Source organism: Tenrec ecaudatus, chromosome 4 (assembly GCF_050624435.1).
Source record: "Tenrec ecaudatus isolate mTenEca1 chromosome 4, mTenEca1.hap1, whole genome shotgun sequence".
NCBI lineage: Eukaryota > Metazoa > Chordata > Mammalia > Afrosoricida > Tenrecidae > Tenrec > Tenrec ecaudatus.
In genome coordinates this window covers 80,112,048-80,256,226 of record NC_134533.1, presented here as the reverse complement: position 1 = coordinate 80,256,226, position 144,179 = coordinate 80,112,048, and the positions used below count along the sequence as shown (strand labels likewise).

Here is a 144,179-nt window from a genome sequence, read left to right as displayed (position 1 = left end):
GATTTCTTTTAGGGTAAAAAAAACCCACTCCTAGCAATCCCATGAATTGAACAGGACACATAGAAGGACCAGAAATGGCAGAACTGACACTTTGAGCATGAGCTCTTCGCCGGTCTTAGGTTATGAGGCAAACCACAACGATGACCTAACAAATCTAAACCGTTGGCGACAACGAAAACCTGAAACCACTGAGCACTTGATGACTAACTAAAAAGTTCGCAGTTCTCACTCACCATGAAAGTCAAGTCTGCTGTGGAGAGCAACTGTTTTGAGAATGATGAGGGCAATGAATGTACAAATGTGCTTTACACAATTGATGTATGTATGGATTGTGATAAGAGTTGTATGAGCCCCTCATAAAATGATTTAAAAAGAAAGAAAGTCAAGCCTGCTGATGTGCCTCTGAAAAGTCACATGGAGTTCAGGTGTGAGAAGCAACTCGGCAGCTACTCACAACAGCATCATAACGAGGCGTAGAAGCTTCGCTATGTATTTGTCCCCGAGAGAAGATCATTTCTTACAACTTCATTTTCTCTTCATTTTTAAAATTCTGTTTTATAATGGAGACCTATACTAATACAGTAGAGTGCATGTCTACTTTATAAAGTAATATACATGATCTGGGGGTGCATGCTCCGAGTAGATGCATTTAAGATTACTGATTTAAAGAGCCCTGCTGGTGGAGTGGGTTATGTGTTGGGCTGCTCTCCATAAGGTCAGCAGTTCAACTCCTCTAGCATGCTCCTCAGAAGAAAAATTATACTTCCCCCTACATTCCTGTGTGTCAGAAACCCACAGAGTCAGTTCCACTCTGTCCAATGGGGTCACTGTGAGTTGGAATTGACTCAATGGTAGTGAGTGTATTTTTGCATTGGACTGCGAACTTTAAGATCAGCAGTTCGAATCTACCAGTCACCGCATGGGAGGAAGATAAGGCTCTCTCTGGGTTCCCTTTAAGACTTCCGGCTTTGGAAACCCTATGTGGAGTTGCAGTGAGCTGGAATTGGCTGGATGGCCATGGGTATGACTTTGTTCTATAAGAACACGGATTTGGCCAAAGCCTTCCTAACTGTCTCCCGTTAGTTTCTGGTCTCTTCTCACAGCAATGATTAGTTCCAAAAGCTCATGCTGTGACAGTTAGCGCCCGTTATTTTTAGATTGGGTTCCCAAAGTCCAAGCAAGCATAAATGATTCAGATACAGACAGAAATATCATTTATATATAAAACCTCTTACCATTTTACCTCAAGTAAAGAACTTAACCTGGTCTCCCTGGAGACGGTTTATTTGAGACAATAAAACTGACCACAACTGGAACACGAGGTCTGAAATACATCCACTCCCATTGACTTGAAAAACCCCAGAAAGGCCCCCTCTAACAGCTCTATTGTAGAGTGACAGCAAGCCCAGAAATGCTTCTCTCTCGATCCCTTTGCCAGGCAAAGTCCCTTGCCTCATTTCTTCCCTCATCCCACCATCAGCAAAATGACCTTCATGTTTCACTGCTCTGCACTTCCAGGCACCTGGTACAAACTCTGGTTGCAACACTTTGAATTTCACTTCTTGTTTCTGTGGCTGCTTGCCTTCTGAACATGGTCTAGGGGACAAAGGCTATCTTATTCACACGCTTTGGAATCAGACAGAGCTGACTGTTATCTTCAGCATATACCTGAACTTCTCTCAGCCTGGCATCTCACCTGTAGCGTGAGAGAATATTCCTGGGGTTGCTGTGAGCATGAAATAAGAAAGTGTATTCTTTAAGATACTTGGCTTAGGTGAGGTGCTTACTGAACGTTGTTGTTTTTCTTCGATCCTCTCACCCAGCACAACAATAAGTGTCTTTTGAATGTCTCTTAAGTGAAAGAATGATGAGTATATTCATATCTTTGCCCATTGGTCTAAGCCCTGAGATGCTCTTAGAAAAAATGACTTTTCATTAAATAAAACCGCCTAACATCTCAAGAGTGTTCACTGTTCTTCAAGGACGGCGGTGTATGTTTTGTACGCGTTGTAGCTCAGTCTGTACCACAACCATACACAGTTGCCGTCCTCAAGCTGATGCTGATGCTCGGTGACCTCAGATGAGGCAGAGAATGAATTTGTACTTTCTAGGGTTTTCAATGACTGATGTCGAGGAAGTAGACTGCCAGGCCTTTCTTCCAAAGTATCGCTGGGTGAATGAATTCTCAACACCAGCATTTAAATCAGCAGCCGAGTTTGGTAGTTGTTTACATTACGCAGCGGCCAGGACTATAACCACAGGCAATACGATAGCACTCCTTTTGCAGGTCTTGCTTACAGTTGAGAGCTGAAGCCAAGATTGGAATCCAGGTTTGTCTATTACTATAATCTATGTTCTTAGCCACTCCGTTTTATTGCAGACTACTTAAGATATAAGCACCCAATTTACAGCCTGCATCAGGGCTGGCCCTGTGGTTTTTATTGCCAAACCCATAAAAAGCTCTCTGTATATTTAGATGGAAAGCAAACATTGCCTAGGCCCTTTGCAAACACTTCATGAAGACCATCCTGTTCCTGCCCCCGTGGGCTGCACCTGTAACAAAGAAACGTGCCCAGCAGTGCCAGGAATCAGAGCCTTTGAAGTCCATAGCCCATGAAATTAACCTGCCCAGACCTTGGCCCATCTGCCAACTCTGAGTCAGCCAGCAGGCAAAGAGCCAGAGGCTGGGATGCCATCAGTTCCTGAACAGGCCCAACCACGCCACCTCCACCTTCCTCAGCCTCTCTGCCCTGCCAACCTGATTTCACCACTAGAAACCTGTTTGTGTGGGAAGGCATCATCTGTCTGAGAAATGGCCCATCTATTCCCCACTGATGCACGCCCCCTCCCCCACGCCACCCTCACCCCCTCAAGCCATACCTACTTCATAAGTGCCAGTAATGGTTAGTGATAAGCCCAGAAGCTTGGGTAGTGTACTGAAATGGAGCATAGATTTTGGAGACATCCAAGCTGTGTTTTCTAGTACTAAGTTTGCAAAATTGTTGGGAAAATTGGCTAATCTCTTGTTGGGAAAATTGTCTAAAATTAATTTTCTTTTAAAAATTTATATTACACAGTTTTATTGGCACATAATTCACATATCATACAATTCAATAGTTCAATCATATCAAGAAGAATTAGACACTCTTGCCAGAATTAATTTTAAGACATTTTCTTTTTTCTTGTATTCACTGTAATTAGCACCCCATCCCGCCCATAACCTCCACGGCCGTGTACCCCAGAGAAACCATTCATCTAGTTACTGTCTCTGTACATTCACCGATCATGGATTTCATATACCAAATCAGAAAACCAAGAAGGAAAAGATGAACAATAAAAAAATAGAGGAAAAACTTCAAAAAAAAGAAAGCAGAAAATATTAAAAACCAGAACAACTTTAAAATGGGTCAAAAGGGAAATCAAATGATAAGGTGTTAAATTTTAGCCTAAATACATCTGCTATATTCCACTTTCTGATGCACTCTGCATGCTAACAAGGCTAGTCACCTGCTAAAATTAATTGTCTTGTTAAATTAGGGGCGCCAGTAGAAATAGAATTTTACAGAGTTGTTACAATGCTGGCATGATAATGCAAATGAAGGACAAATAGTGAACTTTGAACAATGTCTTTGTTTACAATAAGCATTCAAATACCAGTCATAACTATGTCGTCTGGAGTAAGTGAGCAAAATCATTCTGATTTAGAAAGTTTATGTGAGAACCAAAAAGCTCTTGGCACTTAATAAGTGTTCAAAATCTGAATCTATTTGATCAACACACTCCCTGTATTTTTCATACTTTAAAATAATAATAATAAACAACTTAAGGTTCTAACAAGTCTTGGTGTTTAGGTATAACAGGGAAAGCACTATGAGTCAGCATCCAAGCATCTTCTCTGATTAGAGGGCACTCAGCACCAAAGATTCCATAGCGGATAGCTAAACCCCTCAGGCCCACAATGAGAGTCCAGACACCAGGAGGATTAGAGGAGGGTGGGGGGAGGGGGGGAATGGATCACAAGGATAACCTCCCTGGGGGACAAATAATGGCAAAGTGGGGGAGGGGCAACGGATGACAATGTAAGATATGGAAATAAAAATCTATAACTTATCAAAGGTTTGGGAGGGAGGGCGGGTGGAGGGAAGGAGGGAGGGGGACGAAATGGGGAGCTGATATCAGGGGCTCAAGTGGGAAGAGAATGCTTTGAAAATGATGATGGTGGCATATGTGCAAATGTGCTTGACACACAGGATGAATGTATGGATTGTGATAAGAGATGTAAGAGCCTCGATAGAAGTATTTAAACAAACAAGCACAACGATTGCATAGCAATGAAGGGATCTCACGGGCGTTTAGAGAACAGTATCATTTACAAGGTACCTTGCTTTCCTTCCACTAATTTGACCTTCGCAACTTTACAGGGTAGTTCTCATGCCATATTTGGAATTATTTACATTCTTTTTTTTTCTTCTTAATATGGATCGCTTCACGAATCTGCGTGCCATCCTTGCGCAGGGGCCATGCTGATCTTCACTGTATCGTTCCAATTTTAGTCTATGTGCTGCTGAAGCGAGCACACATTATTTCTTTTAAGTGTCCTTCATAGCTTTAATTTTTCTTCATCTTTCTATACCCAGATAAAACTTCCCAGCCGACACTGGCTTTAACAGAAATGTTAGTGGCTTTCTGAATTCTGAGCAGTATCACTCCCTCTTGAAAGTCAGAGCTTTGCCAATGACCCACTTGATAAACTCAAGACAGATTTAAAAGTCTTCCTTCCGACTTCAAAACTCTCAAACCAAAGGGTGGTCTCATGGCAAAGGAGGCAATTAGCCACACGTTTCATTTCCTCTTTTTGTACCTGACATTCCTACTTCCTCTGTACAACAAGTGTAGTACCTTGGGTGGTCATCTGCAAGCTTTTAAGACCCAGGCACGACAGAAATAAACTAGGAGGTAGTCTAAAAGCACTAGATAAATTAGTAGGCCAACTAATGAGACTGTCCCATTAAACCATGATCTTCAACCTCCAAATCAAGAAATCAAATGCAATGAGGTATTTTGTTACATAAACAACTTCAGCAGCTAAACTCTGTCGTTGTTGGGGCAAATATATCTATCATACAACTTTTTCCAATAGCACCACTCCGTACAACAGAACAAAACACTGTGCAGTCCTGCCCCATCCTCACAATTGTTCTTTGGTCCAACTTTGAAATGCATAGGAGGCAATTGAAAATACTATGGCTTGGGTCAGTGCACCTTAGGCCTCAAAGTAACATCCTTGCTCTTTAACACTTTAAGAGGCCTTGCGTGGCATATCTACCCAATGCAATGTGTCCTTTGACCTCATGACCACTGCTTCTATGAGCATTGATTGCAGTCCAAGAAAGATAAAATCCTAGATGCCATCAAGCTTTTCTTTCTTTATCAGGATGTTGTCTGTTGGTCCTGTAGAGAGGGCTTTGGCTTTCTTTACACTGAGTTGTGAAGGCGGCAGTGAACACTCAGCAGTAAATACTGCAAGAAGTCTTCCCCCCTTCCAGCCAGCAAGGTTATGTCATCTGTCTAGCTCAGGTTAATAAGCTTTCCCTGATTCTGTGTCAAGTTTTTCTTCACATAGACCAAAATCTAAGATGATTGGTCAGCACACAAATCAAAGAAGCATAGTAAAAGGATACGACCTGGACACACACTTTCCCTGCTAGTCAACCATGGAGTTTCCCCTTGTTTTGCTTGACTGACTGCCTCTTGGTCTGCGTACAGGTTCTTCCGGAGCACAATGAAATGCTCTGGAATTCCAATTCTTCTCAATATTATCCAGAAGCTCACCGGCCCCTCTGTGGGTTTCCAAGATTGTACCTGTTTACGGGAGTAGAAAGCCCAGTCTTTCTCCCAAGGAGCTGCTGGGGGGTTCGAACTGTGGACCACGGTTTGTCAATTTATTTATTTTTTCTTAGGGGAGAGCGCGAACACAGTCTTCCACTGCCACAAATTATGCAGTTGAGTGTCCTGCATTTGGGGAAATCACAGGAGTCAGCACATCCGGAGTGCAATGGGTGAGCCTCGCCCTGGGAAAACCTGATTATGGTGTGTCCCCTGCCAGGTAAGTATGGTTTGTAAACTTCTTAACCTAGGACATATGATTACTTGTTCATTGTTGATTCTTCTGGTGATTTCTTTTTATGTGCATAAGTGTTTAATGTTAGGAAGTCCCACTCATCTAGTTGGTCTTAACAGTTCATTTTTATTCATTGTGTTTGATAGTGTGTTTTTGCCAGGGACCTGAGAACCTTCTTGCAGGCTGGTAATCATCTCAGATCATGCTTCCCAGCGAATTCAAACTACAACATCTTTCCTGCAAGAAAATGGAAGTTTTTCTTTTGGAGAATCTGGCCGGCAAAAGAAAAAAACATTATTATAACTCCAAAAAAATTAACTCACCACCATCAAGTCAATTCTGTCTCATAGCAACCTACAGGGCAGAGAGGATGGTTACTGTGAAGGACTCCCCGTGGAAGCTGTTCAGCCAGATTTCTCTATAGGGCAGCTTTTCGTGTACACAGAGCCTAGGACTTGTTGTTTATTTTCCAATCATCACCAACACCCTGAAGAAAAATTCAAAACCGAATGACAAGGTCAGCGTGAACAGAAATTTAGGGACTTACTAAGAAACAGAAACTAAGCTGGGAGATAAACCCAGAAATGAAGTCACTTAAGGTTTCTAGATCAATCGAAGAAGGACTGCATTCACAGAACAAAAATAAAAGTTTATTAACAGTAAAAAAGGAACATTCAGAAAACATAACATTTGGAAATTTCAGAATGTGCTTACAGAAATGAAAAGTTAATAGAAAGGTGAGAACAGGCCTGCATTCAGACACACGAGGGCCCTGAACCTTCTTCACCTCTGGGGTCCTCCATGCGTGTAAATGGAATGTGGATGCTATGTGTAGGTATAAATACATACATATACATATATATATATCCTTTTTGTGTATGCATGGTATAATTTTAATATGACTATGATCTTAATGGTACCCCTTGTCTGTCTGTCTGTACTGTGGTGGCGTGTGTGTTGCTATGAGACTGGCAGCTATGTCCCTGGTGTTTCAAATGCCAGCAGAGTCACCCAGACTAAACAGGTTTCAGCGGAGCTTCCGGACTAGGAACAGACTATGAGGAAGGAATCTGCTGCCTGCTTCAGAGCAAGTCACTGCTGGCCACCTTATGCATATCTTCACAACACTGTCCAGATACTGAATGCCTTAATGAATGGGAGTCAGAAGGCATTTGAAATGTGACTGAGGACGAGCTGCTTTCTCAAAGTGGAGTTGACCATGGTGACATAAATGGAGTCGTCTGTGGGAGGGGAGTCTTTGGGATATTCATTTGCTGATAGGGCACAATTCAAGATAAGAAGGCCTTGGCATAGTCATTAGGGATGTCAGATGAATCTTTGCTGAAAACAGGAAATACCAAAAAGGCGTACATTTGCGTTTTCTTGACTATGCCAAGGCCTTCGACTGTGTCGATCACAATGCCAGAACACTTCATTGTGCTCCTAAGGAACCTGTACATGGATCAAGAGGCAGTTGAGTGAACAGAATATGATCTAACATCAGGAAAGGGGTGCAGCTTTTGGCTAGGTCCGGGAAAAAAAATCAGGAAAGGGGTTCATTGGGGTTGTATCCTCTCACCATACTTGTTCAGCCTATACATGGAGAAAATCATCAGGGAGGCGGATTATATGAAGAAGAACTGGACATCAGGATTGGAGGAAGGTTTCTTAACAACCTTCGCCATGCAGATGACACAACCTTGCTTAACGAAAGTGAGGAGGACTTGAAGTACATGAAGTACTTGCTGATGAAGATCAAGGATTGCAGCCCCTGGAAAGGAAAACAACCCAATGTAAAGAAAGCAAAAGTCCTCACAACTAGGCCAATAAATAATATCATGATAAATGCAGAAAAGATGGAGGTTGCCAAGGATTTCTTCTTGCTGGGATCCGCAACCAGTGCTCCTGGAAGCAGCCGTCATGAGGTCAATGGACACATTGCACTGGGTAAATCTGCTACACAAGGCCCCCTTAAAGTGCTGAAAAGTAAGGCTGTTACTCTAAGGACTAGCGTGCGCCTGCCCCATCCATGGCATTTTCAGTCACCTCATATGCATGTGAAAGCTGAACACTGACTAAGGAAGGCTGACAAAGAATCGGTGTGTTTGAGTAGTGGTGTGGGCAAAGCATATTGAAAGTACCATGGACTGTTACTAGGGCAAACCGATCTGTCTAGGAAGAAGTACAGCCAGAGTTCTCCTCTTTAGAGGCAAGGATGGAGAGACTCCATCTTACATATGTTGGACATGTTGTAAGCAGAGACCCGTCCATGGAGAAGGGAATCATGCTTGGAATGCCCTCAGGGAGCTGAATTGACACAGCAGCTGCAGCAATGGGCTGAAGCACTGGAACCATTGCGAGGATGACACAGTGCTTCATTCTGTGGTGCAGAGGGTCGCTCTGGGTCGGAGTGGACTCAGTGGCACACTACACGACACATGCCTTTCAGAGGAACTATAAACTAAAATTAGTTAGAGATTTTTCTTCAGAATGGGTCCATCGTTTTTATAACATTCTTACATGTTCATGTCCCCAAAACATTGAGAACCACCACTCCAGGACATGAGGGAAAAAAATCCCTATTTACTTAACACACAGCCAGTAAAACCTTCCTATGTAGAACCGTTAAACGCGTGTCTTTGTCATGGTGGCGAATGACACATAAAACATGTATTGTAATTCTAGTGCTATTTGGCGCAAAGTAACTTTTCCTGTGTTTTGTTTTCAAGATAAGCAGACTTCCACTGTGACCTACCTCAATAACTCAAAAGGAGGCCATATATGAACTTCCTAGCACAAAGAAGACACTCAAATGTTACTTCTTTTCCTTTCACTTATCAATTTCAGGCCATTTATACTTCCTCTTCCTTTCTCCGAGGAATGCTAGCGGCACTCTATGGAGAAAGGTATGTGAGGCAGCTTCTGCTCCAACGAGGATTTGCAGTATTGGAACCCCTATGAGTTGCTCTGAGTCAAAATAAGGAAGCCTTGGTGGCATAGGATTTCTGTGTTGGGCCTTTAACTGCAAGGTCAGCAGTACGAACTCAACAAGCTGCTCGGAGAAAGATGAGACTGTCTGCTCCGATAAAGATTGACAGCCCTGGAAAGACAAAGAGAGTTCCATTCTGTCCTAAAGGGTCACCATGAGTTAGAATCAACTCTATGGCAGTAGATGTGTTTCATTTTTTTATTAGTTAGAATCAATTCCATGGCCATGGGTTGGGCGTAAGGTGCTCTGATCGTAAGGCTAGGGCTCATCACTAGCCATGCTGTAGGGGAGCAATGAGCATGTTCCTGTAGGGGATGAACTTGGTGGCGGTGCATTTATGTGCGATGCCTTTCTCCAAGGCACCGCTATCCCCCTGCACCCTCATCTCCTGTTTGCATAGTTTTCTCGTTGTAGGAGCCCTGGTGTTACTGTGGGTCAAGCACAGGGCTACTAGCCATAAGATCTGCAGTTAAAACCCCTTAGGAGCTCGGGGGGTGGGTGGGAGGGGGAATGAAACTACCTGTTTCCACACAGATTTACAGTCCTGGAGACCCCATCGGGTCTCTGAGTTGGAGTTGACTTGACATTTGGTTTGGTTTGGGGTTCTTTTTATTATTGAGGACATACACAGCAAAATACATTCAAGTCAACAACTTCCACATGTAGAATTTAGAGGCACGGATCACCTTCTTCGCTCTCCCTTTGTGAGTTGTTCCTCCCTATCTCCTTAAGATTCTTACCTAATCTTTCAAGTTGCTGTTGTAAATTTAATCCCACACCTCACACCCTTGAATCAACTTGGATTCACAGAGACCCAGTAGGACAGGAGTTTCTGAGACTGTAAATCTTTAGGAGAATAGAAAGCCTCATCTTTCCTCGGAGTGGCTGATGGTTTTGAACTGCTGGTTTGGGGGTTAGCAGTCCAATGTATAAACCACTATTCTACCAGGGCTCCTTTTTGATCCCACATAGTTCTTAAAAGAACATGATGCTATAGGTAGATCTTTTCTAGTTAAGCTACATTATGATACTAAATGTTAAGACTTCAGAGGATATTTTTTGGCTTAAAGATTAAAGATATTTTGAGGTTAAAAGATTATCTCAGGGGACTAGTTTTAGGACAGAAAACTGGCATGTGGACAGCATCTTAACTGCTCTAGTTTCACAAAAAGGAAGGAGACTCAAGATCAACAGCCCAAGTCTGATTTCTGAGATGTGGGTCAGATATGCCTCCTCTCTCTGACCAATGCTGACATCAACTGTCCCTCTCACAGTACTCTTTATCTGTCTTCTAGATCTGGTCATTGGTTTCGATGGCCACACCGAACTCACAAACCATGCTTATGATTATGGGGTTCATTAGGAAGTAAAGGCTTACAAATTCATCATAAGAAATGATGCAGGACGCATTTCTCCCGTCAGGACAGCTTCTCAGACATGCCTCTCTCTGGCCCTCAGTCCTACATGTTTATTTTGTCTTTTGTTGTTTGTTATTGAACTAGCTAATCCTTTGTTGAAAGTGAGGCCACCAGCATTGTCCATTCTTTTTCTTTTAGACACATTATGACCTTAGTTTGCACATCTAAGTCCTCGGTTCAGTTTTAGTTTGTTTTTGTGTGTGGTGTTGGGCATGGATCCTGTTCCATTTTTCTACATGTAGAAATCCAATTTTCCCAGTCTCTTGATACTTAAACATTCATTAAAACCAGATCTGATTGTAAAGCTTTCTGTGGAATTATGGTGCACAGGCTGGGGGTAGGAGGCATGGTGTGATCTTCGTGAAGAGGATAGCAGAACTGTAAAAGTCCTTAGATACAGACCAAATCAACCAACTGCCATCAAGTTGAGTCCACCATGTAGCCACCCTGTAAGACAGAGTAGAACTGCTCTGTAGCATTTCCGAGACGGCAAAATTTTAATTATTATTTTCCTGTCTTATACCGTCTGCTGTCTCCCCTCATCCACATTTCTGTTGTTCATCACTCTGGGACAGGTATACATCAATCGGTCTGATCACTTCCCCCATTCTCCCCTCACCTTCCCCCCTACCCTGCTGGTATCACTACTCCCATTATTGTTCCTAAGGGGTTTATCTGTCCTGTAGTCCATGCTTCAAGAGCTCTTATCTGTATCAGTGTACATGCGTGGTCTAGCTGGGTTTGTAAGATAGAACCAGGATCATGATATAGTGGGGGGTTGGGGAGACTTTAAAGAGCAAGAGGAATGTTGGTGCTAAATTTTTACAACAGTGTACAATGTCACCTTTCTCCTGTGGAGCTGCTGATGAGTTTGTGCTGTCAGTGTTGTGGTCAGCAGCCCAACGCTTAATCCATTGAATCAACAGGGCTCTGTAGCTCAAATACTCTATTTAAAAAATTGTTTCCAATTTTATTTTCATTGATTTATTTTTCAAATATTCTATTAAAAAAATAACAGGAACAACCCAAAAAACCCAATCTGGAAATTCAACATTGGTTCTTTTTTTTATTATTCAGATGAGATTAGGTTCAAGTCTTGCTCTCTTCCACTTACTATGGACCTCAGGCAAAATATACAACTTCCCTAAATCTTATTTTCACATCTTTTAAGGAGAATCATTCTCTACTTTGAACAGTTTATGTGAAGAATGATGATAATGAAAATGAAAGTTTCTAGCATATAAAAGGTATTGATTGAATGAATTAGTGGAGCCTAAAAATAACAAAATCAAATCAAAAGGGCAACAGCTGAAGACCCAGAGGAACTCGAGTCTCTAGGAATACTCTAGGTGAGGTTTGTAGGCTGTAAGAATTACAAGCAACCTAAGAGTACATGCAATTATTCTACAAAGGGCTGAGGATGGAAGAGTCATATTCCAGTGCAGAATAGCCTTATCTGTGCTCTGCTTCTTCTGACATCAAATACGTGAGATTCTGAGAGATTAGCACACTTGCTAAAATTTGGATATTTTTATCTACATCTATAAAGGGAGGGGAGAGGTTTGCCTCTTAGTGGAAGAATACTGAAGCTGGATACTCCATTCCTGGGAGTGACCCTATAGGTCAAAGTAGAACTGCTCCATTGGGCTTCTAAGACTGCAATCTTTACCCAAACTGACAACATCATTTTTCTCCCACAGCAGCTGGTGGGTTTGAACTGACAACCTTACGGTTAGAAGCCCAACACTTATCCACTGTGCCACTTAGGTTAACCTCATTATTTGGAAGATTATCTTATTGAGACCCAGTAAGGGAAGTGAGTTTTCCAAAATAAGTTACTGGCAGAATCAAATTAAAATCTCGGTCTGTCATTCTAAATAAAGATAGAGCAATCTCATACAGATGTACTTGACACATTGATGTATGTATGGATTGTGATGCATTGTATGAACCCCTAATAAAATGATTTAAAAAAAAGATAGAGTTCAGACATTTGGTGTATGTGCTTGGCTGAGGAGCCAATGGGGCGAAGCTACCATCTGTGGGATTATGACTGAACGCCTCTAAGTCAGAATCCCAGGAGGAACGATACGGCAGCGCCGCGGAGCCTCGGTTGGCCTCGGATAGCCGGCGCCCTGCCGTCCCCGCCGGCCGGCGGGCCGCGCGCGTGCCCCCGCCGTGCGTCGGGACCGGGGTCCGGTGCGGAGTGCCCCTCGTCCCGGGAAACGGGGCGCGGCCGGAAAGGCGGCCGCCCCCTCGCCCGTCACGCACCGCACGTTCGTGGGGAGCCTGGTGCTAAACCATTCGTAGACGACCTGCTTCTGGGTCGGGGTTTCGTACGTAGCAGAGCAGCTCCCTTGCTGCGATCTATTGAAAGTCAGCCCTCGACACAAGGGTTTGTAAGAGAAAACAAGAATTTAAAAAAAGAGAAATAAAATGAAATGAAAGGTAAAAGTAAAGTAGAAAAAAATAAAAAGAAGAAAAAGAAAAAAATGAAAAAAAAAAAAAGATAGAGCAATCTTTACACAAAGACCTCCTCTCTTTAGGACTCTCCCCCTACCCCACACCCTCCTTTTTGATACCTCTACCACAAGTGGTTCTTATAATATTCAGAGCACCCCACAGAGAAGAAGCACACAGCCTAAGCGAATACAAGGTGTTGAATGGACCAGGTAGCAGACACCAAGGAACAAAAATCATCATTGTGTGATCACCTTCCTCACACAAACGCTGAAGATGAATGTGTACATAAGCAAGTGTGGTGAAGAAGGCTGATGGTGCCCGGCTATTAAGAGATACAGCATCCGGGGACTTAAAGGCTTGAAAGTAAACAAGCGACCATCTAGCCCAGAAACAACAAAGCCCACACGGAAGTAGCACACCAACATGTGTGATCGTGAAGGGCAGAGGGGACCAGGGCTCAAACAACAAAGGCGGGGTGGTGGGGGGAAATCACGTCACCGTGAATGAGGGGGAGTGCGTGATGGGGACCCAATGGACGTCCCTTGCAGAGGGGTAGTGGGGAGAAGATGAGTCACTCAGGGATCAGTGTAACAACAATGAAACTCAAAACCTGCCTCTAGTTCTTGAACGCTTCCTCCACTCCCAATTATCATGATCCCAATTCTACCTTGCAGACCTGGTTAGACCAAAGGATTCACAGCAGTGCAGTAGGGATCTGGAAACACAGTGAATCTAGGACAGACGAACCCCTCAGGACTAGCGGTGGGAGTGGCGACACCGGGAGGGAAGTGGGTGGAGAAAGGGAAAACCAATCTTGGGGATCTATGTGTAACCTCCTCTCTGAGAGATGGGCAATGGGACCGTGGGTAAGGGGAGACGCCAGGCAGTGTAAGATAAGATAAAATAATTATTTATAAACTATTAATGGACCAGGGGGAAGGGGGGAGCGGGGAGGAAGAGGGAGGGGAAAAAAGGAAAATGAGCTGATTCCAGGAACCCAAGTGAAGGTGAATTTTGAGAATGACGAGGGCAACAAATATATAAGGGTGCTTTACTTAACTGATGTATGTATGGATTGTGATAAGAGCTGTATGAGCCCCAATAAAAAGATTTATTAAATTAAAAAAAATATTCAGATCACCTACCCATATATATATTCACGTTGCTTATTATCAGAACCTAATCTCGCTCCTCCCCTTTCTTTTGCCGCCACCTCTCCTCCTTCTTTTTGTTTTCACCTTTAAGGAAAACCCTGGAAATACCGTACATTTCCATGGCCGCAACACTATAGAACATCTTAGTCTTTTGGGAGTCCTGGGTGGAGAAACTGGGTGGCAGGAGGTGTGGGCTTCTCTCCCCCTTCCTTGCTTCCCTGGTGGCGACATGGTGACACGGGTGGCAGAGGTCAAAAAGGTGGGGCTGCCCCATCTTCTGTCTAAATCAACACCTGCACTAAATGCATTACACACCTATTCTTCCTAAGATTCCTTTGACACACTCTCTGAACTACAAACTGAGAAGCTGGTGACTAATAAGGGTGTAATGATTTAGCTGCTCCTTGGGTGTGTACAAGGAGGTCAGGTGTCACGTAGGCTGCCAACTATGAGTCAGAGTGCATAGCAGTGGGCTCTCTGTTTTAACAGAACTTTATTAGACAAGGCAGTGTCTTAACCCAAAGAGATGCTTTTTTTGAGTAAGGAATAATTATACATTAAACATCCAAACATTACCCTTTGGGAAAATAAAATGATCACTTTAGCCGCAAACAAAATGATCGAAGCGGCAGTCGAAAGAAATGCTGGAGATGATGAACACCAGTCCAAATTTGTTAAAGGGGAAAGTGGTAGCAATCGCATAGTCCATTGGTGTCCTTCAGTTTTCCTGCCCAGAGGCAAACTTAATCCTGAGCCTTAACAGAGTGGCATTCTAATGGTGACACTCGAGTCATGGAAGCAAGCTAATGGAGAAGACAGTTTGGGAAATGACGTGTTTAGTGCCCTTCCTCCAGGAATTCTAGTCTATTTGAGGTTTAAGCTTGACATTGGTTGGAGTGAGTGAAAAATAGAGAATATTAGGCATGAAGGCTAGGGAAGATCAGTAAAAATTAAGACTGACATTAAAACGCCAGCATAGCAGTGGAGCTACTCCTGCCACCTGCCCTCACCCCTACCCCCCAACACAAACCCACTGCCCACAAGTTGATTCTGGCTCAAAGCAACCCTTTCTGTCAGGGTGGAGCTGCGTCCTAAGGATCTCTGAGGCTGTGCGTTTTTAGCGAAGTAGATTTCCTCCTCTTCCCCCTACATAGCCAGTCGTGGGTTGGAACCACTGATCTTTTGGTTGACAGCTCAACATTGAAAGAAACCCACCACCAGGGGTCCATATTAGTGGAGCTAGAGGTATAGAAATTAAACTGCATAAAGATAAGATGATTAGTTTGGAGGCTTACAGGTTTAACCTCAGAGCTGAGATGAAAAGCATCCTCCGTTTCAGAAACAAGGATTTGCCTTTCCTACTTATATTACTGGCATGTTTTAATCAATTTCTATGTAGTTCAAACTCAATGGTTTCTCAGTTATATGTCGTTTATGCTCATAAACATTTAACCCATTTAACTGAGATGGAATGAATACAAAATATAAAATTGTCCTGGCCCTTGATGGTTATTACAATATTTATCATATTAACCTGGTGTTTTTGACCTATAGAGCTCCCTTCCTGCCTTGCTTCCATAAGACTCAGACTCCCATTAACATGTCTGATTATTTATCTCGCTCTCACCAGAATCTACCTAGTATATTATCTGACACCTAGTGGACACTCAATAAATATTTGCTGAAGAAACACAAGCTTTGTTTTAGGCACAAAAATAAACATGAAAATCCCATATAGTATTGCTTCTGATTCCAAAGGAACTTAACTTTGTGGTCATGTACTTTCAATGTAGTTAGCACACAAACTTAAAGGGGCCTTGGTGGAGCCTTGGTGGAGACTTTGGCTGTGGGCTGATGGATGGCAAATGTGGCAATCGGCTTTTGTCAAGAGTTATATTCATGGAAACCCCATAGTGTTGTTCTACAGTGTCCTATAAGGTCATTGTGAATCAGAATAGACTCTATGCTAATGAGTTACACAAATTTAATAGGTAAATGAAAGCGGAAAAGGCTGAGTATGGGTTAAGTATGGAGGCTAACTATGTGTTTATTATGAATATTAATGTTATAATGTTACAGTGTGTATTAACAGGATATAAGAGGGGATCCTTTTATATCTTTTCATACAGGTATGACTGATAGGAATTTTTTTTAAGTATCAGTAGGTAATCAGAAAATAGACCAGGAGGGACATAGTCTATCTTAAAAAATCTTGTACTTTAAAAGTAGTTTTGGTTTCTTCTACAGAAATTTCCTCTCCCTTTGACAAATTCTCTCTTCTTGGAATCCTTTATCTTAAAGACTTAAGTCCCAAAGCTCAGCTCTCATGGCTCCCTCTGCTTGTCCCTCTACCAGATTAGCCTGGCCAGTGTGTTCTGCTGCAATAGGAAGGCAGTTCACTCTGTCTGGACCTGGTAGGATTTCATGACGAAATACTCAATTACTTTATTTATTTTTTTTGTTTTTAACGTTTTATTAGGGGTTCATAGAACTCTTATCACAATCCATACATATATATACATCAATTGTATAAAGCACATCTGTATATTCTTTGCCCTAATCATTTTCTTTTCTTTTTTTACATTTTATTAGGGACTCATACAACTCTTATCACAATCCATACATATACATACATCAATCTATTACTTTATTAAAAATAGTTCATCTACCCAATACAAAACCTATCACAGAAAGCTCGAGTAATAAGGAGTAATGCAATTATTACTTCAATTAATAAGCAATCCTTCCAAATTTGATATTTGGCAACTTGATATCCATTAAATAACTATTTCAGGCAGAGGAAATAGTAAGTCAAATGGGGTACTACTTGCTGGTAAGGATATCTGGCTACCAAAGGCAGCTCACTGGGTTATGAGCTAGAGATTTTGCAACACTGTGCAAAAGGAGAGTTAAAGGAGGTAGAATGAAGGTGTTTTCTAGACATTGGAATCTATCTGGGGGAGCATCATGCATGTTAAAGGTTGTTTTCCAACTCTCTGAGGGCCTACAATTACTCACTGGCTGAACCTTTTTCAAGGTCAAGTGATAAATGTTGGTGAGTTTATTCATGAAAAGAACTTAATAGTTTCAAAATCCATTACAAAGGTAATGTAGGTCTGCAAGATAAAAAAAGAACTGGAATTATCTGTAAAGTCTGGGATATATGGTCACTGTGTTTATGTTTCTAATCACCAAATCACCCAGAAGACTGTTCTGAAAAGGAAATAATTACATGTATCTTTAGGACTAAATGTGATTTTTTTTTTAAGTCTAGAATGGCAATAAGGGCCATAGTATTCATTATTAGGTAATATGTCCAGCAGAGGCTGGGGCAGCACACTACGATCAAACAATATTTCTGCAGTGAAATGAGCAAGTAGGAGAAGCAAAGCCTGAAAATGGCTCATATCAGCACAGGTCAGGCCGAGTTAGCCTGCCCCTGTAGCCAGCTTTCTCATCGTCAAATGTTCTATTTGACTTAATGCTCCTGATTTTATGTGTGTGTGAGCTAAAGGGTTTTATTTTGGGAATGGACTTGTGTGTGATCTACAGGCTGTTTTTTTGTGTTCTTCCCCACCTCCTCCGCATCCACCCTAAACCATTTTATTAGAGCTAAGCCAGACATCATAGCATTCCACAGTTCCATCTTACCAGTGTTGCACAATCGCTACCACAGTCAGTTTCAAACATTTTCTTCCTTCTTGAACTCCTTCATATCAGCTCCCCCTTACCCTCCTCCACCACCACTTCCCCTGCCATACTCCCCAGGACCCCTTATTTGAGTTATTGGTCTCTATAGATTCACATATCCTGGGTTTCATATACAGAAAAACACATAACAGAGAGTCAAAACAAAACACAACAGAGATAAACCCCAATATAGAAAAATGAAATACTAAAATCTAGATCAAGCACAAAAGGGAGATTAAATGACAAAGTTTTAACTATTCGAGTCAGATATATTATTTTAATCTACTATGGTCGTCACTCTATGAGTTGAGCTGCTAACACAAGGTCAGCAGTTCAAAACCATCAACTGCTCCTTGGGAGAAAGACTAGGCTCTCTACTGTAAAGAGTTAGTCTCCAAAAAAAAAAAAAAGTGTCAGAAACTCACAGGAAAAGTTCTTCCCTGTCCCATCGGGTCGGTAGGCGTCTGCAGCTACTCAATGGCAGTGAGGTTTGTTTGGTTGGTCTCTCTTGGCCTTGGATCTTCTTTACCACGGGCTAGCTGATACTTCCCGGAGGAAGAGTGTCAAAACCCATACAGAAGGTTGGATGGGGTAGATTTTACAGCAAATTCAGACTAATTCCCCTACTTGCTTTCTTTGAAACAAGGACTTCATTTAAATTTACTACGGTTGTGGGCATATTCTGAGGCCTTGGGTGGTACAACATATCCTATGGTAGTGCAGTAGGTTAAGCATTGGGGTGCAGATCAAACTGACCAGTTGCTCTTTCAGAACAAGATGAGGTAGTCTGCTCTCATAATGATTAGTCTCAAAAATCCTATTGAGCAGTTTTCTACCCTGTCCTATAGGGTCACCATAGTTAGAAGAGACATGATGACAGTGATTTTTAGGGGTGCAAATGTTTAACATGCTCAACTGTTAACCCAGAGGTGGAGGTTAGAGCTTGCCAGAGTGCCTCTACTAAAGCAGTGGTTCTCCACCTTCCTCAGGCCGCGACCCTTTCATACAGTTCCTCATGTTGGGGTGACCCTCAACTATAAAATTATTTTCGATGCTACTTCATAACTATAATTTTGCTACTTATGATTCGGGCGACCCCAATGAAAGGGTCATTCAACTCCCAAGGGGTCACCACCCACAGGTTGAGAACCGCTGCTCTAAAGAAAGACCTGCAACTCTCAAAAAAAGAAAGAAAACACCCCAAACTCACAGCCATCAAGTCAATTCTGACTTCATAGTAACTGGATAGGGCAGGGGAGAACTGCCCTTGAGTTTAAGAGACTATAACCCTTTATGGGAGCAGAAAGCCTCATCTTCCTGCTACAGGGCAGCTGGTGTTTTTGACCTGCTGCCCTGGTAGCAGCCCATTGAATAACCACCAAAATCAGGCATTGAAAACCCTATGGAACACACACAGTTCTGACACATATGGAGGTCACCATGAGTTGGAATTGATTTGATGGCAACTTTTTTCTTGAAGTGTGGGTTGGTAGCAACTCGATATTCAGTTGAAAGGAATTGTATGAAAATAGTATTTTATTATTGCAAAAAGCAGAGGTAAATATATGTTAAAAGTACCATATGTACGTGTGTATGTTCAGTTTTTCAGCCCATTTTTATGCAGTTTTTGTGGTAAAATTAGATGCCTTGGCTGATATTCAGATCAGCTTATACTCAAGTATATACAGTAAGTAAAAAAATAGTAAATGTGCAATTTATGATTTTTTTTCAAGTATTTAGACTGTACCAAAGCAGGAAGGAAATAATATTCCCATTGATTTGGGAATGTCAGCCTTTTTAAAAAAAATACTTTTTATCATCTGACTCCGTAAGTTTCCCAATGGAATGACCACATTCTATTCCTTCGTCGTCGTTAAAGATGTGATAGGAGTAAAAATAAGGGCACCACGGCTCAGAAGTACAGTTTACTATGGGATGGGTGATTTCTTTTTTCTGCTAAGGTCCATTCAGATATTTATAAGATCATTCGTAGGGCATACAAAATTGTTATCTTAAAATTTGACTTGTTACATTTGGTCCATCAATTAACATATACCTAATGTGATGGCTGAAACGGCTTCTCATGGGTGAAGCATGTGGTGTTAGCTGATAGTGATGATTTTTCAAATGGCTTTATGGGCCAATAGGCTAGACATTCCCCACCTATGACTTAAAATATATTTGTTCCAGGCAATCGGTCATAATAGAATTTGGGTCTATGAGTCTAAAGACCTTGTTTAGAAACTGATTGTTAACTACATATCCGTGAAATTCTAGATTGCTTCTCTAATTGATACCTCATCTATAAAATGGGGCTTCTCAATGTTCCACCATTTTCTTGTCAGTTTGTCCTACTGTGGTGGCTTGTGTGTTGCTGAGATGCAAGAAGCTGTGCACTGGTATTTGAAATACCAGAAGGGTCACCCAAAATAAACAGGTTTCAGCAGAGCTTCCAGACTAAGAACAGATAATGAAGACGGAATTGACCGGTCTCTTTATAGTAAGTAGACACTGAAAACTTCATGCATATATTTTAAACATTATCAGACACTGAAGGCCTAATGCATGGAATCAGAACGTCATTGGAGATAGTGCCAGAGGATGGGCCCCTCAAGTCTGAGGGTACTAGAATTGTGACTGAGGCGGAGCGACCTCTTCTCAGTGGAGTGACCATGGTGATGTGAATGTAGGCAAGCCTGTGGGAGTAGAGTCTTTGGGGTCATCATTTGCTCATGGGACACAACTCAAGAAGAAACAGCTGCAAAAATCTGTTAATGATTTGAACTTGGAATGTATGTGGTATGAATCTAAGAAAATTGGAAATTGTGGGGCAGTTCTACTCTGCCTATAGGTTTGCTATGAGTCAGAATCTACTTGATGGCAGTAGATTTGGTGTGGTTTTGATTGCAATATAAGTCTTTGGGCTATTTTAGTCAAGAATTGATAATGTATATGTTAACCAATTTTATAAACATGAATTCTCTTTGTAAAATATGTAGAAAATGGGATTGTATAAAATATATGAATGTGTAGATAAAAAATGGCATATAAACATTGTCGTCTTCAGAAATTACTTATATAAAAATATAGAGCAAACACTGCCCCCCCGAAAATTGGAAACCATCAAAAATGAAATGGAATGCATAAAGTTTGATATCCTAGACATTAGTGAGCTGAAATGGCTGGTCTTAGCCATTTTGAATTTAAAAAATCATATGACTATGTAAGAATAACACAATCAATAGAAATGGTGTGGCAGGTGGTGGTGGCAAAAAACCCAAAACAAAAAAATGGTGTGATATTCATTGTCAAAAAGGACACTGCAAAACCAGTCTTGAAGCACAATGCTGTCTGTGATAGGATGATATCTGTCTGCCTTGAAGGAAACCCAATCAATACAACTCTTATTCAAATTTAGGCATGAGCTGCAAAGCCAGAGATGAAGAAATTGAAGAATTCTACCAATGACTTCAAGTCTGAAATTGATCAAACATACAGGCAAAATGCATAGATAATTATTGGCTGTTGGATTGCAAAAGTTGGAAACAAAGTCTTGGTGTTGTTGGGGGATCAGCATTGGCTGGTTCAAAACCACCAAGCACTCTGCAGGAGAAAGAAGAGGCTGTCTGCTCCCATCAAGTGTTACTCTTAGAAGCCTAGGCAGCAGGTCTGCCCTGTCCTACAGGAATTGCTAAATCAAGCTTAGCTGTGTGGCACTGGGTTACCTTAGTCTTCATCACTAGGAAAAGGAGAACTTCCTTACATTTAATTCATGTTGTAAATATTTTGATTTTTCCAGTGTCCAGGTCTCTAGAGCTTAATCAGACATTAGAGTGGTGAAAAGAGAATGCTCCTCTCATTAAACAATGAATCTAGGAATCATAGAATTCAGAGTCCAGGAACTTGAATGGGAAAAATTTCCCCTTTTCAATAGACACAAATAAAATTTGTAGATAATGTATCACAGCTGATAGGACTTGTGATTTTGTCATGAGTAAAGTCTGATATTTTCATAACACATTACAATTGTAGATAACATGACATATTTTTACTCATGTTGAAATTACAGAAGTCAAATAGTCACTGGTAAATCGAACTGTGTTAATAAAGCACATGCTATACTGAGTTAAAATTATTTTATACGTATTTCAATATTATTTGTTCCCTTTGTAGTCTTTCATTTTTAAGTTCCAGATTGTTGTGTTCCATTGATTCTGACTCACAGCAACCCCATAGCAGAGAGTAAAACTGCCACATGGGGTTTCTAGTGCCATAATCTTCACAGGGAAGAGCCCAAAGGTTAAGCACTTGCTACTAAACCAAAGATCAGTAGTTTGAACCCGTCAGCTGATCCCTGTGAGAAAATATGACAGACTCTCCCCATAAAGATTACAGACCCAGAAACTGCACGGGCAGTTCTACTCTGACTAGAGGCTCACCAGCCAGACAGCAGATTCATTTGTTTTAAACAGATTGCCACCTTGTTCTCAGAGCGGCTGGAGGGTTTCAATCACCTATGTGTGGTAGGCAGTCAAGTGCTACACTGTTGCACTACCAGGTCTTCTGACGGAGGCCCACAGATAGCACTAGATTGGCAAAGGGTCTCATGACACACAAAAGAATCTTTTAAAGTGAGCAGTTCCGGGATTACACACAGCCCAGTTATGAATGACCATCTTCCAAACACTCAGAATCAGGAAGCAAGCCCTATAAAGGCTATGACATTAAGATTTTGAGGGATTTACAACAGTTGCAATAACATTGGTGTGATTTTGCAACTAGCATCAGAACATTAGAAGGGGGTTTCAAAGTTTATGAAAAAATTCCATTTTCCATATTTTCTGAAGTCCCCTTGTGTTACTGCATTATCTTAAATATACTTTATTTAGAAGTGTTTTTAAAATGCCTTTTTATGCATACAAAGGTACATTATGTACTATATACTAAGACAAACATTTGTCTGACATTTAAACCATACTTAATTTCTCTTAAATATGACTTTTAGATAGCTTTGGGGACAGTACTCATTCACTATTCAGGGTCTGCTTCATACATACTTGCAGAATGAAAATAGATTTAGTTAGTTGAAATGGGTTTTTCAAAATATTGCTGTCTTGAATGTCTAATATAATGCCTTACATCATAAAAATAATGAAATGCTTTGTCACAGATCACATAATTTGACATTCTTTCCCCCACACCCCCAATTAATTTATTACCTAACACCTATATAAGCTTGTGAGGAGCCCTGGTGTTGTAGTCCTTAGATGTGGCTGCTAACTGCAAGGTCAGCAGTTCAAAATCACCAGCTGTTCCACTGGAGAAAGACTTTCTATTCCCGTAAAAGGCTGCAGTCTCACACCAGCCTGTGTGATTATGAGGTGTTGAAGGAATCAGGTATCAAAGAACAAAAAAACAGATCATTGTGAATGAGAGGAAGTGCATATTGGGGACCCAAGTCCCATCTGTGGGCAACTGGACATCCCCTTATTGAAGGGTGGCAGGGAGGAGACAAGCCTGTCAGGGTGCAGTGTAGCAACGATGAGACATACTTTTCTCTAGTTCTTTAATGATTCCTCCCCCAACTATCATGATCCCAATTCTACCTTACAAATCCGGCTAGACCAAAGGATGTACACTGGTACAGATAGGAACTAGAAACATAAGGAGCCAGGACAGATGATTCCTTCAGGACCAGTGGTGCGAGTGGAGGGTTGAGTGAAAAGGGGGAACTGATTATAAGGATCTACAGAGCCTCCTCCCTGGGGAATGGACAACAGAAAAGTGGGTGAAGGGAGATGTCAGACAGTGTAAGATATGACAAAGTAACAATTTATAAATTATCAAGGGTGGGGGGGTGGAGTAGGGAGGGAGAGGTAAAAAATGAGCTGATGCTAGGGGCTTGGGTTGAGAGCAAATATCTTGAGAATGATGAAGGCAATGAATGTACAGATGTGTTTTACACAGCTGATGTATGGATTGTGATGAGTTGTATGAGCTTCCAATAAAATGATGAAAAATAAAAGGTTACAGTCTCAAAAACCTACAGGGGCAGTTCTACCCTGCCCTATAAGGTCCCCCATGAGTCCAAATTGACTCAATGCTTGATTTTTCATATAAGCTCATGGTGTGGAATTCACTGAATATTGGGGTACACAAGAAACTTTTAGGGGTCTTTTAGGACTTTCAGCAAGAAGAAAAAGTATTGGAGCACAGAAAGTGAGTAGAAACACAGAAAACAGAGGTCTAACTTTGGTGTTATCTTGTTGCTGTTGAATAAAATTAATGCTGGAATTAAGTCGAATTATCAGGTGGTGAGCTTACAGAAATATTTTCCTATACTCCTCCTTCAGATTTTTAAGCAGCATACCTAGCTTGGCACTACCAAATCTATACTTTAGCAAGTATCCTAAAAGACTTGGTTGCCGGAAGTCTGGTGAAGAGGCTGATTTATCAAGTTAATTTGCCTAAACTGGTAATAGTTAAGAAAACAGAAACCCAGGCCCGTTTTTCTTTCTCACTTAGCTGGTAACTGAAGGGTCGGCAGCTTGAACCTACCAGCTGCTCCAAGGGAGAGATGACCGTTGACCTCACCTTTCCAGCCTTGGAAAGACGAGGCTTTCTGTTCTCAGAAACTCAGGGGGTAGTTCTACCGTGTCCTATAGGGTCCCTATGAGTCTACATTGACTTCATTCAATGGAGCTTTGTGGCTTGAACTTGCTTCAGGTCTTTACTAACCAAATTGCATAAATGGTTTCACAGTACACAATCCATTCCTCTAGTCTTTTAACTTGTTAGTGATAAAGTCTTGCAGTCAATTGTAAACCATGGTATTCTACATGACACACAATCTGAGCCAGAGCTTGATGGGATTGCATTTTTCTGGGTCTTGAAAGTTTTTTACTGTTGACAAGTGTGCAGTCTTGTGATTTTTATTGCTCCTTTGGGTGCAAAAACACTCCAGCTTCAAAAGCATATGGAAAAATGGACTTAAAATAGGAATATTTCACAAACTCTTGGAAGCTCCTTTGTATGTTTTCCTCCTTTGTCAGGTTTCTAAGGAACCCTGATGGCATCTCGTGTAGCTCACTGGGTTAACCCCAAGGTCAGCAATTTGAAACCAGCCTTCCTTGGGAAAAGTGAAGCTTTCTACCTCTATTGTCTCAGAAACTCACAAGGGTAGTTCTACCCTGCCCTATGGAGTTGCTCAGTCAGAACTGACTTACTGGACGTTTGGTCAGCTTTCTGCCTTACATAGGTTCTGGCTTTTATAGGTTTTACTGTATATAGATATGCTTATGTATAAGTGAGCCCTGGTGGCATAATGGGTTAGATTGAGCTAATGACAAGCTCAGTGCTTCAAACTCACCAGCTGCTCTAGGTGAGCACAATAAGGCTGTCTGCTCCAGTATTCTTAAAAACCCCAAGGGATAGTTCTACTCTGTTCCATAGTGTTGAGTTGGAATTGAGTTGATGGCAGCGTCAAGCATCATTCACGGGAACTTTGTTGTCAACCCAACTTCTCACAGGTGTACAATATATTGGCAACAAACACAATAATTAGTGGTGCAATCCTCCCCTTCATGTGATTCCTCTTAACCTGTTTTCCACCTCTACTGCTCCAGGTTGCCACAAATTTACTTGGTTATTTGTATTCCTCTTGTCTTTTTATGTAAATAAGGTAATACAATACTTATTTGTAATTACTCGGCAGTCTTCAAACTCCATTCACATGGTAGCATGAATCAATGCATCGTTCCTACTAGCCACGTGGTGTTCTATTTTATGAACATCCCAGTTTCATTTGTTCATTGTGCATGCCCATTTGGGTTGTTTCCACCTTTTGGATATTGTGTAGCTGTTGTGAGTACTGGTGTACTTGCTTGTGTGTACTCTTGCCAAGTTTTTTGAGTATATACGTAGGAGTGGAATTACTATGCCATGTTAATTTAGGAGTCATAGGGTGGAGTGCTTATGACTGCTAACCATGAGGCCAGCAATTCAAAACCACCAACCACCCCACTGAAGACCAGGCTTTCTATTCCTATAAACCTACAGGGACAGTTCTACCCTGTCGTATAGGGCTGAGTCAAATAAATCCAATGGCAGTGCGTCTGGTTTTGGTATGGTGGCAGTTTCATATTCTGAGGAACCAACAATTTTTGTACAGTAATTATACTATTTGGCATCCCTACAGCAATGGGTAAGGGTTCCAATTTCCCCATATCATTTATTTTAAAATTGTAGCCATCTTAAACACCACTCCCACCCACGCTGCAAAACACTGCCAACAAGGCAATTTGGACTCATAGCTACCCTACACTAGGTTTCCGAGACTCGAAGTCTTAGGAAGCTTGGAGCAGTTGAATCTTTCAAGGAGTGACTTTGCAGTTGGCATTTCCATGCCTAACCCACATTACCTCCAGGAATTGGTTCTAAGAGTGAAATGGTTACCTCATCATGGTTTTGATTTACAGTCCCATTGCTAGTGGTCCAAAGCAGAAATTCGTGACCATTTAAATCTCACAAGTAATGTCTACTCAAGTTCTTTGCACATTTTAGGACCAACTTGCCATTTTCTTGTCCATGACTTCCAAAGATATTCTCCCAGTTGGTAACTTATTTCTCCATTTTGGTTAGTCTTTTTGATGAACAAATTTACTTCTTGAAGCTCTTAAAATGCTGCTCGTGATCAGATAGCTCACAATTGAAAGCTAGGCCCAACAGCCTTGCCACTGCCAGTTCTAAGAATTTTAGTTTGCATTTAGGACTTTAATCCATCTTGATTTTTGGTGGTGGTATGCTAAGCTTGACTGTGCTTTTTCTACATGTAAAAATCTTTCCCAGCCATCAGCAAACACTCCCTACTGGATTAGCTTTTCACTTAAAAAAAAAAACTAGACCATAGCTAAGTGGACTTATTCCTAGACACTTCTACTCCATTGGCCTTTGTGAATATTGCTGTGCTAGTTATCAGGCTGTCAACTGTGTTTTGAAATCATGAAGTGAGTCTTCAACATTGTGTTAGCTACTGGGGACCTCTGACTATTCTGTCAGGCTGAGGGTTGATTTTTCCCATCTGTAGGTCAATGCATGTACTAATGGCACCAGAATACTGTTCTTAATCCATGAACAAGGAACCTTGCCAATTCTGAAGTCTTCTTTCTTTCTTTCTTTCTTTCAGCAGTGCTTCAGCTCATTGTATGAGCCCTTCACATCCTGGTCAGATTTTCCCCCTAGGTATTTTATTCTCAAATGGCTAATTATAAATGGAACTTTTAATCTTTTTCAGATTTCTCACCGATGGTGTATAGAAAGCCAATCGATTTTTGTTTGTTGATCCTTACCCTGCCAATGTTGGTATATTCCTCTATTAGCTCTAGTTTTCTTGTGAACTCTCAGCATGTACACGTCTGTATATACACATAGTGAGTCCTCAAGAAAAATAAAGCTTATATATCATATATTTTACCCCATTGCGGTCTGAAACTTGATACAATGAATAGAAGTTAAAAATGACATCCTTGTCTCTTCCCTTTCAAGAAAAGGTCATTCTTCATAAGTATAATGTTGGTTGTAGGCTTTTCAAATGCTGTGAATCAGACTGAGGAATTTCCCTTCTAGTCCAGTTATTTGAAGGCAAATTTATAATACCTAAAGCAGAGAAAACAATAAACTTTATGATACATTTTAATTTACAGTCAATACTATCCTATGGCTAGTATAAAAATTTCCCCTTCTAGTAACGGGATCTCACCTTTTATATATTCATTCTTTTATTCTTACAGCAACCTTTTAAGAGTCATCCACTTACCTGATAAAACTGAGTTAAGTAACTTGATCTAAAGGCAAGTCATCAGGATCAGGAAATATTTCAACCACCATGGCAGTACACGACTTTTGGGAATATTAAGAATTCCACATATTTTCTTAACCATTGGGACAACTCTAAAATAGGAGCATATTATTCTTTTTAGTCTTAGAATGGCAAATACATCCAAAGAAATAGTGATGTGATCATATGAACATAAACTTAGCCAGTGTAAATGCTAAGAGTAGAAACAAGAGTGTGACAGAGACTAGTTCTATTTTGACCTTGGCTCCTATTTTACCTAAAATATTTAATAGGATTCCCCTGCTGGTGTTATCAGAGGAATTACTAAAAAATACATTTTAAGTGGACTCTACATTAAGAATTCAGGGCTATCCCAAGATACAAGCTATACAAAGCTTGCATTGCTACTTACCTTATTGAGAAACAATAGGTTCCAACACACACATAGGAAGTTTATCTGACAGAGCAGGCAATTTAGCAAGAGGTAACCAATAGCTTTCTGAATCTGGTATAACTTGGACTCACAAGCAATTGTACTGCTTACTGTTAACTTTCAATACTGTCATTACTCTCCCCCACTTTATGTGGTTAATTTATTTTCCAGGAATAGGTAGAAGGTATAAAATTAGGTTTGACCCTTAGTTTTCGAGGTAGTCAATGTATTTCTTGGTGCTTGCTCTGTGTGTTGTACCAAGTTATCTCAAAAACTCACTGCAATCAAATTTTGACAAATGGTCACCATACAGGTCAGAACTGCCCCTGTGAATTTCTAAGACTTGTTTTGTGGGAGTAGAACACCCTTTTACCTCAGTACAGATAGATGTTGGTTTCTCACTGTGCAACTTGTGGATGGCAGCCTAACACTCACCACCACCATTGCCTTGAACAATCCAACTCGCAGCCCTCTTCTCTTGGAGGCATCTCAGGTTTTTCCTTCTGCTGTGTCTCTTGAGAACAGTGACTCACAAGTGGATATATGGGTTAGCCAGATCTAGGCATGACCATCTTTCTTTGACACCTATTATACTAACCTTTTTCTTCGCTGTTCACTTCTATTTATTCTGCGAGTTAACTCTGTATGTAGGAAGAACAGCTCATATAAATTAATTGGATTTCTCATTTTGTAGAGAGCACTGTTGTCCTAAATATCCTTTCCTGGTTTCTAACCATACGAGCTTTACACTAGTAATATGGTGAAATCAACTGTCTTAGATTTCTCTTCCTCTTATTGACAGATGGGGCAGAAAAGGCAAGTCCTTCTCTGGTCTAACCTCCTGCTTTGACTGAGCAAGATCCATTCCCTCCAGTAACAGCTGAGGATCCCACTTAGGTTTGGCAAGGAACTCCATGGCACCTTCAAAAAAAAATGTCGATTTTTTTAATCCCCCCAAGCCCCAAACTTTGAAGCCTTCTGGTATTAATGACATGGGTGGTAAGAACAGAATTCACCTTCTAGAACTGTTATTTCTGAAAAGCTGAGACTATTATCGCTATACCTTTGGAATGTTAAGTTGCCTTCTAGTCAGCCCTTGATTCAGCAACCATGCTATATAGAGACCATGTGGAGTGAACAAACAGGTTTTCACTGGATGACTTCTGGTAATAAACTGCCAGATCTTTATTACTAATCTCAGTTGGAAAGCTTCACTAAAATCGGTTCAGCACTCTTAACGATAGGCAAGCCTTCACTGACCGATGGGTGAAGGCACTGTGCACAAGGCTCACTCACTGATGGAGAACAAAGGCCTGGTCCAATTCCACCACTGAACTAGCATCACCGCTTCCATTTTGCTATTAGTAGTAAAGAAATGAAAAATAATAAGAATCAAATAAAAAGCACCAAGTAGGAAAAGACAAAAGCACTTCAGAAATAATCCCTAACTCCCCACTGCCTGAATTCAGTGCAGGGTTGACATTTAAGTGTCCTTAGATTCCTTTGAGAAGTGAATCAGATTTAGTACTTATTATGCTGTTAGGTAGAACGTATGGCCTCTGTAAGATTTTAAGGAATACTTATGTCTCTCTTCCATTTCAAATAAATCAACTCCACAGGCTATTTTCCTTATTTCTTGCTTCCCTCACAGTCTTTTAAATTTTTTTTAGTCTAACTTCTTAAAAGAAGTTATGGCTATACCAATTCCATCTTCATTCCCTATCTCTCATTTACCCCTCAACCCCCTGAACTTCATTCTTAGATTTTTGTATCCTCACTACCACCCAGTCAGGACTTCAACAAATGCCAAATAGGACCTAATAACAAGATGAAAGAGCACAGAATGTTTGTCTGCAAAATAAGAAAACCCACCAATCCATCTCAGAGAAATACACTATCAGCAGTAAAGCAACAGGCAATTGCTTATAAACAGTAAGAAACAAAAAAAGCAAACTACTTTACAAAGGCATACATAGGGGGCATTGAGTTTATGTCAATGTTGGTAGAATAATTTGGAAAAGTCTTATCAATAATGGTTGTACAACATGAAGAGTATAATCAATGACACTGAATTATACAGGTGTAAGTTATGAAAATGGAGAATGTTTTGTTTTAGCTCCAAGTTGATAAAAAATAATTAGATGCGTACAAGGAGAAAATTTTCTAGAACTGAATGGGGTGACAAATGTACAATTCTCAATATGAATGAATAATTGAATTGTATGACATGTGGATAAAGTGCTAATAAAATTGTTAAACATGAATACTGGGGTCTAAGAGTGTCAGGGGCTGAGAATTAAGAGGAAGCATGATTCCCAATATTAAAGATATATATAGTAAAACAAAGGGTTGACATGAAAATTTGGGGCATACTGTAAAATAAATGCACAGTAACAAAAGTAAACAATTAGTAAAAGTAACAATTCTTATACTTCTCAATTGTTAAAACAAATGTTGTACTATACTAGTTGCTAAGGACAATATCTAAATGGGACCAGTAAAGGTTACTTCTGCAAAATGTTCAGTTCAAGTACTGCCAAATGTGAGGCGCCTGGTGGTCATGCATTGGGCTGCTGACCACAAAGTCAGCAGTGTGAATCACAAGGGACTCCAAGGAGAAAGATGGAGCTTTCTATTCCCAGGAAGACTAGGAAAAACCCACAGGGGCAGTTCTACTGTTACTCAATGTCAGGATCAAGTGGATGGCAGTGAGATTATTAGAATTTTAGCAGCATCTACTAAATCTACGTTATTTGCAATGGTACAGGCTCAATACAGCACTTTTAAGACAAAAAGCAATTTAGCATTTTAAAATAATTGTCTTGCATGTAAAATACTTCAAACATTCACAAGGAAACAGATGTGTGTCCACTGTTACTAAGCCATAATACAAACCAAAAATATAAACAAAACTAGTTTGATAGCGACAACTTAAGAAACAAACACAAACAAAACCCTATAAAAAACCCAAACTCCGTCTCCTCAATACACCAATGTCTAAGCTAAGTCTTGTGGGAAGTAGGAAAGAAAAGCTTTGTTTTGGCTCAGTCTTAAAAAATGTCAACACTAGATTATGCCAATGATTATGGATATAGAAGTTTATCCACTAGTGGGCGAGCAGTTCAAACAAGTCCCTGATTTAAATACCTATTTGCTAAATTCATCATATCAAGGTTAAGTATTTAGAAGTCTTTGGTGAACATTCCCTAAAATGTCTTTAAGATAAATTAGGATTAACCTTTATAGTAAATTCATGTAAAGACAGCACTCTAGAAATTCTGTATCAAAGGAAGAATTCTGACTGTACCTAACAGCTTACAAAAGGCGCACCTCTGCAGTTTGAATAGTCTGAAGAGGTTATATTCATGAGTATATTTATATTAAGTTTACCAAATATTTACTCTTATGAAGTTTTAAGTTTAATAAATCCACTACAACTATCCAACCTGTTAAAAATTGAAAAATAAAATCAAAGGATAAGGAATATTCATTTTCTGGTTAAGCATCATTAACATGGGGCATTTGGGTTTTCAAATCATGACTTACAGGTAGACAGATTAAAACCAGTGGTTTTAAAAAGTATTACAAGCAGAACTTTTTACTTTTCTGTATACTGCCAATTCAAAGTTAAAATAGTAAAAACATTTGTTTTTATATAAGAAAAGTTCCGTAGACAAGTCCAGCTGTTGAACTCTACCACGCCCAAATGTGTCAACTCAGAAAAATGTGTACTATCGAAAGTACTCAATCCAACTTAAATGTGAGGTTTGAAACGTTTTTGGTGAAAGGGTTAAATGCTTCTCTATTTTCATGTTTATGGAGTGTATCAAATTTATGATCAGAACAATTATAAAAGCTATCAGATCTATATCATCTTTACATTGGCATTTTATTTCTGAGACAGGTAAGAAAAGATTTCATTTTTGGAAGCAATACTGAAAGGCAGATAAGAGATCCTCTCTCAAACTTTAAAACTTGGAATATAAAAGTTGATTAGAACTCTGTGAACTATGAGAACTTCTCTTAGTTAAAAATTGCCTTTCTTATGGCATCTAAAGAAAAGAAAAAAAAGCAATTGTCTAGAGGATTTTACCAAACAAGTGTATGAAGTTTTTAACTGGTTAGCTTCTCTAATAAACCCCATAATCTGATGGTTGTTTGTGAATTGTGACAATTCCAACAAATTATCAAACCCAGCAGAGCGCCATGGGAAAGATGGCTGGTTTCAGCATAAGGCAAAAAAAGCACAGGCGATGGAAGTACTGGTTTTGTGGCAATCGGCCTTCGGCTGGTGTGATTTTCCACCTCTGTAAAGCCAGAGGTCAAACAAGGACCCTACACCATTCCCTCAGCAGTACTGTACATACACACCCCACACAAACTGAGTACCAGTCAATGAATTCAGAGCTAAAAGGAGCTCTCACACATCTCAGCGACACTGAACAACAGTGAGATGACTATGGAGCACTGCTAGCTAAGCGGTAGACTGCTAAGTTAGGTCAGTGATCAAAGCTACCAGCTGCTCTGGTAGAAAACTGGCTATGTGCTCTTCTCAAGCAAACCCTATAGAACGTCACTGTAGACCACAATTAACTCAGTGGCAATGGGCTTGATTTTTTTATGGTGACATAGCCGGTTAATAGCATAAGCACCAAATAATTTTGAAGTCTACAAACTGTATCAAGAATAATTTCTTAAAAAAAAAAAAAAGAATAATTTCTGAGACGCCTTCAAGACTTACAGGACTTTTAAGGCCAAAGACTTGGGATAGTTTGGCAATAAGGACCTACAGAGCATGCCAAACTGTTAATAACTAGCAGACTAAATAATACTCCCTTCTCTGTAGTGCTATCAACCCACCTTAAAGAATGTAAGCCTTAGTAATTTGATCTCACAAATTTATCCAGCAACTCAACCGTAATACCACAGGGTGAGCTACATGAGCAGAGGTCTATGACGATACTGTCTGCTTACAAAATTCTCACCTACATTTATAATGACAAAATTGACACAGCGATGGTTTTCTACTTTTGAGTCAAGTCAGAATTACTGATATATCAAAACACTGTCACTGAGTCAGTTCTGACTCATAATGATACTCCCATCTACTTCAGGTTTCTGAGGCTGTACATCATTATAGCAACAAGAGAACTTCATTTTTCTCATGTGGAGTGGCTGGTGAGTTTGAACCACTGACCTTGCAGCTAGCAGTTCAATGCTTATTCAACTGGGCTCCTCAATTACTTATTGTCTAAAAATGTTTCATATACTTTAATGATTGGATGTCAGTGTACCTGATGGGGCTATGTGGTATGTGACATCAACTCAATTAAGTCTATTTCCTTATGAGTAAAGATGTTCCCAATAGTAAACAACTGTATGAAAACATTTTGAAAAGCAAAATTCAAAGTACCATTCTAAAATAGGAGATACTCAAACTCAAGGAGCAATTAAGAGAAATGTGAATTTCTTGAATGAAACACTACATCTTTTATGTGTACAACTATTTATAAAAATCACTAGATTCCAAGAGTAAAAGCAACTATATACCGAGCTAAATTATACAAGAAAACCCTAGAGTATTATGAAAAAGCACACACACAAAATAAAAACATAAATAACTACGGGAAATTGTAGCATTAAAGACACTGAGCAGGCAAAAGCTGTGTTCTATTCCCAGTATCATTTGATGTGATCACAGGCAAACCCTTAATTTCAATTTGCCCATTTCCTCACCTGTAAAACATGAATTAAATGATTTATCAGATCATATTCTGACTCTAAGTAAGGGTCTACATAACTTGAGTCTTTTGGCTACCTAAATACCAAAAAAATAAAAGAGTTTTTAATATTTAGAATAAAGAGGTATTAAAAGAATAGATTCGTAACAAAGAGGTCTTGAGGAAAATTGCTTCATGGAGACAGTTAAATCATTTCTCAAGAACTTGAAAATCATATAGTATCTTGAGCCTATTTTAAGTATCTGAATAGATTTTTCATAAGTTTATCACTACATAGGGCTTTTATTGGTTTAGAAAATTGCATCTTCTGGAGACAGAGAGGCTGGGTGGAGCTTTGAGAGTACTGTCCTGAGATAATCTTTAAATCTTAAAGATATTCCCTGAAATCTTCTAAGTCCTCCTAAGGTCTATCTACATGGAATCAACCTTAGGGAGCAGTGAGTTTACATTAGTGAGAGCGGAATAATTCAGAAGAGGAAAGAATTATTACACAATTCAAAGCATGTAACCAATGTTCGTGAACTATATATGTAGCAGTTAAATCCCTGTATGTTCTGCTGCATATATTCGCAACAGAAAAAAAAATTGTGTCAACTCAAACTCATCGAGCCCCAAGTCTCCGAATAAAACCATGTTCAGTAGAGTTTTCATTAGCTGGTTGATCTGAAGTAGACTACCGGGCCTTTTTTCTGAAGTGCCTTGGGTAGACTTTCAGTGAGCTACGAAGTATCTGTACTGAGGGACTTGTTACTGGTTAAGCATGCCTTACCAACAGGTTTTCTCTGTATTACACTAAACCCTCACTGCAGTAAATAATCCAAGGTCTCAGGGACTTTTTGGTAAAAGAAATAAGCAGTACTAAATTGTACTAAATAAGCAGTATGTAACAAAACCCAAAATCTTTGTGAAAGCTTTTGTTACTACGATCCCACATACTACAAAATTATAAACATAAGGAGTAAGAAACTTTGCCACTCAACCCTTAATAGACTCACCTGTAGTCTTAAGATACCCAGTTCCAATCAACAATTCAATGGGAACGGGGAAGGCAACAGTTACATATTGTTAGAGCTCTATAGGGAATCTTGATGCTCACTCCTGTTGAAAACAACCTTTGCCCTAAAATCAATGGACTCAATATTCCTTAATGAGCTATTAATAATGATGATACAAATTATTTTAACTTTAGGAGATGAAAAAACATAAGCCTTTACCTCCCTATAGCCGTCTCAGTTCCACTTACGTAAAGTTTTCTTAATCTCTCCCCGGGACACTAAACTCTCTCTGGACCTGGCCTTACCAACGCTTCAACTATTTTTCTAGAAGACAAGTAATAAATCATTTTTTAGATATTAAATAGATCGGCTTCATTTCATTATGGTAAGATGCATTAGACCTGTACGACTGATGAAACTACAAACTCCCTAAACACACAACATATGTAGACTTCATTTCTTTCACATTAAAATTTCTGAACTACAGCTTTCTTCCACCCTCACAAATATGCCTTCCATGTATAACTCTGCGATTAGTGCTTGGATAATGAAATCTTTAAAAAGGAACAAGACTTACAAGTTTGTATAATGTAAGGCTCAGTAGACTCCTGAAAAACTATTCAAATGATTTAAGTTTGAACTAAGCTGAAATACACATCTGTTAAGTTTATTTTCCTCCCCTTAAGCTTAAAATTTAATTTTGAATATAGATATGAAAAAAGAAAATATTTTGTTCTTTTTCTTATACTTACCACCATTACTTGCAAAGTCGGTGCTTTTTGATATAAAATATTATGTGAACCTTTTCCATGGTTGTACTCATTGATAAATGACACAGACACATACTGCCTTTACTTCAAAATCAAACAATATGACTCATCTTGTAACCTGTTCCTAGAAATATGACATGTAAGAATATTCTTCACAACTGTTTTTGAAGTCATCACCTTCATACACTTGAGACACACACTTTAATTTTCACATCGCTGTCTAGTCTTCTTTTTTTTTGATGGCAGGATCGGGAACTATTTATTGGTGCAACGTTATTAACTCCTAACAGAGTAGAAATGTATACCTTCAATGAATAAAAGTAACTCATTAATAATTTTGCTTTCAGAATAATATGCAAAAGAGAGTGGAGACAGAAGGCACAGAGGAAACATTTTTAACCCTTCAGACAGGAGGGGAAAATTCCCATCTTTCCACAAGATAGATTCTGAAAAAGAACAAATACATATTAGTAACATAACTGGAAAAAATAGTTTGGTAACGTTCAAAACAGTTTAAAGCTCTGTACTTTGCTTATCAAATAAACCCGAAAATCACTTTCTTTATGGCAATCACAAACAACATGAAATTGAGTTTGATAAGCTACAAACTCAACACGGAACATATTTTTAAGTAAAATGGAGATGCATCCTTGAGGTCTCGACTCCAGGTTTATCCAGAAACGATCGTTATCAAGAATATCCTTTATACACGGCACTGCTAGAGCAGGTAGGTTGGAAAACCCTGTTTTAATTCGTTAGACGTCTCCTTGTCTCCTATTTGCAGGGCGAAAGCTTAGTCCCTTTTCCCGGCAAGGCTACCGTCCAACTCGATTTCTTTGGATCCATTTGCAAAGCATTCTTGTACGAAATTAAAACAGAGTAGGTTCAAAACCTTGAGGAGAGGGAGAAAAAAAATGACATGATGGGAGACATGAATTTAGAACGCGCGATCTCAAATCCGTGCTAGGACGGCTTGCTCCTCGGGCGGAAGCCGCTGCCCGGGGACCTCCCAGTCCAACAAAGACACGAACCGCTCCGAGGACCCTGCTAGCGGGTTGATAAGATGCTCTAATTCCAGAAGTAAACAGACTGCCTGAAACCGCTGACTGTAACACCGAGAAAGAGCGTCAGGGCTGTATGCAATAGCACCCAGGCTGTGAGGCCCAGGGCCATTTTTAGCCTCGGAGCCCAAGACGCCGTATTTGCACCCGCCGTACACCAGCCTCCAGACCGGCCGCCACCCCAGTTCCCAAGTTCACATATGCGTACCCGAAGCTCTCCCATCGGCAGGTCCCCCACCTCACCGTCCTCACCGTCCGACCATCCGGTTCCCGCGCTCCCTAAAACCTCCGCCTAGCTCCGCCGAATCCTACCAACACTCCCAATATGGCGGCCGGGTCCCTTTCGCAGGCTCAGGGCGCGTCCCACCGCGGCGCATTCTGGGCATTGTAGTTCCGGCGATAACGTCTGCGTCCCACCAGGCCCGAAGAAGACTACACTTCCCAGAAGGCACCCCTCCCGAGCATGGCTATTGGGGCCTTTTGCTAAGAGGGATGATGTCATTGCAAAAACCCCACTGCATTCATTGTGCTAAGATCTGTCCGCCCCCCCACCCCCTCACCCCCCCTCGCTGCCGCTGCTCCCGCTGCTGCTGCTGGGCTCGCGATTACCGCCCGCTCCAGCGTAGCTCGGAGTAGCGGCAGCATCAGGGCAGGACCTGGCTCCAGCTCTTGGACTTCAGGACGCCGCAGCACCTTCCCTGGCGTGGGTGACTCATTCGCACATCACTTCTGTGTATGCCTGGGGTGGGGAGGAAAATCCCAAACCAGGTGAGTTGAAGTGATTGATTCCAGAGGTTCCACCAAGTTATTACTCCCGCTTAGTTCTCTAGGCTTCAGGGAAGGTGGGCACGGGCGGGCTCGGGGGCGGTGATGCTCCGCTCGTCGGCGCGGCTGAGGGGGAGCCGTGCAATTTGGGTCACTGCAAAGAACAACTCCAGCCACCTTCCCCCGCCGAGGACGCGTGCCAGCCCATTCCCTACTCGCAACTCCCCTCAACCTTTCTGAGGCTGCAAGAGGGGGCTGGGCTTAGCCGGCTGTTGGAAGTGGTCGTGGAAGAGCAGAAGCCTGAGGGGGTCCGGGGGGTGGGCTGCAGTCCCGTCACTGACGGTCCAAGCGCTGAGGTTGGAGTGGGAAGGGGTGATGCGTGGGGAGAAATGGAGACAGTGATTTAATGTGGTCGCACGCTACTTTAGGGCATTTCTAGGTCGTCCGCTGTTTTAGAGACGAACGTGCTTCATCTGAGTAGGTTAAGTTTTGTGGGTCTTTATTTGATGAGTGTAGGTCTCTGTCCTGCTGATTTGAGGTGACAGTGTCCTTTAATGGTGCACTCCGCACCAGTCGGGAACATTTCACGTGTCTGGGGAACGTTCTTTCAGGCTGCTGGAAGCAGCGTTTTTGTTAAGGGGTTTCCCTTCTGACTGCAGGATTTCAGTATTGTTTGGAAGTGAAACCGGCAGATTTGGGCTTGTGCGAGTGTTTTAAATTACATTGCAATAGGCTTCTTGCCACTGACAATGGTACCGTGATGAGCGGCTGTTTCCTGAGGCACGGTCTCCTTCATACAAGAGTAACGGTTTGGAAAAGGATGGATGAAGGAAGCTCGGATTCATTTGAACAGGTTAGAGATGAAGAAAGTTAGAAGCTCCTTTAACAGTAGTCTGCCGGTACTGAAAGGTACTTGTGGAAGAGTGACCCTAGCCAGGGAAACAGAAGAGCATAGTTGTAGGGTTTTTTGGTTTGTTTGTTTTTAAACAAGCTGACACATTTAACAGGACAGAAGGCTTCTAAATGGTATGATGTTCCCTCTCCTCTTTAAGAGTCATGGGGATGATTATTGCAACAAATATGTTACTTGGAGATAAATGGCTGGCTGGCTCCAGAACAGATGGGGCCAGTCTTAGCTGAGAGATCTACAAACTTGAAAATGAATGGACTTGGGGTCAATCACACCCGTTTTTGGAATGTCAAAAGGAGAGATGCCAGAGTATTTTATGCTGGAGTCTAAAATGCTAACGCCTCATCAGGCATCAGGGGAGAGTCATTGTGAACTGCCTTGTTAGTGAACCAATTTGCTCATTTTTTAAAATTCAGACTCAGGATCCCAGAGTTGGAGCTCAGTGACACTTCATTACATGTTTCTTGCTACAGAATGTAAGTGGGGGAAATGAGGGTGCGGCTGTCTGCTCCTGAAAAGGTTTACAGCCTTGGAACCCCCCCTGGGGCTTTCTTACTTTGTTCTGTAGGGTCTCCGTGAGTTGGAATTGGACTTGATGGCAATGGATTTGGTCTGACAGAATGCCAAGGACAGCCACCGTGTGGACTGTGTAGTAGCAAAGTTATGGGGGTGGAGTGAGCAGCTTTCAGGTTTAGGCAAGGATTGACCTTAGCTTCTCCTCATGTTTCTCCTCTGCTCTGCCTTCTCCCTTTGGCCTTTCCCCCCACACCTTTATGCCTCTGCAAGTTTGTCTCTCCTTTTGCTATCCTCATTTTTCCTCTCGATTGCATCTCCCCTTTATCACCGCTATATCATCTCTTTCTCTGAGTCTCTTAACAGTTTCTGAAACACTCCCCTCCCCATCCAGGGACTCAGGGTGGGTCTAGGGTAGACTGTGACGATTTATACTATAGAGTCCCCTCTGAAGAATTTTGCCTTTTCTTTTTCCTGCTCTTGGTGCTTCATGGGATGAGTGACACCAGCTCTTGTCATCCCTTGTGACAAACCTAATTTGCTCCCAGTAGCATGTGGACAATAGAATATTTCACTTGAAGCCATGCCACTTTCCCCTTCTCACTGGCACCCGTACTAAAGCTGTCGATAGGCAAAGGTCAGGTGCTCTTGTGGCATAGCGGAGTCCTAGTGGTGTAGCAATTATGCATTAGGCTGCTAACTGCAAGGTTTCACAGTTTGAAACCACCAGCCTCTCTCCAAGGGAAAAAGATGGGGCTTTCTGTTTCCATAAAGAGTTACCATCTCGGAGACCCACGGGGGCAGTTCTACCTTGCCCTGTAGGGTTGATATGAGTTGCCATCTACTCGATGGCAGTGAGTTTGAGATAGGTTCTCAGGGTTTTGAAAGGCTTTCACAGAGAGAGTGCCCATACTTTCCAGAGAATGACTCTGCATCCTCAGTGTATTCAGAACCATAGTGACTATGTAGGGTTTTAAGGCTGTAAATCTTAATGGGAGCAGGTAATCTCATCTTTCTCCCTTGGACCGGCTGGTGGGTTTGAACTGCTGACTTTGTCATTAGCAGTCCAACACTTTCCTGATAGTGCCATCAAGACTCTTCTCCCAAAGGATGAAACTCTCATTATTGTCCAGTCGATAGTGTCTCACAGTGGCTGTATAGGACAGGTACAACTGCCGCCATGGGTTTCTGAGACTCAGCTCTTCACGGAGGAAAAGCCCCAGCTTTCTGTCTCGGAGAGAGGCTGGTAGTTTCAAACTGCTGACCTTGCAGTTAGTAGCTCCAGGTGTAACCGCTCTGTCACTAGGGCTTTAACCAAAGAATAACCCGACTTTCAGTGGCTTCTGCCTCATTGAATTGTTTGGTTCTTAAATGTGAGTTCTAGTGGCTGATGGAAGGCTCTCTTCCTCCACTCCTTCCTGTTCCCTGTAGAGAGCTGAAGAGAGAGCCCAGGGTCCAGACTGCTAGTTTGTGTTTTGGAGATACTTGAAGAAACAATTTGTTTCTCCTGATGGTTGGTCTTCTTTGTCTAGGCAAGGAAACCATGTTGCCGTGGGGTAGCTCTGGCTGAGGAGAAGGTGTGCTGGTGCGGTCACGTCTGCTTGTTTCCCAGCTGTGCTGCTCTCGGACGGGAAATCTAAGTGCCCCTCATCCGAGGCAACTGGCATGACAGGCAGATTCAGACAGTGGCCCCTAGACCTCTTTCTCACCACCTTCTTGTTTCTATTTTGCTTCTTCTGAAATGTTTCCTCACCCACTCAAGCTTTTTTTTTTTAACATTTTAGGAGCTGAATAGGGGGATACGTTTACCCTGTCATTCCTGTCTCTGTGATAACTGTAAGTCTTTTTGTCTCACTTTTTGCAAAGGTGTCATGATTCTTGTCCCTTGAATTACTTGGTCTGATCTTCTAGCCTCTATCATTTGCCCCCAAGCTCTCTTTCTCGCAGCAAATATTGAGCAACTACTGTGCAAGCAGTTAATGTACTATCCAGCTAATTGAAAGATTGGAGAGTTGACACTGCCCAGAGGTACCTTAGAAGAAAGACCTGGTGTTCTATTTCTGGAAAATCAGCCATTGAAAGCTCAATGGAGCACATGTCTTTTGCAACATACGTGGGGTTGCCACGAGTCAGAATTAACTGTACAGCACATGTGTCAAACACTGCAGAGACATCAGTGAAGAGACATTTCCCAGACCCCCCGGAAGCATATGTTCTAGTCGGAAAGACAAGCATTGAACAGTTGATTGATTACAGTGTGATGAAGGCCACTTACAAACGTGTTCTACGAGGTGGAATGGGAGTACAGAACTTGGGTCTCTCCCTTAGTTTGGAGGAATCCAGGAATATTCCTGTGGGGAGTGACATTTCAGCTGAGACTTAAAGAGTGAGTGGGAGTAATTTCAGTTGCAATGGGAGGTGTGTAAACAGGAGGAGAAGGATTTCAGGCCAAGGGAACTACATGTTCACAAGTACAAGGGCATGCAAGAATGAGGATTTACCGAGGCCAGCCAGTCTAGTTGACCCTTTGAGATCAAGGAAGTTAGTGGTGTCCACCTCCCTAGAAGTTGAAAAATCCATCTATAATTTACGTGTTTGATTCTTCCATATACAGTTTGTAGGTTGACTCTTGATCAGTGTGGGTTTGATCTGAGCATTAACTTATATGTGGGTTTTTCTTTTCCTCTCACTATTACGGTGAGTTCAAACGTAGGAATATTTAGTTAAAGTGCTGTGTGCTGTTAATCTCCCTGTGAGAAGTTCATCTCTCCAGGTTAGCAGGCATGGAGGGATAAGGGGTGTGTTAGACTGGGTAGACTAGAGAAGCAAATTCAGGGAGAGTTCTGTGTCTAAGAAAGAGCTTTATATCATAATGTATTAGTCCTAGCCTAGAGGAACAAATTCAGGGAGACTCATGTGTATAAGAAAGAGCTTTATATACAAGAGCAATTGAATATTGAGAAAACATCCCAGCCCGGTCCAGATCAAGTCCATAAGTCCGAGATTAGCCAATATGTCCGATATCAATCTATAAAGTCCTCTTCAGACTCATGAAACACATGCAATGTCACCGAATGCAGGACGATCACAGGCCAGTGGTGGGAAGTCTTGTGGATCCAGTAGCATTGTAAGCATCTCAGCACTGGCAGAGGTCTCTTCATGGTTCCTCCAGCTTGACACTAGCTGCATCAGTGTAAGTCCATCAGGCTCCTTGTCCATAATGTCTTGCAGGGAGTGAGCGAGTGCCTCACTTCAAGCGATCTATTTATCTCCTTAGCTTCTCCAAATGAGGTCATCAAGCTGCCACCTGATTGACAGGCTAAACTTCACTCTTTCACTCTTAATCCTCTCAAATTGACAACAGATTATGTAACTACCACAAGGGGCCAGCACTTACAAGGGGAACTACTCAAGTGGAGATGATCGGCGTCACACTTAGCATCAGTTGCCACACAATTTAAGCGTATACTCCCAACACTGAGCTCACCACAACAGCAGCAGGAGAAAAATCCCATATATAAGTGGACCCGTGCAGTCCAAATCCATGTGGTTCAAGGGTCAGCTGTATATGGGGCCCAGCAAGGGCAGGAGACCAGAATAAATAAGAATGATGCTGGAGACTAGAGTGGAGAGCTTTTTAAACCACAGGTCAATTTTTGTCTTTATCCTAAGGACAGTAGCACACTGCCATGGAGGTGGCCCTTAGCAGCTCTCTAGGACAAGTAGAAGTGCCTCTTTGTGTTTCAGAGACTATAACTCTTCTGCAGAGCAGCTGTGGTTTCAGACTGCTGGCCTTGCACGTCGTAGCCTGACTCTTCACCACTGCACCCAGAGATCCTCCTAGGGCAACTGTGTAGCTGAATCGACAATGCAAACATCATGCTGACCGCACAACATGAGGAACGTAGTCCATGCCATCGGATTATGAATGTAAAGATTGTTCAATTGACATGTTTTGTTTTTTATGTACTTGTACAGTGAAACCTATGAGAGCCGGAACTCTGCGGGACTCCCTTGTTTTTCCAGGTCTTACACGTTTCCCACCTTTGACAGGATGCAGTCTTACCACTTTCCTATTGCTTTCTAGTAGTAGACAATAGGCACCTTTCTCTGATCTAACACAAGTTGTGAATTTTGACATACCATATATACTCGAGTATAAGCCGATCTGAATATCAGCGGAGGCCCCTAATTTACCACAAAACTGCATAATATGTAAAACTGCATATTAGCCCAAACCCACTACCTTCTGGTAGCTTCTAACACTATTTAAGTTTTCTGAGGCTGTACGTCTTCACAAGAACAGATAACATCACACAGCTTTCTTCCACAGCTCAGCTGGTGGGTTTAAACTGCCTACCTTGCAGTTAGCACCCCCATATCTAACCCACAGCATTTCCTGAGTATGTACGTATATGCATACAATAATATTTAACATATAATATACAGTATGTGTGTATACATACTATTCTATACTATTACTATACTATATACTTATTGACATAGAGTCAATTTTGACTCATAGCAACCCTATAGGACAGGGTATAACTGCCCCTCTATGTTTCTAAGACTGTAACTCATTTGGGGAGTAGAAAGCCTCATCTTTCTTTAGCAGAGCATCGATTGATACAGATATATGTAACAAATAAACAAAATATCAGAATAGTTGTTAAGTGAAGAAGAAAGGGAACTAGCCAAAGTGAACGTGTGGAGACCAAGTGGCAATTCATTTTTGAAGTCGAAGTGAAAGATGATGGTGTCTTGGATCTAGGCTGGTGGTAGAGAGCTTGGAGAAAAAGATTGGAGAGACACCACATTTGAAAATTAAAGTTGGTAAGATTTGTTGATAGATTGAGTGTGGAACTAGGGAGCAGAGGGAATCAAGAATGACTTATGTAAAAAAAAAAAACAAAAATAAAAAAATTGAAAAAAAGAATGACTTACGTTTTTGACTTAGGCAAACGATGAGACCATTTATAGAAAAAGAGAACATAGGAAGGGGACTGGCGTTGATGCAACATGATGAAGTAGAAGATTCTCTAGACCATCTACACCAGGGTAGGATGCTGGACGTGTCATACTCCCTCTGAGCTTCAGATCCCTTGTTTGTAAAATGGACCTGTATTGCCTTCCCTTTTCCGCTAACGTGGGGCCAGTGGAGGCCTGCTGCAAACGGGACTTCTAAAATGGCAAATGTGTCTGGAAGGCTCTGGTCCAAGGCCATTTTTGATGGCAATACATGGGATCTCCAGAACCAGAGGGAGCACACACTCTTCTTAAAAGGTGTTTATGCCTGAGAAGAAGTGGATTTCTATTTAGGCAAGAGATGTCCTGTGTATAAAGCAAAGAAGAGCACAGCGATTCCTGGCAGCAAACCTAACAAAACCAGTGTCACCTGGGGAAAGATAACTCAAACCTATGGAAACAGTGACGTGGTTTGGGCCAAATTCCAAAGCAGCCTGTTTTCCTGAGGCCATCGGACACAGAATCCATATGATCTTGTATCCCTCAAGGATGTACACTTATTGAAAAGTAAATAAATAAAATCATGACTTTGTTTTTAAAAAGTGCTTGTAGTTTTTCTGCTAATTTATACCCACCCTCCAGCTATATAGTAAATACTATGCTAAAGATATAACACTTAGTGGCTGCTTTGGAAGAATTTGTTCAGATCAGGAAAACAAACATAAACAATTAATTATGCACATAAATAATTAATTCCATTGCTACTAGTGCACAGTCTCCGGAACATTCCTTCTTCCTGGGGTGTGGGTCCACAAAGTGATTGGGGAGCTCTGACTTGATGGCAGTGACTTTGGTTTTGGTTTGGGGCCTGTACTATGAAGGTGAGAAAGAGCTCTCTCCCCAGGTTATCTTCCCAGGCACTTAATAGAATTCCTTGCATAAATTTGGGGCCCTGTGGATGGTTCGGTGGTTACCATTGGACTGCGATCCACAAGGTGGGCAGTTCAAAAACTACCAGCTGCTCCTCTGGAGAATGACGGGGCTTTCTACAGTAGGGCAGTTCTACCCTGCCCTACGACTCCATGCCAGTGAGTGCGTGGTTTTGGTTCAAGTGAGTTAAGTTAGTCATCAAGGGTCCATTCAAAAGCAGGAAATATCAACACATTGGAAGAAGGCAATGTGAGATATCTTCAGATGACTTTTAGGGAAATTCAGAAATATTTCAGATGTGGTTTATTTTAGGGTTGAACTTCCTTTACCTAAGTCACTTTCTCAAAAATCATTGTAATTCTATAAAGTTACCTAAGTCATTACTCAGGCTTTGGAATTTTATCGAGAAGAAAATGACAACGCAAAGTGAAATGGGGTGAGAGGTGCTATTGACAATAGTTCTTTTTCTTTTTTTGTAGTTAGTTCAAGGATCGTTTGTTGGGATAGTTATTTTTCTAAAGTTAGGATATTTTAAAAGTATCTTTTCTCATTTCAACTTATAAACTAAAGGACATTAAAAAAAAGACATTTAACACCAAAAATACCATAGGAAGAATGAAATAGTATCTCATTTGATGTTGATTTGTGTCCCTCTGGTGCAGTGGTTCTCAACTATTTTCGTTGCTACTCCATACTGTAGTTTTACTACTGTTATGAATTGGGAAATCCCTGTGAAAGGGTTGTTCAACCCCCCAAAGCCAAAGGGGTCGTGACTCACAGGTTGAGAACAGCTACTCTGGTGGCTTAATGAGTGAACCCTGATTTCATAGTAGATTCTGTGTTAGGCTGTTAACCTCAAGATCAGCAGTTCAAATCCTCCAGCTGCTCCACAAGAGAAAGTTGAGGTTTTCTGCTCTTGTAAATATTTACACTCTTGGAAACTTGAACGGGCAGGTCTGTACTGTCCTAAAGGGTCACTCTGGGTCAGTAGCAATTGATCTAGATAACTAATGACACTGAGTCTCATGTCATGTGCTTCATGGCCATTGGAATATCCTCTTTGGTAAAATGTCTATTGCAGTGCTTTGCCGACTTTATAATTGGGTTGTCTTTTTGTTGTAAGTTTTCAAAGTTTTATGTGTGTGTGTTCAGCAGTTTTTCAGATATACTTATATGGTTTCTGAAGATAATTTCCCAATTAGTAGCTTGCTTTTTCATTGTCTTTGTAAAGTGTAAAAACAAAAAAAAAATCAATTTTATTGACATGTAATTCAAGAGTTCAATCATACTAAGAGTTGTACAATCAAGCCCCTTTTATTTCTTCTATCACTTGCACTTTTTTATAAGTAATCCATGGTTGAAAGTTAGGTTTGTCAGTGTTGCCCTGCTTTTAATTTAAATTGTTTTATAATTGTAGCATACATAATTAGGTCCTTAATCTATTTAGAATTTTTTCTTTTTGTATGGTATGAGGTCTGGATCCAGTTTCATTTTTCTTCACGTGGAAATTTAATCTTCCCAGCACCACTTATTGCTCATTAAATGGACTTAGTGTCTTTGTGAAAGAGCAGCTGAGGATAGATGTTTGTAAAATTTTACATATATATTATTTCTAACATATTTACTAAGCAATGCTTGCTTCATAGTCTTACTGACAAAATGAAGGAAAAGATAACAGTGTATAAGAAGACAGTCTGACATCAATATACATTCTCATTTGAAATAGTGAACTTGAATGTATTCAATCACGAGGAAAAATCAGACAAATTCAGACTGTGGGGCATAATGAAAACCAGCTGGTTTCTGATCTTCAAAAGGGTCAGTGTTAAGAAAGACAAACAAAACAAAAATTAAAGCAGACTGATGGAAACTTGTAGGAACCTTGGGAACTCACGGTGACAATTCTACCCTGTCCTTTGGGTAGCTATGTGCCAGCATTGACCCCATGGCAGTCAGGGAGAGCTAAACTCGAGCTGAATAAAGAGCTGTGCCGACCAAAGGTGACATGTGATCATTGACTTTTTAAAAATGTGAACATTTTCATGGAAAGTGCATGGTAGCTAATATGTAACAAGGGCATATTTCTTTATTGTAAAAGTGGTCCATCCATGTAAACTGGCATGTGTGCACACTGGTGTAAAGAGATCGGTTGCTATTCCTGAATGTGCTCTTAAAGAAGTTTGCCGCAGAATTAGAAGACATCAGTGACTGGTACAGATGGCAGTGCTTTTCTGGATCTTTTTAAGTATTAAACCAGCGTATGAGCTGGAATACCACTTTTGAGGCATATTGTAAATGATCATCTATGCTTTTTTCTAAGCATAATCCTATCACTGTATGAGAATGAAAACATCTACAGCTGTCACTCTATCATGGAAAGGACTTCCCGAAAACCAAACTCACTGCCACTCAGCTGATTGCAATTTAGGATTAGCGCAGAGGACGGAGTGGAGCTGCCCCCTTGCATGGCCAAGGTGGTAAATCTTTGCAGGAGCAGGAAGCTTCATCTTTCTTCCACAGAGAAGTGGGTGGATTCAAACTACCGACCCGGCCGTTAGCAGCCCAAAGTGGAATCCACAACGCCACTGTGGTCCTTGAACTGCTCCTTAATTCCACTCCATAAAGATAATCGACCGAGTTTCCTGTCACCTTTTTTTTCTATACATCTCCTAACAATATCATTACTATACACGTTCCGTAGCTTGCCATCTTTTGCTTAATCTATTGTGAGCGTTTGCGCATGTTTCCATATATTGCTCAAACTTACTCATTTTCATGGCTATTGGAAACTATTCTGCAGTGACGGTTTGTGTGTGCGCGGCCTTTTGGGGTGAGCTGGAGGAATGTTTCTCCAGGATAGACTTAGAGGGGTGGAAATGCTGGATGCAAAGGGTTGACCAGTTTCCCTTTAATTGCCTCTCATTTAAATTCGTGTGAACACTGTGGGAGAGCGCCTTTTCTGCAGACCTTGGAGGGTCTCTGGTGGCATAATGGTGACTTCGTGGGCTGCTAACTGCAGGGTCAGCAGTTTGAAACCATCAGCCGCTCCATGGGACAAAGATGAAGCTTTCTACTTCCTACCATCTTGCAAACTCACAGGGGCAGGCCTACCCTTGTCCCCTGTCCTGTAGGGTCGCTGTGAGTTGGCATCAACTGGATGGCGGTGAATTTGGTTTGGTTTGGGCGTCAGCATTCTACTGTTAGGTGCAATTTTCTTCCAGAGAGGGGAGTTGTGGAGAGTGGACAGAAAGTGAGCAAAAGCAGAATCACAAAGTTCTTGCTGGTTGGTTTGGTGGCTACAGGTTGATGGTAAAGAATAAGGAAATGCCTGGAAATAGAAACAAAGTACACGAGCTCTGCTCCCACAGTGCATAGCGTTTAAAAAGTGAACTGAGACAGTGAAGCAGCCAAGAGTTCCCCAAAAAAGTTCTGCAGAAAAGTTTTACTTTTAAGTTACCTTTAGCTTCACTAACATTTGGACCTCATCAACCTTAAGAAAAAAACAGCCTCTTCTATGGAGCTCCTTTGGGAAGGGGAATTTGAGTAGCTGACAGCTCCCACTTTTAGATTGCCGAGGTAGGTGATTAGAAGCCCTCGCGATTCATCTTTCTGGATTTTAATAGATGCCATGTGCCTTTGGCAGCTTTTTCTCATTTTTCTGTTGAGAGCAGGTGTAAGTTTAGGAGTTGCCAGTAACTTTCTTCCCAGGCAGAGTTCCCGAGGAAGAGATTGTGAGGCTCAGGAGTCAGGAGTTTATTTGCTTATTGTTCCTGGGTGGAGAAAATGGCAACTTGAGCTATGTGAAACTATAGGCAGTGTATCTTTTCAAGCTTTAGTTTCTTCATCTATAAAATAAATAGAAGGTATTGCGAGGATCAAAACTTCCACAGACAAATAAAAACCAATCAAATCAAACTCAACCATCAAGTCGATTCCAACTCAAGGACAGAGTAGAATGGTTCCTGGGGGTTTCTGACACTCAAAGTCTAGATCTTTACAGGAGCGCAAAGCCTCATCTCTCTCCCTGCCAGTCACAGGTGGATTCAAACCGAAGACCCTGAGCTAGCAGCCGACCCCATAACACCAGGGCTCCCTATGAGGGGCTTGTTAAAGTACTGCTGTCCTTGGCTGCATCAGCCCATGATAACATTCCCCTTGTGACTTGGAGGTATTTTTATAAGTCTTGTTGCTTCTTCAGTCAGTGCTGTGTGAACATAAGCTAGGTTCGAGGTCCCATGCGGGACATCCTGGTAGGGAAACAAAGATGGAGTCCTCCAGGAGCTCTCCTCTGCCTTTGATTCGAAGCGTATAGTCTCTGTCAGTGAGATCTTCAATGAAAGATATTCAACAAAGGTGTATTGAGTATGTTGTCTTATTATCTCAATTTTAGGTGGTAGGTTTTAGCTTAGTTTTTACATATAGATCAGAAAACCGTTCTTTGTAAGGACAAATGGTTTTTGTTTTTTTTCTTTTTCAATTATTTAACAACAACAACAAAATTGTCCTAGAGCCAGATTTAGACCCAGGTAGGTTTTCTGAAACCTAAACCGCACTGCTTCTCCAGCTGCTTCTAGCAAGGTTGGGGCATCTACTTTTACATAGATCTTGCTATCTACCATAAATCTAGGAATAAAGAAATGAATTTTCTACATACCTGTGAACCATGTAGCACCTACTGATGACTTACATGCTTTGTGTTTTCTACCAGTGTAATTTGAAAAATAGCAAAGCTGTTGAAAAAATTACAACTGTGAATTCACACCTCATACACCTTCATCTAAGTTCATTTGCATTCTGAGTACACACACACACACACACACACATACACACACACACGCTGTGCTTTTTTGCCGACCATTTGAAAATGGGTTGTAGACATCGCAGCATTCAATCTCTAAGTACCCGAGCCTGCATCTCCCAAGAACAAGGACAATTTCCTACACAACCTCAACACCATTACCCTGAAATAATATTTTTTTCGGAATCCCAAGTTCTAATAATTCTATAACTTTAAAAATTTTTGTTAAAAATTTTTGAGCCAGTATTTACCCAAGGTAGTTGTGTCACTTCATACTTTCTTTTAATGCAACACAATACAGCTTCCCTTTATTGTATGTGCCTTTTATGACAGTGCAAATTTTTAAGATTCCATGTCATTTGTAGTGTAGACTATATATTAGATTTGTGTCATTGTTTTCTCATTATTCAATACAGGTTAAACGTTTGTGGTAAGAATTACACACACGCACACAAACACAAAAACAGTATATTATAGTATACAACATGATGAATGTAACTGAGTTGTACTTGTAAAAATGTTGGACTGGCAAAATGTTTTGCTATATAACTGCATACCACAATAACAAAATTCTAAATAAAAAAAAATTCCCTGGAGACGATGGGTGCACCCTTTGCATCACGGGAGACACACTGTCCTTTTGTAACTCACTGGTGATGTGAGGACTGGTTCTTTGGTGGTGTGTTACTCTGGGTAGACTATAGAAACAAATTCCTACACACTCATATGTGTATAAGAAAGGTTTATATACAAGAGCAATTGAATATTGAGAAAACATCCCAGCTCGATCCAGATCAAGTCCATAAGTTTAATACTAGCCTGTATGTCCGATACCAATCTATAAGGTCCTCTTCAGACTCACGAAACACATGCAAATGATGCCTGATTCAGGAAGATCACAGGTCAGTGGGTTGGAAGTCTTCTGAATCCAGTGGCATTGTAAGCATCTCAGTGCTGGCAGGGGACTCTAAGTGGGTTCTCCACCTCCAGAGTTCTGGATGCATCAGCGTAGGTTCATGTGGCTTCTCCAGCTCCCAGGTGTAGCGCCATATATCTTGTCAGGAGAGTATCTCGAAGGGAGTGAGCAGAGAGAGAGAAGTGTCTTCTCAGGAGAAGGCCATGCCCACACAGAGGCCTCATTGGTTAGATCTTGATTGACAAGCCAGACTCCACCCCTTCACTCATAATCCTCTCAAGTCCCAAATTGACACCAGATTATGTAACTACCACAGGTGGCAGCCACCAGGTCTCTTTGTTGTAAAGCAGCTGGCTTCCCTTTGTAGTTAATAGAATTATCTGTGGATTGACACTCTGAGATTGTTTGAATATCCTGTCCCTCAACTTTCATTTAATGTATTTTTGTCAACATTAATAATGTGGGCCTAAATCAGTTGGTGGTTGTAAAAATATGATTTTCTAATTCTCTCTTCCCTTCTCTATTTACTAATAATGTTATGATAGATTAGTTTTTGCTTATTCTGTCCTTTTCCCCTTATTAGATTTATAGATTTTTCATTATTCCCAATATTTGGTAATTCATTACCAGCACTATACCTTTTTATACTTCAGCTCCAGATTTGGTCAGCCTAGCAGAGACAAACACTCACTGCCATTGCGACAGCGCTGACTCAGAGCCACCCTAGAGGACAAGGTCAAAGTACCTCTCCTGAGTTGCCGAGACTGAACTCTGTATGGGAGGCGAAAGCCCTGTCTTTTCTCCTGCGGAGTGGCTGGTGGTTAACCTGAAAAGCAAACCTATAAAGCAGGTGGGATTTTGCCCATTTTCCATGTGAGGAAATGAAAGCTCAGAAAATAAAAATAGCTTTCCAGGGTTACTGGTAGCAGCGTTGCCAGGGAAGGAGCTCCGTGGTTACGCACTGGGCTGCTCACTCAGAAGTTAGTCGCTGAACCTGCCAGCCACTGTGTGCTAGGGAGCCTGTGGGTGGGTGCACGTTGCTCGAGGTGGGAACTAGGAGTTGAAATCAACTCCAGGACAGTGGATTTGGGTTGATATTTTTTAAAAAAAGAGATGCCAGGATGTCCTGACCATACCAGATTAGTGGTTCCTGCTATTCCATACTGCCTCCAATCTGTCCATGGACACTTTTTCCCACTGAAACTGATTTAAAAAGAGCATAATCATTGCATCATTGTTGCTAATAGCAAATGATTGGAAACAGCCTTAGGTTTGCATCAGTAAAGAATGGTTGAATAATTAGGTGCGTGACACAGCTGAAAACCATGAAACTACAAACAGGAAATCAGGAATTTTTTTAATTTAAAGATTCTTTAAATCTTTATGGAAATCAGGACTTCTTTGAGTCTTTAAAAAATTATTTTTCTTTTTTTCTTTCTTTAAATCTTTATGGAAAGATTTCCGATATAGATTAAGTGAAAGAAGGTGCAGAAATGTATGTTTTGTGAAAAAGGGGGGCGGTGTGTCAGGGGTTGGGTGGGAAGGAGGAGACGGAAATATATTTGAATTGGTTCAAAAAGTCCTGGAACTATAAAAAACTATTAATAAAAGTGACTACTGGTGGAGGGTGGTAAGAATAGGTAGTGGGTGTGTGGGTGGAGTGAGATTTCTCAAGGTTCCCTTTGTAATAGCACACTCTTAAAAAAAAACAACCAAACAACCAAACCAGCTTTATTGAAATATAACTCACATACCACACAATTTACCTACTTAAATTATTCATTCAGTTGCGCTTAGCATGCACGCAGAACTGTGTTCCAATACCCAAACCAATTTTAAAACATTTCCATCACCCCCAAAAGAAACCTGTACCCCTCCCTCAGCTCACTATCTTCTCTCTTCTTCCGCAAACACTCATCTACTTTCTGTCTCTAAAGATTTGCCTAGCTTGGATATTGCATGTATGAGAATCATACAATATGTGTGGCCTTCTGTGATTGATGGCTTTCCCATAGCATGGTGCTTTCAAGGAGTATCCATGTCATCCCATGCATCAGCACACCCATTCTTCCTATATAAATATGTTCAGGTTCCTGGGACAGGTGGTTTTGTGAAAATTGGTGTTATGAGAAAATGGAGGAATATCACATTAGATCACAAATTGTCGGATGACTGCCTCATTATATAACTGCTAAATTACACTGGCATATAACTGTAAAACCACAGAGAATCATGAGCTAGCTAAGTTGACACAGAAGCTTTACCTTCACAGCCACTGTTTCTCTCGCTTCATCCTGCCACACTTACATCATTAATGCACAAAATATTTCAGGTAGTAGATTTTTCAGTCGTTATAAATGTGAACTATTGGATAACAAAATAGTTAATAAGTGAGGAATAGGTGTACTTCATTCCTTTTTATTGCCAAATAGTATATTATTGTATGTATATAAGTAAAACCATAGTTGGCATATCATTGATAAGGACTCATGGTGACTGTGTGTCTTTCAGGGTAGAACTGTGCTCCATAAGTTTTTGACTTGTTGGTTTTTTAGATTACTAGCATTTTCTGCTGAGGAACCTCTGGTTGGCCTCAAACTTCCAACCCTTTGGTTAGCTGCCAAATATGTTCACTGTTAGCACCATGCAGGGACTTCATTTTAGATGTATATATGTGTGTGTGTGGTATATATATAATATATATGTGGTATACACACATATCACATTTTATGTACCCATTCATCGGTTAATATATGTTTGAGTTGTTTCTGTTTTTGGCCATTGTGAATAATGCTACTGTGAACATTAGCATACGAATTTTGTGTGTAGACACATGTTCTCATTTATTCTGGTATATGTGGAAAAGTGGAATGTTGGATGAAGTGGTAATACTATGCTTAGCCATGTGAGAAACTGCAAAATGTTTTCCGAAGGAGTCATACCATTTATATTCCCATCAGCAATGTATGAGGAATCTCATTTCTCTCAATGATCTTCACTTTTCATCTTTTATATTATAATCATCCTTGTGGGGAGGGGACCATCTTCCCCACAACCGAATGGGCCCAAGGGGCAGTTGTGTAATTGAGGGGTAAATGAAAGAGACCTCAGACAAAGCATGCAAGGGCTCACCTCTCCATGATGACCGGAACCAGGATGAGAGCCTGCTTTATTGACTCACAGACTTATAGAATCTCGGACAAGCAAGCCACAGTAAGTACACACCTAACAGGAAGGGGTTGTGCAAGAGGCATACATGTAACATGAGGGGGACGAGCTAGGGTGTGCATGCAATAGAAAGGGGTGGTACTGGAGGCACATACGTGACAAGATCGGAGGGTTCTAGAGTCAAGATGGCAGCCTAACCTTGGTCATCCCTGAGGTGGCTTGACCTTAGGTGTCTGAGCTCTTTTCCAGGGAAACAATCCTTTATCCTTTTCAGAAGGGAGTGGGTCCTGCTTAGGGAGGGACAGACAAAAGGTCTGATTGCCTTTGATGGCAGACAACCTTTCAACAGTTGCACCACCCACCTAGGGCTAGGGGGCTTGTGTCTAAGTATGCTCAGTTTGGATCCTTCCAAATGTCACTCCATCCCTTTTGTTGTGGCCTTATGCAGGCATTGGGGAGACAACTCATTAGCCCCTATTCTGGCTACCTAACACTCGGACCTCTGGTTCTTGGGATATGAACCAGCCCTGCTGTTCTGACTTGCCAATTTTGACTTTGCATCAACTGACATTTCCTTTCCGGTTATCTGTTTCGTTGCCCAGAAGGTTGGAGATTTCAATGTAAAGTGTTGGTTTCAGGATTTCATACTTGTTAGAAGCAGTTTTAGAGACAGAATCATTGGGACTATTTTAGTTCTTAAGATCAGAGCTATCATAAGCAATTCTGTAGCCATGATAGAGCCCTAGTGGCTGCGTGGTTGAAGTGCTTGGCTGTTAACCAAAAAGCAGTTTGAATGTACCAGCTCTTCTTTGGGAAAGGTGTCACAAAGTCTGCTTCCATGAAGACTTATAGTTTGGCGGGGACCTAGGGGGGAACTTATACTCTGTCGCGTAGGATCTGTATGGGCCAGAATGGACTCAAAGGCAGAGGGCCTGGTTTTATGGCCATGGTGTTCTCACATTGGAATTCCAAGTAATGCCAGTAGGGCGCATTCGACAGCAGAGAATACCGCCAACAAAGAGACAAAAACTGAAAGCAGTGTATGGCCCTGAATTGGATCTTGGGCCAGAGAAGGAATTTTTCCTTTTGCTATAATGGACATCATTTTAGTCATTTGGGAAATTTTGAGGCAGAGTTGAGATTGGATAATAGTATCACATCAATAGTACTATCCTGACTTTGGTTAGAAATACTGAATATTTAGACATAAAGTGGTATCGATGCACAATGAATGATAAAGAAACTGTGGTAAAATAATAACATTTGGGAAGTCTGGGTGGAGGGTGTATATGAATTCTTAGTAATATTCTTGCAGCTCTTATGTAAGTTTGAAGTTAACTCACAGTGAAAGGTAAAAAGGCCATCTAGCTCAGAAGCAACAAAGCCCACATGGAAGAACACACCAGCCTGTGTGATCTCGAGGTTCCAAAGGGATCAATTGTCAGGCATCAAAGAACAATAAATCATACCATTGGGTGCACACCTCCATGATACAATCACTGAGGACAAACGGGTGCATGAGCAAATGTGGTGAAGAAAGCTGATGGTGCCTAGCTATCAAAAGAGATAGCATCTGGGATCTTAAAGGCTTGAAGATAAACAAGCGTCATCTAGCTCAGAAGCAACTAAACCCACATGGAAGAAGCACACCAGCCTGTGCGATCACGAGGTGTTGAAGGGATCAGGTATAAGGCATCATCAGAACAAAAAAAATCTTACCATAGTGAATGAAGGGTGAAGACCCAAAGCCCATTTGTCGGCCACTGAAGATCCCCTTGCAGAGGGATCTAGGAGAGGAGATGAGTCAGTCAGGGTGCGATATAGCACTGATGAAGAATACAGCTTTCATGTAGTTCCTAAATGCTTTCCCCATGCCCCTATCACGATCTGATTCTACCTTGCAAGTCTGGATAGAGCAGAGGATGTACACTGGTCCAGATAGGAGCTGGAGGCACAGGGAATCCAGGGTGGATGATACCTTCAGTACCAGGGGTGTGAGTGGCGATACTGGGAGGGTAGAGGGTGAATGGGTTGGAAAGGGGGAACCGATTACAAGGATCTACATGTGACCTCCTCCCTGGGGGATGGACAACAGAAAAGGGGGTGAAGGGAGATGCCGGATAGGGCAAGATATGACAAAATAATAATTTATAAATTATCAAGGGCTCCTGAGGGAGGGGGGACCGGGGAGGGAGGGGAAAAAAAGAGGACCTGATGCCAAGGGCTTAAGTGGAGAGCAAATGCTTTGAAAATGATAAGGGCAATGAATGTACAGATGTACTTTACGTAATTGATGTATGTATGGATTGTGATAAGAGTTGTATGAGCCCCTAATAAAACGTTTAAAAAAAAAGAAAGAGTTATGGAAGATGCCAATACTTATAGGATATAGTTTTTATGAGGATTAAATGAAGCTGTGTGTGTGTGTGATAAAGATCAATAACTTAGTATGATGAATGTCATGTTGCTGGCCTTGATGTTTATGTGAGAATCCTAGGTGGGGGAAGGCAGACAGTGGGCTTTTTGCCATTATTTGGGATCTAAATTAAAATTGACATGCGACATATGGTGACCATATTGTTCTAAAACAAGTTTGGGATATGTAGTCTGAAATGAGGAATTTCCCTCTTTATTTATAAATTCATCTAATTGCAAAGTCTTGCAGAGGCATAAACATCAAGTCAGTTAATTATCCACTTGCCAAATCATGGCTGCCACAGTGTGAGTTACATGAAGGCAGGTTATCCTAACAGAGCTAGGAGTTACGGTTACTTTTCCTTTAGCCATATTTGGGCCAGTACTAGAGTTTTATTTTTTTAGTACTAGAGTTTGGGCTTCTGCTTACGTGCTCTTTTTCTTCCTTTCCGTCTCCCCAACCCACACATCTGAGTCTCCAGTTTATTGTCAGAGAGCCTTTTTAATTAGCCATGCCAAATGTTAATTGTTTTGATAGGAAAACAATTAAAAATTAAACAAACAAAAAACACCAAAAGAAACTTTAACGGGTCCTTCAAGTGGGTACATTCTTGGCTCTACTTTCTAAGAGCCAAGAATATTCTGGCCTGGAAGATTCAGGCAGCAACCTCCAAAAGAGTTCATGTCTTATAGGAACTCGGGGTGAGGAGCTAAATTTCACTTTGAGACAAGACTGAAATACTGGTTCTGAAATTGTAATGAAAGATTTCTTTCTTCTTCTTCTTTTTTTTTTTTTTTTGGCTAAAAGCCTCAAACACGAATGATTAAACTAAAAAGAGAGTTCTCTTAGGAACTGAAAACAAGCAAAGAAACCTAAAAGCACCCCCAAGTAATCCTCATTTATGAGATTTGGATAGGCTACATCGCGGTGTGAACAGATCTCTAGCAAGGCATGTACCTCAGTCCCTGTGATGTGGCCAAATGTCTGTCTTCTGCAGCTGCAACTCCATGGTGTGAGATTGCAAAGCCGGCGACCCCAGCCGAGATCCATTGTTTTTTGCTGCAGGACAGTTCTCTTTAGAAGTTGTCAACCAGAAGTTGTTTAGCCTGGAATTTCTGCCCACTCTCTCTGTGTAAAGTTATCATGGGCAGGAAGCTAAAGGACATGTTTGTCTGTGCATCAGTTGCTTGTATTGTACAACTTTATAATGACTCTATTGGTAAACATCTTTTGATTGCACACATGATGGGCCGTCAGTGAGCTGTTTTTCATGTTCTATCATGTAATTGTTGCAACAGCAAAAAAATCCAACTCATGAGGAAACTGAAACGCGGCAGCTTGAGTAACATGTCTCAATCATATGACTAATAAGGCCCCAGGCCCAGAAGTCAGAACCATCTCACTGCAGAGCCTGAGCTTTTCAGCTGTGTCAGCCTGCCACTTTATGATTTCGTGTGGAGCATGGTTACACTCTAACTGTATCTTTGGAACTTAGTCCGGTCTTATTTATTTGCTAGGTATTTATTGATGTCTGTCATGTGTCACATGCCAGAAGAACTATAGAGATGACTGCGACCTCGACTTGGTCATTAAGTAGAAAGGTAGGAAGGGTAATCCAGCTGAAGGTGACAGTGAGCAGAGTTATACAGACTACTTGGTGTGGCTTTAAATTCCAATCCTAGTAAAGAACACTGCTCTCAGTGCCTGCTTCTGTAATTATAGGTGATCCCAGTCACCTTTCATGTGGGTCGAGAATAAAATGCCGAGTCTAAACCAGGTTCATGGGTCTGTGGTATGTGGGGCAGGGACTCATTCGTGATTCATTCAGTAAACATTTGTTTAGCACATGGTGCTGGATGCTATGCGGAACACTTTATGTATGTTGGCAGGTTTCATATCCCCAACAACTCTGGAGTTATTAATAGCCTCAATGAACAGATACAGAAAAGTCACCTGACTGTTAAGTGAAGCAAGACTTCACCTGCACATACCATGCTGTGTCCACTAAGGTACTCTGACTGCCACCGAATGTCTAAGATGTCATGTAACTTACTACCTTGTCATCTTCCCAACGTGATTGAAGGTGCTGTAGGAGCTCTGGTGGCATATGTGGGGGCTTAGAGTTGGGCTGTTAGCTACAAGATCAGCAGTTAGGACCCATTAGCGGTTCCCCTGGAGCAGGAGGAGGCTTTCTGCTGCCATGAAGCTTTTCAGCTTCAGCAACCCAAGGGGCAGTGGTACTCTGTGCATTGTGTCACTGTAAGTCAAGGTCAACTCAATGGCAGCGAATGAGCTGAATCATCTTACATCTCTGAGGTTCAGCTTCCTTTATGTGAAATGAAGACCTTGAATAAGACTAGAGTATTTTGAAAGTTTTTCCCAAATCTAAAAGCTGTCTTCATTCATTCATTCATTAATTCATTCATCAAACATTAATTTTGTGTCTATTATACTCTAGGCACTGTGCTGTGTGGGTACTGGCAATTGAACCTGGGAGAACACTGCTGTTTTTTTGCCTGGAGGAATATTGTAGGTTAGTCAGAAAAGGAAACATAAAAAAATTCAATAATGGTAGAGCAGGGTCACAAAACTCTGGGAGTGGTGTGTACAGGGATTTTTTTTGTGTGTGTGTGTGTACAGGGATCTTGAAGCATAGGGAAGTGAGGTGGATGTGAACTAGTCTTGGATAAGAAGATGTCAAGAGGAAATGACCCTAAAGACAAGGAAAATAATGAAGAAGAACAAAAGAACCTTATCCTTCCTATTGTTCCTAGGGTCACACATCTACCACATATTTATTAAATTTAGTAAAGTTATCGGGTTCCTATGACTCAGAATTGACTTGATGCAGTCAGTTTGGTTTTGGGTTATTTTATAACTCCTTATAATTTTTAAAAATAATTTTATTGGGGGCTCATACAATTCTTATCACAATCCATACATACATCCATTGTGTCAAGAACATATGTACATTTGTTGCCATCATCATGCTCAAAACATGTGCCTTCTACTTGAGCCCTTAATATCTGCTGCTCATTTTCTCCCTCCATCCCCACTCCCCCCTACCTCATGAATCCTTCATCATTCATAAATTATTATTATTTGTCATATGTTACACTGTCCGACATCTCCCCCGCCTTCTTCTCTGCTGTCTGACCCCCAGGGATGAGGCTATGTGTAGATTTCTGTAATCAGTTCCCCCTTTCTACCCCACATTCCCTCCACCCTCTAGGCACCGCCACACTCACCACTTGTCCTGAGGGGTTTATCTGTCCTGGATTCCCTGTGTTTCCAGTTCCTATCTGTACCTATGTACATCCTCTGGTCTAGCCAGATTTGTAAGGTAGAGTTGGGATCATGATAGTGGGAGGGGAGGGGGGAGGATGCATTTAAGAACTAGCGGAAAATTATATGTTTCATAACTCCTTATAATTTTAAGGCTTGTGAAAATTTAGTCAAATTCAACAATTAATCACAATTATATGCCAAACATCTGTAAGGTTTGAGTTCTCTTTCAGACAGGAGAAAGATTTTAAAGTTAATGAGAAGCCAGGTGATATTTTTTTTTTTTACAGGAGGGAGGGGGAAGGGCTTTGGGAAGCGTGCTGTCAAGTAAAGAGGCCTCAGAGCCCAGTTACTTGGATATTTACAACTAAAGTTATAGATACTTATATTTCACAGAGGCCAGTGAAATGTCCAAGATATTAGATAAGGTCAGCGAGTCTATCAATTTATATTAAGGAGTGATGAAAGAATTGAGGTGGGGATGGAGGGGGAGGAGTTAGGAATTAGAATTTGTTGAGCACCTTCTATGCATCAGGCCTTATCTTACGTCCTTTATATTCATAGGCTTATTTTGTGCCTTCCACCTTCCTATAAGACAAGTGTTTGTAGAGATATGGACACTGACTCTTAAGGGTTTTTGAAAGTTCGTAAGAGACTGAGCTGTGGTTCAAGCCAAGGCATGTGAGGATAAACAACAAAAAAATCGGTCCATTTTATGACGCGATCCTCTTCAGGATCCTAGACTTTCTCCTTCTAAAGAACTGCATTTTGTCCCAGGCCCTCCCTTTCGTTCTTGGAGTTCTGGGAAGTAAAGATAGGCAAATGACCTGACCTCCAGAAGGACAGTTTGTCTAATTTCCCCTATGTTCCCTTGGAGGTCGGAGACGACCCACTACCAGGGGAACGGCTCTCACGGAAACCCAGTACACTTTTGTTCTTTCATAACCTTCCTCAAGTGCATGAGTGTTTGAGCTTGGTGGCACATTTCTTAAGGGTGGCTCATAACAATCTCTGAGAAGATGCTGCTTGGAACTGCTAAGTCTATTTGGGTGATTCTCACTCTTTTCGCCCCCAACAAGGCTAACTCCCAATGAATTGGCCCCAGACTTTCTTTTTGGAGCCCGGAGAGACCTCGCACTTGGTGCTGCGCAGCCTTGAAGCTCAGTTTCTTCCACGTGGACATGGCAGCACTCCGGATCCCCGGCCTTGGGCTCCTTCACTCGCAAGGCCTGCCGGTACACTGGATGGAACGTAGAAAACCAACCTCCCAAGGGACTTGATGAGTTATGGCAGTGGAGAAAAATCTCCTTCAGCTTGGTCTCTTTTTCTGCCCTGTTGTCCATTGTTTGGGTGGCAGTGAAATGGGAACTAGGAGACCTGGGATGAGGAATTTGGAGCTCCAGCCTAGGCTCTCACACATACTGTCTGACCAGGAATGATGATAGTATTAGCTGCATACTGTGGTTGTCAGGGTCACCTAATTTAACATATAATGTGAACACACTTTATAAAAACATAGAATGTATGACAGACGTTAGTGTTTATCGTTATAGATCAAACTTGGCTCCCTGAGAGAGATTTCTGGAAAATGAGCAGGATGCGTCCTCTGTCGTCCCTGACCTCGGGTTACTGGCAAGCCTGACTGACCCCAGGGACATACGTGGCAGTCTCCTGCTTCTTGCTGTACTCGGCTCATCTAGTCTTGTAAATCCTTCCAGAAGCTTTGGTGATTCTTGAATATTCACTTTTGGAAATCTCCGGTCAAGGTTATATATTTATATCCAGAAGTATTTTCCCCAGAGCAGTTACTGCATATTCTAGAATATAAGCCGACCTAAGTATAAGCCGAGGCACCTAATTATTACCTGGGAAACCAGAAAAACTGAATGACTTGTGTATAAGCCTAGGGTGGGAAATGCAGGATGTGAATTAACACAGAGACCAGAGGGGAGAGACGGAGCGCAGCCACAGACACATCCTTACCAGTTCACGAATCTAAGGGTGCTTCTGTGAATTGGAGCCATGCACGTTATAGGACGGCTCCGATCGGTTAGATGTGAGTAAACAAACATTCAAAGCCCCACGGAGGAACAGGAGAGGAACGGCAATCACCCGCGAGATGTTACACCTTGCTGGGGTACCACTGACCCGTGTATAAGCCGAACCCCAGTTTTTCAGCACATTTTTTGTGCTGTAAAACTCGGCTTATACACAAGTATATACGGTACTTAAATTCTTAGAAGTGCATGTGGATCCATGTCCCAATAAATTCCAGAGCAGTTGAGATGACTGAATATGATAAATGAAGTAAGTTTTGCTTGCTAGGTTTGTGGATGGTTGAGAACTATCTTAGTCGTTAAATCCTGAGGGAGGGTTGTTGTAATTTCATAAATATTTCTGAGAGTGAACTGAGAGCAGGAGAGTGGTTGTTATGTAAATAGTTTATGAGTTTAAGGCAAGGTTGTTTCATCTGCACATTGCAGACTGGTAGTAAACCTTCCTCGGATCCTGATGGCCACATCCTTCTTCCTGTGATCTACCTTCTAAAATTACTTGCTCCTCATACAAATGTAACAATGCAAACAGAACAAGAGAATGCTGCATGGTGTAGAATCAGGTTTAGAATGTCTGGGTTCTATCCTCTCACCTTATTTAGTTTGCACAACTGCCTTTCCATCCATGTACAGTTTTCTTTTTTTTAATCGTTTTATTAGGGGCACATACAACTCTTACCACAATCCATACATACATCAATTGTGTAAAGCACATTTGTAGATTCATTGCCCTCATAATTCTCAAAACATTTGTTCTCCACTTAAGCCTCTGGCATCAGCTAATTTTTCCCCTCCCTCCCCACTCCCCCTCCCTCATGAACCCTTGATAATTTATAAATTATTATTTTGTCATATCTTGCCCTGTCCGATGTCTCCCTTCACCCACTTTTCTGTTGTACATCCCCCAGGGAGGAAGTCACATGTAGTTCCTTGTAATCGGTTCCCCTTTTCCAACCTACCCTCCCTCTACCCTCCCAGTATCACCACTCACCCCACTGGTCCTGAAGGTATCATCCACCCAGGGTTCCCTGGATTTCTAGTTCCTATCTGTACCAGTGTACATCCTCTGGTCTAGCGAGATTTGTAAGGTAGAATTGGGATCATGATAGTGGGAGAGGAGGAAGCATTTAGGAACTAGAGGTAAGTTGTATGTTTCATCTTTGCTGTATCGTAACCTGACTGGCTTGTCTCCTCCCTGAGACCCTTCTATAAGGGGATTTCCAGTAGCCTACAAATGGGCTTTGGGTCTCCACTCCACACTCCCCTCTCCATCATTCAGTATGATAAGATTTTTTGTTCTGATGATGCCTGATACCTGATCCCTTTGACACCTCATGACAGCATAGGTGGGTGTGCTTGTGCCATGTGGGCTTTGTTGCTTCTGAGCTAGATGGCTGCTTGTTTTCCTTCAAGCCTTTAAGACCCCAGACGCTGTATCTTTTGATAGCCGGGCACCATCAGCTTTCTTCACCACATTTGCTTATTCACCTGCTTTGTCTTCAGCTGTTGTATCGGGAAGGTGAGCATCATAGAATGCCAATTTATTAGAAGAGAGTATTCTTGCATTGAGGGAATACTTGAGTGGAGACCCAATATCCTTTTGCTACATTAATACTAAACCTATAAATATATGCACATAGATCGATTTCCCCATACTCATATAAATATATCTGCATATGTACATGCCTTTATTTAGACCTCTATAAATGCCCTTGGCCTCCTAGCTCTTTCCTCTATTTCCTTTTACTTTCCTCTTGTCCCACTATCATGCTCAGTCTTCATTTGGGTTTCAGTAATTCCTCTTGGTTACATTACCCTTGATCACACCCTACCAGGCCTCCTACACTCTCCTCACCACCGATTTGGATCACTTGTTGTTCCCTTGTCCCCTTGTTTGTTAACACCACTACTCCCCACCTCCCCCTCTGCCATGTCTCCCTGGAACTGTCGGTCCTGTTGTTTTCTCCTCCAGATTGTTCATCCAGCCCATCTTGTTTAGACAGACCTGTGGAGATAATGACATGCACAAAAACAGGACAGAGCAAAACCAAGCAACACATACAACAAAACAATAATAACAACAAAGCAAAACAAAACACAACAAGAAAGAAAAGCTTGTAGTTGGTTCAAGGACTGTTTGTTGGCCTTTAGGAGTGTTTTCCAGTCCAGTCTGTTGGTGTACCATGCCCTGGCCCCAAAGTCCACCTTTAGCATTCCCTGGGGACCTTGTTGCTCCGTTCATTCCCATGCTGTTCTGGTGCACCCCCTTAGTGTTTTGCCTCTGTGTGGCGGGATCAGATCAGGCACAATTCCCACACTGTGTCTTCAGTGTTGTCCCCTGTAGTGCTATGAGTCAGTGAGGTACGTCATGTCTCATAGTGGAGTTGACCATGTGGTCCTCCTATCTGTGGACTGGCTGCTCTAATCAGGAGCATTGTCCTCAAGGCCTGGTTGGCCAGGATGTGCTCCACTCTCTTCTCCTCCCCCTTTATCTGCTCCTGTGTGCTCTGATCAGATATGTCCCTCTCCAGGAGCTGCAGATTCAGTGCCATCCTTTGAAATAAATTCTTTTTGGGGGAGGGGCAGATGTCCACGTAGTAGTTGAGTTTGGGGCTGGCCCCTCGGACCTCTCCCCATGTCCAGTTTTCATATGAGCCCAGTGAAATGTTCTGGAATTCCCAGTCTTCCCAAGGCTATCCATAATAGTCTAATGCACTTGCATATTGAATGAAACACGAGGACACGTCTTTCTGGTATTCTCTGCTTCCAGTCAAGGTTTACCTGGGATCAGCAATTGCTATACTTGTTCTACATCCTTGTTTGAATCCAGCCTGAACCTCTGGCATCCCTGTCAATGTACTGCTGTCATCATAGCTGAATGATCTTCAGCAAAATTTTATTTGCGTGCCATACCAATGAGCATCCTGTTGGGTCAGCTTTCTTTGTAATGGGTGCAAATATGGATCTCTTCCAGTCAATTGGCCAAGTTGCTGCCTTCCAAATTTCCTGGCATAGTCTAGTGAATGCTTCCAGTGCCTTATCACCTTGTTGAAACATTTCGATTGGTATTCCATCAATTCCTGGAGCCTTGTTTTTGGCTAATCCTTTCAGTGCAGCTTGAACTTCTTCCTTCAGCATGATTGGGTCGTGTTCACATGATACCTTTACAGTTATGAGCAAGTTTCAGAGTCTCTGCTGACATCCACTTTAATCTTATCTTTCCTTTCTGTCTTTCCAGTGAACTTTTGAATTCTTCACCAATGATGCTCTTAATGCTGTCACATAGCTCTTTAGGCCTTCTTGTCATTAGTGTTCAATGTGGCAAATCTGTTGTTGAGATGTGTTAGAAATTTAGGTGGGATATACTCAGGGTCTTATTTTGTCTCTCATGGACCTATTTTAATTTTCTTCATTTTCAACCCGAACTTACATATGAGCAATAGGTGGTCTGTTACAGTCATCCCTATGGCAGGTTTTAGCTGCTGATATTGAGTTTCTGCTATTGCCAGTAATTATCAATGAATCTTGATCACATGTTTGATAAATTTCAGACTGAAGATGTTGGTAGAATTCTTCAATTTCTTCATCACTAAATTAGTGGTTGGTGCATAATTTGAATAATAGTTGTATCGATTGGATTTTTAAAATTCAGATAGATAGATAGAATCCTGTCATAAAAAGCATTGTACTTCAAGATACATCTTGAGATATCCTTGACAAGGAATGCACCACCGTTCCTCTTCATTGTGTCATTTTCAGCTTAGTAAAGCATATGATTTTCTGATTCAAAACAGCCCACACCAGGCCATTTCAGCTCACTAAAGCCTAGGATATTGATCTTTATGGGTTCCATTTCATCCCCCCCCCACAGTTTTATGGGCACACAATTGTAAATACCAACAATTGAGTAGTTCATTCATTGAATCATATCAAGGGGAATTGTACACCACCACATCGATCTTACAGCTCTTCCCCCACCCCATGGGTAAAGAGCCTTCGTTATGAGTTGTACATTCACAATCAGTTCTAGTGCTTCTTCCACCTTCACCTTCATTATCCACTCCCTCCCTGTTGTCCACCCCCCACCCCTGCATTCTCCAAAACAGCTGTATCAGTTATTGTCATTATACTCCTGCACTTCACTGCTGGGAATCCCAATAGAAAACAATGAAAAACAAATCGCACTAAAGTGAAGTGGTAAAGATAAGGTCATATTAGTATAAAGACAAATATAGAAACAATGCATGAGAGGGCAAAGACCCCATCAGCACTCAGCAAGCCAGTGAAGGAATTTTGTCATGGGACAACTAAGAGATACTTACACCAAGAACAATTTCAGGTTGTGTCTTTAGAGAGGTCAACTGGCCAAGTACTGAGTTCAATCCAGCATAATCAAGATTACAGTGCTCTCTGCCTGGTTGTTTGGGACTCTTGTCCTTGGCTAGAGCATTATTTGCCAGTGCTCGGCCTTAGATACTCTGGAGAAGGGTTTGGGCTTCCACTGCCTACCACAAATTGGATGTTCATAATTTTAGCCCCGATACTTTTCTCTTCAGCATATTAGAATTTTGTAGTTGTCATCTTTGGCTCACACAAGCTGGTATGCTTCTTCCATGCTTGTTTGAAAAAACTTTTAAGATCCCAGGCACTATTTGATTGATAGCCAGGCACCGTCTACTTTCTTCACTACACTTTGCTGTAGCAGCCTTATCTTCAGTGATCATTTCATGAAGGCGAGTACTGAGTAGGGCCATGATGTAAGTACTAATTTTTCTTAAATTGGAGCTAGGATTTAGTGCGAGCCCAGAACTCATTCCTGGATCATAATTATTTTGTTTTGTTTTTAATTTGCTGTGATTTGAGAATTAATACATATGTCCTACCCTGCCATAGTTCAGTCATGTGTAACATAATTGTACAATTGCTTCCATAATCAATCTCCAAACATGCTTTTCCTTTCTGGGCTTCTTGACATCATCTCCTTCACCCCTCTATATCACCCCTCCCCGCAAACCCTAGTTATTTATGGGTTTTTTTCCCTATAGGCTCAACATTCCTAAGTTCCATTTACCAAGAACAGCAAAACAAATAACACAGCTTCAAGATGGTGATCCCTCCCAATGGTGGCACACCTCTGAGACATACCCTAATATACACCAGCATAAGCAAAATATAACAGAATGGTCATTACAGGCTTGCCGGAATAGTACATCTCTTAATATGGCATACAGGGTGTTGATGTAGCAAGATCTTGTTTATACATCGCTCTTGGTACAGCTGTCTTCTGCTTCCGCAGACACCATGTGTTTTCCAGATGAAGTCTTTAGGTTACAAGTGTGTCTGAGGTAGCATCCAGTTCACCCAGTGGGGTTCCCATAGGGGGTCTCACCAATGCAGCTTCTGGAACATGCTGTGTGCCCCAAAGATGCAGAATTCAGTGTCCCAGTACACTATGACACCTGGCCTGGGTTCCCAGGAGACTCCCATCCATTTCACTTTTGATGATTTCCAATTTACCTAGATTTGTTCTTCATACATTCCAAGTCCTAATTTTTAGTAGATTTTTGCGGCTGTTTATCCTCATTTTCAGTCATCCCCATCAGCAAATGAAGGTCCTAAAGGCTTTATTTCCACTAGCTTTACTCACTTTCTGATTTTATGATTAGTCAATCATATTTTGAGAATGCAGCTCTTAATCAGTCATATTTTGAGTGACATCTGACCTGAGGGACTCATCTGGCACCATCTCTGACACTGTTCTGCCTCTGTTCATTAGACCCTCCGTACCTGACAATGTATCCATGCTAGCCATAATGTTTCCAGCAGCTGCTTCCTCCCAAGCCTATTCCTTCTTCATAGTCTGTTTTTATTCCAGAAACTCTGCTGAAACCTATTCACTTTAAGTGACCCTCCTGGAATTTGAAATATCGGTGACATAGCTTCCAGAATCACAGCATTATATAAGCCAACACAATATGGCAGATTAACAGACAAGTGGCATTAGACCAGGGAATTACTCCCAAAAGTCCAAATTTTGGTGGTCTGGCGAACCAGTTTTATTTCTTATTCTTATACTAAGTGAACGTAATTCCTTCTGGTTAGGTTCTTGAAGCCTCTCCTTTTTAATCTGCATGTGGGGAAAGGAAATTACAGTATCTCATGTGGGAGCTTTATATGATACCGGTCTAGAAGTGCTTACATCACTCTTGGACCCATCCTGTTGGTTAGAGCTTAGTTCACAGCCTCCCTTAATGGTAAAGGAGACTGGAAAATATGTCTTGTTTGTTCGGGAAGAAAAAGAAATTGGGTTTGCTGAGCATATAGCAAGTGTGATACACACAGAGACTCAAATACTCTCCACATGGTTTCTCTTGCCTTTGCCTCTCTTAACAGGGCCGGGAACATAACCACAGATTGCTTCTCAGCTCTAAAATTCATTCTTCCTATTGTTAGAGAAACATCAACCTTAGTGGCAAGTAAAAAAGATCAAGGAGTAAGGATTGGCCAAGCGTAGATCACATGACTACTTCTTGATTAGTCAGCAGTGGCAGACAGCGGGTCACTGAGCATGGATGTGACTGCTAGGAGTTCTATTTGGGCTACTTTTTTTTTTTTTTTTTTACATTTTATTAGGGGCACATACAACTCTTATCACAATCCATGCATATACATACATCAATTGTATAAAGCACATCTGTACATTCTTTGCCCTAATCATTTTCAAAGCATTTGCTCTCCACTTAAGCCCTTTGCATCAGGTCCTCTTTTTTTTTTCCCCTCCCTCTTTGGGCTACTTTTAGAGAAGGGAATAATTCAAGACAAATAATCGTCCCAGTTGCCAGCCACTAAAAAGAGCCAATTTCTTTTGTTGTTTCTATGCTTGTAGAAATTTCAATGCAATTAAAAAAATTTTTAAATCATTTTATTGGGGCTCCTACAACTCCTGCACAATCCATGCATACATCAATTGAGTAAAGCACACTTATACATTCGTTGCCCTCATCATTCTCAAAATTTGCCTTCCGATTGGGTTCCTGGAATCAGCTCATTTTCCTTTATCCTTCCCCCTCCCTCTCCGCTCCCCCCTCCTTCATGAACCCTTAATAATTTATAGATTATTATTTTATCTTATCTTACACTGCCTGGCATCTCCCTTCACCCACTTTCCTGTTGTCCATCCCCCAGAGAGGAGGTTCTATGTAGATCCTCCCGGTATTGCCACTCTCACCCTTGGTCCTGAGGGATTCATCTGTCCTAGATTCCCTGTTCAATGCAGTTTTACAGTCATCTTTCCAACCTTTCTTACCACAGCCATATCAAACTATTATAGTTTATCCAAGCTCCAATATAATAATTTTTAATAGGTAGCATTATTTTGAGCTGCAGAGAAAGAAAAAAAAATGTTTCCAAATAAGCTATGACACAGTACTAAGATGCCATCCATTATAAAATGTATCCTAATTTCCAAGCTGTCAAAATGTAAGAAATGTTTTTAGAAATGGTGAAAGGTTGGATTTATTACTGCAAAATAAAGCTCTGCTCTTTCTTGCATCTGTGCCACTGTTCATTTTGTTTCTTTAGTCTATTCATTAATTCAAAAATATATTTATAGACCAGATAATAACACACATGTAAGATAGATCTAGCCTCTTGGCTCTTAATGCCTACTAGCCCTCATTCTTAGTCTCTCCCTCCTTTCTCCTTTCCCCCTTTTCCATCCTGGTGTTATGGAACACCTGGCTATTGGGCATTGAGGGTTCAAGTAGAAATAGGACAGGATCCTTGGCCCACAGCCTTATAGTTGGGTAAGTGAGTTCAGTGGAGTGTGTGAGCATCAGACAAAGAAATAAGTAGAGGAAGTACTTAATAGGGTCCGCCGTTGTTGGTGCCATGGTCAGTTCTGCTGAGTCTCACTGTACCAAGCTTAATCTTAAAATGATTGCATACTGTTAAAATAGTAAGCAATGATTGATCTGAAGTATTAGCCTGCAGTTATTTCTGTAGATAGCTGTTAATGACTAAATAGGACAAAGCATTTCCGAAAACCTCTTTAAATCCCCTCATACTTCCTAACAGTTCACATTGGAAAAGGCACCTCCAGGTCCCTCTTCTTAGTGCAAACACTAATGTATAGCCTATGGTGCCTTTTATAGAAACAAAGAGAATTGATCTTCGATTTATCTTATTGTGGAGGCAGTCTGCATTTATATACATTAATTACCTAGACTCCTTCCCAGGATTCTTTTTAGCTGCGTAATTATGATGATGATGATTATTATTACTAGTTTGGCCCCTAGTGGATGCTCTGGGCCACATACTCCAGCAGAGAGGAGAACGGGAGTGGTCAAAAAGGGCTGATTGCAGGCAGTCAGGGCAGAGCCGGGTCCCAGCAGCAGAGAATTACAGTGATGGAATGTAGACCGGGGATCAAGGCGCGCACTGCAGGATCTTTCTTAGAGGGCTCAGAGCTTAGACAACCCAATTCAAATGCTCCATCCTTATCTCTCAAGCCAGGATGGAAGTTAAGGCCAGATCCTTTTTTATTGGTTAAAAACATAGTAGGCTTTGAGGAGTAAAGGGGGATATATTTTTTGAGGATCATACAGAAGTCACTAGAGGGTCAGTGTCTGTCTGTAAAGCTTACCTAATGAGTGAGGAAAATAATTCAAATTTAAACGGTGCTTCTCTCTTCTGGTTTATAAGGAAGCCCCTGGGGTTAGACAGTGAGACATGCAGAATAGCTGGCTTCACCTCCCTGGCTAGTATCCTGGGAGCGCAATGTCTGCTGGAAGATTGGGCATGCAAATCCACTCGATTATTAGATATTAGGGTCCTTTTGGAGAGAGGTGGGCTTTTCCATCCTCAGAGAGAGCTCCTCTTTAGAGGACAAGGAGAGAATTCCTACAGCAACAGACGTGATGGTTGGACAATGAAGTGTGTGCTTGGGCTGCATTCAGATATTGTGGGTGAGCATGAAAACCTACCCTAACCCTTTTAAAGGGAAGGGGTCCTGGTGAGCACATGCAAAGAGTAAGAGCAAAGGACAGGAGGAAGAAGGAAAGAGATAAAATAGGAAAGGAGGGAGGAAACGAGGAAGGAAGGAAGGAAGGACCAAAGGACGGGAGGAACAGTGGAGCGGAGGAAGAAAGAGAAAGAAAAATGGGGGATGGGAGGAAACCGTCCTTTGCAATCAGCAAAGGTTTTGTGCCAATGGTGATTTATATGTGCACAGAGGAGGACTATTAAAAGGATAATTGCCACCTGTTTGTTTTGGAGAAGTGTGTGTAGTGAGAGTCGAAGCAGGGGTTTATTCTCTTTCACCTTACTCTAACTTCCATTAATGTTAATAGGATCATATATTCTAGCCATTCCTTGGCTTGTTGCCCTGACGTAAATGTTTGAATTCCTTGTTTTGGTATTATATATTCTTAACAGTAGGGGGAAAGAGAAAGAGACGGTTGTGAGCTATATTATTCTATATGCCTTATTGTGGATGAGATTTATTCTCTTGGGTCTTGGCTATTAAGATTATCTGTTCAGATGATCTGTTTTTCTGATAGGTACTTTTAGATAGCTTTATAGTTGGCCCAAATGGTTTGTTCAGGAGATGAATAAATGCATTTTCTTCTATGGTGGAACAAGGGGTGAGTCTTAATCCTGGTTATCTGAGCTCCAGGCTTTTCCTGGGGAAACTGTCTTGAGAGGGGGCCAGGAGAGCTGCATGTTCCCAAAGTCGTGACTAGTACATCCTGAAGACACTTGCTAGGTTGCCACTTGATACACATTGACCTGACGTACCCTCTTGGTGGAGGATTTAGTTCTTAGTGTTGCTGCTGCAGATTCCATTTATTCAATTAAACAAATAGCCGCTGAGCTTCTGCTGTGCCTCGGGGACTGTTTCCGACTTGGGGAAACTCCGAGGGGAGCCGGGATCAAATCGTTGAAGGAAACCTAGCTGAGTTAGAGTGCCAAAGTTTGAAGAGGTTTTAGAGGTAACCCAGTCCAAGGGCCAGCAAGCTTTTCTACAAAAGCATATGTTTTTATATTTTTGCAACCATGAAAAGATGTAAACATCATTCTAAGGTGAGCATGTACAAAACAGGCCACAGGCTGGATTTCGCTTATGAGCTAGCTTGTTGGTGCCTGATCGAACCCATTTTCCTCATTTACCAATGAATGAACTGAGAGTGAAATGACCCTCCCAAGGTCACACATCTGGTTATTGGCACAATTGGATTGATGTCCCTTAATATAGGATCCCTAGAACTTCAGTTCCACATTGCAAATGACCTACGGAATTTGCAAATGTATAGTTCTCGTCCGATGGGAAAAATGAAATAATTCTTATTGGTTACCACATTCCAGACACTGTGTTTAGGACTGAGGATGCAAAGTTAACTCCCAACTCTTAATTAGCTGAGTTGTTGAGGCAGGCAGATTAGATGGCAAAATAGAACGTGGCAAATAGCCACAGCAATGGGTACCCTAGGCAAACAACTGTGCTCTGTGGGTTAGGCATCGGGCTGCTAATAGTAGGGTTAACACCCCTAACATCCTCCCCCCCCCCCAGCTTCTCTTGGGAGAAAGAAAAGGCTGTCTGTTCCTATAAAGATTTACAGATTTAGAACTGTAGGGCTGGCCCCACCACGAGACATGGCGCTGCCTCACTGACCCACAGCACTGTGGGGACAGCCCTGGAGACACAGTACAGCAATTGTGCCTGGTCTGAGCACCACCACCCCACCACCCCTAACTGGGACAAAATACGAAGGGAGTACAACTGAGCAGCCAGGGGAGCAAAGCAAAGAAGTCCCCAAGGAATCCCAAAAGTGGATTTTGCAATCACTGGGCAGGGCTTGATACCTCACCAGACCTGATTGGAAAACATCCATAAGGCTTGGCAGACAGATCTGAAATTATTTATAGGTTTTTTTTCTTTTTCTCATGTCTATAAGATAGGCAGGATAAACAATCCCAAGGCAAAAATATGGCACTGTTGGAGAGGAGGAGGTGGTAGAAAGGGAGGTAGAGCCAACAAACCCAGAGACAAGGGAACAACAAGAGATCTAAAATCGATGGTGAGGAGGCATAGACTGCCTGGTTTGATCAAGTGCAGTGTAACCCAGAGAAATTGCTGAGAGCTGAATGATTATTAAACATGATAGTGGGATGGGAGGAAATTTAAAAAGAAATAGAGGAAAGAACTAGGAGGCAAAATACATTTACAGAGGTATAAATATAGGCATGTACATATGTAAATATATTAATATGTAAATATAGGTATGTAGGTCTGTGTACACATTTAAATGTTAAGTATTAAGGTAGCATACTGACATTGGGTCTCTACTCAAGTACTCCCTCAATGCCAGAACACTTTGTTCTAATAACCTGGCTTCTGTGATGCTTACCTTCCCAACGCAATCACTGAAGTCAAAATGGGTGCATAAGCAAATGTGGTTAAGAAAGCTAATGGTGCCCAGCTATTAAACAATATAACATCTGGAGTCTTAAAGGCTTGAAGTTAAACAAGTGGCAATACAGGCATGGTACAAGAGTGAGCAGTGTTTCATTTTGTTGTGCCTGGGGTTGCTGGGACTTGGGGCCAGCTTGATGGTAGTTAGCAACAACCACAGTGAATGCTATGGAAGCACAGGAAGGCGCTCCTCCCTCAATACATGGGCTGCTTGAGTAGATAAATGAATGAAGCCATTCATTCATTGCACCTTCCTTGAAAGCCACTGTGAAGTCTAGAGGAAGAGGCTGGAGGAGAGAGGGCTGGCTTCCTCTGTTTGTTTCTGTCTTTGGGCTGGTACCTTGTGTACATCCCATGCATGCATGAGATGAGTAATGAACTAAAGGAACTGGAGTGAAAGAGAAAAATAATTCACTAGGAAGATTGCGTATTTGGGATGTGCTTCATTGTTTCAAGGAGTTCCTGGCCGCGCGGATGATTAAGTGCTCCACCACCACCCCACAGTTGGTTGAATTGAACGTAACCAGAGGCTCCTTGGCCTGACGATCTGCACCTGAAATGTCACAGTGTTGAAAACCTCTAAAGCAGTCTGTGCGGTTTCAGTTAGAATTGACTGCGTGGCCACTAGCCAGAGGAACAACTCTTGTGCCAGACTTTATACCCATGTTGGCATTGAGACACATAGAAGATCCTGACCTCAATCAGAGCCATTGCCTAGCTATACTTTCTCATTTAACACATAAAGATTCTGAGACCCACAGTTAATTTTCTTATATAGCGAAGTCATAGAATCTCAGTTACAAAGGATGTAAAAAGATATATAGTGTTACCACCCAGATAATAATAGAAAACAATAATTATAACTATGTTTCGACTATTTTTCTATGGTACATACAATAACATATATGATCTCATTTAATTCTGATAGTTAGTTGCCCCTAACCTAACGTGGTAGGTACAATTATTATCCCCTTTACAACAGACAAAACAAATCGTAGGTTAAATACAATTTGTCCAAGGACTTACAACCAGTAAGTGGTAGAGGCAGGATTCAAGACCAGGCACAAGTAACAGTACATACCTTGAATGATCAGAGCTCTTCATTCTAACTTTGCTAAGTGGTCATTGGTCTAGACTTGGACTGTGCTCCATTCATCTGCGAGCATCCTGTGGGCAGGAATCAGGTCTCTGTCATTTCTGTATTCCCATTTTGAGCTTGCTATGTAAAATTGGCTCAAATATGATTGCAGAATGAAGTAATCGATGCATAAGCTCTTATGTCTAGTACTGAGTAAATGACAATTTGCAGTATGCCAAACCTGGGCCTACTCCCCTGGGTCCTTTAACCAGACTGATATGCTGATATTCAGATCTGCACCTGGGAAGCCTATTGTTCAGCAGCTGTCTTCACAATGTCACTAAACAAGTTTGAGAATTAACGAGCACTGTAGAATTCTCTTTGAACATTAAAGGTTCTTTGAAAATTCAGCAGCCTGCTTGGTTTTTCGGAATCCAGTGAAGTTTGTGCGGGCAACTAGAGGAGGCTCTCTGCGTGTGGTAACTTCTTTCCTTTGCTTGTCCATTTCCATTTAAAATTGTGCTTTCAAGTTACATTTGGAGGTATCTTGGGGTTTGTGGATTAGAGAACTGTGCGGTTTGGTAAGAAAAATTGGGCATCAGTTTGGCTCTAAGCCATATAATGCCTGTGACAAATAGGTCTGCTGCATTAATGTTTCAGTTCTGACAGATGAGAACAACCAGCTCATTAAATGTACAGTGCCTTGCGACATTTTTTCCCCTTTCTTATATAAGTTGAATGTTTTTCTCACCTGACAAAGGTAATGCATGGGAGTACTCTACTGGAGTTTTTTGAAGTTAAAAGACACGTTAGCAGACTTGTAGAAATTATTCTGAAAAACATCTCACTACCTAGATTACTGTATGTATGTATGTATATATATATATAAAGAACCATGTGGGCTTTGTTTATTCTTCCGTTTCTTTATATAGTGCACATAAAGTCAAGGTCCTTGGACTTCAGCCAAGAGAGCTATCTCCTTTGAAAACTGGTCCATCCATGCATTTGTTCAGAGAAGTCAATATTAATTTCTGTGTATCACTTAAGGGAAAATCCATGTTAAATAAATGAGGCTTTCATTGGGTAGTAAAAAAACAGAATTCAGCCCTAATTGGCAAGAATCTTGAGGGATTTTTAGTGGGAAGAAATGTCAAGCACATCCTCATTTGCACAAGTTTGAGACATCTTTTTACACTAGAGAAGCACAGGGGTATTTCTTGTCCAAATAACACGATTCAAAGATCTGCCTGTTTCTCCTTTCAAGTCCTCTTCAACTCACTTTTTTTTACCTTTCTGATCGTATCAGGGAAAAAGTCTCACTCGCTGACTGTGTGCTTCTGATACTACCTGTACATTTTAAAATGCTTCTCTTTAAGCAGTTCTTAACTGTTGGTGACTCCTTCTCATACCTGCAGCAGAGTGTGCTCCTGTCCCCGCTCCCTCTCCCCCTTCAGCAGCAGCACTACAGCTCTGCCTTCACTACAAAGGGGGATGTGTGCCTCGCAGGGATGGTGTGGATCTGTTTCCCACACGGTGGCCTTCTGTCTGCAGTGTAAATATTCAGTGTCAACATGTTTTGTTGTTTTGTCTTCGTGTGTGTGTGTGTGTGTGTGTGTGTGTGTGTGTGAAATTTCAAAGCAATGGATCAGTACAAAGACTATATTGGTACTTTGTTCTAAGTACATTAGTATTTATCTCTTAAGTACAAGTTTATTTTTCTCTATAGTCTTAATAATGTTATGATCTTACCTTGGACATTTAACAATGATTTTTAGAATAGTATTTATTATAAAGTCTATTTTTAAAAAATTGTATTTATTTTGTTGCTGTTGGGGACAGACAGCAAAATATGTGGGAGCTTCAAAATTTCATGGAAAATTCCATGATTTTTTTCATTCATTTTTACCCCCACAATGTTTTTGAAGACTCCCACACAAACGAATTCAACAGTTTTTTTTCCCCACATATACTATTTAGTGGCATTGGCTGCCTTTTACATAGCCCTAGTTTAAAATGTAAAACTGGCACAGCTTTATTTGTGTTGCAGCCTTTTGACTCCTGCAAGTCACAAGCTCCCCTTAGGGGAGAAACTGCCAAGCATATTGCTCGGGATGTAGGCTCAGGGTCATGAATCACTGTGGTCATTTTTGCCAATACTGTCATATTCTTATTATCCAAATAGTAATAATAATAATGCTAATAACATAGCTGCTTTTAAAATCCAGAATTCAATCAGGGATTGCACATTAGTTGTTACATGTCTTAAGTCTCTTAATCTAGAGCAATTTCCCCTCCTTGTTTGTGTGTGTCTATGACATTGTTTATTTTTTAAGATCCTGGGTGTGTTTTCTGAAGACTATCTCCCAATCTGAATTTGTCTAATTATTATTTGTCGAATTTTTTCACGATCATGTGCATATTAGCATTTGGGGCAAGAATTGTAAATAGTGGATGTTGTAGACTTCCCATTCAATTGCGACTGGAGGCTATTGTGAGCTTGTTCCATTACTGGTGAAGCGAGTGGTAATCACTTGGTTGTGGTAGAGTGTGCTAGCTTTTACAATCATAAAAATACTGATTCCTGAAAATAGTATTTAAATAATTTTAGGTCTGGACCTTTGGTGCTCAGGTTCTTCCAATCACATCAATAGATTTATTAGACCCTCACCGTGTTTGGATCCTCTCAGGTTTAGCTCTGTGATTAATTTGAAAAAATAATAAGGAACGTTGACTGTCCGAAGGAATATGAATTTCTTGAGGACTAGCTACTTAAAAATAATTGAACAATTGTACAAAGGCCACCGCTTCTTTCCTAAAGGCAACCTTTCCCCTTGTGCAGGCTGTCCTGTCCTCTCTTGACTTCTCCGGGTCTGGCCCTCCTTCTGTTTTGTTTGTTTGTTTTTAAATCATTTTACTGGGGAGCTCGTACAACTCTTATCACAATCCATCCATCCATCCGTTGTATAAGGCACATTTGTACATTTGTTGCCATCATCATTCTCAAAACATTTTCTTTCAACTGGAACCCTTGGTATCAGCTCTTCATTTTTGTTTCTACTCCTTGCCCTCCCCTCCCACCCTCCTGAACCCTTGATAATTTATAAATTATTATTATTATGTTTTCATGGCTACACTGTCCAATGTTACCCTTTATCCACTTTTTTGTTGTCTGTCCTCAGGGAGGAGGTTATATGAATTGAAGATCATTGTGATCGGTTCTCCCTTAGCACCACACCTGCCTCTTACCTGCCTGGTATTGCTACTCTCATTGTTGGTCCTGAGGGGGTTATCTGTCCTGGATTCCCTGTGTTTCCAGCTCTGATCTGCACCCGTGTACATGCTCTGCTCTAGCAGGATGTGTGAGGTAGAACTGGGCTGCTTTGTTCTTGAATCTCCTCCATCCCTCTTTTGTCTTCGGCTTTTCCTTTTCGTTGGTTTCTGCTCTTGATCTTATACACGTATTAGTTCATCTGTTTCTCACCGTGCTCTATCTCTCCCTCCCTTTTATGACCAAAGTTCTTGAAAGACTGCCTTCGTTCTCTCTAACCTTTTCCTTGGATTCTTTTGAAATGCGGTTTCTTTTCACAATTCTGGTGGAGCTTAGCACCAGACTCCTTGTTCCAAGTCAGCCTTTTTGCTCCTCTCTCGGATTTGTGCTTCCTTTGGAAGCCTTACTCTTCTTTGAGACTCTCACCTCCTCCGCCTGCTGCTCTGAGCGCCCCTCTAACAGCTTGGATTTCCCAAAGAAAGGACAGCAGTCATTCTGACTTCTGCTCCCTGCGTGAATGCATTTCTTAGCATTATCCCCTTTTCTCTCCCTCCCCAACCCCAGCATACTCTGGGCCAATGTGTTGGACCGTTATCTGCAGTTTGAAGATTAGGAAGTTTGAAAGGTTTGATTGCAAGCTCAATTAATTGATGCAAATTCTCTGTAACCCCCCCTCTGATGTTAGGAACTCAATGAATATTTGTTGGAATTGTTCACTCATTCATTCGATTTTTCATTTGTATGTTTGAGGAAATGATGTGGAAGCCACATCCGACCTCTGCCAGCTTCAGTAGAGACTCACTACATCGAGTCATTGCTGACTCATAGGTTTCCAAGACTAACTGCTTATAAGAGTAGAAAGCCCAGTCTTTCATCTGCAGACTAGCTGGTGGTTTCAAATTGCTGACCTCGCTTGCAGTAGCAGCCCAATGCTTAACCTCTACACTACTGGGGCTGCTAGCAGGGCCGTCACTCCATTGTCTACAGCTGGTGTGGTTTAGCACTGGGCTGCTGACCACAAGGTTCAAACCCACCAGACACCGCGTGAGAGATAGACGAGGCTGTCTGCTTGTGCAAAGACCTGTAGTCTTAGAAACTCTGCACAGTGTAGCTACGAGTTGGAATTGACTCTATGGCAGTGGGTTTGCGATGATAAGACAGCTCTTTCATACTTAAGACGTAGTTTGTTTCCTACGTGTACCTTGTGCCCATCGCCCCTGGTTTGGCAGTGATGGCCAGATGAAGTAGACCAAACACCTGGTTTCTGGCAGCTTTTCAGCTTGTTATAGTTTACTTTCCATCTCCACTTCCAAATATGTTCTCTCTACCAGGCTGAATAGCGTTAGGGCTTTTACCTCCTGGTACACACTGGGTGTCCTCTTTCCTTCTTGGTGTCATTTAGTAGAAAAACCATGGCCATCGAATTTGCTTCTCTTTCTTTTTCATCTTACTACAGTTGATTCGCATTATTTATGGTAATTACAGTCCATAAAGTGTCTAGGAAACTTAAATTTGTAAATAAGGAAGCAGTCTTTTTCAATCTCTGGTGGGAACCAAGGTTTGGGCAACTCGAATTTTTGGTGTTTTTTGTGAATGCCCCTGTCCCTGTAGGTCTGCAAAAGAGCCCGAATGCATTCCAGAATTGAATTTGGGTTGTAAATAAATTTTAGCAACTAGACCAAATCGCAAATAGGGAATCCACAAATAATGAGGATCAACATGGTATGTGATACCACCATTCACATAGTTGGTCAAGTTAGAAGTCTAAGAAGCTCACCCCCTTCACCATGCACATATAATCAATCAGCAAGTGTTTTTAGTCTTTCCCAATAGGAAATCCATCTCCCCTGTTACCATCTTGGTCCAAGCAACCATCTTCCCCGAAGCCCATGAGTTCTCACTAAGCCCTTCTTTACACTCCCCCCTCCATACCCCAGTCTGAAGTCTATCTTTAAAGCTCAATCACATCATGTCACTTCCCTGATTAAAACTTTCCTTTGTGGTACTGTCAGGTAACCACAAGGTTGTTGGTTCAAACCCATCAGCAGCTTCACAGGAGAGAAGTAGGGCTTTCTGCTTCTGTAAAGACTTAGAGTTGCATAAACCCTAAGGACCAGTTCTATTCTGTCACATATTGGACCATTAAGAGTCAGAATCAACTTGATGACAGTGCTTTGGTTGATTCCTAACTGTCCTGAGGGCAAATTCTGTACTCTAGTCAGTGATCCACAAGGCCCTAAAAACCAGACTGACTAGGGAGACACTCATATATGTGTAACAAAGAGCTTTATATCAAGAAGTAATTATGTATCAAGGAAACATCCTGCCCAGTCCGTAAGTTTGCTGCTAGTTAGTCCATAAGCCCCTCTTCAGACTCACACAGCCGCATGCAATGCAGGAAGATCACGGGTGCATGCAAAGTCGTGTGGCTCCGAGGTCAGTGCTCTCAGGTAGCCAGCAAGCAGGAATGGAAAAGCAAAGAGAGAGATGGAGGTTCCAAGGGTGCTCCTTATGAGAAGCCCCCACTCCCAAGGAGGCACCATCATACTATGACCCGACTGACAGACTGGATATCACCCCTACACTTTTTTATATCTTCAAGTTGACCTACATTTATTCAACTACTACACCGCTACTGTTGAGTTGATTCCAACTGATAGGAGGACATAGCAGAACTGCCCTATAGGACTTTCAGGGCTATACATCTTTATGGAAGCGTAATTGAAACACCGTCCTCTCGTGGTATAGCTGGTAGGTTCAAAGAGTCCATCTTCCTGTGCTGCAGGGTCCCTGCAACTGGCCTTCCCCTTTGCTCACTCAGTATTGGTCTTGGGCCTCCCGTATGCTCCTCCGACCTCCCGAGCCTTTTCCTGCAGCTAGGGCCTTGCACTTGATTTCCTTTGCTGTGCTCTTGACTTTTCCTAGCTCTGCAAAATAACTGGCATGTTCTCATATTTCAAGTCTCTGCTCCAATGTTACTTCTCCAGAACGACTTTGGCTGGTCACATAACTAAGGTGGTAGGTCCTCATCTCGTTGTCCTGTAATTATCTTTCAGATTTGCATTTTCTTCTCTTCACATAAGGGCATAACTTCTTTGGTGGCTGGACCCAAGCCTTCACATTAATGGTTGTATCCTCTATAAGTGGCCATTGATTAATGTTCAAGAAATACCTGAGGAATAGACGAATAGATTTATAATGGGTGGAATGAAGATGTGGGGGCAATTGAAAGAGATTAGAATTTGAACTTTGCCGCTACGTGTGTGACGGCATACATTGTTACCTCTGAGCTTCAATGGCTTCATCTGTATGATAGCATCCTAGCTATCCCACATAATGTTGCGAAGATAACTAAGATATTGACTGCGACTGTGCCTAAAAGAGAGGAGGTGTTCAGTCCACCTCAAAGCCTGGTTCTTAATGCGGATCATAAGGTTGAGGATTCTGCCACGTTTCAGCCTGCTTCACCGAGCTGTGTGTGTCGTGTGCCTGTGTGGCCAAGGCCTTTTAGCCTCTGTGGGATATGCTTGCGATGCCCCTCAGGTAACCCTTGCTGAAGTTGAGCTGGCCCAGCAGGGAGAAGAGGGCTCAGCCTGTTAACTCAAAGGGTGTTGAACCAGAGCCTGCACTGGGCTGCCGAACAGAGTTCCCAAGCACGAGACCTGACAGGGTGCAGCCCATCATTGTTCAGGATGTATTGGAATGCTGTCTAGACAGTTGCCTCCCTTGGGAAATCACAGTTGCTCTAAGAGGAGGCATGTGGTCTCCTCCTAAGAATACAAAGTGGGCCGGTGAGCGGTTCCAGGGGCCGTGAGGCTGCGTGGAATTGTGGAGCAGAGCCTGCAGCAAGGAACTGTTGGCTTTTCTGCTCCCAGGAGTGTCTGGATCATGGAGCTGGACTTCTCCTTTACACGTGCAGTGTCGAGAGAGCCCACAGTGCGTGAGAAGGTACAAATGTAGCCGTTCCCGTTTCCCAGATTCTGTGTCTGCAGGGAGAAGAATGAAAAGGTGAGGTTAGAACCTGGATTGCCTGCTAGAAAGGGGAGCTGGAGACTGCATGCAGCCTGCACGGAGTTGAGGTGGCCTCCCTCTGTTGGCTATGAGAGTGAGTGCTTAGAGATGGGGGTTGTCAAAATTAGGTCAATGTGGGCTTACATTCTGTTGATGACCATGACCTTGGACAAGTTATTTACCCCCTGTGTCGTAGTTCGCTCTTCATGACATGGAGGTAACTTAAGCAACTTAAAAAAAACAAACCTGGTGGTTAAGAGTGCTAGATGATATGACGCGGGCAGAAATCTTAGCCCAGCGCCAGGCACTTAGCAAATGTTCAGTAAGTGATCATTCTTCCTATTGGGCAGGACAGGCTAGAATTTTGAGTTGGCTCTTGCTGACTTGCCGCACCCCTACCAAACTTTGAATCCTGGTTCTTCCTCCCGTCGCCTGTGTCTGCCTGGGATAAGTCACTGGGCTTTGCTGAGTCAGGGCTTTTAGTATCACACTCACCTCGTAGTCGGGAAGGCAACATGAGATCCCAGTGCCTGGCACAGAGGGAGGACTCGTATTCTCATTCCCTCCCCCTTTGATGCTGGAGCGTCTCCAATGCGGCCCCTTTAAGCTTGTTAAGATTCCTCGCTAGCCTTGTATGCAGCTGTGTGCAGACAGCTTTGGCAGAAGAAACCGAGGCTCTTTGGGTGTGGAGGGGGGGGGAGACTGTTTCATAATCTGTTGGCTCAGATCTGCTGCCGCCACACCCCGTGCTTCCCGGGGTTTCTCAGCCCTGTCGCAGTTACCGTGTGCCTTGCTTCTCGCCTAAATGACCCCGAAAGGTGGCTGCTTTGGAAGGCTTTGCTGACTGCAAAATGGATTTTCTTCCCTGCTCTTTGGGTAGAAGCTGGCTCAGGGATTCTTAACTGTAGGGGGAGGGCTGCCAGGCCTGGACTGCATGCAGTTGGACTTTGAGGCCAGGGAATTTCTGGTTTTCATTAAAATTCTCTGGCTGTCTTTCGGGTTTGCTCCACTGGATATGACTGTACAGTGGGACGGGTCATGCTGCTCTCTCAGCTACACACAGATCAAGCCACAGGGGCCCTGAAGTCCAGAGGTGATTGTAGGCAGGGAAACAGCCTGGCTAAGGGGTCTTGCCCAGCATTCTTGTTGATGGGAGACCTCCATCCACAGCTGCAGAGCACGACGTGTTGTAAAGGCAGATGTAGCTGAGCTAGGAACAGGTAGCAGAGAGAATCTTGCAACAGTTTGATCTGGAGGGCAGAACTGCTTTTCAGGGCAGACAGAAGTTTTCCGGCAGCTGTCTGAGGGTCCCCAGGTGTTACTTCAATGAAACCAGCTTGTGTGATAATTTCTTAGAGATGTAACACCGCTTAGAAGCCCAGGAGGGCATTGGGGTTGGAATGGCAGTTCTCTGGGTGATAGTGAAAAGGATTCTAATTTTAAAATCTTAGTTTCTGGTAGCTGAAGGAGTCTTACTTTGAAACTTGAAAGTTGAACCTGAAAACCGTGATTCAAATCATGACTGTGCTACTGGCTTGCTCTGTGATTCTGGGCAAGTGTGTTCGTGGGTTTAGTTTCACAGCATGATTGTAAGGATTAGATGAGATAAATTATGTAAAAGCACCGGGCATATTATATGTTCTCAACAAATGGTAGCTGTTATTATAAATTGGGCTCAATTTGACCTGTCACTCCAGCCTACCTTATCCTAATTCTGTCATCTGAGACATTTGTTCTGCATCCCTCTCAGTGTGTGTCACTTAAGAATTGGAGTCAAACATGTCCCCTAGGGCAAGCTGGAACTCCTGGCCCTGGAAAAATACATCAGAACCATATTATTATACTCCCAGTGAGAGGTTTGAGATGCCAGGTATTTCATCTCTTGCCGACTTAGTAGAAGAAAAGGGTTGTCTTCTCATTCTTGATGGATAGATTGTAAAAAAGGCAATTTGAACTGATCTTGGGTATAAACATCCTGGTGATGTCCCCAAGAGAGCACCTCCAAGGCCCCCATTTGCCTTCAGAAAATTCCATTTCCAGGGGGAAAGTGGGGAGAGAAAGGGGAAACTGATCCCAATGATCGACGCATATCTCCCCTCCCCCAAGGTGATGAACAACAGAAATATGGGTGAAGGGAGACAGCAGACAGTGTAAGATATGAAAATAATAATTTATATTTATTAAGAATTCATGAGGGTTGAAAGATGGGGGAGGGAGGAAAACAAAAGGAGCTGATACTAAGGGCTGAAATATAAGGAAAATACTTTGAAAAGGATGATGGCAACATGTGTACAAATGTGCTTGACACAATGGATGGATATATAGATTGTGATAAGAGCTGTAGGAGAAATGTTCTCTTAAACTAAAAGAAGAAAATGAAAAATTAAGAAAAATAAAGAAAATTCCATTTCCAGCCTTCCCTATTTTTTTTCATTCTCAAAATCTAATTCTCTAACCACAGCAGTTGCTCATTTAAAAGATAAACTACATAAACATATCACACAAGCCTGAGTCTTTAAAATATACTTTTACCACTTAAAGAGGAATAATAAAATGAAATATGTGTATATGCCGTATAGTTCATCAAGTAGCACTCATGGTACCTTAGGTGCTGCTGTGTACGTCTTCCTGATCCCATTTCTCGCCCTACTCACCAGAGGCAATGGTCACCTTTACTTTTGTACCAATCATTCCCTTGTTTTCCTTTATGTATATGTATGTATTTTTAAGCACTGGTTTAAAAAAATTTTAAGCATATATAGAAACCTAGGGAGCAGTATAAGAAAAAGGGTTACATTTCCCCTGTCTAACATAAGCTGATAAACGCTTTGGGTCAGGACTGGTTTTAGCATTCCCACGGAGCTCAAAAGACTATAATGCAGAAGTCAGTGGGCAAGTTATAAATGAACCCTAGGAAATACAAGGCCATAGGGACCACTGACAGGGCTGTTGAGTGGGCCACCTATTGGACATCTGTGAGGAATATGAATACAGAGAGCAGGTTATTCTGTCTCTTCTATTTAGAAGTTGTCTGTGACCTCTCTCTTGCTCCCTGGCAGTAAGTCAAAGCAAACTTGTTTTGTTGGATGAAGTGAATATTACTGGCCAGTCCAGGCAGATAGGAGGTGAACAGATACTTTATCAGCACATGGGTCAAAACAGCCATAAAATGATCTCAGCTAAACTTATCTGTGTATTCATTTTAAGGTTTTAAAAAAGTATGCGATGTGGCCTATGGGATCTTCATAAATATTAACTAACTAAAATATTAACCACATAAAAGTTGGCTCCAATTCTAATTAATCCTCTAGAGCAGTGGTTCTCAACCTTTCTAATGCTGTGATCGATCCTTTAATAGAGTTCCTCGTGTTGTGGTGACCCCCCCCACCATAAAATTATTTTGTTGCTAATTCATAACTGTAATTTTGCTACTGTTATGAATCCGGCGACACCAGTGAAAGGGTCATTCGATCCCCAGAGGGGTCATGACCCACAGCTTGACAACTGCTACTCTAGAGCTTACTTTGATTTCTTAGAAAAATGTGGGAAGGATGCTGGTAATGGAAGCAAATGTACAAATGTAGGATGTAGAACACGTTATTGGAAACTGACTTGGCTTTTTAATCAAGTCAGTATCATGAAACACATAATCAAGTGACTTAAGAATTATACACCCCCCCCAAAAAAAAAAATTTACCCAGATGCAATTGTGAAGAGTTGTTTGGAGACAGGTAATCCAATTATAAAAAAGTTTTTGTGACTGATGGTCAAATTTTATTATGGAACTAGTATTAGGTAATATCAGGGAATGATTTTAAATTTGATAATCGTGTATAATATAATAAAATAATGAAAAGATGGGTTCTGAAATACAAAGGAATGACATGATATGGAATTTGCTTTAAAATATTTAAACAAGGAAAAATAGGGGGGAAGGGATAGATTTAAATCGCATATTGAAATCTTGATACTATTGAAGCTGGGCGATTGATACAAGGGATCTACTTCTGAGTAGTGTATTGCCGGAATTTTTATGAACAGATATTTAAAATATTTGGAACAGCAACACAAAAGAGGCTTTATCAACAGTGAGGATCTTGGTGATGGCCATCTTAATATGCTTGTCCCTTGAGTTGTCCTTCTTCAGTCTAGTTGGCTTCCAAGTTGGGTAGTCATCAGACTCTTCTGATCCCAGTCCCTGGACTAGAGCCTCTGTTTCTTGTATTCCACTTAGTGAAAGATATCTTCTAGGACCTACTTCAGAAAATGTTCATGGGATGTGAATTTCTGTGATCTTACATACCTGAAAATATCTTTGTTCTATTTACATACTCAACTGATAGTTTTGTTAGGCATTGAATTATAAGATATCACCTTTTTTTCCTTCAGAATTTTAGACCTTTTGTTCTATTTTCATCTTTTTCATTATTGCTCTTGAGAAAGTAGAAGCCTTTTGGTTTCTTCTTTGCATGTAATCTTCTATTTGTCTGCAGTTTTCTGAAATTTTACAATGATTTGCTGGATGTGCTGGGCCATTTCAATGTAGCAACCTGCATTCTACAGATTTTAGAAATGATATTGAATTATTTTGTCATAAATCTCTCCTTTTTAATGTTCTCTTTCTGGGGAATTTCTCCCATTGAGATCTTGGATCTCATGTAGTAATTGATCCTCTACAATATTCTTTTTTAAAATTTCTTTCTCTTGTTTCCTATATCTTGGTCTTTCTGTTTTATTCTCTAGGAAGCTTATTCAACTTTATCTGTCAGTCTTTCAAGTGAGGTTTTAGTTTTTCCGCTATTATAGTGTGAATTTCTAAGAGTTCCTTTGTTCTCTGATGCTTTCTTCTTCTTCTTTTTGAATCATTTTATTGGGTAATGCTTTCTTATTATAGTATCTTATTTTTGTGTCATAGAGGTATTAGAGATTTTTTGAGGATATTGATATTTCTTCGCTGAATACTGTTTCCTTCAAGCTGCTTGTGTGTGTGTGTATTTGTGCATGTGTGCTGCTGTCTGTAACTTCATTACAGGCTTTTCTAAGAGGTCATACTGAATGTGATCCTTGCTCTAGATAACAAAGGGAGGATTAAGAAAAGCTATGAAGAACTTGACATTTCGTGGTTAAGTGAAAGAAGCTAGTGACAAGACCACATAATACATGATTTCATTCATATGAAAAAATAAGAACAACCAAACCTATAGAGATATAAAGTAGTTTAGTGATTTCCTACTGTCGGAGAGAGGGGGCAATTGAGAATGACTGCTGGTGGACATGGGGTCGATATTTTAGGTGACGAAAATGTTCTAAAATTAGATTGTGGTGATTGTTGTGTAACTCAGTGAATACACTAAAAAGAATTGAATTGTGTACTTTAATATGTGACTTTTATGACAAGTGAATTATATCCTAATAAATTTAGTAATAAAATTTTGCTGAAGATTATTAAAATATGATTATAGCAATATATCAAGAGGGAACTTCTAGAAAATTCAAGCGAGATTTGGAAGAAGACATAGAAGAAATGATATTATTATTGATATCAGATGGATCTTGGCTGAAAGCATAAAATACCAGAAACATGTTTGCCTGCGTTTCATAGACTAGGTAAAGACACTTGACTCTGTGAATCATAACAAACTATGGATAGTGCAGTGAAGACTGAGAATTTCAGAATACATCATTGTACCCATGTGGAACCTATACATAACCAGGGGAACACGCTATTTGCACGGTTTAAAATTAGGAAAGATGTGCATTAGAGTTGTATCCCTTTCCACACGCTTCAGTCTTTATGCTGAGCAAATAGTCCAAGAAACTGGACTATGAAGAAGAATGAGATCAGGAATGGAGGAAGTCACATGCAGATGACAGAGCTCTGCTGGTTAAAAGTGAAGAGAACCTAGTCCACACTCATGAAGATCAAACCGCTTTAAGTGTGAGTTACACCACAACATAGGGAAGTAAAATGCCTCACAACGATACCAATATACAACATTACAGTAAACAAAGAAAAGAAGTCCAGGATTTAATTTTATTTGGATCCACAATCAGTGCCCATAGAAACAGCAGTCAGGAAATCAAATGATCATTCTGTCTTGCATGGGGCAAAACCAAAACCAAAATCTGCTAGAGAGTTGATTCTGACTCATAGCAAACCGTATAGGACAAGATAGCTGACCTTGTAGGTTTCTGAGACTAACTCTTTTTAAAAAAAAGTTTTGTCACATAATTCACATACAATTTAATCATTCAGTCATATTAAGAAGAGTGCATTCACCACCACCATCGATTTCAGAACATTTTCTTCTTGTACTCATGGTTGTTAGCTCCCCATTTCCCCCATCCTCACCTGCGATGCTCCTGGGTAATTATTAACCCACTTACTGTCTCCATAGATTTACCTAGCCTGGATTTCATAATACAGGAAGTCATACAAAACACAAAGAGAATCAAGCAAACAAACAAAAAAATTCAACAGCACTTACTAGACAAAACAGAAAAACCTCAACTGAAAGGAAAGCAGAAATTATTAAAAACAAAAACAACTTCAATATAGATCAAAAGAGAGATCATGTAATGATAAGGTATTACATGTTAACCTAACAACATTTGCCATCATTGACTTTACAATATCCTCTGTCTTCTAGCAAGGCCACTCACTTTCCTAGACTATTTTCAGAGGGAATTCACCGGAGGCTTAATCCACGTAGGGAGCCTGCCAATGGATTTTGGGCTACCACTGTCCTCCACAGCCTTCTGTAAAATGGATGTTTACAATTTAAGCTCTGTTCACGGTCATTTTTTTGTTTAATCTGTACCTTCCTCCAACTAATATTTTAACCAATATCACTGGGTATCACTTTGTTTTGTCCCCTCCAGAGATAAGCCCCAGAGTCCTGTCAGTGAGGAGGAGGCACCTAAACAAGTAGCTTCTTGTTAACATTTACTCTTGACACCTTTATTTTAACATCATCTTCCCTTCTCGAGAAGTCGAACATACTGTCAATTCCTGTGCCTTAAAGAACCCCTAGTGTCGTGGTTCTGCATTGGGCTGCTCGCCTCAAATTCAGCGGTTCATAACCACCAGCCATTCCGAGGGAGAAAGAGAAGGGATTTTACCCCCATAAAAAGTTACCAACCCCCCAAAAAACCTCACTGCCATCAAGTCAATTCTGACTCATAGTGACCCTGTAGGACAGGGTAGAACTGTTCCTCTAGGTTTCCAAGACTGTATGTATTAACAGAAGTAGAAAGCCCTATTTTTCTCCCTCGGATCTGGTGTTAGATCTCTCTGGAGTTAGATCTATACCTCGGTCCTTGGCTCCGCATGAGAAAGAATTCACGCCGAAGCCTGGTTCGTGATCCAAGTGAATTTAATGAGAGTTAGAAGAAGTTTCAAGTTTCCACAGCACCCAAAGGACTCCTCCTGACCATGCAGCCTGGCGGAGGCTGCTCAGCGTCAAGCAAAGTTCTCTCTGGCCCCCCTTGACTCTGGGCTCCTGCCTTTTCAAGGATTCCACGGGGAGGTGTGGTGGACGACCCCTGATTGACCCCATTGGCTGAATTGAATTCACCTGGCCCAGGTGGGCCAATCCAGGTTCAGCGCCCACCCATGCCCACCAGCGGGAAGCCTGAGCCTCTGAGCATGTGCAGTGCGCCGCTCCTTGTTCCCGTGCTTGGCTCTCTGGGCATGCGTTAATGGTCATTCCCCATCCCATCCCTGCATTAGTCTGCCTAACACTGGCTGTTGATTTTGAACTGCTGTCCTCGAGGATTGCCACCAGAGTGTAACCACGATACCACCCAGGCCCCTATCATGAGAAGTTACAGTCTCAGAAGCCCATACATAGGGTTCTGTGCCATCCTGTAGGGTTGCTAAGAGTCGGGTAGACTCACTGGCATCGGGTTTGGTGTGTGAGTTTGAGTGGGTTAAATCAGCTCATGCTCAGATCTCCCTGAATCTAGTTTATTTTTGTAATTTCTAGAGTCTTCAAAGGGAATGGCCGCTTGTTCACACTATTACCTTCTTTTGCCTTTCTGTGAATTTGTGGGGGTTTGTTACTGAGAAGAAGACATTTGAAGCCTGCACTGTTGAAAGGCTTCTGGTACAGAAGATTAACCACTTACTGTGTGCTCCCACACAATCTACCCTGTTTTATCCAACCCTGTTTTCTTATGGTTGTTTACCTACAAAGTTCCTTTTTAAGCTTTCAAGAAATACAAGGCATCACTTTGCTGTAACATGCCCCTTTCGAGCCTCTCATGACCTTCACATCGGGAGTCCCTGACTTTATGTCTCCTTGGCATTGTGTGCTCACCCCACAGGACAGCATTGTGTGCTGGCACCGCGATGGCTGAGCTGCAGGTTGTTTACCTGCCTGTCCTCCCACTTGGCCTGTGGAGTAGAACTTGTATCAAGAGCACAATGCCTAGCATTGTTAATTCAGCATTGCACTAACATGGGTTGGGGCAGAAACACATAAGATACCCCTTTCATTCTTGCCTTTTATAAGCAAAACTGTCGCTATTTAGTTAAACAGCAAACCATGTCTTGTCAGCTGTTGTTATGCAACACCCTTTGCTTTCATGCCCAGTGTTTATTTACGCAGTCAGGAAGTTGGGAAGGGGGAGGGTGGCTAGATGACTGTAAACATCCTACCAAAGAAGGAATCCTTTCCCTCAGGGATGCTGGGTTAACGCTCACGCTCACTGGATAGCAAGGCTCACATCTACACCGAGCTTCCTCCTAGACTAGTGAATTTATTTTCTCTTAACGGTGACTTTTCCCTATCCAGTCGCTTCCCTCTTTCACCCTCCCCTACCCCCAACTGTTAAATTATTTTAAAAGATCTAATACTAAGGGATTATGTATGAGACGACGACCTCCCTCCCCCCCCCCCACAAACAAAACAAAAACAGACAAACCAAACTCACTGCCTTTGAGCCACTTCTGACTCTTCGTTCACCCTGTAGGCCGGGTAGAGCTGCCATGTGGCTGCTGAGACTGTCAGAGGAGAGCCTGTCTCTCGCCCAAGGAGGTGGTCTCCCACTGCTTGCAGTGAGCAGCCCAGGAGAGGTTCAGTTAAAATTCAAATATGTATCTTTAAAAGGGTAACATTTAACCTGTTGTTTCTTAAAGTATTTCCCCAGGATTGTATAAGTACTTTCCAGATAAAAGGAACCGAGCTGGTGGTAAATTTTGGCATGATAAATTTAACAAAATGTAATAGGCTCCCTTATATCAAGTCTTCTCAAAAAGCGCTTCTTGCAGATGTGCTCTGAGACGCTTCTAGAAAGGTATACTGTGGTAGTTACATAATCTGTTGTCAATTTGAGACTAGAGTGGAGGGCTGGAGTCTAGCCTATCCATCAGGTTGCAGCTTGATAACCTCATTTGGAGGCTATCAGGAGATGAATAGCTTTCTGGAGGCAGGACGCATGCTTACTCCCTGCAAGACGCTACTGACAACCAGCGTGATGGAGCTACGCTGATGAAGCCAGAGTCCTGGAACTGAGGAGCCATGTGGAGACCCCTGTCAGTGCTGAGATGCTTACACACCACCGAATCCACACGACTTTTCACCCACTGGCTTATGATTTCCTTGAATTCAGTTTCGTGGGTCTGAGAAGGACTTTATAGATTGGTGTCGCACCTATGGGCTAATATTCGAACTTATGGGCTTGACCTGGCCTGGGCTGAGATGTTTTTCTCAGTATTTAATTGCTCTTGTATATAAAGTTCTCTCTAGATTTGTTTCTCTAGTCCACTCAGACTAACACATAGGGTATATGGAAACCAAACCCACTGCCATCAAATCCATTTCAACTCAGAGCGAACCTAGTAGGGATTCCAAGCTGTACTTTCCCCCCACCGCAGAGCTGCTAGTGGGTTTAGCATTCAAACCCACCAGAATCCCTTACAGGGGTCTGTAGTGTGCAGCATTTCTGAAATGTACTTTAATTTTTCACTGAAGCATAGGGGCTTTTCACTGTTGTGTTTTGTGATACACAACTCAGTAAACAGCCTTTCAACTCTAATCCATCCTTGAGGTCTGTTTCGAATGCCACTTCCTTCAAAGATTTCCCCGGGAATATATAACCTTTTCCTTACCAAAAAAAGGTAATTGCTTAGAATATACACAGCATAACACAGTAATTCCGCAGTTTCTCTGTGTGCGTTTCAGAGGCATTGAGGATTTACTTTGAATTATGCAAACATTCTTTGCCTTCTTTTCCGAGCTGTTCTTCCCCCACGAACAGAAACTCACTAAGTTTATGTTCAAGTTTAAGCTTAAGTTTCCTTTCTAACCTTTCTAGTTGCTGTTGTCAATTTGATCCCGTCTAGGGAGTTCTTAAAACAGCATGACACTCAAGGCAGACATTCTTTACTAGTTAAGCTCAACTATTGCTTGATTTTAAGAAGACTTCCAGAATATTTGTGGTTTAAGGATTAAAGATGATCTCAGGGCAATCGGTTGAGTGGCTCATTCTAACCTTTTCCTTCTTTTAATGGCATTGATTTCATTTGTATATTTGTCTCTCTACCTCCCCAGGCCTCCAGAAGAGTACACCTTTCTGGTACATTTTGTATCTCTTCCTATTGTTTCTAGGACATGACTGCGTTGGTTCATTACGTGCGTCCTGCTCAGAGCAGTATCCAGACAGGAACCAGAGGCACGTCTGGAGCTGGCCACACTATCCTCAGAAATAGGGGTAAGACTAGGGCCAGTGTAAAGGAAAAGGGAAGTAAAAACAGAAGAAGCTGAGAATATAAAGCAGGTGTACTGGAAGGCAGGTTGTACTCCAAATACCCGAGTTTTATGAATTTTAACCAAGGATGCAGGTGAGAATTTTCCTTGACCGGTGAGGAGATGGATCAAAAAGGGGCAGCATCTGTGTGAGCTGGGAATGCAAAGATAACTCAAACTCAGGGCCTTTCAAGGGGACCTGGTTGTGGAAAATATCATTATAAATAGCAGACGAAGGGAGGCGCCAGGCAGTATAAGATAAGATAAAATAATAATTTATGAATTATTAAGGGCTCATGAGGGAGGGTGGAGCGGGGAGGGAGGGGGAGAGAAAAAAGTAAAATGAGGAGCTGATTCCAGGAACCCAAGTGGAAGGCGAATTTTGAGAATGATGAGGGCAACAAATGTATAAGTGTGCTTTACACAATTAATGTATGTATGGATTGTGATAAGAGTTGTATGAGCCCCAATAAAATGATTTAAAAAATAATAGAGTAGCTTCAGTTATTCAGATAGTGTATCATGGGAGGGTATCGAGAGAACCAAATTTATTTATTGCTGTTAGTTGCCATCTTGTTGCTTCTACTTCCGAGCGAACCCGTGCACAACAGAAGGAAACATCGCCCTGGCCTGTGCCATCCTCATAATTGCTACAATATTTGAGCTCATGGTTGAGTCCATTGTGTTATTTCATTTCACTGAAAGCCTTCCTGTTTTTTTTCTTGACACGTGACTTTTCCAAGCATGATGTCTGTTAGTCCAGGTAGACTAGAGAAACAAGTTCATGGACAACTCATATGTGTATAAGAGGTTTATATACAAGACTAATTGAATATTGAGAAAACATCCCAGCCCAGTCCAGATCAAGTCCATAAGTTCAGTATTAGCCCATATTTCCAATAACAATCCATGAAGTCATCTTCAGACTCATGAAACACATGCAAAGATGCTGAATGCAGGAAGATCACAGGCCAGTGGGTACAAAGTCAGTGGTGATAGAAGCATCTCAGCGCTGGCAGAGGTTTCCATGTGGCTCCTCCAGTTCCCAGGGCTGCATCAGGGTAGGTCCATGTGCTTCTCCTCAGGGATGTCTTGCAGGAAGTGTAGCTTACAAGTTGAGGCAGAGAACTAGCTAATGCAGCCACATGCTGGTCGGATCACCAGAGAGCAAGAGAGAGAGAAGTGGGGCTTGCTGAACCATTTATCTCTTTGGCCTCCAATCAAATTGTAACCTTATCAATCCCACATGTTCCTATTGGCCAGGTTGGCACAATAAATCCACCTATCACAATGGGCTTCTCCAGGGCCTGGCCTCTCCTGATAACATTTCCAAAGCATGTAAGATGAGCTCCGGCCATCTTCAGTACTCCAGGAGCATTTGCGCATACTTCTGAACAGATTTGTTCATTCTTCCAGCAGTTCAGGTTATATTTAAAATGCTTTACGAACACCATAATTCAAAGATATCAATTATTCTTTGGGCTTCCGTATGCCTTATCCAACTTTCATATGCATATGAGATGACTGGCCCTACTATGGCTTGGATCACGTGCACCTTAGGGTTCAAGGTGACATCTTGGTTCTTTAGCACTGTAAAGAGGTCTTTGCAATACATTTGCCCACCGCAGTATAGCCTTTCACTTCTTGCCTGCTGCTTCCATGGGCATTGATTGCAGATCCAAGTAAATGGAAACCGTTGACAACTTTGATATTTTTTCCATTTATTGTGTTGTTGCTTATTGGTCTAGTTCTTTTATTGGTCTAGTTTTGAGGATTTAAAGAAATATTTCTGTTGAGGTATAATCCTTAATCTTTGAATAGCATCACTAAGTACTTCAAGTTCTCTTTACAATTGCTTCTTGGCCTTTTGGCTAAGATCAAGTATAGAAATTCTCTTTACAGATGAACATGCAAGGTTATATTTTCTGCAGTGAAACTTCCTCTAGTTTTGCCACCATGTCTTCATATAGTCCAGTTTCTTGGATTATTAGTTCAGCATACAGATCGAATCGGACCAGTGAAAGAATACAACCCTGAAGCACACCACCTTCCCTGAATTTAAACCATGTAGTATCTCCTTGACAGAGCCCGGGTGGTATAGTGGTTACCGATGGGCTGCAATCTGCAAGGTTGGCAGTTCAAAACCACCAGCTGCTCTGAGGGAGGAAGATGGGGTTTTCTACTCCCATAAACAATCACAGTATTGGAAACTCAGAGGGGGCAGTTCTACCTTGTCCTATAGGGTCACTAGGAGTTGGCATTGAGTTGATGGCAGTGAGTTTGGAGGGTTTTTTGGTTAATATTGCCTTGTTCTGTGGGAATAACTACCTCTTGGTCTGTGGACAGCTTCCACATGAGCACAATTATGTGGTGTAGAATTTCTGTTCTTCACAATGTTATTTATAGCCTATTAGGATTCACAGAGTCAAATGTCTTTGCATAGTCAATAACACAGGCAAACCTATTTCTGGCATTTTATGCTTTCAGTCAATATCTATCTGACATCAGCAATGATATCTTTCATTCCACGATCTGAATCTGGTTTGAATTTCTAGCAGCTTTGTGTTTGATGTGCTGCTACAACCATTTTAAAATTATCTTCCGCAAAATTTACGTGAGTGTGATGATAGGGATAATGTTTGCTAACTTCTACGTTCTGCTGGCTCACCTTTCCTTGGAAGGGGCACAAATATGAATCTCTTCCATATTTCTTAACCAGGTAACTGTCTTCCATATTTCTTGGAAACTTCAGTGCTGCATATATTTGTTGAAACATTTCAAGAAGTATAACTGTCAGTTCCCAGAGCCTTGTTTTCCACCAATGCCTTCCATGCATCTTAGACTTTTTAGTTCTTGACCATATGCGACCCCTTGAAATGGTTGAACATTGATCGTTTCTTTTTGGTAGAGTGACTCTTTGTATTCTGTCCATCGTCTTTTGATGCTTCTTGTATCATGTAATATTTTACTTATAGAGTTCTTCAATATGGAGACTTGAGGCTTGAATTTTTTCTTCAGTTTTTCAGCTTGAGATATACCAAACTTGTTCTTCCTTTATGGTTTTCTCAATGCAGGTCTCCGAACATCTCATTATAATTTTTTACTTGGCTTTCTTGAGCTGCCCTCTGACATTTTCAGTTCAATTCTTTTACTTCATCATTTCTTCCTGTCACTTTAGCTTCTCTATGTTAAAAAGAACCACATCAGAGGAACTAATCAATGTATTAGGAACCTTATTTGTGCCGTTTGTTAAATGTTGGATTATAAACTGTGAGGTTGGCAGCTCAAACTCACCAGCTGCTCCGTGCAAGATAGATAGTCTCCTGCAGAGACTGAACACCTTTAGAAACCCTATAGAGGGTTGGTACGTGTCGGAATCAGCTCAGTAACCATGGGTTTGGTTTGGAGGGTTTTAATCTGTGTGTTGTAGATCCCAAGTGGTGTAAATGTTTAATTTGTTTGGCTGCTAACCAAAATAAGTAGTGGTTTGGGTTCACCCAGAGATACCTCAGAAGAAAGTCCTGGTGATCTATTTTTAAAAATTCATCCATTAAAAACCCCATGGATGGATGGTGATAAGAGTTGTATGAGTCCCTAATAAAATGTAAAAAAAGAAAAGAGGAGAAAAAAATTATTAGGGCAAAGACTGTACAGATGTGCTTTATACAATTGATGTATGTATATGTATATGTATGAACTGTGATAAGAATTGTATGAGCCCCAATAAATTGTTAAAAAAAAGTATTCAGAGGATAATAAATATTTCCTTCTGCTGTGAAGAAAAAAAAAACACAAACCCCATGGATGAAGGGTGGGGAGGGGAGGGGAGGGGGTGGGGTAAATAAATATTTTAAAGAAAAAAAAAACCCCATGGAGAACCAGTGGGGAGATCTTGGGGGCTGGCCCCAATCCCAACTACTAAGTGGACACCTGCCCCTCCCCTCAGAAGAATTTATTTCAAAAGATGGCATTGAATCTGCAGCTCCAGGAGAGGGGCATATCTGATCAGAGCACACGGGTGCTGATGAAGGGGAGGAGGAGAGAGTGGAGCACATCCTGGCCCACCAGGCCTTAAGGACGATGACCCCAATTAGAGCAGCCAGACCACAGAGAAGACCACATGGCCAGCTCCACTATGAGACATGATGCTCCTCACTGACCCATAGCCCTACGGGGGACAGCACCAGAGACACAGCGTGGGAATTGCACCCGATCTGATCCCGCCGCACTGAGGCAAAGCACTAAGGGGGTGCAACAGAGCAGCAATGGAATGAAGCGGTGAGGTCCCCAGGGAATGCTGTAGGTAGACTTTGGGGCCAGGGCGTGGCGCCCCAACAGACTGGACTGGAAAACACTCCTAAAGGCCAACAAATGATCCTTGAACTATCTACAAGCTTTTCTTTCTTGTGTTTTGTTTTATTTTTTTTGTCATTGATTTGTTGTATATTGTTTCTTGGTTTTGCTCTGTTTTGCTTTTGTGCATGTTATTATCTCCGCAGGCCTGTCTACATAAAATAGGCTGGATGAACAATCTGGAGGAGAAAAGAGTTCTGGGGGGACATGGGAGAGGGGGAAGTGAGGGGAAAGGAAGTGGTGTTAACAAACCCAGGGACAAGGGAACAACAAGTGATCCAAATTGGTGGTGAGGAGGGTGTGGGAGGCCGGATAGGGCATGATCAAGGGTAACGTAACAAAGAGGAATTGCTGAAACCTTGGTGGGGACGGCACATGATAGTGGGACAGGAGGAAAGTCAAAGGAAATAGAGGAAAGAGCTGGGAAGCAAAGGGCATTTATAGAGGCCTAGATAAAGACATGTACATATGCAGATATATTTATATATGAGGATGGGGAAATATATCTATGTGCATATATTTATAAGTTTAGTATTAAGGTAGCAGAAGGACATTGGTCTCCACTCAAGTACTCCCTGAATGCATGAATACTTTCTTCTATTAAATTGGCATTCTATAATGCTCACCTTCCCTACACAACCGCTGGAGACAAAGTGGGTGAATAAGCAAATGTGGTGAAGAAAGCTGATGGTGCCCAACTGTCAAAAGATATAACGTCTGGGGTCTTAAAAGCTTGAAGGTAAACAAGCGGCCATCTAGCTCAGAAGCAACAAAGCCGATATGGAAGAAGCACACCAGCCTGTGTGATCATGAGGTGCAGAAGGGATCCGTTATCAGGCATCAAAGAACAAAAAATCATATTGTGTGCCCACCTCCATGATACGATCGCTGAAGACAAATGGGTGCATAAGCAAATGTGGCGAAGAAAGCTGATGGTGCCCAGCTATCAAAAGATATAGCATCTGGGGTCTTAAAGGCTTGAAGGTAAACAAGCGGCCATCTAGCCCAGAAGCAACAAAGCCCACATGGAAGAAGCACACCAGCCTGTGTGATCACGAGGTGTTGAAGGGATCAGGTATCAGGCATCATCAGAACAAAAAATCTTACCATAGTGAATGAGGTGGGGTGGGGTGCAGAGTGGAGACCCAAAGCCCATTTGTAGGCCACTGGAGATCCCTTTGCAGAGGAGTATTGGGGAGGAGATGAGCCAGTCAGGGTGAGATGTAGCAACAATGAAAAATACAAATTTCCTCTAGTTCCTAACTGTTCCTCTCTCCCGCCCACTACCATGATCTCAATTCTACCTTGCAAGTCTGGCTAGACCAGAGGATGTACACTGGTACAGATAGGAACCAGAAACACAGGGAATCCAGGGCGGATGATCCTCTCAGGACCAGTGGTGTGAGTGGCTATACTGGGAGTGTAGAGGGAGAGGGTAATTAGAAAGGGGAAAACGATTACAAGGATCTACATGTGACCTCCTCCCTGGGGGACAGACAACAGAAAAATGGGTGAAGGGAGACGTTGGACAGGGCAAGATATGACAAAATAATAATTTATAAATTATCAAGTGTTCATGAGGGAGTGGGGAGCAGGGAAGGAGGGGGGGAAATGAGAAGCTGATGCCAGGGGCTTAAGTGGAGAGCAAATGTTTTGAGAATGATGAGGGCAATAAATGTACAAATGTGCTTTACACAATTGATGTATGTATGGATTGTGATAAGAGTTGTATGAGCCCCTAATAAAACGATTTAAAAAAAGAAAGTAAACAAACAAACAAACAAAAAATCCATGGAGCACAATTCTACTCTGACATCACTATTGAACTCAACAGCAACTGGTTAATCTGTGTATGTGGGTATATATGGGAGATTCCAAACCCAGGAAGGCTTCTAGGAGGCAAGCGATGCCCATGTAAAAACAGAATAAGAGTGTAGAAAATGGAAGAAATAGCATTCCAGTTTTCAGGGGCCAAAAAGAACAAAAGCACATGGACGAGAAGTATCACAAGGAATAGTATATATTGCTAATGGAAGATAGGGAACTCACCCCAGTCACCTACCTCATAAAAAGAGGCAGAATTCACACTAAAATAGCCTGGCTCAAAGGCTGCTACTCTTAAGCACAGCGCCTCTATCCTCTTGTAGTTAGCGTTGTGTAGGCAGCTGGGACCCACTGAGAAGATGTAAGTGAGCTCGTGACAGATTAGTGCTTTGGAAAGATTGCGGTGGATCACATTGCATCTTTTACAGGATTAAGGTTCTAAAATGAGGAGCTGATACCCAGGGCTCAAGAAGAAAAGAAATGTTTTGAGAACGATGAGGGCAACAAATGTACAAATGTGCTTGACACAATGGATGGATGGATGGATTTTGATAAGAGTTGTATGCGCTCCCCAATAAAATGATTAAAAAAAGCAAACCGAAAAACAACCTTAGTTCATCTTGCTCCTTGTAGGTGGGCAGCTCAGTGAACTGAGTGACGTTTATTCCATTAGCGAAACAGAGGGCAAATGCTTGGTAGACACAGCACGCAGTAGTAGTTGGTCAGGTTGAGAGACCCTGTGGTTTGGGGAGCAGGAAGGCATCGCGTTTCAGCAGAAATGGAGCCCCTCCGAGTGAAAGCTGACTCAGTTTCCCTACACAGTCCACACACATTTGATCTACTGGCGAGCCTTTGCATTGCTTAGATGATGTTTTTCTCTGACCCTGTTGCCCTGTTGGAAGCTGTCGTGGCCTGGGTCTACAGTAAGCCAGTGTGTAGGGAGCTGCATGGCCTCTGGCAGGCGAGGAGAGGAAGGACCTTGGGCAAGTGGGGAAGAGCAAAGAAGACTAGAGAACAGGCCACCCTGGCAGCTGCTGCCTGGTGGGAGAGGCTGCTGTTGATGTAGGTGGGAGCAGCCGGACTGTAGGGAGAGTAAGGACACAAGAGAGAGAGGTAGAGGTTAAATATTCTGGACCAATTGAATGTATTCCCTAATATTCTGGACCAATTGAATGTATTCCCTTCAAGCTTTTTCTGATCTGAAAAGGGATGACACTGATGGATTTTTCTGTTTTCAAAGTCAGGTAACATTATGACTAACTCAAAACTATCAACTTTAGTAACATAGTACATGGAGGCTTCAAAAAGTTTCTGGAAAAATTCCATTATCTTTTAGCTCTGTTTCATCATGAACTTTCTGAAGCCCCCTCCTATCTCCATGCTCCTGGTTTGTGGCTGTGTGTGAAATAGGCTAAAGGGTTCTCGCCAGGTGGTCTTGTCGGCTTGTCTCTTCCAAAGCCAGGGAGTTTGATAAATCTATCTATTTTGTTATAATAGTGGACTATTTCTGTTTGCCATGTCTTTTGCTTACAAGCATTGTATGAATTCTCTTGATGGTTCTTGGAAAAACCTACTGCTATTTTCTCTTACAGTTCTGGTGTTTTCTGCTTTGTAAAAATGGAAAGATTTTGGAAGTGCTGTAAAGAAAACATGATGTAGTCACAATGATGAACACACAGCAAAGCCACCTAGCACACAGCAGCCAGAGGCTGGAAGGAACATGTCAATGTTGACTATAACTGAGCTTCTGCTGGGAATTTATCTTTCCTTTCTACTATTTTCCAAATTAAAAAATATCTGTCTTTACATGGGCAAAATGTTAAAAGATTCGGAAAATTGAACAAAACTTAAGAAAACAAACAAGGAAAATCACCCTGTCGTCCCATAATGTTAACACGTTTTTACTTTTGAAGTGTCCTGCTTCGCATACATGCTTACTTGTCATAGCTGCTGGTCTCATAGATGTAGCTCTGTGATTCTTTCACTCTATAGCTTATTGCCAACATTAGTTCATAGTTCTACATAGTTTTCATAACTGGCATTTCTAATGACTGCCCTGCATTCCAGGGTGTTTATGTTCTATAGGGAACGGTCCCCGTTTTGACATTTGAATTGTTTCCAGTTCTTTACTCTTAGATAAGCTGTAACGAGTATTTTTGTCCATGTAGCATTTGGGTTTATTGAGTGAATTCCTTAAAGTGTATTCCCCGTGGTGAGTTCACTGCATGCAGTTTGAACTCTTAGGGTTTTTGCCTTACACCAAGTGAGCTCGTTCTTTCGACAGGACCCCACTGAGTGGTCAGCTACCAGCTGTTAGACTGGTGCACCTATCCCCCGCTTCCCTGATGGTATTCCAGTCGTTGTGCATTGTTTCCAAGCCTTTTTATTGAAGAAAAGTGAGTAAAGATGCTAACAGATCAAGAAGAAAATAAACTATCCATAACCTCAGAACCCAGAAACAAGCACTTTTAAAATGCTTCTCCTTCCAAGTATATACCGGGACCAGGCAGAAAGCATTGCCTTTAGGGTTTCCTTTCAAACTGCACAGGTTCTATTCCAAACAAAGTGTGTTTAACTCTGTCTCTGAGATCAGTGGATGGCGGCAGACACGTTCTCTCAGCAACACACTGTGCACTCTCAGTAATACACTTTGAGTGCCTAAATAAAAAGTCAAATTAAATCACAGCAGTGGTTTTAGGGGGATCTGCTAGGTGAGTTATATTCCAGCCAGAGAGGTCAGCTCAGATGAGTATGAGGCCCGATTTTGGGGGGACTCCTAAGGGCTCATCTTACTAGATTTCATGAAGGACATTGAAAGTCCATAGAGTCTTATTATAAGAATTTTTAAGAAAATTGAAAACTCCACCAGTGAGGAAAAGGCGAGAAAAGTTACGCCAAGTAGTTGTTTTCGTTTTTTACTTTTAAAATCATTTTATTGGGGGATCTTATAACATTCCACACATCAGTTGTATCAAGCATATTTTTACATATGTTGCCATCATCATTTCCAAAACATTTTCTACTTGAGCCCTTGGTATCAGCTCCTCTTTTTTTACCCCTTCCTCTCCCACCCTCTGAGTAGTTGTTTCATCCACTGGTTCTCAAACTTCGGAATGCTGCGACCCTTCCATACAGTTCCTCCTGTGTGGTGACCCCACCCAACCATAAAATTATCTTCGTTGCTGCTTCATAAATGTAATTTTGCTACTGTTATGAATTGGGTGACCCCTGTGAAAGGGTTGTTTGACCCCCAAAGGGGTTGTGACCCACAGGTTGAGAACCACTGCATTAGACAATGCACCTGCCCATTCCTTGAGGGTAGCAAGGTTAATATAGCCCCAATCTTGTCCCTTAAGATGCCTTTGATAAAGAGCATTTCAAAAGAACATGACTTAATTCTGTGCCCAAAATGCCATGTTACTTTGATGGAAATGGAAGAGCGCAGTTCTTTTAGGGAAAGGTTAGAAAAATGGAAGTGTATAGAACTGATGGAGAGTCTGCAGGAAACAGTAGCTTCACATTTTGATACTTTGATAAGGATTTCTGTGACTTTTAACACTGTATTTCACAATGTTATCCCATGTAGTGCCAAAACAGTGCAATCACTCCCATCTTGTTGCTTATTTAGAGCAGACCCTTCCTTCCATTTGGGGGATCTGTCCCAGATTACACTGGCATGAAGGTACATGTAAATAAAATTCTGTGCACATCTTGGAACTATTCCTTAGAAATTACCATGTGGGGGGAGGGCAGATGCTTACAGACATCTTCCCTGAAGGCAGTTAGTCACCAGACTACAGGGTCAGCCGGGCTCCCTGTTGCTGGGGACAGCCGGGCTCCCTGTTGCTGGGGACAATGAACTATTTCTCCCTGAGGCTTGCGACCATTAGCTTGCTTCTTGTAGGTGGAGGTCTCTATCAGTTGAGCCAGGGTACAGATCAAACCTGCTCTGTGACATTCAAAGTTAAGCTGCCATCCTGAATCTTGGATCCGCCCATATTGCCACATGTATACCCCCAATCCCTCCTCTTCCTATTACGTGTATGTCCCTAGACCACCCCCTCTCATTGCTGTATAACCTATAGTGCAACCCCTTCCTGTGACATATGTCTTTACTTGTGATTAGTGGGCTTGCACGCCCCCAAAGGTATATAAGCCTGGGTTATCAATAGAGCTCACTCTTGCAGGTCTCTCCTCTGCTCCCTCTCCTCCCTTGTTTCCCTTTCCTCTTGCCCTCCTTCCCTTCCCTCTCCATGTGGACCACCAAGCGGGACTGAGGTGAGCAATGCTACCATGAAATGTGTCTGACTCCATTACTTCTATCTCTCATGCTCGTGATGACTTTAATTATTTATATATATATATATATCTCTATATCTCAACTGTACAATTGTGCTTACTGAACCCGTGATTAGTGATGGGGGGTTGGCTCCCCCCAACTCATACTACAGTACCAGAGTCAAAGTAACTTTGTTATGTCTTTTATATATATATAGAAAACTTACTGTGGAGAAAAACAGTGTCCCTTCATACGCCCCTGTCAATGTTGAGATGCTGTTCCTGCCATCGCTAGGCTAACACCAGGGACGTGTCTATGAATGTTGAAAGTAGTTGGGGCCCTATGCGTTTTTGGTCCCTCTGTCTTCCTTGGACTCCCAACTCACTGCCATGAGGTGGATGCTGACTTGTAGCAACTCTATAGGATAGAGTCAGGAGTCGAAATCTCTCACACAGTGGTTTTGAAATGCTGACCTTGCGGTTTTCAGTCAAATGGGTAACTACGAAGTCACTCAGGCTCTGTGGTCTATTAATACATAAATCCCATAATTCATTTTTTTATTTAGGATTTTTGTTAAGTTCTATCTGATGGTGAATTTATACATCCATAGCTTCTACCCTGCCCTCAAACTGTATCCTGAAGTGGGTTTACTTGAATTTTTGAGTTCCTAGGATTTAAAAAAATGAGCCCTGGCGGTGTAGTGGTTATGCGTTTGGCTGTGATCCCAATGGTCAGCAGTTAGAAACCACCAGCAGCTCTGTGGGAGAAAGACTGGACTTTCTACTCCTGCAAACAGTTACAGTCTCGAAAACCCACAGGGGTTCGCCATGAGCCAGTATTGATTCGATGGCAGTGAGTTTGGTTCGAGTGTTTTGGAGGCTTTTAAAAATCCAGGATTTACAAGACACTTTATTTTACCTTCACTCTTTCCTCCATTCTTGGCCATTTATTTAATAAGTACTTTCTGAGTTTTACTTTGAGAGACTCAAAGCTGAGAGAGGAAGATGGAGAGATAATCACAATACAATGTGATGAATGCTGAGATTATGATATGTACAGTGAGTTGTTGGGGACACCGACAAAGAAGGCATTCATTCCGCCTGGGGTATTGGGGAAGAAACTGCGGCCGAGGCCATGAGCTTCGTTTGGAGGGTGATCGGGAGAAAGGGCATGTCAGGGAGGAGGAGGAGGGGAGGAGACATACGCCGGCATAGAAGCAGGAACGGGCATGGGATTTGGAAAGATGACATCAAGTTTTCAGTGACAGAGTTTAAAGTACATGGGGACTGGGGAGAGGTGTATGTGAGTCATGTTATAAAGAGGTTTTGCATTCAACTTAGGCACTTACCCTTCATTCTAGAGGCAGAATATTAGTAGATATTTTTAGGAGTCCTAGTGGCATAGCTGTTATTCACGGGCTGCGATGCCACCAGACATGCGCAGGAGAAAGTAGGCTTTCTACTCCCGTCAAATAATTACCGTCTCAGAAACTCACAGGAGCAGCTGTACCCTGTCCTATAGGGACGCTATGAGTTGGCATTGACTTGATGGCCGTGAGTTTGGTTTTTCTGGAAAACACTGGTAGATTGACCTCTGGAACCTTGTTTCGAAGACTAGCCCTGATGAGGACCTGAGCCAGACTGGGATGGTAGAAACGAAGATAGAGCAGAGGGGGAATTCAAGTTATATTTCTTACAGAAAATCTACAAGCTTTACTGACAGATGGCTTGTGGCTTACTGTACACGTTCCTGTGTGTGTGTGTGTGTGTGCGCGTGCGGGTGTGTGTGAGGTAAGAAGCTGTGTTGAAGGGGAATTTCTATCTATCTGTCTTCCAAATAGGACTTGGCTAGGATGCAGATAAACACGTTGCAAACTAGAGATGCTCTACCGATGTACAAATTTACAGATAGTCATGGTAGCTAAAAAGTAGAAGGGCAGCAAGACAAGGGGAAGACCCTTGACCAGATGGATGGACACAGGGGCTGGTGCCGGAGTGGGCAGGGCTTTGTTCTGTTGGACACAGTGCTGCTATGCTTTGGAGCGGAGTCTGTGGCCCTACCAACTGTGGTAACTAAGAAATCCTGCCCAACCAGGCGGTTTAAGAGTACCACAGGGTGGGGAAAGTACCCCGTACATAGAAAGCACCCTTCCTCATGCCGCGACCTTTAATAGTTTCTTATGTTCTGGTGACCCCACCCCCCCAACCATAAAATTATTTTTTGTGCTTCTTCATCACTGTCATTTGGCTACTGTTACGAATAAGGCGACCCTTGTGAAAGGGTCGTTCTACCTCCAAAGGGGTTGTGACCCACAGGTTGAGAACCGCTGCTCTAGACTAATAGTCCTTTTTCTTGGGCCCCCGACAGTGAACCTCAGAGAATACATGTGTTTTGTCCTTTTCCATTTCGCTTTCGGAACCTGTGGGCACTTGCTTCCTCTTCCCTTTTCTCCTGCTCCTTCCAGTCAGGAGGAAACCCATGTGCACAACCAGGGAAGGGCTCAGCTGGGAAGAAGTCACATTTGTCCTAGGTAGGCCTCGGATCCCTGCGGTGGAAGACCATCAGGGGAAACCGTCGCAGCCCAGTTCTGGGCTGTGGCCCTGACCTCTACGGGCCTGGCCAGTCTGCTTTGTGTACTCAGCTTTGGGGAGGGACTGAAGATGCTGATACAGGACCCTTCCGGTCGGCCAACCAGGCACAGGAAAGCTTCTACAGAGGAGAGATTAGACACCAGCCCTGCATTGGAGCACGCGGGGAGGTGGGGTGAGGGGGGCAGGCCTAACCCATGGAGCTCTTGACAGGTGGTATTGTTTATTGTTGGAGGGGCACAACAAAGGGGCCTTGCCTGCTTGTGTAGAAGACGGAAACAGCAAGCTGGGTCTGGAAAGGCCTTTTTAGATCAATAATTCAACACACATGTTTTGCAGACAGAAGCGATGTCTCCTTCCTCACCCTCCCTCCCCATTCTGGAAAGGGATTAATGAGTGGGAAGGGTATCTTTTTCCCTTAGGAAAGAAAGTGCCAGGATTTCCAGGCACATCCAGGACTTTTGTCAAGCACCTGCTCCCAGGTGCCGCGGTACAAAACAAATTAGTTCTGCTTGGGGAGTTACTGAGTGTGGGCCCAAGTGGGTCCTGAGCAGTGGCCTCCTCGCTTCTCCTCTCACCTGTGTGGAAAGTCGCTCTGTGTGGCTTTCTCACTAGGGAAAGTGAAAGAGCACTATGACCTTAACAAGATCATTTAGACACTGACTGTGTTTAATGCTGTTGGCAAAAGACCTTGCAGTGAATAAAGAATCTAGCATTTTATTGTCTTGGTTCTTGAAAAACAAGTGTTCGACCTGCTTTTTTTTTTTTTTTAGTGTCGTTAAAAATACTCCCAAGGGCTGCTTTTGAGCTCCTTCCTCCTTTCCTGACCCTCCGCCCATGGGTCCTTGTTAGCCACTCCTGGTGGCGATGCCCTTGGCCTTGCCCGGAAGGGGGTTGTGCTTGCAGACTTATCCTCTCTGCTGCTCTGATTTAGAGGCAGGGGACCTGCGTGTGCTCCTCTGTCGATGCTGCGCACATGTTGTTTGGCCGCAGGCAAGTCACTTCCTGCGATTTAATACCCATGTCTGCTCTTCCTGCTTCCTCAGGAAGGGTTTGTAGCAAAATGCTGTAGCACATACCCTGTGCTGCAGTTCCAAATATAAAACTGTGACTGGTTGGTAGTGACACAAATGAACCATTTTGATCCATTGGATTGGGCTGCCCTGTGATGGATATTTGGCTCTGTGGTAAGTTGGCCTGAAAGGATGGATTCTCTGTGTATGGGAGTGACTCTCATGGAGACTAGGAACTGGACGAAATTCCTGAGTGTGGGCGGGGGCAGTTCTTGCTGGAGTCCCTGTCGCAGGAAGGGATGCTACAGGGCAGGCAGACAGAAAGACAGCTCCCCAAACAAATGTTTGAGCAGGACTTCTCTCTCTCAAAGAAAACTGCCTTGCCTTTCCAGTGCTCTGCTAGTAACTGAATGGAAACTCGGAGTATAATTTCCTAGAAAGCGCTAGATATGGTAGCCTCCCCATAGGGTCCCACTGGGATCTGTCGCTTTCATATGCTTTCAGACATCCTATGCATGTGTGGCTACATATGTACACAGGGACATATATTTGAGTATATGGACAAATACACGTATACATGGGGCTATATGTTGCTGTTGTTGCATCCCGTCTGTTCAGGAGCAGGCTGAGCCCTGGCGTGCAGAGTGGAGGTGCTGCGTCGGGTTTGCATGGCCGGGGGCTTTGGAAAGCACATTTCAGGCACCCATATGCTCCTCCCCATCTCTTCTTCCCCACGGGATACACGCCATTCTGCACATTGCTTTTTCACTTCATGCCTCTTGCAGATGTCTGTAATAGGCTGCGTGCTTGGACGCTGCTCTATGGATATCATAATGTGTTCAACCTTTCCCTGATGACGGACCTTTAGGGTTTTCCATACTTGTTATTGCAAATAATGTTTATGGAACACCCTGAGTACATTTTTGTACATGTGTGTAACTATACATGTACCATGGATTCTTAGAAGTGGAATTGCTGGATTGAACATTTATAATTAAGCTTTCAGTTTTAAATCAATATTGTCTTCCATGGAGGTCACATTGATTTACCTCCCACCAGAGTCAGTCTACCAGTACCCCATTGCTCTATATTTTCTCAGTGTAGAATGAAATTTGCCAAACTGAGATGAAAAATGACCTCTTATTATAGTCTGAATGTACATTTCTCTTAGGCGTGATTGCGTGATGCTAATCATTTCCCCGATATAAGTGGCGTTTTTATTTCCTTTCTTATGAATTGTCTATGCACATCCTTTGTATGCCCCCACCCCCCCGTCCTATTGGAGTACTGGCTTTTTATTGATACAACTCTTTAGGCACTTAAATTTTATATTCATTGTAGATATTTTAGGTAGTTATTCATTTTAAATTGTTTTCCCAGGAAGAAAATTTTTTAAAATTAGTCAAATTTATCAATCCTTTTATTTTATAGCCTTGCTTTGGACAGTTAGAAACCCCTCTCACTTTAAGATTGTATAAATATCTTTCCTCTAGAAAATTTTTATGCTTTTATTGTTTAGATCCAAATTTTGAACCCACTGGAATTTATTTTAGCCTAAGATGTAATTTTAAGTTTTTCCTAGAAAGATCCTGGTACTTTTACTCATTGGCTTTGTGAATTTGCATACATTAATTAACCTCTCTGAACTTGGATTTCTGTTAGATGGGAATAACAATAACCTCTTTTGCTTTAGGGTACAAAGGGGCCCTATGTCAAATATAGTGCAAAGAGAACATTTGTGAATTCTTACAGAGACGAAGACACAGACGCATCATCCAGGTGAGGGAGGCCATTAGCACGGTCAAATTGGCATCTGAGGAGTCACAACTGGGAAACAGGATAAATAAGGGCATGCAGTGGGAGTGACAAAGGAAACTCATGAAAGCCTGGTTGGTGGCAGATCAAAACATTGCAATTACAAGTGGAACTACAGAACCAGGAACCGGGCCCATGATCGGGCCTCCTACATCATTAGAAAGAAGTGCTAACGAGATTGGTCCACGGCAATTAGGGCCGAGACTAATAGGGCAGGACTCATGAGTATACACCCACAAGTACTGTCCACAGTACCATGACTTCCATCAAGGGCCCACCTAGGAAAACCCCTGAGAGACTGCCCTCCCTGGGCTAGCTGGAGAGGGGTGGAGGCTTTCCACTCTCCAAAGCACTCTGCCGGAGGGCAAGATTATCCACATCCCTGGATAATGATTGAAGAAGAGCATTCAATGGAGGCTTCATCCTTGTGGGGACTCTGAAAGGATATGGGGCTGTCACTGCTCTCTGTAGCCTTTTGCAAACCAGAGGGCTCAGAATTTAAGCTCTAATAGATTAGTTAATTAACCAAAACTCATTGCCACAGAGTAGATTCTGACCTGGTGGCGTAGAGGTTACTCAAATTGGGCTGCTAACCACAAGGTCATCAGTTCAAAACCACTAATAGCTACAAGATGCAGAGGTTGTTTTGTTACTGGTGTGTAATTCAAGGTGAGTCAGGATTACCGAAAACCTCAGTTTCCTCGCCTGCGTAGTGAGTGAGTGATAAGAACCAGTTTGTGAGATTGCAGGAAGGTTCCGATTGGATGGCCGTTGTCTGTGAAAACATTCTGTAACCTGTGAACCCCCGGCCATGGAGACGATTGTGACTCACAGTGACACAGTAAAGCAGAGGAGAATTGCTCCATTGTGTGTTTGATGCTGTGAGTCCTCAGTGGTGCAGCCCTGGTCCGTTCATACTGCGGACCTGACCAGGGCTCCTTTGAAAACTGCACAGGGAACATCCAACCTCGTGGCCTCATGAATGAACAACCATGACACAGGTGGGTGTTTGCCGTTCATGGTCAGGGAGAATAATTAAACTTGCAATAACGTGACATTAGCAGTTGATCTAAAGCAAGTGCGCTTGCAGCAGATGATTATGGTAATGTTTCCTAATTGTCTCCCAGTAATTAAGCAATAATGAGCTTCCTGAGACAGATCCTTGTTAGAGTGAAACACGATCAAGGACTTTAATTCAATGTATGTGTATTGGCATAGCGGTAGGATATGCAGAGATAAGTGTCTTCTTGAGACAGGTCTTTGTCCTTAAAGGTAACAGAGGCAGTAGGTGAGTTAGAGCACAGCCTCCTCTTGCGGGCGGGCGGGCATGGAGATGGATGTATTTGGAAGAAGGGCTACCACATCTGGGATTATCAGGAAGAAAGACTCGCCTGCAGAGAGCCCATGTGCCAATCTGAACCCGGTCCCTGGAGTCTGGCCTAGATCTCAACAACCTTAGCCCAGTAATACCTCCTGAGAATTTTACCCTTTGTTCCCCTCCACCCCCGTCTCCTTCTATTTGATTGCTTTGGATTTACTAGGGATATCTGGTTTCCCTGCCCTACCACAACTTCTGGATGGGTTCAGTGTTCTTACAGCCTCTGTATCTACCATGGCCTGACTACTCAAATTTTCCCTGGGTCAGGATGACAGAACAATATAATTCATCCAGTTAAATCTGAATTGCAGATAAGCGATGAATCATATTTAGTGTAAGTTTTTCCATGTTGTACTTGGAACACACTTTTTATGCACATGTCCCACACAGTACTTGAGATGGAGTTCTATTAAAAAGGTGTAGGTTATTTGTCAGAAATGCAAATTAAACAGGGCACCCTGGCTTTAAAAATTTTGTTTTGGTTGGTCGGTTTGGGCTTTATCTGGCCACCCTACCTCGGTAGCCCAGATTTCAAATGCCATATTCCTATTTCAAGGAGCCCTCGTGTGGAAGGATATTAAAAAAGTATTTCAGAAGCAAAGTGTGGCAAAGAAACTAGATGGTTTTTGGCTATCAGAAGGAGTGGTGTCTGGGGTCTGAAAGGCTTATTTTCATGCAGGTCAGGCATTAACTAAGCCACACGGAGGAAGCATAGCAGTCTGTTATATCCAAGGAGTGTAAACATAAAATACAAATCCACAGGAGGGAATGGTATCAGTGAGAAAATTGTGAACACTGGTTTTCAGAAGGCTATGAATGACAGGGCAGTCCTGGTGGCGTCGTGGTTGCAAATTGGGCTGTGGTCCTAAGATTAGCAATTTGAAACCACCCACCAGTGCTCCTCGGGAGACAGCTTGGTAAACAGGTACAGTGGTCTCTGCAATTCTCAGGAGCAGTATGAGTTGCCCTTGACTCAGTGGTAGTGAGGTGAGGGATGAATGACAGTGGAAGCCCTAAATTCATTTAGAGCTGTGGTTCTCAACCTGTGGGTCGTGACTCCTTTGGGGGGGGGGTCAAGTGACCCTTTCACAGGGGTCGCCTGGTTCATAACGGTAGCAAATTACAGTTATGGAGTAGCAATGGAAATAATTTTATGGTTGGGGTCATCACAACATGAACTGTATAAAAGGGTCATGGCATTAGGAAGGTTGAGAACTCCTGATTTACGGGATCTCCACATGGATTAAGTCTCTGGTGAATCTCCTCTGGCCATAGTCAAGGGTGTGAATAGCCCCACTTATCAGACAGCAGTGGAAAGTGGACATAGCTAAGTTAAATTTTAACACCTTATCATTTGATCTCCCTTTTGACCCATAAAACATTTGTTTTAATGTTTACTATTTTCTGCTTGCTTTTCAGTTGTTTTAAAAAATCATTTTAATAGGGGCTCATTCAACTCTTATCATAATCCATACATACATTAATTGTGTCAAGCACATTTTTACATTCGTTGCCCTCATCATTCTCAAAATATTTGCTCTCCACTTAAGCCCTTTGTATCAGCTCATAATTCCCCCCCTCCCAGCCCCCTCTCCCTCACAAACCCTTGATAATTTATAAATGATTATTATTTTGTCCTTTTTTAGACTGTCTGACATCTCCCTTTACCCACTTTTCTGTTGTCTGTCCCCCAGAGAGGAGGTTATATGTAGATCCTTATAATCGGTTTTATTTGGGGTTTTAAAGTTTTTGTTATTATTGATGTTAAAAATTGGGGGTGGGGAGGTGTTTTTCCATATATGAAGTCCAGGACAGGTGAATCTATAGAGACAGTAACTGGATTAATGGTTTCTTGAGGGTGTGACAGGAGAGGCTGGAGAGAAATGGAGAGGTAATAACAATGAGTATGAGAAAGAAAAAGTATTCTAAAACTGTGGTTTTGATGGTACAGCTCTTTTGATTGAATGATAAGATATGGATATATACCAATATAACTGTTTTTTTTAAGTGTTATATGAGAAACGAATTCTCAGCTGAAATTCTTTCCATGTGGTAGCTTCTGGGTTAAATAGAGCTAGTCATTTTTTTTTTTTTTGTTTTTCTCCCCGTTGTGGGAGTGCTCAGAATCTAATGCTACACTGCCAAGACTGAAGTACAAAACCCCCCACAGTATCATCTAGTCAGTTCCAACTCATAGCAACCCGACAGGACAGAGTAGAAATACCCCTTTGGGTTCCCAAGCTGTACGTTTTTTTTTAAGCTGTACGTTTTTATGGGAGCAGGAAGCCCTATCTTTCCCTGGAGCAACACCCGAATAGCTGCCCCCACCCTTGTGGTTAGCAGCCTAGCGCAGAGCCCACTACAGCAGCGGGGCTCTTTAGATGGAGGTATAGAATTCATCTTTTTCAAAATGCATCACTCTAATTCCCGTGCCTGATGTTTTCCAGTTAATGATTAGCAGACTAGCTGTGGACTGAATTAGGTAACTTTGCACTTGAAAGGGATTCGTTTTGTGTCCATAAGCTCAAGGGTATTTAAAATAGCATATAAATAAATATGTGCACATGAAAAAAAAATACATCACTGTGACGCTTCTCCACCCAATTTCCCCAGAGGAATTGGAGCTGATTTTAATTTGGCTAATGCGAAGATGCCTGGTGCCTGGTCCTTACAGAACATGAGTTCTGATTTGGGGAAAACATCACACTATGTAAAAGGAAACCACAGCATTTTATAATTTTATGATGCTATTTTTGCCTTTTCACTACCATCGAGTCCATGCCGACTCACAGGGACCCTATGGGACAGGGAAGAACTGCACCACGAATTTCCAAGGCTGTAACTATTTAGAAAAAACATTTTTTTTAGGTTTTATCAGTGTTGTTGCCATATAATTTACAGCCCGTACAATTCAATAGTTCGGCTGCATCAAGAAGAGCTATGCAGTCACCACCACAATCAGTTTCAGAACATTTTCTTCTTTCTTGTACTGACTCATCATTAGCTCTCCATCTCCTCCCAGTGTCCCCAAGGAGCCATTAATCCAGATACTGTTTATAGATTTACCTATCCTGGATTTCATATACAGGAAAATATTTTTAAAAACAACGATAACAAAATAAAACAGATAAGAAGACACTACAACTCTTGACAGAAGTAGAAAGCCAAACTACCAAGCTCACTGCTCTTGAGTCAAGGTTGACTCAGAGTGGCCTCTGCATTTCGGACAGGGCTCTTGGACACCCGCAGGAGGTCACTCACTGTGACCTATAATTCATCTGGATGAGGCCTGTGGCAATTATCCCATTTTGGAGGGCGTTCTCTACTATACTAATGGACAGGATTAGGGAGGGATTAGACCTGACTTTCTTAGAGGGGTAAGAACCACGCCGCGCCCTTTGTCTCCCCGGGGCATTTTCAGGCTCTACTGGAGGGTGTGCTTGAAGACCTCATTCTTGGTCTCCTTTGGGGTTTGGTGGCTAAAAGATAAAAACCATTTTCATCCAAGCCCTCCGTGTTTCCAGCTGGAGGTTTGGCAGAAGCAGGACTTGCTTTGATTTTGGGGGGCTCTGGGGGGAACATTTTTGGCTTCTGGCTCTGGACCCTGCATTTGGCTTCTTTCTGCCTGCCTTTTGAATTTGAGGCCGAACAGCACCCACATCTTGTGAGACATTTCCTTAAAGTGTGTTGAGTTTTTGTGGGGTGTTGCAGCGGATCGCTGCACCCAGGTAAGTGAGGAAATATATTCACGGGAGGAGCGGGGGTTGGGGAGAATGGAGCCATCTTGGGAGAGTTGGATACTTGGAACATCTTTAATTGGCAATTCCTTGGGACTGGTCTGGTATTTGTTCTTCTAAAATAAATTGTTACCAGATAGGTTTTAATGCATCCCCATTTTTAATAAGAAGCTTATATAGGACTCTTAGTGTCATGACTCAGGGAATCCACCAAAATGAGGCCACAGGCTACCCTGGGAATGGGCAAGGGGCCTTTCCAGACACAGAGTTTGAGCAAAGACAAGTCCCTAAAATAGCATTTTTGTGGGGATTGGAAGGGTGAGGAAGTAGTGATGGCAAGGGAATTGGTGTGTCTTCCCCATCAATTATATTTGGTAGACTGAGCAGTTGTTAGTAACTCGGGCCGTACGTGTGCCATGGAGACCTGCTTCTTCAGAGGGTTCCAAGGGAAGCAGATCTCCAGGCTTGTCCTCTGAGAAGCCTCTCAGTGGGTTCATCCCGCCAACCTTTTGGCTAGTACGTAAGCTCTGAACCATTTGTGCCACAAAAGCAAGCCAATGCACGATGGTCATCTTTCTTCATAACCTCATTGTGTTGATTTAGTAAGGTTTATGCTTTTCAAGTCACATTTCTTAGAATTTTTTTTAACTTTTCATAGTTGATCTTGTTTCCTGTAAGCTTTTTGAAAAATAATTTTTCGTTTTCTTTTTTTCCTTTTTGAATCTCTATGCTCAGTTTAGATGCATGCACATGTTTATTTACTTAGATTTTTATGGTGATTGTAATATTTGAGGTTTTTGCCTCCGGCTTGTTCATCTGAGTAGTAGTCCTCCTTATAATGCCATGTCTGGCACTTAGTTGCAGGGATGACTGAATTGTTGAGCTGTACGTATGCAGGGAGAAGGCGCAAATGTCTCGGGTCAGCCTCCTCATGGAGACTTGGACTCGGTGAGAAGAACCGCTTGGGCACTTTGGAATCCGTGTGTGACCCTTCAATGTGAGTGTGCTGCTATGCGAGCCGAGGAAGTCTAGAATTTGACAATTTTGAGGGCCCTGGGTTCCCTTCACTCTGATTCCAGTGTTGTGTTCACGAGAGAGCCACACTGTCAGCCACAAGGGAGTGGACCAAACACCCTCTCTCAGAAGGAGCCGAGCTTTAGCATCAAATAGATTTTCCACTGAATGCTGGCTCTGAAACGACCCGGCTATGTGACTTTTGGATAACTTCTCTGTCAGAATGCTCCTTAGAAAGGAGGACTTCATGGCTTAAACTTTGGGCGTGTGATCTGAAGGGACCAATCCCTGCAGCAAGGCATTGTGCTCGGTGAAGTAGGGTCAGTGAGATGCAGTGATGACAACGTACAGCAACAATGGGCTTCAACCGAGCTGTGATTGTGAGGTGGTGTAGCACCACAGAGTGCTTTGTTTTATTGTGCATTAGGCTGCTACAAGGCGGAACCAACTCTATGGCACCAAAGCACCATGAATGTAGAAGAGTACTCAGCAAACAATACACAGTGGGTAAGGGTCAGCTGGCATATAGACCTCCTAGAAGAGTGGATTCTCACCAAAAGGTGGGTGGATTGAACCCACCAGTAGCTACATGGAAGAAAGGCAGAGTGATTTGCTTCTGTTAAAGATTACAACCTTGGACACCTTGTAGGTGGCTATGAGTCAGAATCTCCTCTCTGGGAATTTAGAATCGTGCTTGATCTGTAACATATGCTTGTGAGGTATATGCTCCTCAGAGAAGGGGGAACTTGTTAGAAAAAAGACTGCATGTTAACTGGTCAGCCTGACCGAATAGATTGACCCCCCTGCTAATCTGATCAATGGTACTTGGTGATACCTGGGTTGCAAACTTATGGGCCAAACCAAAAGGTTTCTTAAAAGCACAGTTTCCCAGAATCTTGTGAGCTTTTCATTCCCAGATGTGTTTTTTTCTATTAGAAGCAGAAGAACAACCCCAGGGGGTACCCTGGGGTTCATAATCTGGCTCTAGCCTTCGACAGACTGTGTTTTTAAAGAGGACACATTTTTGTTTCCCAAGGCTCATCAAAAAACAAACAACAACAAACTGCAGAACATTAATTTCTTATAAAGGAAGATCCTTCGTCCTTATTCTGTGCTTGCTCCCAGGGGTAGCCCTTTGAGACAGCATTGAGTATGACTGAATCCCTCTCTCACCTTTCGTTCAACTCCTGGGTGGTGAAAAAGTTTTTACACGCTCTACTATACTGAAAAGGTTGGTGGTTCAAGGCCACGCAGGGACACCTCGGAAGAAAGGCCCCGTGATGTGCTTTTGAAATGTCACAACCTTGAAAGCCCTATAGAGTGTGGCTTTACGCTGCGACAGTTTGGATCAGCAGGAGTTGGAATCTACTCCGTGACAACTTTTCTCTACCCTCTCTCCCTTGTTTTGCTTTTCGCCTTCATTCCTTCAGGGGCCTTGGTGTGTTGTAAGGTTTGGTGTTGAGCTGCCGACCACAGGCGTGGTCAAACGCATTAGCCACTTCTTGGGGGAAGGATCGGCTGTCTGCTCCTGTAAAGGTTGTGTCCTGCACACCCTATCTCGGGTCACTGAGTCACAACCAACTGGGGGGTTCCGAAAGGTGTATCAGGTGGGCATTGTCAACCTTTTCGTAGAAACCCTGTCTCACAGGGACATTCATGTCCGGGTTCTCATTGTTTCTTTGACTTCTGTTAAAATAGAGAAATACAACTATGCAGCTCAAACATTGTAAGCATGGAAGAAGCCTGGGATGCCCTGGCACTGACCATCTGTTACTGGTCAGTCAGTCAGCCTGGGTGGTCCATGTGTAGACCAGAGAGCCCTCAGCCCTTTCCTGTTTTCCTTGAACCTACTCCTGAGTTTTCTCCCCCACCCCTTGTGACAGCTCTCTGGAGTTACTAGTGACATGCCACGACTCTCCGGTTTTATCAGGAATTTGACTTTGATTCTTGTTTAAACTACTATAGTGTGTTAGAAAAGAGGTTTGGATTTAAAGCCAGAGGGGAAGAGAAAAGGGAAATCACATTGATTGAGTGCTTGCCCTTCATTATTCAATTTATCTGCTCTTTCGTGTGCTGCTACTGGGATCCAGAAATTGTGAAAGCAATCCAGGAAAGTCATGCGAGGACAAATGTGCTGGAGCCAGGCTGTGTGGGTTTGAATCCTGGCTTCACCAGTTACTAGGCATGCAACCTTCATAACACCTCCACTCCCAACCCCCATAGAAGTGTGTAGCTAGGCTTCTCCAGGGTTTCATCAGAACCTTCTCAGGAGGTACCTTCCTGACTGACTGCTTTTGTGCCTCGGGAGCTAGGATGGCATCGGTGTCTGCCTTGTGGAATGTTGTGACGATTACATGACAGAGCTTCACTGCTCTTGACATGCTAAGCGCGCACGTGTGCGTGCGTGCGTGTGTGTGTGTGTGTACGGTCGAGCCACTAAGAGGGTGGGTTTGGAATATAAAACAGGTCACCACAATGGACTATGGTAATGCATGGTGAGCTTCGCCAGAGGAGCAGAGAGGATGTCGCCGCTGGACCCAGCCTCGCTCATGAGTGTACTAGGGGAAGTGATATAGAACCTGCAATCTAAAGTAAAAGTTAGCTGAGCTGAGGTTGGGGAGAAGAGGCTATATTTGGTGTTTTGGACAGAGGACTTTCTATGTAAAGGTCTGAAGAAAAGGAATCATGTAGGGTTTAAGGAACAGAAGAAATCCAGGGAGTTGGGAGTTTGGCGAACGGTGAGAATTATGAGATGAGGTTGGCGATGAAGGCCAGAGCCAGGTGACGGGAACCTTGGGAGTCACATTAGGGAGTTTGCCTGACTAAAAGCCAGGAACTGCCCTTAGGGAGTTTCTTTCTTTCTTTTTTGTTTTTTAGGGGGTTTTGCTAATTTTTTTAAACACCACAACTCTCATGACATCAGTGTGTGAGCCCCATTTTGTTCATGGGAAATTGAGACTCCGAAAAATGATCATTTCATAAAGACATACTTAGAAGGTCATATAATTAGGATTTCAGCCTCAGACTCAGTGCCGTCAAGTTAGTACGAACTCAGATCATACCCCTGTGGGTTTCTGAGCCTGTCACTGCTGGTGGTTTTTGAACTGCGACCATGAGAATCTATGAATCACAGCCCGACTTGTAAACACTACACTGCCCACATCTCTCTAAATCCAAGGCTAGAATCTACAGAATGTCTCTTGAATGTTCGACCTGGCTGGTAGCTTTATGACTTTGGGTCACCTGCTTAATTTTTCTGAACCTGTTTACTCACTAGTAAATTGGAATTTAATTAGTTAGATGTTAGTAAATGTCAGCTTTCTAGACGTGTGAAGACAAATGGCGATATAGCTTGCATGTCAAATATTGAGTACAGCACATGACATATAGCAAGTGCAGCTACTGCTTATGGGCCCCAGTTCTTGTGCAGAAGATGTTTTTCTTCTGTGGGTCTAGTGAACTGAGATAGAAGTCTTTAAGTCATTGGTTTGGCTGTCAGTCATCTTGCTACAGTTCAACTGAAACCCATTTAGAAGTCACCTTTTACAAAGGGAATTTACTCCTTCCACTGGATGGGTCTCTGTGGTCTTGCCTCTCTGGCCCTGCAGCAGCGCTGCAGCTAGATGACCTTGTAGCTTCTCCTTTTGCCCTGAAGCACATTTCCTCTGTGAGCTCCCTTGGCATCCAGTCCCCCTCCGTCAAGTGTGGTTGTTGGACTTGTGAGGGCTTTCCTGTGTGAAATGAGCTTCACCGTTGGCTTGAACTCTTATTTACCTTTCATCTCCTCCTTAAACAAGCAAACAAACAAACACCTTTTTCATGTTGGTCTCAAGGCAGCAGCCATCTCACCTGATTGAACTCTGACAGCAGGTACCCAATAGATAGCAAGCCCCGGTGCAAGACTTTCGGACACCAAGACTTCTTTGTGCAGTGGACTTTTCTAGTTCTTATTTTCAATCTTCCCAAGCATTTTTGAAATAGAGGCGTTGTTGTTCTTTTTTAGCGTACGTGGAGAAATGAGTGTTTATGATCAAGCACCATGTCATTCGTGTATTCATTTTACTAAGTGTCTCCCTTGTTCCAGAAGCTGTGAGAAAAAAGGTGAGAGGTGGAGTCCCTTTCCTCGTGGATGAGGTTGACATTTGAATAAATAGTATACGGCAGTGGAAGTTTTAGGGCAGAGGAATGATAAAAGGCTGAAGGGGGAACACTGGATTATTTGTGGGAAGACCGGGGAATCCTCAGAAAGAAAGAGAGGCTGGCGTTTGGTGTTGAGGGACTAAATGGCACAGAAAGGATGGGAGGCAGCCTGTCTGAGGCGAAGGACAGGCCATCTGCCAAAGCTCCTAAGAATGAACCTCCGGGGCCTTTAGGGGGTGTTGTTAGGTCAGGGTGACTGGCAGGATGCGCACAAGAATGGGGTGTGTAGGAGAGGGAATGATGCCTTCAGGCTCTGCCAGTAAGACCCCAGAATCCTCAGGACCTGCAGCAAATGGAAAGAGCCTTTCACAGCCCATAAGCACCTTTCCATTTTGGACAGGCTCCCCTCTGTACCCACAGCTAGCCTTCATCGATCCTTTACATGGGAAGAAACCAGATCTTATCACGTGCATGACCTGTGACCGACCACTTGGAAGAATAAAGGTTACCAGGTGACAGGACACACCATCTCCTCTGTGGCGTGAACTAACTGGGAAGGGGTAAAGTCTGCTTGTGACCAATCGCGGTCCTCTTTCATTGGCAGCAGCTCAACCAGAGGTGTTCATGAACTTGCTCTTCAGATGAGTCAGACTGCTGTTTCCAAGAAGTGGTACTGGGACAGCTTGAGCTCCGTGGACAAGTCTAACCAAGTCGATCACACTCTTGTCTGTGTTTGCCTTTCAGCTGTGTAAATGAGTATGGAAGATTATGATTTCCTGTTCAAAATTGTTTTAATTGGCAACGCTGGTGTGGGGAAGACGTGTCTAGTCCGACGATTCACTCAGGTAAGGTTGGGCTTCCCAGTCGAGCCTGTGGGGTTAGGGAAATCAGATGGGTATCTGGTCTCAGTGCCAGCCTCTTGGCTGCAAGTTCCTAACACATCTTTCTAAAGGTGTGTCCGTTTGATAGTCGACTAGCATTTCTCAAACCTCCTCAGAGGAGCCTGGCTTCATGGGCCACCACCAATCCTCCAGCACCGCTGGTTGCTTCCTCTAGAGCAGTGGTTCTCAACCTGCCTTGCGGCCCTTTCATACGTTTCCTCATGTGGTGACCCCCAACCATACAATTATTTTTGTTGCTACTTCATCACTGTAATTTTTCTACTGTTGTGAATTGGGTGACCTCTGTTAAGGGGTCTTTCGACCCCCAAAGGGGTCGCAACCGACTGCTCTAAAGAAAGAAGTGAGTGGTTTTGCTTTCAGTGTGCAGTATCAAAAATAGATTTATTAGTTAATAATCCAAAGATGGTAACAATTGAATATGGGCATCAAATAGAACCTAGAAATTAATTTTTTTACACTGAAAAATAAAAGTTTAACTAGTCAAACTCCCTGCCTATTCTCCCTCACACTCTCCCAGGAAACTGAGGGAAACCTTTGTACTGAGCTCAAAATATGCTGATTTTAAAAATTCATTAAATGTGAATGAGATGGGAACAGTGAGGAATTATTTGAATGGAATTGAATGTTTCCTCTGGTTTGAGGCCTTATCATGTGACTTAAGTACAAGTTCTCTTTGGGACCGCACTTTTGAGAAACAGTGCCAGAGGTTATTTTCAAAAAAATATATGAGCAAGGGATTATTCTGAAGTTGACCTTCTGTATTCTACCCCCCCCCCCCACCAAATGTGAATGGTGCCCTTGTTAGGACCATTTTGCATGCATCTTGCATTTTCATGGAGTGGTTTTTATAAACTGTTGCAAAAGAACATGGACTTGCTAGCCCAGGAACAGGTGCTAGCCCTGCTTCTGCCTCTATCTCGCCCTGTGAGCCGGCTGAGTGACCGCTCATTCCCTGGGCCTCCTGGTTATACCTGCGGGGTCAGACACTCTCTAAGCCCACTTCAGCTCCAAAATTGGTGATTTGTGGAACACTGGAGAGGCATGGTGGATGCACAAAGAGTCTTCTGGCTGAGAGTCACCTTTGGGAATATAAAGTTGTGTTTCCCGGGATCAAAGAACACAGACTGGAACCCACCGTCCTCATCAGCCCTTGGCCTAGTTACATCAAAAGCAGAAAGCTAAGGGCACCTGGGCTCAGTCAGCCGCCATGGAGTTAGATTGCAAACTCCAACTGGTTTTCCTTTCCCTTAAGACTAGTCAGCCTTTCTGCTTTGGGCAGGAGGATAAGACTTTGGAGACACAGAGGAATAGCCAGCCCCTTTATCAAACGTTTCCTTGACTTTATTACTGGAAGATTCCTTAGAGAGTATTCAATCCACTCGTCTCATTTTGCACATGAAAAGTTCAGGTCTAGAGAGGCTGAAAGACTTACCTAGGATCCCACATCCTATTAGTGGTGCACCAGAATTTGAACCCAGGACTAGAACTAGTTCTCAGCCCAATAATTTTTTTGAGGGGAAGGGAGGGATAATTTTATCTTCTGCATTTTCTAGCCTTTGACGCCATAAGATTCAGGCCTTTCCCTTTAAAAGTATAAACCTTGTCATTAATGGTGAAAATGCTTTCATTTTTAAAAACAATTTTCCAACACAAAGCACCCGTTATTAGGTTTCTTTTCCATTTTTTATACCTCCCCCCCTCGCAAACTCTTGCAGAAGTTTTTGCTATTTAGATAGGATTGGGATTGACCGGGCAGTTAAAATGGATTAGGGGAAAATTTGGATTCCTCTGTTTTTGAATTGCAAGGCCTTGCAGAACAAAAGGATGGCGCATTGGGAAGGGATTGGTTTAGTGTTTTGATAGGCTGCAACAGAACTGGAGCTATCACTTCAAAGTTTTGCAGGTTCCTGATTGAGGCCAAGCAAAACAAAAGAAAATTCATTCAGTATCTTTAAGGAAGATTATAATTGCTTATGTTTATCTTTTACAATCATGCAACAGAACATTTTCAGTCAGCACGTTACTGCAGAGAAATCCAGTAGAAGCGCATTTTCCACTGACTTCTGGGAATTCTGGAATGCAAAGGGTGAGGGAAAGGAGACTAGGAGAGAGTTCTTGTTAGAATTCCTTCCTACCTCTAATTTAGTCTGCACATTTACAGGAAAGAGTATGGAATAGAAAAAGGCATGCAACATGTAATTTTGCTAAAATTCTGTTTGGTTGTGTAATGCTTACAGAAATCTCATGTTCACTTGCTTTGAGAACCATTCATTTGGAGGGCAGTCATTGCCCCATTTTCTCCCAGTTTAACAAGGGGGACTCTGAGGTCCAGAGGTGGGGAGGGGGGTTACTTGAGATCACACAGAGATCCGGAGGCAGCTTCCCGCTTCCTTAGCCCCATCGCAACCTTACGCGCTCCTCAATCTTAACTCATGTCTGATTTTCTACTTCACATTTTGAAACTGGCCGCTTGCCCTTCCTTCTCGCAGTTCCTTCATTTCACCCTTGCCTTTCGTTCCCTCCCTTTCTTTGTTCCTCTTTCTCTTTCTCCTCCCATCTCCTTCATTTCTCCCTTCCCCATAAAACATAGGAAGGGGATTCAGAAAGTTCGTGGAAAAATGGGGTTAAAAGAGAATGGAATTTTCCCAGGAACCTTTTTGAAACTCTTTCATCTGTACAAAGCAACATGAAACAGGGCTCTCCTGACACAAAGCAACGTTCTCTTTTTTATCAGCATAGCTGAGCAGAAGAAAGGACCCAATGATGGGTGGGTGAATTTTTTAAAACATTTTATTAGGGTCTCATACAACTCTTATCACAATCCATACATATACATACATCAATTGTATAAAGCACATCTAATCATTTTCAAAGCATTTGCTCTCCACTTAAGCCCTTTGCATCAGGTCCTCTTTTTTCAGTCCCCTCCCTTCCCCCTCATGAGCCCTTGATAATTTATAGATTGTTATTTTGTCATATCTTGCCCTATCCGGAGTCTCCCTTCCCCCCATTCTCTGCTGTCCATCTCCCGGGGAGGAGGTCACATGTGGATCCTTGTAATCAGTTCCCCCTTTCCAACCCACTCACCCTCCACTCTCCCAGCATCGCCCCTCACACCCCTGGTCCTGAAGGTAGGGTGGGTGAATTTTTGTTTAATTGCAAGATTTGCCTTACTCCTTAGGTTCCCTAATTTATTTGGCCTAATGCCCCCTTTTCAAGAAAAAATAATTACCTAGTGCCTCCCTGGCAATTCAAGGCTTTTGTAAACTAGCCCATGAGGAGCATTGGTGGGATAGTGGGTTACACATTGGGCTGCTAGCCACAAGGTCAGCAGTTTGAAACTACAAGCCACTCCAGGGGAGAAAGATGAGGCTTTCTACTCTCATTTTCCAGGCCTGGAAACTCACAGGGACAGTTCTGCTCTGCCCTATAGGCTCATGAGTCAGGACCAGCCTGACGGCAGTGAGTGAGTTACAGCCCTTCATCCAGGATGCAGTGACGGTATCTGCGACTGCTGTTCCCCTGGATGATCCCAGCACCCTCTTGGGGGTGGTATCGCCCACTTTGGGAAACACTGGCTTAATTTATTTCATTTTTTTCTTTAGGGTCTTTTCCCCCCAGGTCAAGGAGCCACAATTGGAGTTGATTTTATGATTAAGACAGTGGAGATTAATGGTGAAAAAGTAAAGGTAAGGTGGCAAATGTTTAATGAGACTTCATTGTGCTCTGTTAAAGTTTAGAGGAAGTTGGTTTTTTCTAACGTGAAATCGCCTAACTAAAAACCATGCAGAAAATAGTATACTCAATCATAGCAACTTATTTTCAAACTGAGTTCTTCTAGTCTCTCTGTGGAGGCAGCGAGGGGTGGCAAATGATGTGTTTACAGGTTGGAAGACAGAAAGAAGGACCAAGCCTCATTTGCCTGGTCTCCTGTCCTGTCACAGGTGATCCTTATGGATCTCCTGGATTGGGCCAGGAAGCAGTGCTGTCTTCTTTGAACAACAGCCCCATACTGATGACACTTCATGATGGGCCACTCAGTCGTACGAAGTCCAAAGTTTACTAGCATCATCCTCGCTGTACCCGCACCTCTAGCAAGTGTCTAGTGAGGTAATCACAGAGCCATCTGGGAAAGGACCCTGCACGCTCGAAATGCTCTCCGTACCTAGGTGATCTGGAATCTAGAGGAAGGAGATCATGTTTATTGAGGACCTACTATGGGTGTTGGACATATTGTCAGAAGGGACCAGTCGCTGGAGAAGGACATGCTTGTTAGAGTAGAGTGAAATACTCATGACGAGATGGATTAATACAGGAGCAGCCACACTGGGCTCAAGGATAACCACAGTTGTGAGGATGACACAGGGCTGGGCAGTGTTTTGTTCCGTGGCACACAGGGGCGTTCTGAGTCAAAGCTGGCCCAGTGGCACCTAACAGTAGCAAACTATGTTAGCCCCTCTGGAAAGTGCTGTTGTAACTTAATCATTAATAACTAAACCCCATGTAGTAGGTAGTGGTATTCTCATTTTACATATTTAAGAAATGTGAAATAATGTGGTTATTCATGGTTGCGCAGTTAGGAAGTCATACAGTCAGGATTCGAGTCAGCTTTGCCAACCAGTGTACCACGCTGTTCTTTTGAGTTCTCCTTGTCAGGAGAGAATATGGGAACATAATAGGCCCAACACTTTAGCTCAAGGAAAAGAGGAAGGTGATGGAAAGTGAAGTGAAGAAAGACTTGGAAGGAAGGTAAAGATACGGATCAGTAGCCCTGTGCTGTTTACCTGCCTCTCAGAGTTAATGAAATATCACTGTCAGATCGTTCAGTGCTGGCCAGGCAGCAGCACAAGGGAAACTATGTTGTCAGAATCCCAACTAGATCCCCACTTAAGCATCCTATGTTGTGAGTCCATGTCTTTTTTTTAAAATCATTTTATTAGGGGTTCATACAACTCATCACAATCCATACATACATCAGTTGTGGAAAGCACATTTGTACATTCATTGCCCTTATTCTCAAAACATTTGCTCTCCACTTAAGCCCCTGGCATCAGCTCCTCATTTCCCCCCTCCCTCCCCGCTCCCCGTTCCTTCAAGAACCCTTGATAATTTATAAATTACTATTTTGTCATATCTTACACTGTCCGAGGTCTCCCTCCACCCACTTTTCTGTTGTCCGTCCACCCGGGAGGAAGTTATATGTAGATCCTTGTAATTGGTTCCCCCTTTCTACCTCACCCTAACCTCCACCCTCCTGGTATCACCACTCTCACCACTGGTCCTGAAGGGATCATCTGCCCTGGATTCCCTGTGTTTCCAGTTCCTATCTGTACCAGTGTACATCCTCTGGTCTAGCCACATTTGTAAGGAAGAATTGGGATAATCATAGTATAGGGTATGGGCTAGGGGGGCGGAAGCATTTGGGAACTAGAGGAAAGTTGTGTATTTCATCATTACTACTCTGCACCCTGACTGGCTCTTCTATTACCTGCAACCCTTCCATAAGGGGATGTACAATTGCCTACAGAAGGACTTTGGGTCTCCACTCTGCACTCCTTCCCTCATTTACAATGATATGATTTTTTGTTCTTTGATGCCTGATACCTGATCCCTTTGACACCTGTGATTGCACAAGCTGGTGTGCTTCTTCCATGTGGGCTTTGGTGCTTCTGAGCTAGATGGCCGCTTGTCTACCTTCAGTCCTTTAAGACCCCAGACGCTGTATCTTTGATAGCTGGGCACCATCACCTTTCTTCACCACATTTGCTTATGCACCCATTTGTCTTCAGCGATGGTATTGGGGAGCTGAGCACACAATGATATGATTTTTGGTTCTTTGATGCCTGATAACTGATCCCTTCGACACCTCGTGATCACGCCGGCTGGTGTACTTCTTCCATGTGAGTCCATGGCTTCTGTAGCTTTCTCCATGTACCCCTGAGTTCCAGCCCGTACTTCTTAAAGTAGCTCCTCACTCCAGAGACAGCCACACTAAATGCCATAGTGAGCAGAGAGCTGGGAGTGTTCTCATTCAAACCTGGACCTTCAAAGAGTCGCATTTCCATCTCTTAATAGAGGTTGCTGGAGTTGCCTAGGCTTTACCGAGAGCAGTGGTTCTCAACCTTCCTAATGTCGCCACCCTTTCATGCAGTTCCTTGTGTTGTGGTGACCCCCCCCCAACCATAAAACTATTTTCGTTGCTACTTCATAACTAATTTTGCTACTGTTGTGAATGAGGTGACCTCTGTGAAAGGGTTGTTGGACCCCTAAAGGGATTGTAATCCACAGGTTGAGAACCGTTGACTAAGACTAATTCCTGTCCTTGTTCTTTAATATCAACTGAGCATTTCCTCATAATAATGTTTAAGTGTCTTTTGCTAGAAGTTTACATGCTTTCTCCGAGCTTGAGCAAGTTGAAGGGAGAGAAAAGCCAGAGGCGGTTTGGGCAGGACTGTAACTGGCGAATGACAAGGCCAGGACCAGAATCTCCGTGTCTTCCCGGACTTGGCATCACCCTCTAAGCGTTCCTCACTAATGGCATTCTCTTTAGGATGACGGTCCGAATTGAAGCCAGGCACTCAAAGGTGCTAGAAAGGCTGTTGGATCTATTAAGTCTTAGTGGAAAATTAGTAGAGGCAAAGGTAAGGAAGAAGAAGCCTTGTCTTAAAATGGTTTGCATCATAAAAGTGCTCTTGGGTGGAAAATATAATGAAAACTTTCAGAATTTTCTCCTCCCTTTGATTTCACTCTCTCTAGTCTATGGTAAACTAATGGAAACTAAGCACAACTTCGGCCTCGGCTGAAAGCATTGTAACTTAGGATAGTAACTATTGTAGAAATGGCAGTTGTGCTTGCAATCAGCTACCTTGTTATCCAACTCTTCGCTTCTTCACACTGTACATTTGGCAGTCACAGATACCGAGGTCTGAGACCAGGTTAACGTTGCCTTTGATAGTTAAGGTTGGGTGTCAATTAGTCAGGATCACGATACTCAGTGGTTTTATAGTTATGTAAGGATGTAATTCAGCAGTTTTGTCTCCCTCCCTTTTGTGTTGTGGACATCCTCCATTTTTACATGATGCCGAATTTCACATAATAACCTGGCCTTTGTGACCTAACCATGTCAATAAGTGAGAACTGGATATATTTATCTCTAACCAGGTCTGGGTTGCAGAGAAAATTGGAGTCATTCAGATATGTCCAATATTCCCATCCACTTCATTCACTCACGTTTCCATCCTGGGCTCTAATAGATGCTTTGTGCCAAGCACCATAGTAGGCAAAGCATCCTTGCTTTCTAGCTCAAGCAGCATCTTATCTGAAATATTTTTAATAGCTTATTAATCTTTAAACAAAATTAGCCAATATCTCTCTTGTGGTTCTCCAGGCTGCTGTTTACTCAGCTACCCATCCATTCAAAAGTTATTCGCTCTGGAGCGGCGCTGTGTTAGGAAGGCGCTGGATAGATAAAGTTAAGTAAGAGGCGGTCCTTGCCCTTAAAGAATTCAGTTCGACTAGTAAACACAGGATTGTGGCAATGAGGAGATGGAGCGGAAGTAGTGGGCAAAAGAAGAGTAAACCGTGTTTGCATCCCTATTCACCGTGAGCCTTTTAAGGTCAGGGGTGATGTTTTCTTCTTCTTCCTATCCTCGCTGTGCCTCGTGAAGCATCTAGAATAAATATATCAATGCCCTATACATGCTGAAAAGAGCAAATGAATTGCAGGGGGAATGGTGAAATCGAGTTAAAAAATCCAAGAAGTGAGTGAAATAGGAATGCCCTCAAGACTCAAGGGTATAAAAGTGTGGAAGAAATGATTTAAAAAAAAAAAGACTCAAGGGGAAGACTAGAGCCAGGCAGCCCCTGTGAGAAGGAGCACACCCCTTGGCAAAGCCATCCAACTGCAAATCCAGACAATATGGGTGTTTCAACTCTCAAAGCGGTTTTCAAGATGTGCCCGTCCTGAGGGGATACTGCTTCCTCATAACAGTCAGTGTCTAAGTCCAATAGCAAGCGTCTTCAGTGGCTCACTCTGACTTTCAAATAATCGTCTGTTGTTCTGAAACACACCCTAACAGAGGGAAGCCATGTCCCTGGACTTGAGGCACAGAATAGAAATAGCTTGGTCCCAGCAAAAGCCATGGATCTGCACGGCTGTCTTCAGCAGGACAAGCTTTCACGCATAGCATCAACGAGCAGCTGCAAGTTCAGGTCACACCAAAGCCTGTACACTGCTGATCTGTGGCAGCGAACGCTAGTCACTCCTCAGTCTCTTCAGCTAAACTGGCATGAGGAGAAGGTGACCCCAACTCTCTGCCTGGAGATGTATAGATTTAAATTTGTTTCTGGTGGCAAAGGCAGTCACCAGAAAGCCCTTGCCAGGAAGAGAGAACTTTGTGAATGACCAGGTGTGGGGCAGCATTTCCCATTCATGAAGAGGAAGCATAAAGTTGCCTCCCTCACTTGAGCCCTGATGGTGTAGTCATTACACACAGGGCTGCTAACTACAGGGCCAGCCGTTCAAAACCACCAGCTGCTCCATAGAAGAAAGGTGAGGCTTTCTGCTCCTGTGAAGATTTACAGCCTCGGAAACCCAAAAGGGCAGTTAGTTCTGCTCTGTCCATCGGGTCAGAATTGATTCAGTGGCAGTGACAGAGAGATCAGTCAATCGCTGAGCACCTTCTGTTTTCCAGGCTGTTTTGAACTGTGAGTAAATATGATGGGACTTCAGACAAATGGAATTAAAAGACCATGGGATCTTTATACAAACTTTTGGAAGCCACTTTATATTCCCTGATTTGCACTTTGCTAGTAAGCAAATTATTACAAATAAATAAATGATTCAAGTATGTCAAGATCCACGAGGGAGAATGACAAGGTTGTGTGGCAGAGGACTGGAGGAGTGGGCATAGGGCCCCTGTCCTAACCCTGAAGGTTCTGGGTGGCCTTCTCTGAGGGAGTGATGTTATGTCTGTGGGACACATGTCCCTTGTGATCTGTAAAGTGCATGCCGTTTGAAGAAAGCTTATCTTTATTGTTGATGCTGATACTGTTCCTCAAGGTCTCTGGATTGATCCTACTCCCACATGGTCTCTGGGGAATAGTTGTCTCACAGTAGTCCTTTGCTCTGTGCAGAGAATTTCAGGAAGGAGAAGTAGGAAGTATTCCATCTTTCTCTTTGTTCTTAGAACTATTGTATATCAGGTCTCAGCACTGGTAAAAGACTTACGAAAATGTGAACCTTCAGCAGGTTGCATAATATTAACCCCATTTTATGAAGAAAAGGATTGAAGCCCAAAGAGATGATGTGATTTGCCTTAGGCTTAAGTTAAGGCTCAGGTCTGCCATGGTGTTGCCCTTGATTTCATTGACAAAGGCAATGGCTGAATGTGTTCATTTGAATTGCGAACTGGGACTTTGGTGGTAAAATAGGATTTTACCCTGCTCTGGTTGCTGGATGAAATGCCACAGTGACAGGTCCCAGGTTTTGTAATATAGTGTTGGGGTCAAAAGTGTTGGGGACTTGGAGACAATCACTCAAAAATATACTGCCATTGAGTTGAAACCCACTCAGAGCGACCCTATAGGATAGGGTGAAGGTAGGCCATGGGTTTCCAAGAGTAGTAACTCTTTTTTTTATTTTTGAGATTAAAATGTTTTTATTTCTTTAAATTTTGTTTAACATTTTATTAGGGGTTCATACAACTCATCACAATCCATACATATACATACATCAATTGTATAAAGCACATCTATACATTCCCTGCCCTAATCATTTTCGAAGCATTTACTCTCCACTTAAGGCCTTTGCATAAGGTCCTCTTTTTTCCCCTCCCTCTCTGCTCCCCTTTCCTTCATGAGCCCTTGATAATTTATAAATTATTATTTTGTCATATCTTGCCCTATCCGGCGTCTCCCTTCACCCCCTTTTCTGTTGTCCGTCCCCCAGAGAGGAGGTCACATGTAGATCCTTGTAATCGGTTCCCCCTTTCCAACGAGTAGTAATTCTTTTTTTTTTTTAATTTTAACAATTTATTAGGGGCTCATACAATTCTTATCACAGTTCATACATATACATACATCAATTGTATAAAGCACATCTGTACAGTCTTTGCCCTAATCATTTTTTTCTCCTCTTTTCTTTTTTTACATTTTATTAGGGACCCATACAACTCTTATTACAATCCATATATATACATACATCAATTGTATAAAGCACATCCATACATTCCCTGCCCCAATCATTTCCAAGGCATTTGCTCTCCACTTAAGCGCCTTGCTTCAGGTCCTCTTTTTTTTTTCCCCTCCCTCCCCTTTCCCCCCTCCCTCATGTGCCCTTGGTAATTTATACCTCGTTATTTTGTCATATCTTGCCCTATCCGGAGTCTCCCTTCCCCCCTTCTCTGCTGTCCCTCTCCCAGGGAAGAGGTCACATGTGGATCCTTGTAATCAGTTCCCCCTTTCCAACCCCGAGTAGTAATTCTTACGGAACTAGAAAGCCCTGTCTTTCTCCCGAGGAGAGACTGGTGGTTTGGAACTGCTGACCCTGTAGATCACAGCCCATCTCGTAACCACTATGCCACCAGGGGCTTGGGTTCAATTAGTTTTAGGACATACTAAGTGGGAGACTGAGAAACTTCTTTAATATCTCTCCTGCAGAATCTTTATCTGTGACACTGGCATAATAGGTGGTTATTGGAGACCTTGGGTAGTGCAGTTAATGTCCTTCACCACCAACAGAAAGGTCAGAGGTTTAATTCCTTCCAGAGGCCTCTTGGGAGAGCAGCTTGGCTCCCAAAATCGGCCATTGAAAACCGTATACACCAGTTCTACTGTGACACCCACAGGAGTCCCCATGAGCCAGAACTGAGTTACAGGCAACTGGTGGGGTATTTACGTGGCTATCGTGAGGGCCAATTAAGTCGTCCATAGAAAGAGCTTGGGGTGGAGCTTGAGGCATAATAAATGCCTGGTTTTTCTTTTTTATTAAAGAATAAAGGGGTGTCTTAGTTAGCTAGGGCTGTTAGAACAGAAATGCCACAAGGGTGTGGCTCTGATAAACAGCTTTATTTGTTCACTGTTTAGGAGCATGGACGTGTCTAGTGGAGGTGCCCGCTCTAGGGAAGACTTGCTTTCTTTCTCTGTCTCTGGAGGAAGGTCATTGTCTCTTCTGACCTTGTGCTCCGGACATCTTCATGTAGATTGGCATCACTCTCTTTCATGTCTGCTTCACTGTCTGCTTTTTTTAATCCCTTTGATACCTCAAAAAGGATTGATAGAAGACACACCCTACCCAAATCTTGCCTCATTGACATAACAAAGACATTCCTAAATGGGATTGTTACCACAGGTGTAGAGCTCAGGAATCATAACACTATTTTGGGGGAATATAAGTAAACCCATAACAAGGGGGAACTCAAATAATCTAACAAAGGGAAAAAAAACACAGAGCATGCCTTTCTCTCTACCCAGAAACCCCCAACAAACCCCCCTCCTCCCCCCAAAAAAGTATAAGTGATTTTTTTTTTGGACAGAAAATAATCATGCAATTATTTAGATGAAGGTCTTCCCAATGACAGACTAAGACTAGGGAAGGTTTCCTTTCTGTTCGGCTTCTTTAACCTGATCCATGGTTTATGCCTTTCCAGCTACAGATCTGGGACACAGCAGGCCAAGAGAGGTTTCGGTCCATTACCCAGAGTTATTACCGGAGCGCCAATGCCTTGATCCTCACCTATGACATCACCTGTGAGGAATCCTTCCGTTGCCTTCCTGAGTGGCTTCGGGAAATAGAACAATATGCCAGCAACAAGGTCATCACTGTGCTAGTGGGTAAGTAAGGATTAACGAGGCAGGAAATTGATTTGTGGGCATCAGAGAATTTTTAATCACACCAAGTTTGTGCCTTGGCACCTTCCAAGAAGCAAGTCTGTAGATGTATAATTCATGCAGTTAACTTTCAGTTCTGCAATTGAAGAGAAAATGAAATAGGCTCCATCCCAGGGTGACAGTGTGGAAAAGTAGAGTGGAAAGTTCTTGCTGATGGATTTTTCTCTCAGTGCAGGCTCTGGGGAAGAAGTTGGGTTGTCATGAAAGTTCGGTGAACTGCTAAACATTTAAAAAATGGACTAAGAGATCTCAGGAACTCTTGGTCTGAAGTAAATATATCTCTTTCAAGTTGATATAAAATTCATTACTGAAGCAATTGCTCATTGCCTGGAAACTAGATTTTGGTTGATTTTTCTTCTTACATATCTGCTGGTTCCCAAGAGAATCTGCCAGGGGAAATGCTGGCATTTTGTTGTTGTTGTGTAGAAGGAAAGTAGAGCCTGTGTGTGTGTGTGTGTGTGTCTGTGTATGTGTTTCTGTGTGTGTCTCTGTGTGTGTATCTGTGTGTGTCTGTGTGTGTGTCTGTGTATGTGTCTGTGTGTGTGTGTCTGTCTTTGTGTGTGTCTGTGTGTGTCTGTGTGTGTGTGTCTGTGTGAGTGTCTGTGTGTGTGTGTGTGTGTCTGTGTGTGTCTGTGTGAGTGTGTGTGTGTGTCTGTGTGTGTGTGAGTGTCTGTGTGTGTGTCTGTGTGTGTGTGTGTCTATGTGTGTGAGTGTGTGTCTGTGTGTGTGTCTGTGTGAGTGTGTGTGTTTGTGTGTGTGTGTCTGTGTGTGTCTGTGTGAGTGTGTGTGTGTGTCTGTGTGTGTGTGAGTGTGTGTGTGTGTCTGTGTGTGAGTGTCTGTGTGTGTTTGTGTGTGTGTCTGTGTGTGTGTGTCTGTGTGTGTGTGAGTGTCTGTGTGTTTGTGTGTCTGTGTGTGTGTGTGTGTGTGAGTGAGTGAGTGTGTGTGTGTGTGTGTGTGTGTGTATGTGTGTGTGTGGCTCAGTGGCCGGGGGAGGGGGAGGAGTTGCAGGAGATGGAGAGAAAGCAAAAAACTACCATGGTTTTCTCTGGTGACAAATAAGTCCATTAAAAATGGAATTGCAGTGAAATGGATCTGCTCGTTAGAAAGTGCCCCTGCGGTGAAGCAAGTGTTAGCAACAATACTTCCATACATCCGAGGCCCTGCGGCATATCCTCACGCTCAGCTTCCCTCCTGTTGGGCAGTGCCTGAATCTGCCTTTTCAGTCACAAGATTTCAAATACATAAATTGGTTCCCTGGGACCTTTCAAAAGTAACCATCGAACTTTGTCTGTATCTTGAAAACATGATGAATCTAGGAATTTCAATATATTTGCATGTATGTCACTTGATGCTCCAATTGTTCCAACTTCTACACTTGCAGCTTTTTCACATTGGCTCCTGAGTCCCTGTGATGTGACCACAGGACGTTTGAGAACTTCTTTTTGTGTTTGCTTTCTGCTGTGACAGGTGTTCTTGGTCGCATCTTAGGGATGTTTTCTACAGCCAGAATTAGCCATTGGCTGGAAGGAGCCTCCACGCAGGATGGGTCTGAACGGGGAGTAGTATTTCCGGCCACCGTCTCAGGGCTGGGAGTGCTCATCACCCCTGGGTGAGCCATTGCTGTCAGCGGAGAGAACGTGTGTGCACAGTAGATTATGTAACATTCATGGCAGGATTAGATCATGTAACCATTCTGACTCACCAGACGACCAGAGGCTAGGGTTGGTAGCGCTTTTGCGTAGAAGTCTACAGACAGGAAGCTGGTCGCCGCTTGGCATTGCTCTTAGTGAAAGCCCCTTCCTTGGCTGCTCGTCCATGAGGGAAGAGGTCTCACTTCAGGCAAGTGCAGAATCTGCACCGGCCCGGAAGCCTTAGTGCCCCAATCTTAGCAGTCAATCTCGCGTACAGCCTCTCCACACACATAACTTTCAGGGTCTTTTCAAGGGAAGAGTCCCTACATGCCGGAAAGCCAAAACTACAGCTTTCTATTAGCCGTTGATAGTTTATAGAGAGACTCCTCGGGCATCATATACTGTAGCACACAGGGGTCACTTTGACCTTAAGCAGTGTTGCCGAGTGACACAGTTCAAGTGACACCTTTGCCAGGTGTCCAGAGCAGCAGAGGTAGAAAAATAAGAATTGAAGACAACCGAGACCCTGCATTATTCACCGACACGCATTTGTCAGTCAGGACCACAGAGCTTTTCCGTAACGTTATTCATCTCACACTGGCATTTCCTCATTCCCTTATCCCAAAGGCTCACACTCCCAATGGCAGCGGCCCCCTCCCACTGGTCTCTCCCCGTGATGCGCTTAGAGCTCCTTCAGAGTAACAACACAGCCACAAATAAAACAGTTCCTGAAGCAATGCAAGATTGCTTTTCCCTCTCATACTTTTTGTTCTTCGAGCGTATGACACTAGAAATGACTGGGTAAATTACTGCTACCTTGTCGCCAGCCCACTTGAAATAGTGTGGTTACGCAAGGCCTCTGGGTCACCACTGACATTCAGGGGGTTGTCTGGCAGCTGTTTCTGTAAAGATGGTGGAGCGCTCTCCCCGGTAACGTGTGGGGGCAAGAGCAGGAATTGTTGTAACGGCAAGTCTGTTGGTGTGTATGTGTGTGCGTGTGCGTGTGTGTGCGTGTGCATGTGCGCGTGCGTATTTATGCCGCTAATGTGATTGCAACTGCCACTGGTTCAAATTTGCTATTTTTAGAGATTGGTTTTAAATATTAATGTTGTGCTGATTGTGTAATTGCCACTATCTTTACACACAAGAGGGCTCCAGAAAGTTAGTGCGAAAATGAAATTGAAACATGGCAGAATGCTTATTTGATAGGCTGAAAACCGCAAACCAGCTCTTGGGAGAAAGGGGAGGTTTTCTTCTCCTTTAAAGAGTTACAGTCTTGGAAACTCACAGGGGCGCGCTGAGTCAAAATGGAAGCCCTGGCATCGAGTGTGGGTTTTTTGCACACATGTGTATAGTTCCATGTAACGCCTCTATAAGCTTCTCAAGTCAAAATTACTAAACAAAATACAGTTAGGAAAACTTAGTTTCCATTCCTATCGACCCAACCTGTTTTTTTCATAAATAACCACTCTTTTTAAAACTAAGATTTTGACGTTAATCTCCATTAAAAAAATACATATATACGTAGTCTTAGTCTTACATTTGGATATTACCTATGTGTACTTCTGTCGACTTTGCATTTTTCCACTTACCTGTGCTCTGGTGCTGTCTCCCAGGGCAATAGAGAGGTCTTTCTCTCTGCTCTTTACAATGGCAAATAGCTCCGTGCCGTCTCGGTATCCTAGTTTACTCAGTCAGCCTCCACGTTGATGGACATTCGGATTGCATCCAGTTCTCCACTCTTGCAAGTGACATTGACATTTAAAATAAACATTCCTGTAATCCTGATCACATTTGCCTTGCTTTCCTCGTCCGTCTGTCTGGTGTGGCTTCAGTCTGGAATTGAATGTTGATGCTTCTGAGGCTGCAAAAAAGTCAAATGATGATTTCTCTTTCCCCCTCTTTGCCTGTACCACTGCTACAGGCAACAAGATTGATCTGGCCGAGAGGAGAGCGGTCTCTCAGCAGAGAGCTGAGGAATTCTCTGAAGCCCAGGACATGTATTACCTGGAGACGTCCGCCAAGGAGTCGGATAACGTGGAGAAACTCTTCCTTGACTTAGCGTGTCGACTCATCAGTGAGGCCCGGCGGAACACGCTTGTGAACAGTGTTTCCTCCCCTTTACCTGGAGAAGGGAAGAGCATCAGCTATTTGACTTGTTGTAATTTCAACTAGGGGCCCACGCGAGGGGAAGATAAAGGAATCGGCAGCCGCCCTGGGGGGCCACCAGTTGCTGGGCAGATCTGGCGACGGCGGTGGCTCCCGCTCTCAGACCTTCTGGTGCCTGTGGGCTCCTCGGCTTCCAAGCATGGAGACCCCAGGCCTTGTCCACAGGCCAGTGTTAGCAGAACATAACATGGTCTCACCCTTTGGCAGTCCGGAGTTGGAGCAAAGCAAAATTCGCACTAGGCGCTCCATGATCTGCAGAGCATGTTGCTTTGGTTTCTTAACAAGCAAATAAAGGCGCATTCCTGAACACAGTCCAAGGGGACATGGACGCTAGGAATCCCTCCTGCACGCCAGTGGGTGCATGTGGGGGCTTCAGTGGTTCTCCCCTGGGGGCCCTGGTCTTCTCGTCTGCCAGATCCACCCAAACCAGGCAGGCCAAGTACTTTCTCCGTGGTGTGTGTCGATAACTCCGTGGAGATTTTAAAGTGTTCTTGCTCTTGTCCACAGGCACTTTCACGGACTTTGGGACGTCCAAAGGAAATGAAATCGTTACCCCGTGACCAGCAGTCATGGTCACTGTTAATGCACACAAGCTCCGAGACTCCCTTTGGTACCCACAGTTCCACATTTCACAGACCAAGCGGTTCAGTCCGTTGATGTCCGTACGTGGATAAATCAGCGCTCTTTCTCAACACTTCATTCCTACTTTCTTTAGGGGGGATTTGTTGGGAAAGGGAATACTTTTTCTTTTATGTTTCTCTCCAAATATCTACTCTGCTCCGGCCCTCTTTGTGTCCTCTCGTCTTTCCTGACCTTGCAGTAGGTGAAAAAGTTTTAAAAATGAAAGGAAATAATAATAATAGGAGTGACTGATGAAGTTCCGATACAACAGAAGATTAGCGCTCCGAGGTTGAGTAGCCTGGGAAAACAGCAGATGTGACCAAAGTACTGTGGTCGGACGGACTGCAGAGCGGGGTTGCAAGCAGAGCACAGCCCCCCATGTCCCATTCCATCTTTTACTTCTTGGTACTATCCTTCTGGACAGACCAAGGCCTAGGATTCTGTAGATGTTTCCAGTATGATGGTAAGTAAGAATAGCAACAGAGCGAGTCTCACAAACCCTTCCGTATATGCCATCTAGCTCCCTCAGAAAAGTCCGCTTGTGGAAGCAGGTTGACCTGTCGTTTGTCACCTCCCTCATGTAGTAACCTTAGTCGTAAATTCATGACCATCCCTCAATCCTGATTTTCTTTCTCCCTCTCAGCTTTTTCCCTTTCCTTCCCCGCCTCCCCCATCGACGCCCTTTCTTATATGCATGTGTTGTTAACAATCTCCATCAGATGGGAGGTGTGTATGCTTTTATGAGCCAATTCCCCAAACAGAAGACGTGTGGCTGAATCGGTCACTATTTCTTCAGTGCCATATTTTGATACCTTCCCATTGCTTTGCTGTTTAAATGCAAATTGGGGGAGTAATTAAACGTGTATCCTGTTGATGCTCTCAGATGTCGCTGTCGTTTGCCGCTCACCGTAACTCGGGGGACGAGGGATGGAATAAGAGTATGCCATGTATTTACACTGTTGTAAACGGTGACACCTTCCAGTCCCGATGGACTGCTGTTTGAACGTGACTCACCACATGGAGACATGATATTGAGAAACTACTTCTGGGATTTCCCAAGCTGCTCTCAGAGCGCCGGGCTCTGACACACGGTGCTTCCGAGACTGATGCTTTTGCTTGGCCTCCCTGTGTTTATCACTGAGCAAGAGAAAGGGATCACAGTATAATTTTTCTTTTCAGAAGCGATCTCCACAGGAAAGGAAAATCATTTTAACAACAACTAAAAAATCATTTAACAAAAATAATCAAAACAATTTATAATAATCATTGCCTTTCCCACCGAGTGAGCACTTCACTGGGGTGAGTGCACAAGCATAGCAGAGCCCACGGTGACTTACTTTCCGGAGCTGTCAGGGAAAGCCCTCCCATTCAGATTTGTTACCTTTCACTCAGAGCGAATCCCCAGTGTCTCAGCACTGAAGCATGACCCAAGAGTTGTGAATGAAGTTGCTTTGCAAAGAATCTGGTAGAATGGCCCCGTTTCATTGTAAATAACAGCTTCTAGAGCCACACTTAAATGCTGAAAGTCTTACTCCTTAGCGCTCAGCCTCTTCCAGCTACCCTGCCTTGGGCTGTTTTCTGCCTGATAACTCCTCTCAGCCTCCCCTGGCTTACAGTTAGTTAACCAGCCTGGCCCAGCCAGCAGGGGCACATGAGAAAGGGGCTTTGTTTCTCTTTCTGTTCTTTAGCTGGGTGGATTCTAGATTAGATTTTATGAACACGTGTTCAGTGATATATCTCTAACTTGAGAACAGCCCCTGTTTATATTGTACATATTCAGTAACTGTTACTAGAATAAGTGACTTAGTGCCAACAGGAGCTTTTTTGGTTAAGTAGAAATTATTTCAAGTACAACTTGAGAAATGACACCAGTTAAATGAAGCCATTTTAGCTCAGGCCAAGATCTAAACATGCGTTGGCCTCACAGTTTGTATTTGCTGTGGGAATAATTTCCAAGAGGAGCCTACTTTAGATAAAAACGATTTCTCAGTGAATGGCGGGTGAAGAACGCTGCTGTTTCCTAACTGCTTTGGCTTGGTCGGACTCCTAGTGTTCATTTCTTCCATTTCTGGTAAACTTTTATTCTTTCAAATCATGTCATCAAATATGTGGGAAAGGTTTCCATTTCCAATAAAAATACATCATGTTCATGGCATGGAATCAGATTGGAGGATCTGAGATTATATCATTTCCTCACATCTTTACATTATGATTTGATTATGGCTTTGTATAAAATATCCTCAGAGGATCTTGCATTTTCCTCCTTGCCTACGCAGGGCTTTTTTACTTCTTTGTATGTTTTTATTAAGTAATTTGAATTGTACTAACTTTTACTTTTAATGATACAGAGCCAATGATCCTTCGTGTGGATTACTGTGGTCGGGGCATGGGCTTGTCCTGGCCTTTATCTTGTCTTTTAGACACTTTAACATCATTCCCTGAATAAAGTGGCAAGAAGAAAACACAAAGCAAAAAATCAAATGAATTTATTTGACCACTTGTCAAGTCGGATGCAGAGTTTGTTAAGAAAGAAAGTAGATATCATTGACCAAAATAAGAGATTTGGGTTCGGATTATTCACTTAGACAGATTGGAGGAAAGAGGGAAATTTGACAGAGAACTAGGTGCTGTTGCTTCTGTTCAGGAATTTACGCCTTTGGAGGCCCCTCTGTCTCCCACTGTGCCACATCAAGGATTTGCCTCCTCTACCCTAGAAGCTCTTCCATCTCCATCCAAGGGCAGCATCAGGTTTCTGTTAATGAACTGCTCTGACTAACTGCCAGTTGCATGTGTTTTTGAATTGGTCCCTAGCCGAAATAAAAACATTCTTTTTATAAGTCAAGTCACATGAATTGAGGTATCCTTTTACCATAATCATAAAAATGGCTTTAGATGTAGGCATACTTTATTCTCCCCAGACTTCCCTGTATTCCATGCTTATAATAGGATTACTCCTCCCTTAGGCTCTGGATGAGCTTTTCCGGGTTTTGCCATTTCTTTTGGGATTGTTGAAAACAGCGTCTGGTTACTTACGTCCCTCGAACATGTTCCTTACAGATGTCTGTTTCATGAGACTGTCATGATACTTTTGAGACACAACTCAAAAGCTACAAGCAGTGAAAAACCATTTGCATCTATCCTTTAGGCCAAACTACTCTAGTCCACGGAGGATGGTTCAGCCCTAACTTTGGAATAGGGGAGGATTGGTCTTCTTTCTGGAGTTTATGTTTCTCACATGAACCTCCTAGTGCTTGGAAGAAAAACTGCCTGCATGGTCCCTAGAGTGCCCTACCGAGCTAAGATACAATCGTCCCTTTAGCGACAGTCGTGGGTTTAGAACAAGGGGGACGATATTCCATTTCCCAAGTCCCATGATGTCGGAATGTTACAGTCATTTTGGGAAGCCATACTTTAAAAGTAAAGTTAAAGTAAGCCAAACTCAAAACGAGGAAGAAAATTAGAGGGACTTTGGGAGATTTCACCTGGAAAAGAGGAAAATGCAATTGGTGCTCCAACATTTGAAGCACTGTCACTTCTTACTTTCTGGAATCCAATCACACAGCGAACACAGGATTTAGAACTACAGATTTAAGGTCAGTGTCAGGAAGAATTCTCTCAAAAAACTGCCCCACAATGGAAGTGGCAGCTTCGGATGATTTTCTGTCACTGGTTTTCAAGCAGAGGCTAGATCAGCCCTTGGCAAAGATGGTGTGGGGAGGATCCAAGCGTTAGATAATCTGTTAACTAACATTCTGGGTTGCAGCACTTTGTCCCTTCTAACACATTCAATTAAATATTTATTGACCCATAAATAATGCTTTGAAACAACAACAACAAAAAAAGAGGATTTGCACTTTTGCCAAAAATGCATCCCAACAACAGAAGAAGGTTATGTGTTTGATAGGTGAAACCTGCCATTATACGCTGTACGGGATGGCCTTGCCGGTCCATTCATTGATGTCCTGTTACCATCACACACTGGCTCTTGAATTAAAAAAACAAACAAACAAACAAAAAGAAACAAAAGATGTTGTCTGTTTTTTAACATTTTATTAGGGGCTCATACAACTCTTATCACAATCCATACATATACATACATCAATTGTATAAAGCACTTCTTTGTACATTCTTTGCCCTAATCATTTTCAAAGCATTTGCTCTCCACTTAAGCCCTTTGCATCAGGTCCTCTTTTTTTTCCTTCCCTCCCTGCTCCCCCCTCCCTCATGAGCCCTTGATAATTTATAGATTGTTATTTTGTCATATCTTGCCCGATCTAGCGTCTCCCTTCACCCCCTTCTCTGTTGTCAGTCTCCCAGGGAGGAGGTCACATGTAGATCCTTGTAATCACTTCCCCCTTTCCAACTCACTCACCCTCTACTCTCCCAGTCTCCCTCACACCTGGTCCTGAAGGTATCATCCACCCTGGATTCCCTGTGCCTTCAGCTCCTATATGCACCAGTGTACAACCTCTGCTCTATCCAGTTTTGCAAGGTAGAATTCGGATCATGGTAGTTGGGGGGGAGGAAGCATCCAGGATCTGGGGGAAAGCTGTGTTCTTCATCGGTACTACCTCGCACCCTGACTGCCTCATGTCCTCCCCTAAACCCTTCTCTGAGGTGATTTCCAGTGGCCGACAAATGGGCTTTGCGTCTCCACTCTGCAAGTCCCCCTTCATTCACTATGGTATTTTTTTTTTGATGATGCCTTATACCTGGTCCCTTTGGCACCTTGTGATCACACAGGCTGGTATGCTTCTTCCATGTGGGCTTTGTTGCTTCTGAGCTAGATGGCTGCTGAAACAAAAACTTTTGGTAGAAGTTTTATAAACCAGAGAAATTGTTCATTTATCATTGCCAAACTTAGACTTCTGCTTAGTGGACACGGAGTCCCTCTTTGGGATTTCATGGCAGGGCATTTCAGCAGAGCAGACTCTTTCCTTAAAGATCTCACAGAAGCCACCAGCATGGCCTTTTCGGTTCCCAGGAGGTGGGCTGGTGGGTCTTAGTCATAAAGCAGTTCCCCAAATCTATTTTAGGAGACAGTTAATTTGATCCTCTTGAGAAAATGTTATCTGGGCAGGATTGTAAAAGAACTGCAGTCAAATTGCTTCATGTAGTAAATAATCTAGCACGGGCCATTGATCTGAAAATCAGAGGTCACCACAGGCAACTTGTGCTAACAGGGCCTATGGCCCAATGATTCCACCAGTCAAATCATTTGTATGCGCGTTTGGCTGATACGTGGCTCTGCAGTGGTCTTTTAAAAAATGCCACCAGTCTTGCATCAATATGGCAAGAACCTTTTATTGAGTCCTTTGCATGAGAAGTCAGAGCACAGGAGTTAGCAACCACTTCTTCCTAAATTACCTACCTGATGTGCAATGAGTCAGGATTGTACTTTCCCTCTGAGTTAAAGCAGACTGTTTGTAGATGTTTTCTAATTCCTCACAGAGCCCTGGATGTGTGGTGCCTCTGATATTTCAGAGAAGCAGGAGGGCGCGGCAGTTTAAAGGGGACAACACTGGATTAGCTGCGAGGAGTCTAAGGACTGCCACTCATTAGCTGGGACTCACAGGCCACGCACCAGTTTTGCCACCCACGAGTTTGACTCATAATACTTGCCCAGGAACACTGTGGCCACTGTGAAAATGAAATTAGATCCATTGAAAAGTATACAACTTTGCGAAAGAGCACGCACTCAAAGATTCGTTATTTTCTTCTTGAGGAAGAGCTGAAGGCCACTATAGACCGCGAGGAGATGAAGCAAAGACACTGTCCTGGCTTCGGAAGTCAGAGCCCCACTTCTGACTTTAGGCACTGCTGTACTCTGAACACAGGCTCACCTTTTCATTGTTATTATTATATCAGGAAAGATTTTCTGTCACTCTTGATAGGCAATTCCAGGGTTGTAAACACTTTATCATCAGGAAATTTAATCCTAGCACTGAAATACCTCACAGTACAATTTAAACCTCTTTCCTCTTGATTCCATTCTCAGTGGGAAGAAAAGTGATTTTGACCCTATCTTCTTTTTAAGTGACCACTTTCTTAATTTTACCTTTGGTTGGTGGTGATGCCATCAAGTCAGCTGTGACTCATTTATTAATGACCCTCTTGCCTCATAGACACAAAAACAGGAAAATTATTAAGGTGATAGCTATTCCTTTGGTTATTGTCAAGACACATTTAGTAGTTCTTGGCTTCATATTTATATCAAATTTGGAACATACTCATTGTTCAGTTACACATGTATTTTTCTTTAGTTCCATCACACACAAAAAAACAAAAGACTCCTTCAAACTCATTGCTATCGAGTTAATTCTAACTCACAGCGACCCCATAAGACAACAGAACTGTTGCTATGGCTTTTAGAAACCGATTCTGGAGGGGGTAGAAAGCCTCATCTTTCTCCCAGTTCTCTCATATACATATAATTGATGAGAAAGTCTGCTTCTGAAGAGCCATCAGGATGTGTGGCCTCATTTTTTAATAGGGAAAAGATGGAGTCATGGATCCCAATGTTTGATATGCTTTTCGAACTTAATTATGTATGACATTATTTGATGGGCCTAATCGCCAACACTTAAATTAGCAGGGTTTCTTTCCCCTTCCAGATGTGCACCAAGCTTTTTTGTTGTTGTTGTTGTTGAGAGAGTGAGTTAGTGAGTAAGTGAGAGTGAGTGAGTGAGTGAGTGAGTGAGTGAGTGAGTGAGTGAGAGAATGAGTAAGAGAGTCACTTAGTGAGAGTGAGTTAGTGAGTCAGTGAGTGAGTGAGATAGTGGGTGAGTGAGAGTGAGTGAGAGAGTGAGAGCGAGTCAGTGAGTGAGTCAGTGAGAGAGTGAGTGAGAGTGAGTGAGTGCACCTAGCTTTTAAAGAACAACAAGAAATGTCATTCCCAATGCCTAATAAATCAAAAATTGATTCACAGCATCAAGAAGATGAGAACCTGGGCTGTTCGGTGATGTGTCCCGGGTGGTTCGCATGGCGCACAGCTTTTGTTCACAGTTAGAGTTATTCCTGGCTGAGGTAACAATCGCGACACTTCATGAGCCCTCCGAAAAATGAGCTGCTCAACAGTGCTTTGTGGAATGTCATTATTAGGAATAAAATTATCTTCTATGGAATTGCAAAACACTAGTGGAGCTTTCTTGTAGATTATTCAAGAATGTTAACTCATGTATTAAAAACATCTTTAAATCCTCTTCTCCCTTTACAACGTTCTGGGACACTCATGCCTCTTCAGTGGACCATTTCAAATGGCTGAGTGCTGGCTTCTGATGTCTACTCCCTGACGTGTCCTCTAGACGCACAGATAGTTGGAGCTCCTTGGTGGATGTTAAAGGGAGCTACACAAATGTAACAGGACTAGTGCATGAGTAAAATTGCTGTTTTCAGCAAAAGAACGCTCCTCAAAATTTGAGATAATAAAGGATTAGTAGCATTTTTATTTTTAATGGTTGTTGTTGGTAATTTAAAGAGAAGTGTATGTCTTATATACAATTTACATATATTTTAATGCATGACAGTATAGGGATAAAATAAAATGCAAACTACAAAATTCCAGATGTCATCTCAGCAGCTTGTTATAATATTTAGAGAAGCTTTAGCAAATTTTTTATATAAATAATTTTGTTGGGGGCTCTTCCAGCTCTTATAACAATCCATACATCAATTGTATCAAGCACATTGGTACATATGTTGCCACCATCATTTTCAAAATATTTTCTTCCTATTTGAGCCCTTGGCATCATCAGCTCCTCTTTTTTCCCTCCCTCCCCCAGATTTAGCAAATTCTTTATTTCATTGCCCTTCCCATTTCCTCTTTCCAGCCAAGCCTGGTTCTTCGACATGTACCGTTTTAATGACATTAATCGTTATGTCCTAGAAATTTAATCTTAATCTTTGGCTATTGATTTTAAGTAGGCTTTCAGTAATATCTGAATATAGTATATTCTATAACACAGTATAATATATACACTATAGAACAGTATGTTTTATAGCATAGCATAGTATATATACGACAGTATAGTATAGTATATTCTAGAGTATATAGAATGTAACCAACTGTCAGCTTCAACACAAGCACGAGACTTGTTAGTATGCAAATATTAAGAATGCACTGTATCATGTTTGTGTGTTCTTTTATTTTTTTAAGGATATTTTCCACTTCCTTTTTTGTCTTCTATGAATTTTTTTTATCATTTTATTGGGGGCTCATACAATTCTTATCACAATTCATACATACATCCATTGTGTCAAGAACATATGTACATGTGTTGCCATCGTCGTTCTCAAAACATTTGCCTTCTGCTTGAGCCCTTAATATCTGCTGCTCATTTTCCCCCTCCCTCCCTGTGTGTTATTTTATGTTGCTTAACAAAAAGCCTGTTAGAAATATCACCAAGGATACAATTAGCTGAAAATATTCTGTGGGAGGATGTTTGTTAAAAAATGAAATCAACATTAAATAATGGGGGCAAGGGGCAGCCACCTGAATGAAATGCTTTCAAATGAAGTTACTTCTCCCACCCTTTTTTATTCCAATTAGGATATAATTCACACACTATACAATTGATTCCTTCAAAGTGCATAATTCACTAGCTTTTGTAGTACTCTTAATGATGTACAATTTCAGAACATTTTCATTACTTCCCCAAAACCCCGCTTACCCACTAGCAATCATGAAGTTGACTGGCAACCATTGAATTACCTTCTGTATCTGTGGATTTGCCTGCTCTGGACATTTCATGTGCATGGAATCCTGCAATATGGAACCTTTTGTGCCTGGCTTCCCTCACTAAGCGTAACATTAGTGCGCATCCATGTTGCAGCCTGAATCAGTAGTTCCTATCTTT

General features: G+C 42.4%; 1 protein-coding gene and 2 non-coding genes across 7 annotated transcripts; 1 reads left to right on the top strand and 2 right to left on the bottom strand.

Moving 5' to 3' along the window:
- Positions 1-4,470: 4,470 nt before the first annotated feature.
- On the bottom strand, positions 4,471-4,577 carry LOC142447492 (U6 spliceosomal RNA). Its single transcript, XR_012784190.1, has one exon. It is a non-coding gene; the product is annotated as a U6 spliceosomal RNA (small nuclear RNA).
- Positions 4,578-5,957: 1,380 nt separating this feature from the next.
- Positions 5,958-6,114, bottom strand: LOC142447352 (U1 spliceosomal RNA). The gene has a single exon (XR_012784092.1). It is a non-coding gene; the product is annotated as a U1 spliceosomal RNA (small nuclear RNA).
- A 31,128-nt stretch (positions 6,115-37,242) lies between these two features.
- On the top strand, positions 37,243-136,206 carry RAB30 (RAB30, member RAS oncogene family). 5 transcript variants are annotated; one of them, XM_075546368.1, is made up of 6 exons: positions 37,243-37,438; positions 40,643-40,694; positions 118,857-118,957; positions 122,620-122,703; positions 130,663-130,846; positions 134,459-136,206. In XM_075546368.1, the coding sequence occupies exons 3-6, from the start codon at positions 118,865-118,867 to the stop codon at positions 134,707-134,709; spliced, it is 612 nt and encodes a 203-aa protein (XP_075402483.1). In that variant the 5' UTR covers positions 37,243-37,438; positions 40,643-40,694; positions 118,857-118,864; the 3' UTR covers positions 134,710-136,206. The 5 variants fall into 5 exon arrangements, with proteins under 5 accessions (XP_075402483.1, XP_075402482.1, XP_075402486.1 ...); XM_075546367.1 differs by lacking the exon at positions 40,643-40,694 and having other exon boundaries at positions 37,244-37,438; XM_075546371.1 differs by lacking the exons at positions 37,243-37,438; positions 40,643-40,694 and adding an exon at positions 81,038-81,157.
- The last annotated feature ends 7,973 nt before the right edge of the window (positions 136,207-144,179 follow it).

Excerpts from the sequence above, each read along its gene's own strand:
- RAB30 (XM_075546368.1), top strand. The coding sequence starts at position 118,865 with ATGAGTATGGAAGATTATGATTTCCTGTTCAAAATTGTTTTAATTGGC. Across the intron at positions 118,958-122,619 it reads TAGTCCGACGATTCACTCAG|GGTCTTTTCCCCCCAGGTCA; the intron begins GTAAGGTTGGGC and ends TTTTTTCTTTAG. Across the intron at positions 122,704-130,662 it reads TTAATGGTGAAAAAGTAAAG|CTACAGATCTGGGACACAGC; the intron begins GTAAGGTGGCAA and ends ATGCCTTTCCAG.